The 121,896-nt window shown below is 39.8% G+C and overlaps 10 protein-coding genes and 2 long non-coding RNA genes across 21 annotated transcripts; 7 read left to right on the top strand and 5 right to left on the bottom strand.

The window, feature by feature from the left end:
• The first annotated feature begins 9,064 nt into the window (after nt 1-9,064).
• LOC116260563 (basic helix-loop-helix protein A-like) lies at nt 9,065-17,926 on the top strand. The gene is given in 10 exon segments (XM_031639010.2): nt 9,065-9,295; nt 10,836-11,074; nt 11,077-11,089; nt 13,250-13,346; nt 13,495-13,509; nt 13,596-13,652; nt 14,234-14,759; nt 14,855-15,261; nt 16,262-16,732; nt 17,609-17,926. Coding segments are annotated over 10 exon segments (2,136 nt in total). The 5' UTR covers nt 9,065; the 3' UTR covers nt 17,690-17,926.
• Nucleotides 17,927-20,308: 2,382 nt separating this feature from the next.
• On the bottom strand, nt 20,309-23,836 carry LOC126410373 (uncharacterized). The gene is made up of 3 exons (XR_007574250.1): nt 22,892-23,836; nt 20,558-20,664; nt 20,309-20,448 (listed from the first exon to the last, which is right to left on the bottom strand). It is a non-coding gene; the product is annotated as an uncharacterized LOC126410373 (long non-coding RNA).
• A 4,479-nt stretch (nt 23,837-28,315) lies between these two features.
• Nucleotides 28,316-30,596, top strand: LOC116261137 (aluminum-activated malate transporter 14-like). The gene is made up of 6 exons (XM_031639767.1): nt 28,316-28,628; nt 28,704-28,844; nt 28,924-29,196; nt 29,295-29,407; nt 29,488-29,631; nt 30,001-30,596. Exons 1-6 carry the CDS (start codon nt 28,352-28,354, stop codon nt 30,349-30,351), a joined length of 1,299 nt encoding a protein of 432 aa, XP_031495627.1. The 5' UTR covers nt 28,316-28,351; the 3' UTR covers nt 30,352-30,596.
• A 1,448-nt stretch (nt 30,597-32,044) lies between these two features.
• On the top strand, nt 32,045-38,104 carry LOC116261188 (ERAD-associated E3 ubiquitin-protein ligase HRD1B-like). Its single transcript, XM_031639824.2, has 9 exons — nt 32,045-32,297; nt 32,394-32,972; nt 33,439-33,615; nt 35,092-35,241; nt 35,353-35,570; nt 35,881-36,031; nt 36,468-36,598; nt 36,692-36,777; nt 37,726-38,104. Exons 2-9 carry the CDS (start codon nt 32,443-32,445, stop codon nt 37,906-37,908), a joined length of 1,626 nt encoding a protein of 541 aa, XP_031495684.1. The 5' UTR covers nt 32,045-32,297; nt 32,394-32,442; the 3' UTR covers nt 37,909-38,104.
• A 1,195-nt stretch (nt 38,105-39,299) lies between these two features.
• LOC116259991 (uncharacterized) lies at nt 39,300-42,034 on the top strand. The gene is made up of 3 exons (XM_031638040.2): nt 39,300-39,609; nt 39,741-39,885; nt 41,603-42,034. The coding sequence occupies exons 1-3, from the start codon at nt 39,528-39,530 to the stop codon at nt 41,634-41,636; spliced, it is 261 nt and encodes an 86-aa protein (XP_031493900.1). The 5' UTR covers nt 39,300-39,527; the 3' UTR covers nt 41,637-42,034.
• Nucleotides 42,035-43,182: 1,148 nt separating this feature from the next.
• LOC116261313 (increased DNA methylation 3-like) lies at nt 43,183-47,454 on the bottom strand. 8 transcript variants are annotated; one of them, XM_050079733.1, is made up of 5 exons: nt 46,970-47,452; nt 45,941-46,467; nt 45,739-45,853; nt 44,367-45,374; nt 43,183-43,577 (listed from the first exon to the last, which is right to left on the bottom strand). In XM_050079733.1, exons 3-5 carry the CDS (start codon nt 45,746-45,748, stop codon nt 43,336-43,338), a joined length of 1,260 nt encoding a protein of 419 aa, XP_049935690.1. In that variant the 5' UTR covers nt 45,749-45,853; nt 45,941-46,467; nt 46,970-47,452; the 3' UTR covers nt 43,183-43,335. The 8 variants fall into 8 exon arrangements, with proteins under 8 accessions (XP_049935690.1, XP_049935692.1, XP_049935691.1 ...); XM_050079735.1 differs by having other exon boundaries at nt 45,941-46,119; XM_050079734.1 differs by having other exon boundaries at nt 45,941-46,114.
• Nucleotides 47,455-53,728: 6,274 nt separating this feature from the next.
• On the top strand, nt 53,729-59,477 carry LOC116261169 (protein trichome birefringence-like 11). The gene is made up of 4 exons (XM_031639800.2): nt 53,729-54,495; nt 56,815-57,204; nt 57,545-57,703; nt 58,676-59,477. The coding sequence occupies exons 1-4, from the start codon at nt 54,080-54,082 to the stop codon at nt 59,040-59,042; spliced, it is 1,332 nt and encodes a 443-aa protein (XP_031495660.1). The 5' UTR covers nt 53,729-54,079; the 3' UTR covers nt 59,043-59,477.
• A 4,285-nt stretch (nt 59,478-63,762) lies between these two features.
• Nucleotides 63,763-68,197, bottom strand: LOC116260063 (uncharacterized). The gene is made up of 2 exons (XR_004174024.1): nt 67,984-68,197; nt 63,763-64,412 (listed from the first exon to the last, which is right to left on the bottom strand). It is a non-coding gene; the product is annotated as an uncharacterized LOC116260063 (long non-coding RNA).
• Nucleotides 68,198-70,190: 1,993 nt separating this feature from the next.
• On the top strand, nt 70,191-72,403 carry LOC116259880 (uncharacterized). Of its 2 annotated transcripts, none has more exons than XM_031637857.2 (3): nt 70,191-70,456; nt 70,576-70,771; nt 71,746-72,403. In XM_031637857.2, the coding sequence occupies exons 2-3, from the start codon at nt 70,631-70,633 to the stop codon at nt 71,992-71,994; spliced, it is 390 nt and encodes a 129-aa protein (XP_031493717.1). In that variant the 5' UTR covers nt 70,191-70,456; nt 70,576-70,630; the 3' UTR covers nt 71,995-72,403. The 2 variants fall into 2 exon arrangements, with proteins under 2 accessions (XP_031493717.1, XP_031493716.1); XM_031637856.2 differs by having other exon boundaries at nt 70,191-70,492.
• A 3,998-nt stretch (nt 72,404-76,401) lies between these two features.
• On the bottom strand, nt 76,402-78,938 carry LOC116261436 (stem-specific protein TSJT1-like). The gene is made up of 5 exons (XM_031640185.2): nt 78,600-78,938; nt 77,924-78,164; nt 77,682-77,802; nt 76,876-76,985; nt 76,402-76,753 (listed from the first exon to the last, which is right to left on the bottom strand). Exons 1-5 carry the CDS (start codon nt 78,800-78,802, stop codon nt 76,718-76,720), a joined length of 711 nt encoding a protein of 236 aa, XP_031496045.1. The 5' UTR covers nt 78,803-78,938; the 3' UTR covers nt 76,402-76,717.
• A 15,929-nt stretch (nt 78,939-94,867) lies between these two features.
• LOC116261529 (signal peptidase complex subunit 3B-like) lies at nt 94,868-101,458 on the bottom strand. Its single transcript, XM_031640332.2, has 6 exons — nt 101,168-101,458; nt 99,138-99,185; nt 98,339-98,401; nt 97,333-97,386; nt 95,850-95,936; nt 94,868-95,202 (listed from the first exon to the last, which is right to left on the bottom strand). Exons 1-6 carry the CDS (start codon nt 101,291-101,293, stop codon nt 95,077-95,079), a joined length of 504 nt encoding a protein of 167 aa, XP_031496192.1. The 5' UTR covers nt 101,294-101,458; the 3' UTR covers nt 94,868-95,076.
• A 2,624-nt stretch (nt 101,459-104,082) lies between these two features.
• LOC116261576 (ribosome biogenesis protein WDR12 homolog) lies at nt 104,083-111,450 on the top strand. 2 transcript variants are annotated; one of them, XM_031640404.2, is made up of 14 exons: nt 104,083-104,314; nt 105,128-105,216; nt 105,938-106,044; nt 106,180-106,215; nt 106,337-106,422; nt 107,134-107,201; nt 107,281-107,391; nt 107,481-107,615; nt 108,275-108,418; nt 109,393-109,501; nt 109,602-109,747; nt 109,836-109,871; nt 109,988-110,081; nt 111,185-111,450. In XM_031640404.2, exons 1-13 carry the CDS (start codon nt 104,149-104,151, stop codon nt 110,078-110,080), a joined length of 1,326 nt encoding a protein of 441 aa, XP_031496264.1. In that variant the 5' UTR covers nt 104,083-104,148; the 3' UTR covers nt 110,081; nt 111,185-111,450. The 2 variants fall into 2 exon arrangements, with proteins under 2 accessions (XP_031496264.1, XP_031496265.1); XM_031640405.2 differs by having other exon boundaries at nt 104,162-104,314; nt 105,166-105,216.
• The last annotated feature ends 10,446 nt before the right edge of the window (nt 111,451-121,896 follow it).

Here is a 121,896-nt window from a genome sequence, read left to right as displayed (position 1 = left end):
TGGTTGGAGAACAAGTCGCCGGGGCCTGGAATCTTGAGCTACCGGAGTTGATTTCCGTGACTTCGCTTTACGTTTCTCCACGCACTGAAAATTAAGTTTTCAAGTTGTTAAAAAGAGAGGAAGAGAGGGAGACTTGATGCCTGTCTCTTACTTTTTCAACTTTTTTTTGTTTACAATTTACGAGGTAGTTGGTTAGACTGGTGTTTGTAAAATTATTCAATTTTTTAAGTGCGATGTCTATGCCCCAATGAATTGTGATTGTCGTATGGGACCGAAATGCGATGTCTATGCCCCAATGAATTGTGATTGTTGTATGGGACCGAGTGGTAGAGCTAAAATTTTTCAGTTTATGGACACTAGTTCAAGTCATTTTAGACTTTTAAGAGGCACCGATATAATTAATGTGACATTTATTTGAAGACAACTAATATATGAATATTTATGTGGCTATATGAGCAACTTTCCACACAAGCTACAGGGGGCGCTTAGGATGTGGCCCTACCCCAATTAATTGAAAAAATATATATTAAAAAATTAAGAGTTTTTAGTCGCGTAATATATTTTTTGGAATCGAGTTTAGTTTGGTTCTATTCGGATAAGTTTGTTTTTGGATTTAGATTTAGTTTGGCCCTACCTAACCTAGATAAGTTCATTGAACAGTTTTGCCTACCCTTGAAAATATCTTCACTTCGCCCCTACAAGATGACATGGGACTTTACCACTCTTGGGTTCTAGTAGCTAAAAGCATTGACAATGGAATTTGAACTCCAACTCACCATCAAAGTATTCAAAGTTCCCCCACCTTCAATTGTGTTTTGCTCTATGCCAAAGTTCTACGAATCCAGCATTGTGGTATTTTGGTTGTGGTTTGTTGAGAGAGAGAGAGAGAGAGAGAGAGAATTTTATTTTGGATGTCAAGAAATCTTTCTCTGCTTTACATATCTTCTTGTTTATACGCTGTTGAAATGTAACGGAGAATGCTAAGTTCACTTCTGCATCAACGCAATGACATGTTTTATATGTTGGTTAGAGTATTGTCTTTGGATTCTCGATTTGATCTTTATCATTGTGGCACCAAAAACCATCTTTTCAGACCAAACCTCGGTTGAAATACGCGGTTTTAAGGGGAGTTTGGTATATGGATCATGCCAAGAAAACTCTATTCCAGTTCCTTAGCTAGAATACGTTGAAGGCCTGGTAAGCAAACAAGAGTTGCAGCCACCTGCTAGTCAGTCAGACTTGAGGCTTCGACCTTCAACTTGAAAGAGATTAAGGATTCAGTATCTAGGAAGTTGATCAGCATAAATAGAAAATGAATAAATTAATTACAAAGATTATGACGGAAAATCTTCGTTGGTTGGTTCTCCTAAGCTATCAAACTATCCTTCTGTATTTGGTTGCGCCATTCTTATGCTTCTGAAACTGTTCCCGATTGTCCCTTCTCATGGTATCATCTCTTCGGAATTTTTTTTACTCATGGGCATGCTGACTATATCATTCAGGAGACCACTACGGAATGTCCAGAAGTTCTTTGTTTTTTCACTATAAACATTACAATGTGAAACTATAAACCATCGTTTCGCCATAAACAGGAAAAACCAGACAGAACAGAAGCCCCACCCCTTTATCAGACCACAAAATGAGTAATGTTTTAAACTGCACTACTTACAGTAGAAAGATGTCTACCAACAGAGCCAAACAGAGATGGGCACGTATTCCAGAAGATGGTCCGCCGTGTTCAGCACATAAATGAGAAAAGCACAATGATCTGAAGAAATGAATAGCTGGGATTAAGACATTGGAAACTGAAATGATGCCAATAACAGTGGCAGAATCTAATGGCTGATGAGCACGAGCAAGAGTAAGTAAACATTGCAACTGCTATCCTTTGCTAGTAGCTACATTTCTAGAACTCTCTGTTGCAGGCGCTGTAGCAATGCCGGCATGGGGCAAGTGGTTGTACAATACTACCACTTTTCATGCAAAGTTGATGCAAGTCGGGAAAGAAGCCATTTCACAGAGAAAAATTAATTTGGTATCGAACGAATCAACCATAGTTAAAGATTACATGCCAGAACCAATGGCAGATGATAACACCCTTCAATCACACAAGAAAAATAGGGGGTTCGTGATCACAGAAGACTACCTCACTGAACCGTAAAATAAACACACTGGAATCTCTCTTTCTCTTTCTCTTTCTCTCTCTTCTGTGTGTGTGTGTGTGTGCTGCGCGCGCTGAGGATTCTTCTCCAGATGCGGACAAAGAAGGAAATGTGGTCCCTCTGCTTCTTTCTGTAGGCGCTTTCTCTGTGCTCTGCATCGTTTCGTGTCAAGAATCAAGAGAGATTAGGAGCTCGATTGCTGCAGTCTGTCGTTCCAGATTTAGGACTCCCTATCTCTCTCTCTCTCTCTCTCTCTCTTTCTGGATTATGTTTCTTCCCAATTTGGAACGACGAGTTGGGGAGTTCCTCTCGCTCTCTCTCTCTCTTTCTGGATTATGTTTCTTCCCAATTTGGAACGACGACATGGGGGAGCTCTCTCTCTCTCTCTCTCTCTCTCTCTCTCTCTGTGTGTAAGTGCGGGCGCGCGTTGAGGGTTCTTCTCCAGATGCGGACAAAGAAGGAACGTGGTCCCTCTGCTTCTTTCTGTAGGCGCTTTCCCTGTGCTCTGCTTCGTGTCAAGAATAAAGAGAGATTAGGAGCTCGATTGCTGCATTCTGTCGTTCCAGATTTAGGACTCTCCATCTCTCTCGCTTTCTAGATTATGTTTCTTCTCAATTTGGAACGATGAGTTGGGGAGTTCTCTCCTGGTGAAAGAAGATTCAGGAACCCAACAAAATATCTATGGCTTTCTCCGTATAAAATTAGAGCTGTGCATTCGATGCTTTTCATTATTTGATGACACCCGCGACAGGTACTCGATTTTATTGGTGCTTCTGCGCAGAGAAAACAAGAAAAAAAGCTAAACTTTGTAGAGAAAAAAGATGAACTTCTGTGTGGTCGCCAACGGCTTTTCAAGAGCCCAAAGAAAGTGGGTAGGAAGCACTCTTTTTCATATAAAAGCACTGTGCTACGCAGTCGGTGAACGTCATAATTATTGGTGAAACTTGCTACAAGTTACTCTCCACTGACTACGAAAGGACTGAATACTGTGCTCAATCGCAAGGTTCGTAAAACTCAGAAGTGATGTCAAACAAGTTCCCTTATTTTTTGCCAAGAGTAGAAGATTAGAAGCTTGTCATTAAAAAAGAAAAAGAAAAACTTCGTCCCTTTATTCATTTTTCGTCAACTAAAGTGTCACAATACAACGTAAAAAATAATGCTAACGAAAATCGAACCATCAAAGAGCCTTCTATCCACCAATTATGCTTGTAGCTCAATTGTATTCAAATGTAAGATTTTAATGGAAACTGAAACATGAATTAAGACTCCTTACTAAAAAATGGATCCCAATCTGAAACCGAAAGTAGAATTGATCTGATTCCATCAGGTCAGATCAGCACAGCCTGGATCATGGTCCAGTCTGAACTGTGTCCCATTTGCACCTGCCATGAAAATTTCTGTGAACAGAAGCAGCCTTTCTTTCTGTAGAGATGAGTACACAATACAAGCAATGGCGTAGACAACAGTATTGCATATCTATCGATCCGTATCACTACTTACCGGCCTATATCGCCTTATTTTTTTTCTTTTACATGTTTAAATAACAATCTAAATATCCTAAATTGATGTGAAAATAATAAATATGATCATGTGTCGGCGTTATATGATACCCAAAAAAACAAATCATGTATTGTATATAAAAATTTTGAAAAATTAATATTTTAACTTCTGTCAAAGTTTTGAAACTGAATTTCAAAAGATTCTGGGCTCCATTGATAGCAGAGCAGCTGAATTTAGTTGAAAGAATAACTAAGTACAAGTGAAGATGATGGTGATGATGGATTATGAAGAACGTGATAGTGATTAAACTCTACGGCCTTCAACCACCAGCAGCATTATTCAGGGAAGCAATTATTCATGGCCCTCCACGGGACGATCAATGGGACCCGATGGCCATTGCCTTTCGGCCTTTCTTCTCAACTACCAGGAGTTAGGGAGGCTCACCATCAAATGCATTAATGGTTTTCGAAAAACTTATTGTCAGGTTTTCATGATCAGCCTAAACAATCACAAATTTGTTTCTTTCTTTCCCTTGTCCTTTCCATTGGGCAGTTAGGTGGGATTGAGCAAACACGCACAGCATGCATGGAGTTCAAATATTTCGATCATTCACCAACAAATTTCAACAATTAAGAACCAAAGATGAGATTAGAGAAAGAGTAGTTCTTAAAAGAACGCTTCTTCGATGAAGAAGGGAAGGGGCCTAGCGCAACTGGGCGGTGGTGGGGAGGCGTATTCCATGCAAGTGGTCACTAGTTGCTATGGGTGGGGGTCGAGCATAGTACCAAGTTGAAGATATACTGTCTCCACTAGGGCTTGACACAGCTATGGATCTCTGGAGTACGGACTCATGCAGTGGGATTGAAAGAAACCACCAAATTCACATGGAAACAATGCATAAGGGCAAGAATCAGTGCACGTATTTTCAAATCTCTGATATTATAACGAAGGAAGGCAACCAACCACTTTATAAGTCTCTTTGTGATCATTTACAATTTTAGAAATGAGACTAAACTTTTAGGGTGCTATAATATGTCTCCCTTAAGACACACGCATCAACATCCGCATATGTGGGACCTTAGGTTTGAGTATTGAACCGTGCACTGGTACAGCCTTGAGCTGTTAGTTAGACGGATCCCAACTTTGCCCCTAACAATGAAGACAACCAACTACTTTAACAACTCACTCTATTAGTCCTTTAAAATCTCTTACAATCTTAGATAAGATACTAAACTTTTGAAATGTTACAAGTACTTCTTGCACCCCTATCTTCTTGGTTGATCGACTCAAATTCAATAGATATTGCTTAGTTAGATTGAAATTCAAGGATGCTACATGCAGACTTGGATATTGGAAAAAAAATTACATGTAAATTTAAAAAAAAAAAATTTTGTTTATCTTATATAACAATTTTAAAAAATTATATTTCGGTCCCTATCAAAATTTTGAAATTATAATTCAGCTCCCTTCATCAAAAAATTCTTAGCTCCGCCCTTGTCAGGAACCATATCCATTTACTTGGATCTGTAAGAAAAAATGGATCTGAATCCCAATCGTTTCAAAACCAGCGTAGGGTGCACTATCCAAGTTTAGGTACAAGTTCAAAATCAGCTAAAGATTCAACTTGATTGCATGTAAAGATCAGATCTTACCATTGTTTCGATCCTCACTCTTTTGCAGAAAATCGAGTCTGAGTCTGAATCCAGGTCCAAAACCAATCAAGCAAAAATGCAAATAAATCAAATGTGGCACAAAATACGAAATTGAAGTGGGGACCAAGGAAAAAAGCAAAGCTACAACTAAGTAGATAATAAAATTATTTGAATTTCCTCTTCCCAAGTTTCATCGGTTAAATAGACATTAAGGACAGATGCGCTACCAAAGCGTTTTAATGAAAGTTTATTTCAAATTCTCAATGCAATTAATACCGCTGCTTGTGATTTGGACATCCATAATTAAACTACCTCTAGATAGAACAAAGCATTATGACGTAGATTTGTTTCTCATTTCACCATATAAATTTGTTTATAGCGTATCTGACATCTCATATCTTTTTGGTGTGAGTGAAATTGGGAAGTCAGTCTTGTAATAGGGACATCTGAACTGATGGGCTTATCTTCTTTTTATTGCTCGTGTTTGTGACATGTTGAAACTAGAAGTGAGACAAAGTATCACGAAAATAATGTCCGACGTTCTATCCATATAAACAAACACCCTCGTCATTTTTTTTGTATGATTAGTACATGCTACCAATCACGACAAACTCATTTCTTCCCACAATTTAGGTACGTTATTTCAAATGCTCGTTATATATATATATATATATATATATATATATATATATATATATATATATATATATATATATATATATATATATATATAAAAGTTTCCAAGATTAGGCTTCACTTTTTCGGACAACTGCCATAGGAAAAAGATTCTTTACGGGATATATATATATATATATATATATATATATATATATATATATATATATATATATATATATATATATATATATATATATATATATATATATATATATAAAAGTTTCCAAGATTAGGCTTCACTTTTTCGGACAACTGCCATAGGAAAAAGATTCTTTACGGGTGTTTAGGTGACACCTCAAAATCAGGTTTTATATTACGTCCAAAACACCGTTTTTGAAGTATTTGGGTGCTGTTAAAATTGGGTTTAAAAAACAATTCAGATTTGACAAAACCTGATTTTTGCTAAAAGAAGTGAAAAAACCTGATTTCCTTTTTGATATTCAAAAACAGGTTTTGGATGTGTCGTCCAAACAACAAAACAAAGCTTCTAAAACTCATTAAAAAACTTATTTTCATAAAACCTAGTTTTTCAAAAATTGGGTTACAAGCTAGTGTTATCTAAGTTCCTAATTTTGAGGAGTGTTTGGGCGACACTTTAAAACCAGGTTTTGAAGTGTTGAGTACTATCAAAATCACACTAGTAAGTAAGAAAGAAAAATTAGGAAAAATCAAACACCCTCGTTCTTGAAAGACGCGATAATTTTTAATTTCAACTTTGTCTTTTAAGGTAGATACGTGTTCTTCACTCTTCATTAATCACCTCTTTGGTAATTGTAAAATAAATCTTATTTAGCAGCTGCCCCTTAAATAAAAAAAAAAATAGTTCTCTTATATTTAGCTATTACCGTCTCTTATGTACATGTACATGCTTCCGAACCTTTTAGGGGCGCCAGGGACGTCACTGCATTCATACGAGTATTAGTAATATCTCTCAATTGTGTGGCCAAGAATTCGACGCCGACATGTATAATAATGCCCGTGCAAGTCTTTATTTAAGTTTTTATATGCCCACAATTTTAAAATTAATAATAATGCTCCGACATATACCATAAATTTATAATAGATATGACTGCAAGATTCGCAAGTGCTTCTTCACTATCGCAAGTTCGTAACCAAAGTGAGGTTTGCTTTGGATCAATGGTCTTGAATCAAAAATGCATGAAATCAAGTGTCCGGCTGCACGTCGGTAAACATTCGGTCGTTAGTTCGATTCTCATAAGGATATTTGTTTTGGACTGCAAAAAGTAATGTGTTACATTCCACTTGACTGATGTTTCACTTCTCACCCCGGTCTCGAAGCAGCCCTAAACCCGAAACAAAGGATTTGACTCCTTATCAAAATGCCAAACAAATGTTGAATTGAATTTCAGCAATAATGAGCAATCAATATGAATGTCAGATTTTAGTTGCTTGCTGAAAACCATGGATTTGAGGTCTGACCTCAAATCAACAGGTGGAGCCAAGATTTCACCTCTATGGGGGCCACACAGTCACGCAAAATAAAAAAATTTTAAAAATTTTAACAGAGCCAACCCCAATTTCTCTAAAAAAAATTTATAAGGGCCAAACAATATAAAAAAAAAATACTAGCTAAATTTTAAATTTTCAAAACTTAAGGGGGCTATGGCCCCTGCTCGATCTCAGATCCACGACAAACAAACATAACCCAAGCATCTGAAATTTTACAAGACTTATTCAGGATTGAACAAACTGGGATCACTTGATATGTTCTTTGAATTTGGATCTCAACACACTTGCAGGGTCCGAATCTCGAGGAAAGAAAAAAAAAGAATAGAAACGTAAAAGGACGAGCTTAAAATCAAATGTGACTTTGCCTCGTGCTAATCTCTAAGTTGGCTGTCTTCAATCTTATCAAGAAAGGAAAACATGCCCTCGTTTCTATTTCGAAATTAGATTACAATAGCATATTTAAGAGGGCCAACGTGCAGAAGAAGGGCTGCCATCAACATAATAATAATAATAATATTGTTGCCGGGCCTCCCCAGCCCATCCCCTTTTCTTTCTTCTTCTAAAGTCTGCCGCTGACTAGTTGTTAGAGCAAAGCCACCCAACCGCTTCCTCTCACATGCTATATATATATATATCTTAAAGTTGGAAACTAGAAATAATCAATCACTTGTTAATTCTCTTAAATTTCAGTAAATCACACATAAAGTTGTAGGTCTAAATAGTCAGTTTCATCTTGCTTGCTCTCATACTGTGTATGTATATGTATAAAAAAAATTAGAAAGGTGTTTATTTTCAGTATATCGTTCCAATTTTATTGGATGCCTTTGAAGAAGGCTTTTCTTCCCGGTCTAACTGATGGAAAGCCGTTTTCGAATTACAGAAACTCGAGAAATTGATCAATCTATGAAACCGAACTTTTTTTTAGCATGTCATGAGTCGTGACAATATTGGCTTTATTGCACGATTTGTTCAAAATCATAGCGGGTAATTAGGAACAAGAATTCAACAAAAAAAAAAAAAAGATCAACGGCTTCCACTTCTTGTAGATCTTCATGCTTCTAAAAACGTACTGAAAAAATATGAAGTAATTAAATGGTGTAACATTATAATTAAGCGTGTGTATTAATCACCAAACTACTTACGTATTATGTCACACGGATTTATATTGTATTTTTCTAGTAAAAGTGTGAAGAAAACTATAATTGATTGAAAGGGACTTGCATAAGAATTTAAGCATGCAGTAAGTAAACCTGCCAGTAAGCGGGCAAGGAAAAGGCCGGTCGACTTTGAAAAGGGGCCACGTGAGCGTGGGCGAGCAGGTGAGAACCGGCAGGTAGACCGACCAGTCAGAGCTCGAGCCATGTCACCCTTGGTTCCTTCCCCACTGGGTCCACCCCCCTCTCCCACAAGTCAAACACGTGCACAATTTCGGCCCAAAAAATGTCGATTCTACCCTCATCGCCGACCCTCCCTTACTGTTGAGCTCCTGAGTTGCTTTCTCTGTGCAACTTGCGAGTGGTCCGGTTTGGTAGTTTAGAGGGAGAAGAGGTTTAGTTTCGTAAACCATTTACTACTCTTTTGCGTTGCACCGCGATACGGGACTATGCTTATATTAAGGAATCCTTCTCCTGGCGCTCGGCTTGGTTTGACCAGCCCCCCCGGCCGGACCCTCTTCCTTCCGACGGAGACCACGGAAAGCGGCAACATGGCCACCGCCGGCCAAGAGCCGGACCCGGACTCGCCCGGCGCCAGGTTGCAGCGGCAACTGCAAGCGGTGGTTCAGAGCGTCCAGTGGACTTACAGCGTCTTTTGGCACGTGTGCCCGCAGCAAGGGTGAGTTCGTGTTCAAACTGAACCGACTGAGAGGTGTGCAGGTACCTGAGAAGGATCTAGCAAGAGAGACGTTCGTTTTCTTCTTCGTTTGGGTGTTGGCCATGGTTTCCGTTGGCTTGCTCGAAATTTGTCCTGCCGTTGAAGAATTACAATCTGGGAATGGGGGTGATTTTCGCCGTGGGCTTAATTAAGGAGTTGCTAATTCGCTTTTAGCTCCCTCTGAAGTTTGATGTCTTGCTGGTGCAAAATTTCATCGGAAAGAAGGATTTGATGGCGAGAGGATCCTTTCCTCTCTCCAAGTTTTTCCTCTGTGTGAAGTTTTTCTCCACAAAAAAAGCACCACAAACCATTCTTTTATTATTTCCCCCCCCCCTTTGGGTGGATTCTTAATGCAATGACAGCTTCGCTTGCAAATCGAAATTGTCATAATTCATCATACTGCAGAAGATTCAGTTGGGTGTTTTTTTGCCGGCGCCCATGGCCAATATCTGAAAGTTTTAGAAGCTCAATTCGTCATCTCTCATTTGTTGGCGTTTAGTCCATGCCAGCCATGTTCTTGCATGCTAAATTCCTGGCTTCTTTTGACCATTTAAAATTTTTTGGTACTGTCATACGAATGATTTGCAGCCTTTATTTTCTAATCCAGATGCTTTCACTTTTTTCGCTTGCTGTTTGGGAGAGTGGTTAGTCATTAGTGTGCTTCTGATGACTAGTACAGGAGCTTTTACTGGTAGCTAGGCAGGACAGAAGGTTTGTGCCGGTAGTTCAGTAACTTCAGTTACTGGGGAGCTGAAAATACAGGTGCCGACTTCCAGCCTGCTCCTCAGTAAATCTCCTCCGTGTAGCCAGTTAGTATCGTGCAATGTGCTGGCAGTTAAAATGGAACTCCCTCTGCCCATTAGCACAGAAAAAAGATGCTTAGGCCTTCAATTTTTGTTGTTAAGTTTTTCTGATTGTCACCCATGTTTTTTTCTGGTTCAGAAGATCTTACTCTAGTTAATAGTTCACTGGTAGCAAGATCTCGACAGAAAAAGTTCAGCAAACTGTTTCATATAATCCAATCACATTTACGGCTCCAAATTTAGCCATTAATCCGTCTCTTCTTAAAGCGGCTTCTGTCTGCAGGCCGTTTAGTGTTGAGTAGATCTAGTCCTTAAGAGTAATCTTTAAAAGGTAGCCTAGCTAAAGAGCCAGTGGGTTTAGGGTAGGTAGTATTTCCACTTTTGACGTGCATCCTTCACCAATTTTCCCTGTGCAAGTTGATCAAGTATGAGGTGCCGTCAGGCTGTCCCAATGTTTCTCGACTGTATCTAGTTTTCCCTCGTTCGTATTGCCTTTTTAGCAGCGATCTTATCGAAAGAAGCAACCCATGACTTCTAAAAGTTAGCTGCGAAGTTACTTTGTTCGCGTCAGCATGCAAACTTGTAGTCGACTGTAGAATTCTTCTTCTTTTTTTCGAATATCTACTCCTGCAGAAACCTTTCCACCCGCAAGACTTTCCTTGAATGGTATTGTGACGGTGGTGATGGTGCGTGGACAGGGTGCTCCTGTGGTGCGACGGACACTACAATGGTGCAATCAAGACGAGGAAGACGGTTCAGCCCATGGAGGTGAGCACGGAGGAGGCGTGCTCGCAGCGGAGCCAGCAGCTGCGGGAGCTGTACGACTCGCTGTCCGGCGGCGAGACGAACCAGCCGGCGAGGCGGCCTTGCGCGGCGTTGTCGCCGGAGGATCTCACGGAGTCGGAGTGGTTCTACCTGATGTGCATCTCCTTCTCCTTCCCCCGGGCGTAGGGTAAGTAGCACGTCATCGTCACGAGCACCATCTTTTTTTTTTTTCCGCCTCTTTCCTTGTTTTTGCACCGTGACAATGCCGATAGCGGTGGCACTGCAGCCCCTCGATGCCTTTCCTGAAGAAAAGCCCTCCTTCTCTGCAAATCTTTTTGTATGTAAGTAGCAGAGAGCTCTAATTGTCGTTGGAGAATTGAGGCATGCCCCCACCAACCGCTCAGCCTTCCATGGCTTCCCGCTTTTGAAGAAGAAAGTGCGGCAGTTAATGCCCAGCTACCACCATGCACGATAAGGCCAACAGCGATTATTTAGAACCATCCTGTCGAGCTGGGTCCCACCTTCGGGACCCATATTTCCAAAGGACGATCGGGACCCACATTTGAAAAGCACCACCGAAATTGCATCCTTTCTCACTCACTCGCTAATGTTCACATATGTTCTACTCTTTGGAGCGGCTTTTGCTGCCTATATCCCTTCCCACCCAGCGCTCGTTTTCTCAATTTCTTCTTTTCGATATAAAGCTTGGCTTTGATTGTTGTTCTGTATATGTATGAAAAGATGGGGACATCTGGCCACCTAACGGGTTTGGTACATTAGTTTTAGTTAGTTTGGGTTGGTAGCTAATAGGCATGAGCTTCAATCTTTCTTATATCAACGACATGACAATAGTACTAAGCTAATGTCATCAGAGGTCCCACAGACACCCTACCTAGCTCACTATGAACATGGAAGATGGAGAGAAAGAGAGAGAGAGGGAGAGAAAAGAAAAAGGAAAGATAAAATAACATTGCGACACCATGAGGATGGAGATTGGAGAGAGAGAGAGAGAGAGAAGGAGAGAGAGAGGTAGGGAGAGTATGTCTTAGAACTTATTACTCATGCAGTTGAGGAGAAGGTTCCGGTGCTTGTGTCCGATGCCCACCTCGGTACTCCGCTAGACACCTCCCTGAAGATGGGCCAGCATCCCCGGGACCGAGGGTAGAACTCTATAATTTGAGCATTGGATATCGTCTCCGCTAAGTTATATACTTAATGCAGCACATATGCACACACATATATACAGTACAACTTACAAAAACAAAACCATATGATATCTTAAAATATACAGATTCATGTATTCTCTTGTCTAGTTCTGATATTTTGGAACATCTTTTCTAGTTTAGATGTGTTTGTGAGCCATAACATGCTTAACAACTTTGATCACAGGAAAACAACAATTTGAATAAAGAGCAACTTAAAACAAGGCATACTGGGTAACAATAGATAGTTATAAATACATTGTGTGTTTAGATTAAGTTGAAAACATGTCCAAGCGTGTTCACTTTAGTTATTTGAGATAATAAGTGTTTCTCGCTCTAAATATATAATGTTTTGTTGTGCTTACCCCTTTTGATAGACACACCATCTGCCGCTTTTTAAACAAGAGAGGCAGAAAGAATAGCACACGTGTCTCGAGTCTATTTGTTAAGACTCATAGTGGGCAGCTCCCATTAAAGTCAGACAAGCTATCGGCATTTGTAGATCACAATCACATGGAGGACAAAGCTGGTGGAAAATAAAAAAGCACCCACTGTTCTTTTTTTTAACTTCTGTCTCCAGCTATTAATCACTTTGTCTATGAACACGTAGAGTGACCGAAAAGTCAGATTCTATGTTTCCGAGAGCGAAAATGGCACTCGCTGTATAATTTGAAAGAGAGTTCGAAGTCAATTTATGAAGTGCATTTGCAGACAGTATATTAAAACTTAAAATATAGGTGAACGCAAACTGGAAAGTGGCTTAAGCAGTTGGCAAGATTGTAGAAAGTTTCCATGGCAGATTGAATTTCTGTGTACAACCAAGTTCTTTGGGTATTCCAGACTTACAATTCTCATGTTAACCTCACTAGCTTGATGTCCTTACAATGACAAACAGACACCCGCAGAGTGACAAAGCTGGTGCAAGCAGAAAGCTGCAAAAAGGATACTTAATGGGCACAGTTCTACATTTCGGGCGTGTTGGACATTGCCATTGATGAGAATTAACTCTAAAACACTTCATCTATGACATGAATTTGCACCTACTGTATATTTATGTTTATACTGTTTTGCCAAGAAAGACTGAGGAAATAAAAAATCATTCCAAGACATTACAATGAGATCCTGTTGATGTTTTTGATGAATAGGTTGCCGGGGAAGGCACTGGCAAGGAGGCAGCATGTGTGGCTCACAGGTGCGAACGAAGCTGATAGCAAGTCGTTCTCTCGAGCCATCCTAGCAAAGGTATCACCAATCTCTTGCCTCCCGTCGAAACGCATTGCTTCTACAGAATTACTTTAATTACCAGAACCTTCTCTGATAGTTTGACAATCTTTGGTCTCTTCTCAACCTGTCATTCTCTCTTCCCTGCATTGCCCTGCAATAACGCCAGAGTGCACGAGTTCAGGTAAGGTCCCTCGTACCATTCACCTACTTGTTTATGGAAGGGAGATCACAGATCATCACCATTTCTGATCATCCACTTTTCTGCAGACCGTTGTGTGCATCCCTCTTACGGATGGCGTTCTCGAACTAGGTACCACAGAAAAGGTACTCTCTCTGTTTCCCCCTCTCTCCCCCTCTCTGTCACCATCCAGCTTCCCATAATAACGTTCCTGATACAGTCCTTTATGTGAAGGGCAGAAACACCATGAATTCTGTTCAGCTACTAGAAACAGTTAAGGCCACTCAAAACCATCCTTGTCTCATAAACACCTTTGTGAAAGTAATCCAAGGTTGTCCTCCCTAACCCTGCAACTGCAAGAAGCAAAAAACATTCTATTCTCCGAAGATGTTTTCTGTCAGAACGAGAAAAAGGAGACCAGTTCCCAAGCTGATTTTGTCCATTCCCTTTGTCAGAGGAACACACTATTGGCCATACCACATTGTGTATGGGTAGCCGGTTAGACTGATGGTCCCTCACATGGCGGTAGCGCCACATTCATGAAATATGCTATCATGACTAATGGTCTCTACCAGATGAACTAGGACTAAGCTATACCCAGTGGTTACCTTAACCAATGGTAGACTTTTCTCAATCCTGACTGACAAGGTTCATAAAGATATCTAGGATATCATCTGAAATTGCTTCTCTCTTATGTACAAATGCAAAATAAAACTTTCTGTGACAGGTGGAAGAGGATGTAGGCCTCGTCAACCACGCTAAAAGCTTCTTCGTGGATGAAAGCCAGTCAAATCCCGTATGCTCCGAGCATTCGACTTCCAAACCTGCTGCGGCAACTGAAAGAAGTCAAATACCGCCACCTCGGGTCGAGTACATGCCCCCAGTGGCCACCGGTCCAACTTTTCCTGCTCATGATCTCCAGCTATCAGATGCAGAAGAGGACACTAATATCGATTCCGAGTCTGAAGCAGGGGATGGGAGCCCCGTTGACATGCAATTAGCAACAACGGCAGCTCCCACTGTGGAAATTGTAGAGCCACCTAGTGAGCTAATGCAACTGGAGATGTCAGAAGATATTCGAATTGGGTCACCGGAAGATTGCTCAAACCATTTAGATTCAGAATTGCAGCTTCTTGCAGTTAGTAATCCTGACACTGGCGACAACCAGCAAAAGGACAGCTGCTTCTTGCCACATGCAGGTCATATGTGGCCACTTCTACAGGAGGAAAACAGTAATGGCATGCCAAATTCAGGTAACGCCTACCAAATCTGCAATCATCAAGATCAGAATTATTTTCTCATTTTCTGACTTGAATCATGCTCTGAAAATTTTTTGTTCAAGCTGCAGGAGCACTAACACAACAAGATGCTCATTATTCTCGGACAGTGTCAACAGTATTGCAAAACAATCCTTGTCAGTGGACAGACCAACCTCCAACTGCTTATCTGCACTCATCACAGCAATCCGCATTCTCTGCGTGGACTAATAGTGTGGATGAAGACTTGCCAGTAATGACAGATGGAAGTGCCCAGTGGTTTTTGAAGTACATCCTGTTCAGTGTGCCTTTCCTTCATAACAAGTATAGAGATGAGAATTCGCCCAAAGCAAGGGAAGGAGATAGCACAAACAGATTTAGAAATGGCTCCCCTCAAGATGAACTTAGTGCAAGTCATGTGCTAGCAGAACGTAGGAGAAGGGAGAAACTGAATGAAAGGTTCATAATCCTGCGCTCCCTGGTTCCTTTTGTGACCAAGGTATGTCCAGTAAGACAATGATAAAAGTTTTTCTTTCCTGTCAAGAGTATGAATCCACCATCATGTCGCACTGCATCAGGCATAATAATTTGAAAAAGCTGGCATCATTATCCTTGACACCCATTAGAATTGTCATTACTTATGTAACATTTAACATACCAAGATGGACCCTACCATACACACTCTTGGAGGAAAATGTACGATTTTTAGCAATTCTTTGAACCTTCTGCATGAAAATGCTACTGACGTTAATTATGCAACTATTCTTCGAAAAGCAACAGAGAATGCAGCTGGTCCAACCAAAAGTGACCATCTCAAAATGGAATTAAAAGTTTCCATGCTTGCTAGCATACTATGGTGTATTAAGCAATAGTTTCAACCATATGAGAACGCCTAAGCTGGTGAAGCTCCTGATGTCCTCTCCTATCCATTAAGGAGTACCCCAAGATTTGACCTTGTGGCGATGGATGTATGCTAGTGGTTTTCAAGCTTACTAGTCGCTTCAGTTGCAACCTGCTCCTCTTGGATGAGCAGAGACACAAATAAGGTAAGTAACCAGAAAGAAATGCTTACCTGCAAGAACGACCTGAACAATGAATCACCTAACAAATTGCTTTTGCCATTCTCACATAATCAAGAAAAAACTACAGGAACAAAACCTGCACTGAATCTGCCAAAGTCAGCAATGAAAGAGTACTCGTAATGAACACCATCCTCTTCCTTTTAAGCTAGGAACGAAATGCCCATCAGAAATTACTTCAAGATTCGCCAACCCGCAGTAGCATGTTTAGATCAAAATTATTATTTGACTTTGTGTTCCAAATTTTGTTCAACCTCTGATGGATCTAATGAATGAAAAAGCTTCTGGCATAGTAGGCATTAATTAACAACGAGAGAAACATGAATTTTGCATTATTTCAAACCATAGGGATGCATATTCTTCATTTGCATCATGATGATTTTTTAGCATCGGAACTCATGTCACTTGTCCTTCTTGCAGATGGATAAGGCTTCAATCCTAGGTGACACAATAGAGTATGTAAAGCAACTTAGAAAGCGTGTACAGGACCTTGAATCGCGTAACAGGCAGATGGAAGCTGATCTAAGAGTAAAAGGTCTGGAGGCACATAAATCGTGCAACACCAAAGAGAGGTCGACTCATATTAACAGCAACAGTACAGCAAGCACTGCTCATGGTCAAACTGATAACAGTAAAGCTCCAATCTTAGATAAAAGAAAATTACGAGCATTGGAAGGAGCTGGTGCAGCAAAGACTAGGTCAGCAGGAGGACCAATAACAATCGTGCAGGTATCCATAATTGAAAGTGATGCATTGCTCGAGTTGCAGTGTCCATACAGAGAGGGTCTTTTGCTGGAGTCCATGCAAGCATTAACCGAACTCCGTTTGGAAGCCCAGTCCGTCCAGTATTCATCAGCAAATGGTATTTTTGTTGCAGAAATTCGTGCTAAGGTATGCAAAACTACTCTTGTTATGTTTAAAGTATATCAGACCTATGTCACATCAGTGATGGTGTGGCATTGTTCAGAAAAACTTTGACGTGGGTGCATAGCATGTAAAATAAGCCTATAAATATATACGTAAATATATACATAACTGAATTAGAGGATAACATCGAAAACTGACAGCCGGACTCACGCTGCACCCACGCTGCACTGGTGCACACACCTGAAATGACTCAGGTTGTGCAACCTATTAGGCGAGTCCCATGTGACATAGCATCAGACCTTCATCAAGCACAGTGTACTTGCACATTCAAACATGCAACAAAAGCATATGGAAAAAGGAAAAAGAAAAAGACAAAATCATTGACAACTGAGAGTGGGCCTAATCTAAATATTACCAACTAGAAGGTTTTTATGATAGGCTTCAGAGTGTGTAGGTTACTTGCACCTACGAGGATACTGCTAGGTGCTGTCAGGACTCAGGACAACAATAGGAATATCCAAAACATCCAATGCTCTTCGAATGAACTTTTTCCCATAATGGATGCATGCAAATTTTCAAGCAAGCCCAGGGACCAAGGATTAGAGCTGCTAATTTAACTTAGCAAAACTAAATGGAGGTCGCTCAATGAGCTCCTGTAATTTGATGAGCTTGAGCTAATGTTGAGCCCATGCTAGAAAGGCAGAGATCAAGTATGTTTGTATTAGAAAATAACCTCTTCTTTTGCTCATGCATGCCACAGTTTTTTCTCTTTTGAAATTTGTCAATGCAAGCAACAATGTGGTACCGTTACCTAATAAACAATGTGAATCAGTGAGCTGAAAAATGAAAAAATGCACCATCAAAGACTTTCTTACAGACTACCAATCCATGAATATGCAGGTTAAAGAAGGAGCTAGTGGGAGGAAGGTTAGCATCAATGATGTCAAGCAATCGATTCACCACATTTTCTCCCCTTGCTGAGAAGCCAGTTATGCTGGATGGAGAGCTTGGTGAACAAATTGATCTCAGGCAACCATGGTCGACAATATCTTTTTAACTATCATAAAAAGGCAACCTGTATTTGTTCGAGATCGGATGCTCAAATGTTTAGCTGCTAGTACTGTTTGTCAGGGGATTCTTGATTATTGACTTGTAATGCAGGTTCCAATCAAATCAATGTACAGTTCATAATAAAAATAAAAAGGTTTTTTCCCTTCATTTTCTTGGAAAAAAAGAAACACTATGGTCCAAATGACCCTTGCCATTCTCATATTCAATGAATGGAGAGAAGCAGATAACTTTTGGTCAAACCATATTTATAAACTCCAACAGGCAATTCTCTGATAGTTCTCAGAGGGCAATAAACAATAGAAATTAACATAACATAACTATGGCAGTTTTGAGCACAGAACATAAAACTCCATTGCTAAAATTTATATACTAGATAATTAACTATGATTACTTGGGATCAGAACGCACCGCCTACACTGCTTTGAAGAGGCTACAGTGTCTGACAAATAGAAAGCAAATCACAAAGAAAGTAGGCAAAGAAAATAAAAAATGAAGGAGATGACATGCAGCTTTGCAAAACACATGCCACCATAAAAGTGGCATGCAAGCATTTGACCATCTCTTGATTAGGCCCTTCAAATACAACCAAGGTGGTAATATCTGCCATCTGCTTTATGTCATTATTGCATATGATGTGCTTCTTTGTGGTTATCATGATTGCACTAGTTACACACCAGGCAGAAGAAACATGGCCACCAAACAATAGGTGTATTTGCCATAAGGCCAAGGACTTAAGGAGCTTCGTACTATAATCGTCATGGCACCTCCCTACTCCTATTACTCACCACAAAGTTCAGAAAGGCAGAAGTACCAAACATGGCTGCAAAACAATGGCTCTATTTGCCAGAAGGTCAAGGGCCTAAGGAGCTTCCAGCTATAATCATCATGCCACCTCCCTACTCATATCTGTGATGCCCAAAGTAATGGTGGTTTTCCTCTGGGAGGAGGTGCTATCAGAGAGATGGATAGTATAGGCGAATTGAAGGAAGAAACAGTTAGAAAAAGGACATTTTTAAATTAAAGTGTTCTCAACTTACTATTTAATGTTGAGAAATATAATATGAAACAAGAAAACATAACTGGAATTTTAATATAATGAAAAAATGTGGACTACATTTTTAAACTAGTAGTTCAAATTTAGAAATTTTTTGTGGGTACGAACAACTAAAAAGGACTTGCCACTGAAAACCTTATATGCCTGAGGGGTCTTCTCAGAACTGTACACCAAAATTTTCCACCAAGTAACCATCTAAAGAAACAAAGACAACTGTTGGCCAGACACAAAATGCAAATTAGATAGCAAATATGAGAAGAATGTAAATATGACAACAAACAAATTGTCTTCAATGTTAAGATGGAACTGCTGCAATTTATTCCACAGATAATGATACATAATTCAAGGTGTGGCATATTTGTTTTTGCCAAGTGAAACGTGAGTTTAGTTCTCATGAATATGAGAGAAATTTAGTGAGCAAAAATCTCAAGGTTGGCCATGAAAAGATACCAACTCTGGCAATTTAATTTCATGATCACTATCTTTAGCTCTTGGAATCTCAGGGGAAGAAGAAGGTAATGCAGCTTTGACAACAGTAATATCTCTGGGAAAAATTATAATGAAACAAAAATATAGATGACACTATAGGTGGGAAAATTCATCATTTTCATTCATAATAAGACATGCAGCTCCGAATCAAGTACTTTGTTTCCCCAAGAGGCAGCCCAATCGGGTCTCCGTTGTGTATGATGATAGGTAACAGATGCACAAAAGGAAAGGATGATGTATGCCAAACTTCTCTAGGTTGCTACAATCACCATTAGCTGCATTTTGTAAGAAAAATGCAACACGTGCTATACATCATGGTAATTCCTGCCAAATCTTATAGGGAAATTTCAATGGATATATATCATGGTAATTTCTGGCTATGGTACATATACAGTAGCCATGTTTGGGACAGTATAATAAAATGGTATGCACGGCCCAGTCAAGCACCAATAGAAAATTAAGCACTGTAATAGCCAGTAATAGACATATATCGGACTTATTGCTCACACAAAATGCAAATGAATATCCTGGTCATGAGAAGCATAATGAGCCAACTGTTTTAGAGGAAAAACTGCAGATGAAAAGACAGGCCCTCAAGACCAAGTTTATGGAAACCAGAAATAAGAATAAAGATGTCCTCGCATAAGATTTGACCAAGAGCACAATAAAGTGCTAGAACTTGATGCTTAGAAATGATGTATACTTTAAAGCAAGGGGTCGAGAATCAGTATCTGGTTGTATCTGGTTAAATGCAATTTGGAGGTTAGACTTCTTTATGATATTTATTGACAGCTCCATTTTTATAGCCTACAGTTGATTGATGAAATTATCCTTCAGTCAATCTAATGATTTAACATGGATGGAGACAATATGATCTGTTATGACTTATGATTCATTCAGACCTTTTGGATTTTTTTATTTAGATCAACTGGTTTGGCCACAAAAGCAATATAAATTGGGAACAAAGCAGTTTCCAGCTTATCCTTCCTTGCACTTCACCCCCAATTTGCTCACAAATGTGAGAAAGACCTTAACACCTTCAAGTCAAAAAAAGTCAGGAGGTCAACATCCGAATGCATCTCTTTTGGCAATAGTCTGGCAGGGCTTCCCTTACCCCTAGCTTGTCCTGTAGCAAGAATTGCCAAAGAAAATGTAAAATTTCTGATGGTTTAGCTTTCATAATATAAAGGAATTGAAACTGAGGTTGAAGGTCTGAACGTATAAAATAAATTTACATTATTGCATGTTTTTGTAATCTTGGTCAACAGGAATCAGCTTAGAAATGCATATCAAGCTTCAAGCACTTATCAAACTGCTATTAGACCTGCCAGAGGATGTCAATCTGAAAATAAGCATTTGCATTAGTTGCTTGCAGTTTAGCTTTGCATCGTGCAAACACTAACTTGTCGGAGTACTCATAGCTGTCGTCTGTATTTTCCAAATGAAAAGAACCAAAATTTTGCTTTAACTAATGAAGGATACATAACAGAACGAAAACACAGAATGAACTGCACAAGGTCCTCCACAAAATCTGGAAAGCAAATATATGAATATAAAGATTTTTTTACTAATGATCTAAAGGACACGAGCTTTCCAGAAGGAGGATACAAAAATCGCAGCAAGGGCATGATCAGCTGCAAATACTCATATTCACTAACATCAATATATTCAGCTTTGATCCTTTGATTGACACCTTAACCATCACAAAACCCACTTGTTCCCTGGTTCCCCTTTCACAGGATTCCAATGTTTACAACTCAAAAACTTAGGTGTCCTTAAGGCCAACCGCAATCGATCACGTCATTCACATCAAGGTCTTGCAATTTGCCACCCATCATCTACTTTCATTCATTTGTGGAACATTATAAAATCCTAATAAAGATGTAAATTATACAGCACACATTATTAATGGCTGCATTACACATTATTTGCGTACAAAATCCAGGAAACATGACAGAAACAATTATTTTAAGAACATAAGCTTATCAAAAATGTACACAAACAGGAACCTAATTTCATCAAGAAATTAAATTTTCATCCTTAGATTACATATTCAACAACTTGAAAACAGCCAGTGTCTTGGTCACTATTCAAAGGAACTTTCCAATGTGCACAAATTTAATGATCCTGAATTAGAATATTTTAGAGAAAATTTTGCAGTGACAGGCATCGAGGTCCAACTGTTGCAACCCCTCTTCTCATATACTTTTATTCACTGAAGTTCCAACACCCCAATAAAGATGTAAATCTCGATGATTCTCTCATTGAGTTGATGGCGCTGGAACATACCCTAGCAAATACTCCTTATTTTCCATCTTTCAAGAGGACCAATTAGTTGCAAATCAAGGTACAAATCCTAATCAAGCTTTCTGACACCATTTTATATATTGATGCCAATGTACAACCAAAGCATCTAAGTCCACAATCTTCACTGCTAGTCTTTCACAGGTCACAAAACACTTCCACTACTATAACTAAGAAAGCATAAAAAACACCAGAAGTGGAAGCCATTATAAACTGACTTATCAGGAGGACTACATCAGAGTTCAGTATATCATCAGCTGAACTACATAACTACATAGATATCACGAGCTACTCGTGAAGCAACAACCAGGAAATAATAACTCGGGAACTTCTTGCACAATCTTTGTTCTCCAGCTTCTTTGCTTATCTGCTGAGAATACGCGTAGGGACAATATAACAGCAATACAGGCACGGGGGCAATCAAAGATGTCTTTCTCACTTAACTTCTTACAGGTGGGAAACATCTTATTTGCCAAAAACCTTGGTAGATCCTCTCTTAGAGGACAACACAGAGAAGGATAACCGAGAAAAGTGTTATAAAACAAAAAGGACCAGGAACTGAGGGCAACGGAGAAAAGAGCAATTTCGTCCTAGATAGTTCTAGGAAATTCGTAGGATAGATGGTTAGGTCGTGATATTTGAAGGCTTCTCTTTTTCCATTCTTAAGCAGCTTGCTCAACCAAACAAAAACATGCTTGCTACTAAAACTGCAACTTGTTACCATATTTTACCTTCAGCAAATACGGATTAAATATTTCCCAATATATTTCAAGTCTTCGGGAAGTTCAGCAGTCAGAAAGGAAAAAAGAGAGAATTATCTAACCTAACCGACTAACTTGGATTTACATGGATTATGCAATAACTCGCCAAATGACTTTGTCGATTGTATTAGTAGTAGATCGAGAATAAAGTCATCTACTCTGGCAAGAGACTGTGATCAATAGGAGGGACTCTTTCTCTCTCAAAGTGCCAGTGGCTTTTCCTATTGATGCATCATTTTGCAACCAACAGGATAGGTTTCACTGTCTGTGGAAGCATCAGCCGAGCAACCAAAAAATTGTCGGTTTCACAGTCTGCCTAAGCACTATCTTCGACAACTACAAAAGGAAAATGTACGTAGGAAGACAAAGTGGGCTACACGACAAAAGCATGCCCAGTCGCCAATCGAATGCAGGAATGCTTGAATGCATAACCAATGGAGCTTTCCCTCCCAAGCTTCACATATCTCGAATTGTACATTAAGGAAGCGGAAAGAAAGGGGTTACCTCACAAGGTCATAGAGGCTATCAAGTACGCAGATGCAACCTTCGCGATTTCCATGTATGTTGTGCACAACAAGGAGACGCCCATAATGCTCAGTCATGCGACAAGAACAATAACACGTAAAGCTCTTAAGGAACAAACTTAAACAGTCTTTTTAGTTGTAACCATCGATACTGGACTATCCAGCCATATTACTGCGAAGGTGAGAAGAAGGGTGGTCGGCTGAGGAATGATTATCCAAACAATGCATAAAAACCTAGCTACAGGAAGCGCTGGTCCGACGACAGAATCAGAGGGATCTTCTACCTTGTTAACGATCCTTCCATCCATCCAGGAAGACGGGAGCATAATTAACGAGTCGCCATTTCTTTCTGAAAACGAGGCTTAAAAGGGTCGGTTTATACTGAGTGCCGTTACAGGAATCGGAGTCGAATCTTTTTGCAAAAAAGATCCAGACACCAAGGCTTTAGTTCTATGAAATCGTGCTTACTTTTTGGTTGCAACACCATCTTGAGCTAGAAGCAATCGAATAGAGGAAGTACATTGACCAAGTGATGAGCATCAAACAAGAGAACAGACTAAGCATTCTGATCAAGCAAAACTTTTAACAGGACGCTGATATGGGCACATCAAATTCGAAAGCACATAGCACAAGCAGTACCATCTTTTTCCTGCTCCTAATCATTCGTCTGAATATGGTATGTGCATCCGACGGTGGACCTTGTCGTACAGCTCAATGAGCTAGCTGCACCTCGGGGTATAGAAGGGACAGGGGGCCGACCCTTCCTCCTTTCCTACGGACACAGCAACAGCGACGATAACGACCACGAAAAGCCACTCGAAATAGTGGGAAGAAGGAAAGGTTGATGAGGAAGTGCCAACAAACCCACAGCCACAACAACAAAAACGTGACCGCTTCGGTTCAACGTACAGTATGCTGAGGATCATGATTCTTGAGGCTTACCATCACAAGCGCTTTGCAGATTGCAAATGATCACGGAAGAGGAAGTATGGTCCGGTAACGTGACCACCCCACCGCCCGCCTTCTCTTAGATCACACAACCTCGTAATATTCGATGTGCTGCCCACTTTCAATTTCCCTCGAACTCTATATGTTTTGAGTAACGTAGCACTCACTTTCACCAACCTAAGAAACTAGCAAGTGGTTCGGCACACGAATAAGAACCAAACTTGATGGGAAGTTCCGTTGCATTTAGGCAATCAGTTTAGTAGTCGGAAGGCTTCCACTTACGAGCAAAACAGTTAGCTCAATACGTGCCTACATGTTTTCCATATGAAAATTTTGAAAGTAAAATCCTAGATGCAACATGTTCAAATTGTACCCAGTTTGCAACGAACCGATCTACTGCAATTGCTCTTGATTCTTATCAGAATCTCTCTTCTTTTGTTCATTATGTTTTCATTCAAAACTAGTATATTGTTTAGCATCTTTCTGGAAAAACTGTTCACCTCCTGAGTTGAGACACTGCAATAAATATCCACATTCCGACAATGAATCTCTCTCTCTTTTTCGAGTATGGAATCCGACGAAGAAATTTGCAGCAGAGTGACTAGCTAGCGAGATAGTGGCCGGAACGGCACTTGAGCACCTGATGCTGTTGTTTAGTGCCGACAATTAGATGAGAGAAATCATTTGTCAGCTTTTGAATGGTGTGCCCAGGATCAAATAGTTTGGTAGTTCAAATTAGGTATATAGGTTTCGATCACTCAACGCACAGAAGAAACTATTGGATCAACCCACTTGCACGTGATGTCCCATCCATCGTTGACCTGAGAGCATCTTCCACAACTGAGAGTTCAGCACATCCTGGAAGAATTTTCTTCTCCCATCTTAGGGGGAAATGGATTGTCTTCAAGTCAAAAATAAAAAATTAAGTGATGGCAGTCTTCCAATAGTTTTATGAGAAACTTTTGGGTCTTAATTTTTTGGGCGTCATCTCCGCTATATGGCCATTGATCGTGAAGTAGTCTAACATTTTTGCACTTCTTTTGTAACGTTCCAAAAGTTTAGTCTGGTATTGAAGATTGTGAGAGATCTTCAAGAGTTTATAAAGGAGGTCATTAATGAAATGATTGTCTTGGTTCCTAACCTTTTCGAGGATTAGAGCCGAAACTACTAGGAGGCAGGTTGGGATCCGTCAAACTAGGAGTTCGAGCCCAGGAGTGAGTCGGATTGTTACAGTAGTATCAGAGCAGTTCAACACTCGTACCTAGGGTTCCACATGCGCGGACACATGTGCCTTAAGGAGGGTGGATTATAACGCCCCAAAAGTTTAGTCTCGTACTGAAGATTGTGAGAGATCTTAAAGGGCTTATAAAAGAGGTCATTAATGAGATGATTGTTCTGATTCCTAGCCTTTCTCGAACCGAAACTGCTAGGAGGCGGGTTGGAATCCGTCAAACAAGGGGCCCGAGCCCGAGAGTGGGTCGGGTATCGAAGATTGTGAGCGATCTTCGAGAGCTTATAAAGGGAGGCTATTAATGAGTTGTGATTGTCCTAATTCTTAGCATTTTTAGGGTTGAAACCGAAACTTTTAAGGAGCGAGTTGGGATCCGTCGAACCAAGAGTCCATACCCAAGAGTGTGTCGGGTTGTTACATCTGAGTAACACAATTAGTTTCTAAGTTACATAACCTCAAAAGAGACTGCAGTACTGGGACCATAAAGTTTAGTGCTAAGGTACTCATGAATATTGAAAACTCATTTCAGTGAGAAAGACCGTATATTGTGATGCTTCTAAGGTATTCATATGATAATCAGCTCTCTCTCTCCCTCTCTCTCGACATGGCTTGCTTCTTGCATTTGACAAGTGCAGTGTTTCAACTTTCAACCATACGCCATTATAAAATAGATTTTCTTTTTCTGTTCTGGGTATACCTTTTTAATTTGCCTATAATTTTGAAAGAAAATCACTGCACTTTTTTCTAATTTTCTTAGTAAAGATGATCATTTTGATGAAAATTAACAGAAAAGATCTTGAAGTGGATTTCTGTTAACTTAAGAACCAGAAAAAGTTAGCTGCATTTTCCTTTTTCCATATTGTGTTCTACTATCACGACATTACTTGTTTCTTGAGCTAACACAAATGTACTTCAAATGCTCGTCGGATAGTTTTATAAAAGTTGGAGTTCTGACTAAGAAATTGTAAAAAGAGATTTTTTCTAAGCTATATATAACTACAAGCAGAAGGTAGGCCCAAAATGGGAAATTTCCTTAGCTCTTTCTAGATGATGAACATACCCAAGTCCGTAAGAGGGGCTTGCACTGGTTGCAATCCACAGTTTATCAAGCACTATAGAGATGCCCACCAAGCGGAAGCACTAATAATGCACGATGGGTTCCCTTCAGCATGTGGTGGATCACCGCCGATAGTGCAAAGTAACCTTCATTAGTACTAAAAGTCGAACAACAGATCGCGATCCATTAGTGCCTTATTATACGAAGACCCCATTTTCTCCTAGTGGAAGCCAATCCTTTTCTTCTTCCCCTGAAAAAAGTAAAAACCTCAATGCCATTTCCCACATTAGGTAGATATTTCACCAACTGTTAAAAGGTAAATATCTCTCCGATTCCAGGATGAAGATCTTTCCTGCACGTTAGATAAATGACCCAGGCAGCCACTTGCCTGCGCGTGAATTGTGGAAGGTGGGTATCCAATGTCACCACCAGCATGAGACCACATATAGCATGCAATTGCATAGGGCATCAGGATCAAAGGAACCTAAAGAGAAAGTGGCTGAACAGAGGAAAGTTATGTTGGCAAATCCATGTCATGAACACAGTGAATCCCATCCAAGTAGGCGCACTACTGCCGCATCGTGACGGTGAGGAGTGGTCACAGGGAGATGGCCCAAGATTTTGAGAAAAACAGATATACTGCATCTCTCAAAAGAGAAATATGGAGGTTCGATCAGATCGATGTGCCTGCAGTCGATTCAGCAATCAGACATTTGAGTTTGTTGTCATCCCACTTGGGACTCTCAGCCTTCTTTCTCTCTCCCTTTTGGATGCATGCAGAGAAAAATCTAGAGCATATCTAGTTTGCAACTTGTATAGGATATCTCGGCTTGCAGCCTTGGTCTGTCGCGTGCTCAACTTGTCTCTCCTGGGATTTGGGTTTTGGTTGTCGGAAGAAATTAAAAGTGTTGAAGTCCTTGCTTTCCAGTTCACGGGCACCATCGTCCTCCTCCGATATTTTGAAGTAGTTGTACACTGTAAAAGTTGACATATGGACCCTCCCCCAAGGGGCATGAAAGTTGGTCAGTTCTCTGTTTCTGTGCATTCAAATGAGTATGTGAATTTTCCGGGAAAAATGTACCCTCTAAGAAAGAACGTGCAAGTAGATTTTTTGTCAAGGATACAAGAAAGACTGCGTAATTAGCACGAAAAATCCACTAAGAAGGAATGTCCAAGTAATATTCCTTTGAGGGTGCTCTGCGAGACTCTCCACTGACTACCAACATGGCTTGTGAATTTTGGGATCGGTGTCCCAGCTTATAAGAATGTGCATATGGACATGGAAGCCTACCGCAAAGAAAAATTACCAGGACCAACAAAATAAACGATAACAGCTTCCACATGTACATCTTACGAAAAAAGGTTACCACAGACAGAATGCTTTTGCAGGAATTGTTCATGTTAAGGCGAGAACATCATGCACGAGCATTTAAGGACATCATTATCAAGATCTTCTAGTATCTCATACCAACTGCCCACTGTTGCTCAGAGCGTTTAACCTTCTACTAGAAATATCGAAGGTACCTGAAATGCAGGCATGGGAGGTTTTCATACGCATTAGGACAGACAGAGCTTTCCTGTGCAACAAGCATCAACATCTCCAGCATTAGTTTAAAGCAGAAAAATAAGTAAAATCAATCGGCATGTGGGCAATGCTGCTCTTTTCTGCTCTAAGAATTAAAGCGCAGGGACACGCATGCTATCTTGAAAGTCAAGAGGCCACTAATATCCCTTTCATGCCGTTGACTTCAGTTTGTCTATCCGTAATGCCTATCCCTGCAATTTGTAGACTTCTAAAATTAGGCCTGATGGTACGGGGCAGGACACAGATGAGATATGATATCATGAACGCACTGATAATGCAACAAATAAGTGGTTCTTCATTTCACATAACTTTTAATATGGTAGGCCATTTGACACAAGAGGATGTAAAGTAAGGTAGCAATCATGCTTCAGTCACCAACTTCTTCCACCTAGAGTTTTCCGTGCATAGTACTTTCCTCTAATACAACTGTTCTCCTTGTTGCCAACCCTCCCCAAAAGTTTCCCATGGAGATGCTTCAGCATGATGTTTATGTAGAACACGCGTCTTCCACTGAAGCCTTTAGGATATTATATATGCATCTACATATAGACAGAAGCAGCCATGTTTGTGCCATCTCCGGAAAAGAAACTCACGTTGTCCTGCTGTCATATACTTTTCCATGGAGAAATCAGATTCTAGAGTTGTAGCTATTGAGATTACCGATGACATCGTGAAGAAGAAAGAGTCGCCTTGTTCTCAGTTTCATCATTACTTTCTTAAACAACTTGGCCAATTGGCCGGAGATGATCCGAGAAAGTTGCTCCACTGTGTGAAGGTTGGCTGTGCTCTGCTTCTGGTTTCCCTTCTGTATCTTATTGAACCCCTCTATGAGCAAGTGGGTGACAATGCAATGTGGGCTATCATGACTGTAGTTGTCATGTTCGAGTATACTGCAGGTAATAGAGATGAGTCATCCTCGGAGTTATGAAAATAAGACGACAGTACTTACAGAATCTTTGGTTTTTCATTAGGTGCAACACTGAGCAAAGGACTAAATCGGGCAAGTGGTACAATTTTGGGAGGCGTGCTTGGCCTTCTGGTTGGCATTCTAGCACAGAAATTTGATAGAAAAGCCAGCGCTGCTTGCATCAGCGTGTTTGTTTTTGTAATTGGTAAACACTATATCTGCATACTATTTGTTTATTCCGCCTTTCAATCTAAATAGTCTTGACAATGTTCCCTCGTATTCAGGGGCAACTGCTACACGTTTCCGATTCGTTCCAACTATTAAAAGAAAGTATGATTACGGAATTGTCGTATTCTTGCTCACCTACAATCTAGTTGCTGTCTCTGGTCATCGTGAAGAACAGATTGTGCGTCTAGCAAGCGATCGTCTTGCTATGATTGCATTTGGATTCACCGTAACTATCATGATCAGCTTGATCATATTTCCAGTGTCAGCTGGTGATGAGCTTCATAAGTCATTGGTGTCTAAGTTCAAAAATATAAAAGGCTCACTAGAAGGTATACATTATTCTTTTTTATCATTCTTTCTTCAATTCCGAAGCGCAGGCATATAGAAGTCGGTAAGGAATAAACAGCTGCCTCCGTTATTTTTGCAGAGTGCATTGACGAGATCTTCAAAGATTTTGATGGAAAAGAGAAACCTCTGACAAGGTCTACATCAAAGAGCTACATTTCTGTTATGCATTCCAAATCTGCAGATGAGTTGATGGTAAGCTGAATAAATCATTTAGAGCAGCTGCATGACAATGGTCTTCTGAGCTGACATTTCTATTTTAATCCATTTTCCAGGCTAACTTTGCAAAATGGGAACCATGGCATGGTCGGATTGGGAAATCATATCCGTGGAATAAGTATATGCAAATAGGTGATATTCTTCGGCAGCTGGCAGCATCCATCCACACCTTATATTCATGCTTAGAGTCTCAAAGACAGGCAAGCAAACATGCATCTCTCTCTCTCTCTCTCTGCATCGGCTATCTGTTATGAACACGGAATGCTCAACATTAGTTTTAGTTCTCGAAAGCTTCTCTCCCTCTTCTTCCAGCGGTTTGCCCAAAACTTTCAGATTTCCTGAATTGAGCTTGACATGGGAGTGGCAGTCATAGAAAAACATTGTTCTTTCCTTGTAAGCTTTCTGATATTAGTTCTCATATAGGTTCTCGTTTATGCACCTTACCATGAAAATTTAGCCCTGCGCTGGTTACTAATTCATGCATTGTTAACTTTAAAACTGCTCTAAACATGAAGCGTATTTGCCAAAAAAAAGGTAGAATTACTAACAGAAACTCTGAAATCTTGCAGCCTAGCGATATTATGAAGATCACGTTCAAGTATTCTTGCAAGGAATTGGCTTCAGAAATAAGTGGCACATTAGGGGAACTGGCAGAAAGTATTGAGAAAACGAAGAAATGTCGTTCACATGAATTGATCAATGGACAGCTAAGCGCAGCTGCAATGGCTATAAATGCAGGTATAGCGGAGTACAAGTGGACAATGCTGAAAAATGAAGGGGACAACAGAAGTATATTAGAAAATGATATGCTTCCAATTTCATGCCTTGCGTTCGTGCTGTTGGAGATTGGGGAAAAAGTACAAGAATTGGCTAAGAAAGTGGAGGAGCTAGGAGATCTAGCAAGCTTTTACGGTTCGTGAACACATGCGAGATAGGACCAGTTCTCTGGTCTCACATTAAACTTGATTAGCTTCCAAGTGCCATCAAGTTTGAAGTCTAAGCTACTGTCAAAATGAAGGATCAGCCTTTCTGTGATCCACTTTCAGCAACTGCATTTTGTACATTGGGATGCTATAACCATGGCTGTAGAGGGGTGAGAAGATTGATCCTTGTTTACTCTATTTATCATGTAACTCAGTGGCCCTAGATTTACCATGACAGCAATAGAGAGATTATCTGAAACGATAAGCTTTCATTACTTTATTGAAACATAGAAAGATGCCTTAGTGTAGCAATATAATTTTGCAGAAGGCATTAAACTGGATGAATTGGTCAAAAAGGAATAAGCTTTTATAGGCATAACATCAAAAGGAGCAATTGATTTTCCTTCCATAATTTGGGTTTGACTTCAGTACGGACCACATGTTCTTGTTGAACATATAACTAAAAAATCAAACCTACATTTCTCCAAAGGAACTGAATGCTATGTTGAACCAAAATCTTTGGTTTGAGAAAAATGATCAAACTTTTCCGTCAAAACAATTAAATTTCCAAAGCATGTTATCTGGCGAATAAACAATGATAAACTCATGCACAAGAATGGGATTAAGCAAATGAATGTTTCAGTTGCACTTGAATTCATGAGGATAGACCAATTACTGTTTTTCCCAATGTACCACACAAACCCCTATTCCCAGCTCATATTTTTCGGAGACGTGGTTGCACTTCCACAATCGAGTTGAGGCCAGGGTGCTGAGGCAAAGAACCTGTGGAAGAGTGCACCATGATCAACGGATTCTTTTTTCCTCTGATCAGAGGACAGTCTCAGACGCCTCCCTATCAGGAGGACTTTGGCTGGCTCTCTGTATCTGTTATCAGCTATTGCTTTTTTGAGGTACACCCGTCATAATTCATAAGTTCACATCCATAACTGCATCACTTGTTTGGTCGTCAAACTGAGGACCATCAGTCTGTTTTCATGATATCTGCCGATACCTTGCGGAGATATCCATGTCCCTTGAAGTTTGCTTGTTAGTCTTTCCAAAGTCGAAGAAAGAGATGCCTCGTTTGAATACTAGAGCTTGAGGGACTGGGCTACCTGCTGTCAGTGGCAGCAGAGAGAGATTCTAACTTTTTTCTTCTTTTTTTTCCCTCATCTACGTGGGAAACCAAAACCAAAACCTGCATCTTCCAGTAAATGAGCAGAGAAGCTAAGACTGGGTTGTCTGTGCTAGACAATCAGCTCATTGACCAGGTGGGGTTTACAAATAGTTGCCATGCTGAGCCATGAACAGTGTTTTGGTTTGTCATGCTGCAAGCATGCATTAGAATTTCATTAGTCATTCCTTATTTAGGCCTGTTGTCGGGCCCTCTAGAGGGTTTATTCTAGGAGTCCGGGTTCATATGTCAGCACCGATCGACCAAGCTTGACGGAGCTTCTGGCCGGTCGGTCTTGACCAGTGGCGGAGCCATTGTGGCTGCAAATTGCCCACACCAACACTCAAAATTTGCTTTATTTATATGTAGATACTTCATCAGTTTTCAATTTGCTCCACCACTGATCTTGACCGAGTTTCCAGCCTCAAGGACTCGTCTGTTTCACATAGTTTCCTATCAAAGTAGATTACTTTGTTAAGGTTCAGTGCTACTACTTCCTCTCGTGTCATTGCATTTTACCAACTAAATTATCCCACGAAGTTTTCTTAGATGGAAACAAACGGGGCCCAAGGGACATCTCATGTTTCCTCCTTTGGCAGAGCCTGTGAAATTACGGCGTAGAAAAAGAATTCCTCGAAAGGCGTCTTCTCGGGACATTTCCCCTGATCGAGCTTTATGAAGGAAGGCATTTTCCGTTTCCCATCAGACCAGGGCGAAAGGGCGTAGGACACCACACCCACCGCCCCTGATTTCCACGATCGAAAAGGAGGTAGATCTGTCTCTCTCCCCCTTATCTCGTGCGTCTGCAATCTGCGGACCTGCCAATGCAATCGGCTCACTCTTTTCTCCCAATCTTGACTTGTAGAATCGCAGAAATCTGACTCTGAGAAGCGGAGGGGCAAGAAAGAGGGGAGATGAGGCTCAAAACGTACGCGGGGGCGAGTTTCGCCGGCGCGGTGGCCATCATATACCATGCCTTCAACAGCAGGAGGCAGTTCTACCCGGCCATGCTCTACCTGTCGACGTCCAAGATCAGCCTCGTCCTCCTCCTCAACATGGGGTTCGTCCTCATGTGCATCCTCTGGAAACTTGTCAAGCGCCTCTTCCTGGGCTCCCTCCGGGAGGCGGAGGTCGAGCGCCTCAACGAGCAGTCGTGGCGGGAGGTCATGGAGATACTCTTTGCCATCACCATCTTCCGAGAGGAGTTCTCCGTTTCCTTCCTCGTTATGGTAACCGCCCTCCTCCTGATCAAAACACTCCACTGGCTGGCGCAGAAGAGGGTCGAGTACATCGAGACGACCCCCACCGTCCCCACGCTCTCCCACGTCCGCATCGTCTCATTCCTGGTCTTCCTTATCCTTGTTGATTGCTCATTTCTCTACAGTTCCGTTGCCCATTTGATGCGTAGTAGGGAGGCTTCTGTTTCCCTCTTCTTCTCCTTCGAGTACGTCTTCTTTTTCTTTTTAAAACGCGTGTGAATTTCAACTCTTCGTTGTTTAAAATTCATTCCTTAGTTCATGCGTCTCAAATAATTTCATTACGTGTAAATCGTTGTTCTCTCACTTGGGGAGATTTGTATTGGTAAAGGAGCACTATCATTAGACATGTTTCATAATCTCTCATATTGTTATATGAATTGGTTTATTTGGTGATCATAAATGAAAAACAACTGAGGAGAAGGATTATCACTGTTATTTTCTTTTAGTCCCATTACTTGATTGAGTTAAATTTTGATTGAAGCTATGAGGAATCATTTGACGAGGGAATGTTCTTGTACTGTCTGGTTCTCTTTGGTAAATTATGCTGTGCTTTTGAGCTGGGCATCTCTTTTTCCATTGAATTGCTTTACACGTGCCCGTTGCAAAGTTTGAACACCTGACCATCTGTTAACTCCTACTTTTTAATTTCAGATACATGATACTGGTAACGGCAACTGTTTCAACATTTCTCAAGTATGTATTCTATGTTAGCGACATGCTAATGGAAGGGCAATGGGAAAGGAAGGCCGTTTATACATTTTATTTGGAGCTTATCCGAGATCTACTCCATTTATCTTTGTACCTCCTCTTCTTCCTTGTGATTTTTGTGTAAGTTTTTCCCCCTTCACTGCTTTTCTGTTCATAGGTATAGAAACTTTATACTCGTTGCTGCACACGTCACAGTTCCTAGTCTACACAAAAATAGTAAATAAATGTATTCCCTAAACTTCTGCAAATACATTTGCTTTAGATTGTGTACATAATATATGGATGTTAAGAGAAATAAGAAACATAAATAATGCAGTCATACAGACACACAAATGAAGAAAGTAGTTTTCCCGGGCTGACCTCTATGTTGTCCATCAAGGACAAGGGATCTACTTTCTTTGCTTGTTTGATTTCAAGGAAGATTTATTTTCAAGTTGTCCTTTCCTTCTCTGGCTTGAAAGAGTAGCTTATTCTGGTCAACACTCTTATCGTTATCTCTTTTGCTGAAGGTTAGTGGCGATAAACGAGGTTCTTTTTTTGTTGTGGATTCACTTAAGGAGGCAATTTTGCTAATATGTAGACATTCAAGTATCCAACACTCTCACGAATCATGATAATGATGGACTTGGATCTTGAACTTAACATAGCATAAAATAAAGTATTTGCTCCAAATCTATGAGATGTAAGTGTTGGCGTGTGTTGCATATGTTTCAACTTCAACACGACAATCTCCACAGTAATTGGGTTTGATGCCAAGTAAGTTCCTTCTTCTTGGGAGACAAGGGACGTGGATTTGGATTGAAACAAGAACCTAACAGAAAACCGTTCTTCATCTAATTTTGGTTTCTTGTCGAAAGGAGAGGATGGGGTAGAATTATCAACCATTTCCTTCTTCCACGAGGGAAGGGATGTGGAACTTGAAGTAATACTCAAACATGAAACAACCACCTCTCTTCTGTGTTTGGTTTCCTGTAAGAGAAATAGAGAATATGGTGGATTTGTCATCCATTTCCTGATTACTTGGGTAAAGGGATGTGGAACTTGGATTATAGAAGATTCAATACACAGTTGTTATCCACTTATCCTTGATTTTCTCTGTGATTGATGTTGATTTTTGCTTGCTATAATCAATTTAAATTTCAAATCAAAAGTGGTTGCCTGAAAAGAGTAAAATTTTGATCTTCTTTATAAAATCTACAAAAATGAAACACAATTCTTTCTGGTTAGTTTGTTATTTTCTCCTGCATTTGCATCATGCATGCTTTCATTTTCCCTTTGTTGGCATAAACTATGTTACATTTTCATTCACTTGTGCATATAAGGGGTGGATTCAAACTATTCACAGCGAATGTTGTAGATTTGGGGTATTGAAGATGCAAATGTTTTCTTGCTTACTGAAGGCCATGAAGAAGGGTTTTGTTGGTTAGAGTCCTTTTTTTTAGTTTTTTATTTGATTCTCCAGACGTTTCTTATTTTCTCAACATGGCAAATTGATGTTCCTTTATACTATACATATTTTTACTGTAATCATATTTTCCTTGTTTTCAGATAGCCTTGAGGATATAGTTTGAAATTCAACATATATCTCTATTTCAGGAATTACGGTTTGCCATTGCACTTGATAAGGGAACTTTATGAGACATTCCGCAACTTCAAGATTCGGGTTGCGGATTATATTCGGTATCGTAGGATCACATCAAATATGAATGACCGTTTTCCTGATGCAACTCCTGAAGAACTTAATGTGTAAGTAGTTGACATGCTGTGTGTGTTTTTGTATGTATGTATTATTAAATATGCAAGCACATGTTTAGTTTTGTTATGTAAGGATCTGATTTCCTTTATTTGGGATCATAGGACTGATGCAACATGCATTATTTGCCGAGAAGAAATGGTAACAGCCAAAAAACTACGTTGTGGACACCTTTTTCATGTTCATTGCCTTCGGTCCTGGCTAGAACGACAACAAACATGCCCAATTTGTCGATCCTTGGTTGTTCCTCCTGACAATGGGGCTACACCTGTTGGAACACAAGGGATTCAGTCTAACCATCATCAACATGGTGGCTCAGAAGGTACAATCTTCAAGAAATTTGTATCTCAAGAAACAGTAGATAAACATGATTGTTGTTTTAGAAGGATAAGATCCACTTCCTCTGGATTTTGTTAAAGAGGTAACAGCTATGATCTTGGTAGACATTGAAAGGTTACTTGGAAAAACTTTCTGTTCCCCTTCACTTGAGCTTTCATCCTGCTCAACAGTGGAGGTAGCTTGTGGCTTGCGCCATAAATGCAGGTGTTGGCCACGAAGTACTAGATGTCTGGCTGTGAAAATTTGTCTAATGAGATTGGATTCATTTCCTGAAACCTGTTTTCCTTCCACAGGATCTGGTGCAGGAAGCAGTTCTGGTAACCATGGTGAAGCAGCTTCTGGTAATAACCTAAGTCAGCATCATGTAAGGATGCAAGCTGCCATTGCTGCTGCTTCTGTATATGGAAAGTCATTTGTTTATCCATCACCAAATGCAATTATTGGGTACTCTCTCTCTCTCTCTCTCTCTCTCTCTCTCTCTCTCTCTCTCTCTCTCTCTCTCACCATGCATATACATGGATCGTCTTGCCACATGCCTGTGCTTGCACATGGAGATGGAGGCTGATTACCTGTTTATTATTGAGTTTTGTCTTTTTTATCCTGATCCATACTGTTTAATCATTCACAATGGAGATAAACCTCTAGTGGTCTCCTAAAAATCTTGGTAATGCTCATTGCTTTCTGTGATCTGTCTATGAAGCCTCTCATTAATCTTTTTTAGCACTGGGATGCTTCTCTTTCCAGTTCTGTATATGATTTCATGGGCCATTTTTTATCCTGAAATCTTATTCGTATCTCTCTTGTAATACCAGTTAAAACTTACAAAAGTAATCTTTGATAATGGTCAGCAGCACTTACTGTTCTAATTTGCAATTCTTAGGTCTGAAGGTTGTGCACTCCCCCACTTTTACCTGCCAGTAGGGCCTGGTACAGAGGCTAGCAGTAGTGAGAGCATGAGCTTGGCTGGAGAAGTTTCTGGAAATTCAAACCTGCCAATAGACACGTCTCAAGGTCTGAATGGACATCTTTATTTGATGTTTGCCCAATTTCCACATTTTGCCCTGGTTATCCTGCAGCCCTGAGTTTTATTTGGATTTGCTGCAGGTGATGTAGGTGTACGAGATTTGGCATCTTCATTATACTTGTCTCAATCAAAGGCTAAAGAAGTATTTCTGGAACACCAGATTGAGGTACTGCTAATTATTTATTTAAATTTGTTTCTGGATTGTTTACAAATCTCCCTCTTTCTTATATATATATATATTAGGCACTGTGTTATTCAGTGAAAACCTTGCTAAGGAAAATATGGGGGGCATATGAGACTGGAAAGGAATGGTGCTAATTTTTTTGCCTGAGTGTGTAGCGCACTGGTGAGAGAAAGAGAGAGAGACAGTACATGTGGTATTGGCGAAAGATCATGACAAAAGGAAAAAAAAAGTGACATAGACAAATCTTGTTTGTCAATAACCTTTATATGTGATATTGACAAAAGGTCGTTAGGTTTGTTTAATAATTTAGATTAAAACAATACAATTCCGTGTGATTTTGGCCACCATTTGCTGCTGGATGGGTTGACTTGTGAGCAAAAAAGCGCAATTTGTTATTCTGTGAGAACTAGTCGATTCCCAATTGCATTATTCATCAACCTTGAGTTGAATTGAGTCAAGTACTATAGGGATGCCAAAGGGCTGTGTTAAGTCCCTCCTAGTGGTGCATCATTGTGTTAAATCCTCCTGGTGGTGCCTCATCAATCATTAGTGATTTTCTCGTGACTAATTGTTGGAAAGAGTAATTTGGATCTTGTCAGCCATCATGTAAGAACATGAGCATGAAAAAATGAAGCCTGTCTTTCAGGTGAGCAAGAGTTACTGTAATGCTTTCTTCTAGTTTTCTTTTGTGACAGTCTTGGCTACCCGAATCAGATGCTTATTTGACCAACCGGCTTGTAGCTCTATCATGTATCCATGGGAGCGCTCCTTGACTTTTTTGCAGTACATTTTTGCTTTTTGTTTTTTTGGAATCTGACGTACATTTAAGTTGATAGACGCTAGATGCATATGTGGTGGTGTTGTTTTGCATATTACTACAGTGGCTGTTGCACTGTTTAATTGCTGATCTAACCATTTTGCTTTCCTCAGGTTTTGCAGAAGCAGCAGGAACTGCTAACGCGTCAGCTGGATCTGTTAAGGGAGCAGCAGAAGCTTGCCTCTTCAAAGACAGAAAATACTGATGATGGTGTGTCTAAGCAATCGAACAAGGGTAAATCACCCCTTGCGTCTGAAGCTGACGATGTGGCACCCACTTCCAGTTTCCAACGGTAGCTGCCGTCAGTGTATGTTAAAGATGTAGACTTGAATCTCTGACACATTTGGATGGAGTGGGATCATTTTTTTGTTTTGTTGCTAAAGGGTTATCTGTTTTCCGTTTCGGAGGATGCATACACTTCATTTTGTGTATACTGAGATACTACATGAAAATGTTGTTGCTCTGTTATGTAATATTAGTTTCGATTAATCATGAAGTTTTGCCGTCTTACAGGCAAACTTTCTTGCAATGTTGTAACTACAGTTCCTGAACCGAATGGCCAGGGCTGCCAATTTGGTGACTCAGCGAACTTACTAATTCAACTGATTTGGCTGTGAGTAGGCCGAAAATGTTAAAGAATTATTGTTTAAAAAGTAAATGAATATATATATATATATATATATATATATATTAAAAATATAGAAATCTTAAAAAACATGATAAAAAATAATTAAAAGCTGATGACACCCTCGAATCCTATCAAATCTAATCAATTTCAGGACGATTCTGATAATACTGCTTTCATGACTTCTTCCTGGTGGACGGACAGGAGTGAAAGTGCATGTATGCATCTGGTGGTCTGGCACACGAAGAAGCAACTGTGGGGCTGTTTGACAGCAGAACAATTTGATCCTCTTTCATGAATGTTCGTGTGTTTCATAATCTATTCCAATTTTTGAGGTAGATTTATAAAACAGTAAAAAGACTATGTTCATTGTCAAATGGCTCATACGTAGGTGACCCACGGACAAACAGCTTTCTTGAACCCATTCATGGCTGATTTTTACCCAACAGTTGTTCATGGGATCCTTGTCTTCCTGCAGAGTGAAGCGGTTACGGGCCTAGGCTTTCACTGAATCAACTGAATGGGTGTATTCTGATAAGACTTTCTAATATGATTTAAAAGCAAATTTTGTATGATGATATAATAAAAACATTACTTGAGTTTAGATTTCTTTTATTTAACCACTTATTTCTTGTGTAATCTAAGCAGTTAAACAAAAAAAAAATCCAAGCTTAATCGTGTTTATATTGTCGCGTCAAAACTTGAGCTTGCATTTATAAAGTTTTCTTAAAAAGAGTGAAGGAGAGAAAAAAAATTGATGTGGAGATGCACGCGGTCGCTTTATGAGAAGTTATCCATAGTTCAAAGAGGTTAAGGTCCACACTTGGAACGGGTAACACAGAGAAATTGCACTGTGCATTGCGTTAGAATATGACGGGCAGATTCCTACCGAAGTAAAAGTTCGTGGGTAATATCTCGGTAAGAGAATTCAGATCCCATTGCTAATTTGGTCCAAACTCAATACTGAAGTTCCGAATTCAATAGCCAACTGTGTTCCAACAAAAATTTGGTCCTTCATACTAGTTGAGTCCGACCTTAATAGTTTAAATCTATATCTAATGTCGTACAACACAATCTCAGTCGGGGCTCAACCCTGCTCAAGTATCCCAACTATGGACTCCCGAGTATCGTTACCTCAAGGAGGTAGGGACAGTAACAAGCCCCGGACGGCGGACGGAGCCGATCGAAAAGGAATCCAGGCAATGGACCATTGACGACCGCCGCTAAATCCCACCAACAGGCTCCACAAAGACAGATCATTCCGGGGGGGAGAGAGGAAGGGAAGGAGAGATGTCTGCGTGGGAAAGCTTCTTCATATTTATTTGTCGTCCAGCGTTGGCCGTCTTCTTCGTCTTCTCGCTCATCGTTTTGGGTATTTTTACTTATCTGAATCACGATAGTTTATCGTTATCTTTATTTGGTTTTGCGCTCCGGTAGCCTCTTCAATTTTTCTTTTTCCTTTTAAGAGGAAATAAAATTTTGGGTGCCGTGGTGCGATCGCAGGGTGGGTGGGTGCCTGGAAATTGATTCTGGTTCATATTCCCCTTGTGCAAGAGATCTGCGGATTGAAGAAGAAGCCCTCTCAACCGAAGCCAGTCACCGGTCGTTTGTCCAGATACTATAGCGCCCTTCGTGAACGAAGAACTGGGTAATTATAAATTCGACCTAATTCTTTTTCTCCACTCTATCGTCTCTTTTCATCCTTTCCCCCAAGTTTTGATTAACGTTTTTCTTTGTTTCGAGTTAATCAGTTCATTATAACTAAAACTTTTTTTATTTACTTGATGGTTTGGGGGTTGGGGTTGTTTCTTAGAAATGGCAAATAGTCACAACCGTGGGATGCACCAGTTTGGTAATCTTCGTTTAAAAGTTCAATATGCTGCCCCGGTTGTTTCTTTAGAAATGGCAAATGGTCACAACCGTGAGATGCACCAGTTTGGTAATCTTCATTTAAAAGTTCAATATGCTGCCGGGGTTGTTTCTTTATAAATGGCAAATGGTCACAACCGTGGGATGCACCAGTTTGGTAATCTTCATTTAAAGGTTCAATATGCTGCCGGGGTTGTTTCTTAAGAAATGGCAAATGGTCACAACCGTGGGATGCACCAGTCTGGTAATCTTCAATTAAAAGTTCAATTGCTGCCGCAGTTCTTTGTTTCCTATATTCCGTTCTCTATTTAGTGCGAATTATCATCATTCCCTTTTTATTTCCTTCTTCTGTTTAAGCATCTGGTAAGGCCATCGGCTGTTGCTTCTCGAACCAATAGTTCAGAGCATATTCCTTACTATGTATCTGACTAAGCAAAGTTCATCATTCTAAGCTTATCAATGCCTGCTATTGCGTGCTCCTTATAGTGGTATTAGCATATTGACGGATAACTAGGAGGCTAAGACTTCTTATTTTCGTGCATAATAATCTTCCAGACTCAAGCATTGTTGTTGGGAGACATTTGTTGAGGCGTTTCTTCCTTAACCGTTAAAAATCTATTAAATAACTGGCAGATGAAACCCATGTTCTTACCTCGTTTCTTCCAAAATGCTCTTTGACACCTCATGATTTTATGGTAAGGTTTTATGGTAAGGTCTGTTTGACTAATTCGGGCAGCAAAACTGCAGCAGCACGTTAAGAAGAAAAAATTTAAATTATTTTTGGTTAATGAGATTTTCTATTGAAGCTTGGCAAGCTTGACTAGTTTTACTATTGCTTCAAAAGAATCCTACTTGTCCTATAGACCCTTCTTCTGAAAAATGCATGTGATCCCTTGGTAAAGCAATTCTTGGAAGTTGCATAGGCTAATACCCACCATAGGCATGACAAAATTTCGTCGGTTTGTCATATGTAGTCAGTCGATCATTCTGCAAATTTCCGTTTGCACGTGTTTTCTCGTTGCAGACATCGACTAGCTGCTTGCTAACCAGAATCACTGTATGTGGAGATGCATTTGGTTAATACTATTAATGGCATAGGTGATATCTGAGAGGTGAGTGTATGGTTCTGCTCATCGATGCAAAGAATAAGTAGATGATGGTGCACCAGAAAATTCAGACAAAAGATATGGAGAATAAGGAAAGAAAAAGCTGGTTCTTTGTCAAGGAGTTTAAATTTACTTTGTCGAGCTTTCTCTAGTTCATACGCCTTAATACGCTTTAAAAATGATTAAACAACGATGTAAATTGAATTGTTGGCTTTTGTATATCCAGCATCCTTTTTGTAGTTTCTCTCTCTGGCACAGTCACACACACACAGAGGCCAACTCTGACACTTCTGCCTGTATTGCTTCAGGGTGTTGTAATCTCTAATGCGACCAATATCTGCAGAAGTGAGTTTTTCTTCCATGAAGTCTTGATGCTGCTGATATTTGCAGATTTCCGAAAACAAAGAAGAACTATGCCAGTTAAGACCTTGTCCAAATGATTGTTGTTCTCCAGAGAGATCTGGAGAGCAACCATGGAATGCAACGTCTGCATAAAATTTTTTCATATTCAAGATGAAGAAATAGATTCAACCATCATCTAAGGTAGTCTAACTTATGCGCTCTTGAAGGTGTGAGTGCAAGGTCTTGAAAGCTCCTCTTTGTATATATAATATGCAATAATGCAACTTCAGCAGATCTATTGTTTCATCTGCCAATAGAACTTTTTACTATTGACAAGTGAAGGAATGGTATCAATTTGTGGACTTGTAATTGTGCAGAATTGTCTTTGTGTTATAAGCTTCTTTTTGGGGAGGTAAATTGTATTTCCATTTATTGCATTGTAATAAAAAAAATCCCGTCTTGATTAAGATAAGAAACCGATCTGTTCAGTATTCTGTTAATGGAATTCATAGGTCTGTCTTATTTTATGTCTTTTTGGTCGGTCTCGAATGCTTGTGCATGTCCTTTTCCGGTCGCCTGACTCCTGTTGCTTTCAATGGTGCGTAAACTTATGGTCGTCCAAGTTAAGCCTTTCCGATACTGACTCACTGTCCACAGAGCTTCGCATCAGGAGTTTGATGTGAAGTTTAAATCAGTGATAAAATAATTTCCTTCGTCTTCTCCTGCCGCACCTCGAGATAGCTTGCTATATTAGAGTTGATAGCAAGAAGGGTGCAAGAGAACATTATTTTTGTCCATTCTCTGCGTTGTTGAGGGGTAACATACATGAGAGTCTGGACGCGCCGTATTGCGAAAGCCTGGGGGCTAAATTGCAGTAAGTTTGGCTCTCTTGTTTTTGCTTTTTCAAATGATCAGAGGCAATATCGCCCTATCGATTTAAGTGTTTGAAAGACAGGAAAAGGGTCATGATGATTTCCTCTCATTATTCTTTTTATTTTTCTCCTTGTGAAGTAACTGCGAGAGTATATCATGTAGCAAAGCCAGCAAGCCGTACGATCTTATTCAATATAGAATTCGAGATGAGTGCTTTTAAATCCCTTAACCACATCGTTCCTATATGTACCGTTTACGATTACTTTTCTCTGTCAGCAGTCTCTTCCAATTCATCTTCGTTACATATTTTGTCTTTTAGCCGTTAAAGCTGATCCAAGGTCTTAGTTGCCTTGCTGCGCATAGAAAATTTCACTTGTTATTCCAAGTCTTAGCTAAAGTCTCGGGACAAGCTTTTGAGCGTCTTGTCTCTTCTCAATTTTGTTCTAGTTGATGGAAATCACAAGGGAAATCAGTCAATGTCGTTGCTGTGGCTTGGAATGAAAAATACCAAGAGTTATGAGCATGGCAACAGCATAATGTAAAATATGCTGCTTTAGGAATTGATAGGGAAGAGATCTCTCGGGGAACAAAAGTCTGGTGCTGTATTTTAGACGCAAGTGGAAGCATTAAGAAGAAGAAATTTCTGGCTTCTGTTTTTCTGAAGATTGTGTTTGGTATATGCTTCGTCCTTGAAGTGAATGCCCCATCCACCACCAACCTGATGCTGAAAGTTATCAAAGAAACGAGCCAGAAAATGGAGAAATGTCACGTTGAATTGGAGTGAAACCAGAGACAGAGGCTTACATATATGACCAATTTGAAGAGAAAAATTACAACATGATTGAGGCAAAGTCTCAACAGATTAACACAGAAAGCTAGGAATCTGAAACGTGCATGCGTCTGAACTTTCATCTTCTGTCTTTCATTACAATCCCCTCAAGGATTCCATCGGCCCCGAAGTTACCTGAAAATTGTCGAGGTTCAACAGGACCAGGCAATTGAAATGAGACTGTGAATGGTCCTGACGCACAGAGGCGTTGTGTTCTCATCTCAAAGACATGGGAGTGTCTAAGCACTCGCTTTTCACCTGTTGTTGTTACGCCTCTTATTAGCACCCTGCCATCGGACTCCACTTCACAGCTGAATTCCCCTGTGACAGAAGTTAACAGTTTCATAAATAGGAGAGAGAGAAAGAGGGGGAGAGCAGCGACTAATAAGCCAAAATTCTTTACCAAAATTTTGTAAAAAAGTAGCTGTACAAAGCTCAACGGATAACCTTCTGTAGCACAGACATGATTTCACATAAAATTTGTAGCTCTAGGTTATGCCTGAGCAAAGAAGAATTTATCCAAATCACAGAGACCAGGACATATACATAACAATGCCTAAAGAAGTGGTCCTTCATGCTAAGACAACAGAATATTGTTATCACAGGCAATCATGAAAAATACATAAAGAGACACTAAAGCTTTGATGATACAGAACTACAAAATGAAAGAACTTGGTGATTTAAGATTCTTTCTTGGAGTGGAGATCGATAGGCACAATGATCGCTTGCTTCACATTGACATGACAAAGATACACGTTGGATCTACTGAAAAAGACAAGGTATGTCTAATTGTAAGCCTGTTGGGACTCCTAGTGTTCTAAATCAAAAACTAAGTGCTTAGGACAAGGAGTTATATGAAGATCCTACACAATATCAAAGAAGACTAGAACCAAACTCTACAACAATCATTTAGGCAGCTTCTTCTAAAGTTTGAACTACCAAAAAATTCAAAATATAGTGGTCTATTCTGAAAAGATATGAACCGAGACAATGCAGGTTCAAATCAACCTAACTCTAGGTGAACTTTGCATGTCAATTGAAAACATCATGCAACATAAGCATCATTAATTAGCTTTTGCAATCAGAAAGAGGAGCTATTAGGTCACTTACGCTCATCTTTTTTGACACCGGGCAGTGATATCCGGAACAGATAAGCATCTTCAGATGCACCTATATCAACAAGCCCTATAAGTGGTCCAGCTCGAACTGATGCTACACTTCCAGTCAATGCAATGCCACCCTTGGAAGCAGATACAATCTTGTCCCACTCCTCAATGGTAGGGTGTGAAGGAAGAAATAGCATTGCTGGTCCAACTTTCTCCACTGAATCTCGCTTCTCTCGCACAGGCAAAGGTACCATGTGACTCTCTCTAGATAAATTTTGTGACTGAGGAATTCCATTCTTAACATGATCACCTGCACGCCTTCTTTTACGAGAATTACGCAAGGATCTTCTTAAAGGAAGTCTTCCATTGGACTCGGGATGTTCCTGTGTCTCCTCAAGTCCATCCATACGCAGCATAGTACTATAAGCCCTGGCAGCATCTCTGTCCAGCATCAAATCTTCTATCCCAGTTAGTCTTCTGAATCTGTTCATTTCCTCTGGTCTCACGTAAGAAATGTCTGGATTGTTGATAAATACAATATTTTCAATAACTTTATATCCTCCAGGACGGGTCTGCCTGTGTAAATGGAGTGGGAAAATGGCAGGAAATTGATGGTGAACTCCTGCAGGATCATCTTCTGGAGGAGGGAGATGTCCACGAAAAAATTTGTAAACCAACTGGACCTTCACTCTGGCAGATGGATCTGCATTTCTCAGGACATAATAGTACACACTGACCAATTCAGTTGCTTTAAGAGATGAGCCCTCCAATTGACTGGATGTGTAAGAAGGAAGACCTTCAGCTATCCTCTGTAGAGCTGATTTTCTAGGTCTCTCAGATTTTAGGTCTGGCCCAAAGTAGGTTCCCATAATGAAAAACAGGAGAAAGTGCTGATCACTAGTCGTGCCATTGTTTAAGCCAGTTAGACTTGTAAATTCAGGAGGAGCATTGAAAGTGCTTGCAGTTTCAGATGAGCTATCCATACTAGTTTTGCTAGAATACCAGTTCATAGCTGCATGTGGTGAAGCATGCAAGTTATGCTGTGGAGTTTAGAGCACAATCCCAAAACATAAGAGAAAAGGTTTCTTGAGGAAGAGCACGGGCATGCATTAAAGGCAGAGAAAGGAATGCAAGTAGGGTGAAGTAATAAGCTGCAGATGGTAAATCGGTCCAACACTCGTCATGTGCAGCTTGCTCTCTCCAATGAAAAGGTAAAAGAGAAGCCACATCACGATTTTTCAAGAGATATCATCAAGCCAACCCTCATTTCCTCTCTCTTTTATCGCTCATTGGAGGGATGAAACCGCAATCAATTGTCAAAAGATTGTCTTAGGAAAATGCCAAAGAAAGATACAGTTTGAGAAGATGTACGTTACCTTTTTGCATATACCAACCCAACAAACCACGAGCGGGGGTGAATCAACAGATTCTGTAAATAAATTCAGCAGGCCTCCAAGATTCAGCAAAATTCCGGTCATCAAACGGATGACACTGAAAGAATAAGCATTCAATATTAAGATATAAGTAAGCACGATAGACGAGAACTAGAAAACAAAGGCTACGGCGTTAGCGTTATACCCCGGTTATGTATTTGGCAACCTAGCACTTGCAAGAAAGGACATTTGAGCATAACTATAGTTCACATGAGTCGAGATTCTTGTCCATCTTTCGATTAGAAAAACACAACGCACAACTGCAAATGCTGAATGAAATGGTAACCAAGCAATAAATGACTGGAGTTACCTGAAATTCCTGTCCTAAGCAGAAAGAACGAGTGGAAAATCAGTTCAAGAATGCTGTAGCAAAAAAGGGGGGTGCTCAAAATGTGAGTTTGAACCAGCAGAAAGTTGGATCAACTGAAACAAGCCCAGATGTCTGAGCTGAGCTCCATTCAGGAAAAATGCTTATTCAACTCGGATTTTCACTTCTTTATTTTTCCGTTCGTGCTCTTTGCAACAGAACCCGCGAATGTACAAAAGAAGCATTCGTGATTCGCAATGAAATGCAAGAGTTCAACACATCCGCGTGTCACAGTCATACATGATGTGCCGAACATGATAACTGATCAGGAAGCACGTACATTGCAGATGTTGGTCGAGGAAGACCTGGATTATTTTCAAGCAGTATGCAGAGAAAAGCTGATTAAACTTAGAGATCATGTCCCCAAGAAGCAGGGAATGAAAGTGCAACCAAATTTCGGCAGGGAGCACGGCAATACAACGTGATTATGAAGAGTAGGAGTATAATCCAAGCCAGAAGAAAGAAATTAACCTTAATTAGTGAACTCGGAAACTACCCAAAAGAAATGCACAAACCAACACCCAGAAAGGAAATCCTCGATTGCTCCAACATGGGCATAGTTAAAAACCTATTATAGAACCTCCGAATACGAAAATGCATTCGAATCGTGAGAAGAATCAGACTTGTTCCTCGCACATGCACATGAGCAAGGCCAGTTACACCAAAACCCGAAACCCTATTGATCCTAATGAGGGGAAAAAAAGGAAAGAAAACAGAAGCAAGTACGAACACCACGAAGCCCCAAGCAGACCGACTTCGATGGTGGCTCGAGTATCGCATCACCACGGCCAAGAGAGAGAGAGGGACCTGACTTCAGGCTGCCGATGTTGAAAATCTGCCCATCTGTGTCATTGCTGGAGAGACGGAGAGAGAGGGGCAAACGGAATAATGCCAAAAAGTATGGTCAGATGGAGAGCTCGAGCTTTTCCCCCCTTCATCAAACTTCATCAGACTGTTGATCCATAAGGAAAAACCTTTGCCTTCCTTTGGCTGACTCAAATCGACCAAGTTAACATCAGGCAAGCCACAGTTTGGTAGTCAGCGTTCTCAGAGAACTGCAGTTTGACCATGGTTTTGAGCACGCTGTAGTGCTCCTTGAATCCCATGATCGATTACTTCTCATTTTCCACAGTGGCATTGTTCTCAGCAAGAAATCGGCCCTCAAGTTCCTCGATTCTGTTGGTCCGGTTTCTTTCTAGTTGATTGCCAGTCAGGTTCGTGTTCCACAAGATCAACAGACTGAACTTCTTGACGGGCCAATGTCACTATTAACAGATAACGCCTCGCATTCTTGCAAATGACAATAATCTGTATCCATGAAAATGGTCTAACTGGAGAGCTACATCAACATCAAAACCAGATTTTTAGTCGGCGGAAAATGAAGAAAATTGCTGGCAAAGTACACGAAATGTCAATTTTCTAGCAGAAGGCTCCAGCTTAATGCAGTCAATCGTGTCTTGCACCTACTTGACTCAGCAGATATCGGTTCGAGTCATGACCAAGTTAAGAGTGATGGGTTACTTCGGTTTGCCAATTTTCATTTCTATTCAGTTGGATTCAGACCGAACTCTGCTCTAGAAGGCTGATCTTGAATGTTTGTAGCTGGAGATCCTCAACATTGCCTCGCCCAACTTGTCTCTGCCTTCTACAACTTTGGTCTCTCACTGGCCTTATCTGCTCAATGATTCGATGATGTTCTGTCTGTATCGTGTGCGCCTGCTAATTAATGCACCTTCACCTGTTTTGCTAATGGCGGTCATGCCTCACAGTGAAGGTTAAGATGAAGCTTCAATAATCTTCTCCCAAAAACTAGGACAATTAGAAATATATCGCTCCAAATATGATGATGCCCCAAAGCATTCAGTAACCCAACAGCAAGTTTATGATCTAATATATTATCCTGTTATTGTTCAATTTTTTGAAATCTTGGATCTTTAATCTTTCCCCCTTCATGTTTGAGATGGACCGCAAAAGGTGGATGTGCAATACTTTAATTGACAGGTATATCACTTTCTACTCAGGTCCTCTTGAAGTAGCCATGAACGCCAAAAGTAGGGGAAAAGAGAAGGAACTTCGGTCTCCTCGAGGTATCTCCCCCCTCCCTCGTCTCATATTTGAGATTTGTGGTGTCTCATGTCAGATGAATTAGAGGTCTATGAACAAAAATTGTCCCGATCGACCCTTTGATGGTATAATAGAAACATGTTTATGTTGGAATTTCTTTCACTTAGCAATTGTTTTCATTGGATTTCAAGCAGTCAAATGCAAGAAACTCAAACTTAAAGTGCATTTAAAAGGTTACCGATACTTTCATGAAATTTTAGAAAATTTTCAAATGTTGAAGTAGGCAGTTCTTTTTTTTTTATGATTTGCGAGCCGCTTGAGCTAGAACAGAGAACAAGAAAAAAGCAAGAGGCCAATTGGTTGAATACAATTGAAATCCAAATCTAAAGTAGTTGGGTTTGATAAGATATTTCCATGCCACCCACTAGCAATCAAATTTGGATTTGGGTATAAGATTTTCCCAACCAAATCTGGTCATCTGAATTCAATTTCAAGTAAAAACACAGAATTTCTAAGACTTCTTTTGAGTTTTCCGTATTCTAATGTGCATGAGACTCCAAGTGCCAGCGACCACTTGGAAGGAAATCATTCTGAAGAGACAGAAAGTAGTTGAAAAGTAAATGAGCTGTTGCTAATGGGCCATCATGAATCTCCATCGATACAAATTGGCAGATACTTTCCCCTGGCACTTTTAATCCCTTTTAGTACCAAAAGTAAAGGCCTTGGGGAACTTCCTGCGGGCATTCATTTACATTTATTACTGTCAACGGGGGAGCATGTGCATGCCCTTCATTGCATCTGCTGTTGCTTCCCTTCTCCAATTCATTCAAATAATTACTACCTTGACGCGCATTGTGGCCGGAAATGCTTTTCCAAAAGAATAATCTTGTTTGAACACGCTATCTAAATATTAAATTGCAGCTTTTACGATCCTGTCAACTCTGCTTGCTCTTTCTATTTCCCACTTCATTCAATGTTTGCTCAAAAATGTAAAAAGTCAGAGTTGTGCTCTTCTCCACCTATTTAAGTGTTTGATTTCAGATGTATAATATACCCAAAGTAAGAAACTAAATGAATCCTTTTGAAACTTGAATATGATGTTTATGTATATAGTACAACCAATTAAGAAAAATGTGTCGGTGGAATACGTGAGTTTCAAACTCTGAATCATTCTCATGGTAAGTATTAGCAGAAAATTTTGCCAGGATGATGGCTTTAGATTGCCTGGAGAGGCTTTGCTGGGCAGGCTGCTGGGAAAGTATACCTCATGTCTCCAATTCGAACTGTGCTCTTTTGGAAGCAAACAGTAGCGTGGAATTTTTAGTCACTGGGCGAAGCTAGGACTCACCTGAGCCATTCATGAGTTCATTAAGTGGTCTGGTTCTTAGAAGGTTCCCCGTCATTTAAAAATGAAAAAAAATTAAGCTTAAAAAATAATTTATTTTCCTATACTGATGTTTATGAAATCCCGAAAAACCAGGGCCTAGGTCCCACTCGTTTGAAAATTTCAAATTTGAATTTATCTTCGGCAGATTCGATATCAGAGATAGCAAAAGAACAAAAAATCATTTGAGCTAAAAGCCAAATAACCCAATTAGGGATTGTGGATCTGCGGAAACTCTGTCCCCCGATTGGATCCAGACAAGTTGTCGTGGAAAATTCTCGCCCTGGTGATACCTACTATGTCACCAGAGTGCGGGTGCCGGTACGGTACATCCCAAAAAAATTAGGTGTGTTGGTGTGGCGATGATATTTATTATTATTATTATTATTTTTAATTTATTATATATATAACAGAATAAACATGTATATATTATTGTTACAATTTAGTTATTAATGTATATAACATACTTGAATAATCCTATTGCATAGAAAAATATCTGCACAACATATAATATATAAGTAATTTAGTAATATGACATTTTAATTGGGCTCTGGTGTGAGTCGAAGCCACGCCCATGTCCGGTGCGCACCCGAACTCAATGCAAACTCTGAGTGCAACAGTAAAATAAAAGGGCCTGATGACTTAGGGTGATACACACCGTCACACCATATATGTGTGTGAAAGGAACTAATTTTTCAAGTTGAAAGCAATGTTAAAAGACCAAAATCTTAATAAAACTCTGACTATTGACAATAACATGGTTTACCATCTTTTAGAAAATAAATTTACAAATTTAGATTATTTTTAATTACTGTTTCATTAATTTGTGGCCGTGTAATATCAATCAAATTTTTAAACGGGTCACATCAGTGCCCAAGCAGCGTGGGCAAAGTCCGAATACAAAATAATCATCATCATCTTTTTCTTGCATTATTTAAACTCGAATCACTGTTTAACGGTAATAGTTGAGAAATCGATGCATATATATTTGAAGTTGAGGCCATAATGTGGTCCCTCTCATAAAAAGAATTCCAAGTCCGGAGATAGGCTTTGAGACGAAGCATTATTGCTTCTTCCCTGATAGAATCTCAGAATTTACATTCTCCACAGTACAGGATGATGAACTGCACAGCCATTTAAACGCAGTTAACAATGCTTCTAAAGATGCCAACAATCCGTAAAGCTAAGATTGCAAGAGAGATTGCTTTCATCACCAACACATTGAATTGGAGGAAGTTCTCAGTTAACTGTCCTTTTGATTCATTCAACCAGTTCTTGTGAGGAGAAGCCGAAGCTGAACAGAGAAAGATAGAAGAATGAGAGACAAATTATGCACCGTTTTATGTAATTGCTTTTGATCTTCGACCCAAAACCCACCTTTTTATCCAACCCAATTTTGAGAGAAAACCGAGTCAGCAGTTCCGTACCGGTTTTCCGCCATTTCAAACTGATCCGGACTCGTTTTGATATTTATGCCAGTTGAATATGTTCAGGGTTTGTTCTAACATTATTATATAAATAGATGCATTATAATATTAACTGCCCTGTGCTAAATTCTTAGATGCTAGAAAGAACAAGTGTTTTTTTCTCAACCACTGATTTGGAAAAAAAAAGAGAAGTCTCTCTCTCTCTCTATATATATATATGTGGAGCCAAAAGGCATTCTAAGGTTTCGGTACGATTCTTTTCCATAAAGTCTCATCTGACTGCACATGAAAAGCTGGTGGGAATCAGAGAGCAAGTTCCCAGCCTAAGTTATACTTTCCAGCTTAGCTTTCCCAAGCAAAGCATTGGAAAATTTTTTGCTTTCTGGATTTGATAAGGCTGTGGAAGAATTCTGAAATTCTTTAAGCAAGAACTTGCCTCGTGCCAACACCTTCCATTCTTAACTCCCACGCTTTGCACCGCTTCTTTATCCCCTTGGTTTTATATTGAGAGTGAGCACCAGGCTGAGGGCCCTCGGCCCCGGCCGGTTGGGTCAGGCCCAAGCTCAAGTTCAAACCGAACCAGGTTCGAGCTCAGTCCGAGTCGGTCCTACCTGGACCCGTACTTTAAATAGGGCTGTTCCGGCCTTGCCCAATAAGCACCACTATTTTTATATGCCTTTTTTTTATCATTTAATAATGAATATTTATGATTGTAACCACTTCAAAGGCCAATCTACATAATGGGCATGACACATACAAGTTACAAGAAAACACATAAAATGGTATTTTAAGCAGCAAGTGAAAATGGTCAGGGCTTGATTTATAGCTATTCCCTTAACCATGTACTTTCAAATTAGTGGTATATATATATATATATATAATTTGAATGTATATGGAAATTGGTATATCCCAAACGGCTTACATCGGGCACCAAGAAAGACCTCTTATTAAGTTATTCATTTTTTATACTGGCAAAAAATTGATGTCATAAGGGCCTTTCCTTTTTTTTTTTTTTTTAATTACCATAGAAACATGTTGAACTAAAAAAAATGACTAATTTAGTGAATGTTTCACATCAAAACATTCTCAAGTTCTTATGTATATAGTTACATTATATACAAAAGTATTTTAACAATCAAATTCGAGTGTGTCTGGTTTTTGTCTCTAATTAAGTGGTTGGGATCTATCGATCGCTTGCATGTGCAACAGCATCGTAACGTAAGAATGTAAAAGGTGGGTCAGTAAAGCACAATGGTAGAGCAAAAAGTTTTTGTCTACGGGCAGAATACATAGTAACCCAATTTAAGATCGTAGAAAAAATTATACCCTTTTCAAATATATAGTAAAACGATTGAGAGGCAGCAACCCACAGGCAAGGAACAGGAGTTGCCGGACCTCAGGCTCAAGTCAATTACCTTAATCTTGGTTAAACTTGAATGAACGTCGCCGGCATCCTTGCCGCCAAGCATCCTTTCCGGCCAGAATTTGGCGGCAAGGAATCATGCGTTCATGCTAATTTTCAAGGAAAGATCAACAACAGCTCTTGGTCTTGCAGTTTGATCTGAGTTTGACGAATCTCTAAGTTTTCGTATACACAATGTCCAAGAACAAGAGGAAGAAAGAGAGAAGAAACAAACAGCCGTGGTTACTTACCATTTGTCATCATGAAGGCCGAGGCGCTTTATTAAAGAACAAAAACAAAAGAACAAGAAGAAAAGAAATGAAGGAAATTGTAATGTTGCCTACTCTGGTCTCTATCCTTCCTAATCACATAAATCATTAAATCATTTGATTACAGTGAATATTTGGTGTAATTTCGGGTGAGCAAGGAGTATTAATCCCACCGTCCGAAAAAGGCCCGAAGACCCCCCCATTCCTCTTGCTTCCGGAGTCTTGAGCTGCGTCGGTGTCAGCGATAGCAACGGTGCACCCTTAGTATCAAATTTATTACCGTGTTTTCTTTTCACTTTAGTATCGGGTGTTAGTTATCAAAATAAATGAAAATATGAACAATATTTCTCCCATTCTAAAGCAAAACCATCGCCTTTTTGCTTTTAAATTAAAGGGAAGAAGATTTCCACAAAAAAAGAAAAGAAGAAAAAAGAAAAGCATTCACATTGTCTTTATTCATTCCCAAAGATCCCTAGAAAAGAAGAAGAGAAATGAAAAAAAAAAGGCAAAAAGTTGCTGTCCATGGCTTCGCCAACGACCAGCCAAACACAGTTCTCCTGGAACTACAGCACTCTCGTTCCACTTTCCCCGCTTCAAAATCAGGAATTAGGAAGTTCTCGATCTTTTCTTTCAGAAAAATAACGGCACGAACAAAAAAGGGAACCCGAGTTTCCCTGCGCCACGGGGGACCGAAAGGACCCACTTCCCCACGAACTCGATCGGGATTTCACGGTTGGACAAAGTTGTCTTTTCACCCATCGTTTTTAAAAAATTTTGGTCGCCAAAATACAAAAATTGTATATGCGAGAAAAACGTTTTATTTACTCATTTATTTATCAGATTTTCTTTCCTTCTATATCAGCATACTAAACAACGGGAAATAAAGATTCGGACCGGACCGAGTCGAGCAACAAGAACGGACCAGTTCCAAAAAAGCCCATCCCGAGCCAGGTTACGCCGGGTGGGCTCGAACCCTCAAGTTCTTGAATTTGAAAGTTCTTGAATCATGTGAACAAGAGGCGAATAAATTCTTCCGTCTCTCTCGCGGCACGCCGTCATTCAGTTCCACGCTTCGCTTCTGCTCGCAGAAACTAGAAAAGGAAAGATATCGCCGTATCCTGAATGCCAACACGAAGCCGCCTGGCTCTCTCTCTCTCTCTCTCATCAGTTACTTCGTGTGCTGTTCTTTTTGCCATCTAAGGCCGCGACTATCGCTGGCCTTCGTTGGCGTTGGTAATGTTGATCTCGCCCTCTCTCTTTTTCCCTCTGTCTCTTTCGGTTGTTTCCTCCCGGTCTCTCCTTTGAGGAGGAGTGAAAAGCAAGAATCCGGCCGGCGTTTGTCTCGCTTTTTCTTGTTCTTCTTCCTGTTCGATGGTGTTCGGGATGGAGTTGATGGTGAAGAAGCTGCGGCGCCTTCCGAAGCTCGAGCCCCCCAGCGTCTCCTCCCCAGGCGTGCTCTTCTTCGTTGCGATGGCCCTCGCCTTCTTCCTCTGCTTCGTTTACATGGACGTCGGGTTTTTCGCTGTCGGCAAGCGGGTCTTGCTGTCCCAGCAGCGGTTCGTCGACCTCCGGTACTCCTCCACACCCAAGGCGTCCCTGCCGGACTTCCTGGCGGCGCCCGCCTGCGATGTGTTCACGGGGAGTTGGGTCTGGGACGAGAGCTACCCTCTCTACAGATCGGTGGACTGCGGGTTCCTGGACGAGGGCTTCCGCTGCTCCGAGAACGGCCGCCCTGACGACTTCTACACAAAATGGCGGTGGCAACCCAACTCCTGCAATCTCCCGAGGTTTCCCCTTTGCCCTCCAGAATGGAAAAGAAACTGCTTCTTTTGCTTTCCTTTTCTGTCTTTGTCTCGCTTTTTACTGGTTTCTCCATTGTTTCGCTCCATTGGCTTCCCTCTCTTTTCTTGTACTTCTTTTCTTTTTTCGCAAAAAACGTTACCAGGTTCCTCACTACTCAATGGAATAGAAGTAAAAAAACCCGTCCCTTTCAAAACAACCACTGAGAAAATGGGTAATGGAGGAAACGTCTTCCTTCCCCATTTCACTGCGTGTGGATTCAGGAGAGTGTCCATGGATGAACGAGAAAGCCAGGATGATTTCCTGGCTTCTTTCTTGTTCAAGGGTGTTTTGGTCATCTCATTAACTGGGACACGAGGGGCCGACTCTTTCTTCTTCCCCGGTGGTGCAAATTTACTAAAATGTGTGCGAGAAGTCGTTTTCAGTACATATTCAGGATTTCTCTTGGGTTACTGTGTCCGACTTGATTCGCCGACACTGTGCCGTCCATATTGTGCACCGCATTCAAGAGTCCCCGTTAATTACGCTTGTTTCTGCGTACAGTTTGGCGAGTCATTAACTCCCTCTAACATTCTCTGAATTATTTCTGTCAACGCTTCAATTTCATTTCGCACTAGAGACCCATCAAAATCGTCAAAGGTTTTCGCCGAAATCACGCCCTGATTGTCTTCTTCTCGACCTTGTGTCCATGGCCGACGCCATTTGGGGACTAACACTGTAGAGCGACCGTAGACTTGAATTGGGTTATAGTGGGTTGGACGATTATGTTGGAAACTTGGAACCTCCTGACCTTCCTTGCTTTTCGAAGGGTGGGAATGGAAATTTACGCTTCTCTGCTAAAAATTCAGGTTCCATTATTTCTTGGTCGGTGTGCCACATTTGTTTCTTTAATGTCGCTCTGTTGGCATGTGATCTTCTCGGCCATGCCCTCCTCACATTCTCTTCTTTTGTTTATGTGGGTTATCTTCCGTTTCCAGATAGATTGTATCGTTGTATCCTCCTTTGTTTTGAGCTCTATTTTGCGAAGGTTTAGGATCCGTAGCTGTTCACGGTCTTCGTTTCTTGCTTTGCTTGCTGATGGAGATTGAAGTTTTTCCCTGATAATTTCATTTTTGAACCCGGACTCTCCCGTGACAGAAGAAATGACGCGACTTTTGGAATTGCTAGTTTACAGTGAAATAAAAGGACCCTAATTTTATTATTGCAAATCTGCAGCATATAAAATCTTCATTTGTTATCCAGGTTGTAGGATGCCAACAAGGTTTTTTTAAATGCTACACATTTCAGTTTCTTTAATGCCACACGAGTACCTTTCTTTGACCACCGCTTTCCTATTTCTTCTATAAAAATTGTATTGGAAACTTTAAAAAAAAAGTTGTTCTCTCTCCTTGTTTTCAATTTTCAGTCCAATCCGCGTGACGTTTTTCTTAAATACCATGTGAAAATAGTTGGAAGCATGTTATGGCGACTCTAAATATGCCGTGTGGATAGTTTATATAGTAGTCGAGTATTATGCGCTTGACTCTTTAACTCTTACTTTCAGAATTTAAAAGTCGCAATTGTTAATTGATCTAGAAATTGAAATTGAAAATTACAAATCTGAGTTCAGTTTCTCTAAAAGAAGAAATTGTTACTCTCCTCGGGCTTCTATCTCGGGTAGGCTTAGGCGGTTTACCAAACGAATTTTGCGAATTGACCTTCAATTTACAGGGGCGTTGACCTTATGCTATTTTCGATCTTCCAATGGTCTCATTTTTTTTCTGATTCTATTTTTGAAGAAAATTAAAGCTACACACTAACGGCGTGGTCTAATTACCTGGTTTGTGTTTTTCTTTTCCCCTCTTGAGAAGAGAGAGAGGGGGGAGATGGACAAGTGAGAGGGATATCTGAGCCATCTTGGATGCTTGATTATATGTGTTGTAGAGTCGTCACAGATCTTTTTTGTTTATTATTTTCTAATCAAATGGTGCTTAAGTTAGTTGTTCTTTCCCCAATTCAATTGTTCTCAATTTCATGAAACAATGTGTTCCGTTAGTATTTGGTAATCACAGTTTCATCGTCATGAACATGTTAGTTGGTGGCGTTTTACATGTGCTGATTTGACATACCATGACTCTCCATTAAAAAGGATCTGGGCCTTTGTTTCCAAAAATTCATTTTTGACTGTGCATGTACTTTTTTTTTCATATATGTACTATTTCTTTGTTTGAATAAGCTGAACTTTGTTATGTGATGGATATGCTCCTGTTGAAATTTGAAATTGGACTTCTCGTCTTTTTTACTGAAACTTGATCGTCGCAATGCAGGTTTGATGCAGGAATGATGCTAGAAATGCTGAGAAACAGAAGGCTTGTTTTTGTGGGTGATTCTATTGGGAGAAATCAATGGGAATCTCTCCTTTGCATGCTATCATCTGCAATTGCCAACAAAAGTTCAATATATGAAGTCAATGGGAGGCCAATCACTAAACATAACGGCTATTTCATATTCAAATTTCATGACTATAACTGTACTGTGGAATACTATCGATCACCATTTCTGGTGTTCCAAGGCCGACCACCTAAAGGTGCTCCAGTGGAGGCCAAGATGACCCTGAAATTGGATGTCATGGACTGGACTTCATCAAAATGGAAGGGTGCAGATATTCTGATATTTAACACAGGACACTGGTGGAATTATGAGAAGACACTGAGAGGGTAAGAGATTTCACATACCTGAAACGCTAATCTTGTGTATTGGATGAATGAAGGGAGCTGGAACAGTCTTGATTGCAGACTACGACTGCTTTTGTGGAGGCACTATGTTTCTTTCCTGAAAACAACAAAACAGCTGAACGAGTTGTTTGCTCATTCAGGATGATTATTAGTTACTAAAGATATTACTTCAATAAAGAAGAATATTTGGCAACTCATTGTGTTAATCAGCAAATTGCTTGTGCACTGAAGTTGTGTTCTCCATCCTAACTTTTTTCTGTAAGTTATACAGGTCCATGTTCAGTTCTTCTGCATTAACTTTTCACTTGTTACTGCTGTGTAGGGGATGTTATTTTGAAGAAGGAGAGGAAGTGAAGCCGGAGATGAGTGTTGAGAGTGCATACAACAGATCGATGGAGACTGTGATAAGCTGGATAGAGAAAGAAATTGACCAGACCAAGACTTATGTTATATTTCGAACATTTGCTCCTGTTCATTTCAGGTAGATTCGATTATTTCATTTCTTAAAGATAATTATTGCATACACACTCGTGTGATGCGTGTGAAATGCTTTTAATGCAGTTAACTAAAGATAGGGGGTAAAAGTTTCTACTATTATGTTTTGTGTTTCAAATTTACATAAGGTGTCAGCTCTTGCTCTTCAAGGGTACGGAAAGCTTAATGAAATGGCACCGAATAGCACCTAGTCCAGGGGGCTCTATGGCCTCTAGGTAGCGAAAGTAGCTTGTGGTTGTATAACTTGGAAAATTAAAGTTGGCTGGCTTAAAGGTCACTATGTGGCGCCAGCAGTATCTTAGCTGGTATCTCCCAATATTCTCCAAAGAGGTATGTGTCGTGTTTGAAATATAGTTCTTAGAAGCTCAACATTAATATCTTATAAATGTCTAACTTCGAATATCTTACAGCGTTTTCCGAAGAAATGTTCTGTCATGTTTGAAACAGTTCTTAAGAACTCAATTTTGAATATCTACGCAAGTATCTTCCAATAGCCTCCAAAGGGGTCTGCACCATATGTGAAATACAGTTCGTGGAAAAACATTAAACATTTTCAAACACATTTTAAGTGATTGCACAAACAAATACCAAGTTTTGGATTTAATTTTGCTTTCTAAGCTCATCTTATATACTTATCATGCGATTAGTTCTGTCTATGGATGTATGGAACTCACATAAGTTACTTTTGTTTAAGAAATCGACAGCCTGCTGCTATATCACAACTTTCCTATTCTGTATGAATTTTGTCAGTATATGTACAAGTATTTGCTTTTGGTGCAGAATCTGGTGTCTATATTGGTGTATGATACTCCTGGAAAGGGCATTGCAAAAGACAAAATCGTAGGAACTTTTGTTTGATTATGGCTATGAATACACTGCAAACTGCATCCAGCAACTGTGAAAATTGAAAACATGTGCTTCTTTACCTTTGAAAATAAGCTAATCCTATTGTCAACAGGGGAGGCGACTGGAAAACTGGGGGAAGTTGCCACCTGGAGAAGTTTCCAGAGCTAGATCCTGTTCCTCTTCATTCTCAACCATGGATCAAGTTTTTAACTGTGGTGGCTGAGGTTCTATCTGAACACCAGCAGAAAGCAAGCAACCTGGATGTGGAGGTGATGAACGTGACTTCCATGACTACCTCACGCAAAGACGGGCACTCATCCATTTATTATATGGGGCCTGAAGCGGGCCCGAGCTCTCTGCACCGACAGGACTGCAGCCATTGGTGCTTGCCAGGAGTTCCGGATGCATGGAATGAACTCCTCTATGCTCTCCTCCTCAGACGGCAGAAAGGTGCCCAGCCACCTGGCCCGCTTTTGTAGCGATGAATATGAAGCAATGCACAAACTTAGTGCATCAGCTGCCATTTTTTTGTACAGCGGTTTCTGTCTTCGTGTGTCGATTCAAATTGAGCAATTTGGTTCCTCAAGAAGGAATGGGGGAAATTGGGCTGGTATATTGATTGTATAAAGGTTTCATTACAGGAGGCTGTAAATAATAATATATCATGCGAGTTAAATCAGAAGTGTATTGGATTGGCCTCCAGTTGATATAGCCCTCAAGGCGTGAGGGTATGTCTACACTGTAAAAAAACTAAACATTATCGATGGCTAGAAAATGTTAGTGAAACAAAGACATGCATCGTTATAGAATATCACTGGCAAGAGTCTACATGTAGGTAAATGTTGACTATTATTTGACCACATTGGTAAATAATAAATTATGTTTGGCATCGTTATAGCGATCGGTAAAAACTATACCATGAACGTTCCCCTAGCATCGATATTATTATTTATCGTTGTAAATTTATTATTTATCGTTGTAAATTTACGCGTCATCAAAAGTCTTTTAAGTTTCTTTTTCATTAAGTATGACATTTTTTTTGAAAACTGAAAATACATATTGCTTATATTTTTCATCTATTAAACAAAATAAGCTAAACAATTAGATGTTCATTAACCAAACATATAAGTATAGCAAATGTTCACACTTATATTACAATGCAATTGATTCGCTTTAGTTCAAACCAAATATATAGGAATAGCAAATGTTCACACTTATATTACAATGCAATTGATTAGCTTTAGTTCAAACCAAATATATAGGAATAGCAAATGTTCACACTTATATTACAATGCAATTGATTCACTTTAGTTCAAAGTTATGAAACCATTTTTAAAAAATTTTAAGATGAAGAGAAAATGCTCCCACAATAATTTCATGACTGAGGTGGAAATCGTACAAAGTTTGTGTATCTACAATGAATATTAAGAAAATATGTTAATTCTATCATAAATAAAGTTTAATAAAAATAACTCATTGCAACAAGTGAAATGTTACGTTAGGTCTGTATTACCTTGCTATTGTGTCATAAGCTAAGTAACTTGCGCATGAAATTTGAAGAAGCTGATATTCAAGCCAAGAAACTTTATCTTTTATAATGTGTTTTATGTATTTCACTCGATGATCCAAACTGAGAATTACTAATATGATGTCTCAACATCTATGCTCTACCATCCCTTGGAGTTGCTCATTTAATTGATCCTACAACATATATCATAAAGAATATAATTGTTCTGTCAAACATCTAAGGTCGACCGTCGACTTGATGATCCTAATAAGTTGCCCCTACCAGGTGAACCGAAACCCTGCGAGCAAAATGGTGGTGAGTCTCGTTTTGGAAATCATGGTCATCCAACTTCGAACTAGTGGAGTACGTATAAAAGACTTACTGTATCGACAACAATGGCTGCGGATGCTAGCGTCCGATCGTAATGGGCTACGAAAGCCATGTTGGTTCTCGTTCACTTTAGGGTTCCACCTACTTGTAAATGAATGTGAACTTTGGAGGAGCTCAGAAACTGTTTGTGATCCAGGTTTAAATGTCTCTCCCATCTTTTAGCTCAAATCTGCTGCAGATTGCTTACAACTTCAGATGCATGCATAAGAGCCAACGGCATGAATAACAATATGACAATGACATGCAGATGACTCACCTTTTCCTCTCCGTTCAAAGACCATCCACGGACCAAGCATCTTCACATATCATAGCACACCCATTAAGTTATTTCTCCAAAGTGACCGCCTCTCCTCTTTACCAGTGGGAATGAACAAACTGTTCTGTTTGCACCCCAAGCAACTGTAGATGGACTCTTGCCCTAGTGTCAAAACCCAAATCGTGGGTATGAAATTGTATGCATTAAGCAAGAAGAAACCTACGCACCGGTGGCGGAGCCACATATAGGCTGGTGTGGGCAGTTGCCCACACCAACTTCTCAATTTTATTTTTTTTTCTTTTTTTTACATTAAAATATTTTAATATTTATTTTGTTATATACGTAAGTATCCCTTCAGGTACCAAAACCTGTGAATCAGTGTCCCTCTAGAAAATTGCTACCCACAAAAGAGACTGGTTCAACATGAACATGGGTGGGAGAAAGAGAGAGAGAGAGCGCGAGGGAGGGGGGTGTGGGGGAATCGGCCATTGGCTGAAAACTGCTGCCCACTGTCATACTGCCAAACCCGAAAATTTGGTTGGTTGTTTCAAGTGAAAAGGACGACGGATGTGAGATTGAAAATCTTCATATATGTGGCTCAAAATTCCTTGGAAAGTTTATGTGAAACCCAATTGTTTTTTAGGTTTATTTTGGTACTCCAATTGAAGAAAACTTCTGAGACATGCTCGAGTTCTTATGAATAAAGAAAAGTATGCTTTCATTTAAATTACTTGAAAACGAAACTGTTGGACATTTAAGAGCTATCCGTTCCATTGATGATGTGTCCAATGGTTCGACAATTCTCAAAGATCATGAGCTCCCTTGTGCAAATGAAAGCGATAAAAGGAATCTATCAAGTGTTTATCAGTGCAAAGTAACTAAATCATGTGCAACCTGTCATCAATATGGACATGATTCTTGTGCTAGTTCTCTCTGCTTGAAATCAGAGTATTCTACATACTTATGCATTTAAATGGACTTTACATTTATTTAAATGTCACCATTTTATAAGAATGGATTGGATGTTTTTGTTTCTGAAGCACTAAAAGTATGTCATGTTTGCAGGGAGACTGACCGTGACAAATAAAATTTCTCAAAGCTAAGAGATGTAAGTATGCTACCCATTAATAATTGATCAAATACTAATATTAGTTGGTTTTAACTTTTGGTTTTGCACCACTAAAAGTATGCCGTGTTTGCAGGGAGAGTGACCGTGATAAAGAAAGTTTCTCAGAGCTAAGAGATATCAGTATGTTGTTTTATTTGCTTATGCAGAGATGGAGATGGATGGGGATGAGTAGAGTATAGAATTATAATGGTTTCCTCTTTACTTATTATTATGATGCTCTTCCGTTGTATAATGTCTTTCGGGATAGATAATAGTTGACATTAATTTTCTGTTTCATTTATGGAAATTTCCTCTTTTTCTGTTCAAACTCTGCAGATGAGATTGTCGAAGGCTTGGTCTGGTACAGAACAATATGCGATGCAGGTTAACGGCACAACCGTCCTCCAGGTGTTTAATTTTGCAATTTTGGATTGGAAAGTGATCGTGGGTACTTTTTATTTTTTATGCTTGTCTTGATTATCTAGTTAATGCTTGCAACTGGATTTGCTGGTTGTTATGGTTTTGTTCCGTGAAAGATTTACTGGGAGCTATTTATAGGGAGAGAGAAGGAGAGAGAGAGAGCTTTTTGAGTTAGGAGTTTATTCAAGTTGGAGATTAGTGGGTTGTAACATGGATCTGGAGTTGAATCAACGCGTTTATTATCTCGAGTCTATTAATGCAAACTCTTTGGTGTTGAGGCATTGCTCAAGTTGCAGGTTTTATTTGGATAATTTCCATCTGAACAGTCATGGAGTTCAGTTAGTCTGACGCATGTCACTGGTTCCTGCAAAAATATTGCTCAATCACTAGCAGCTGCAATGTAGAGACACAAACTACAACTCGATAAAGGATGGTATATGATGTACATTCTGGTCTTTGTAATACAAATCCATTACTAGGTTTAGGATGTTCTCTTATGAAATCTATCGTCCTGGAATTTTCTTTGATAATTTCAATTCTCGTATCACATAGATTATTGTGCTCGTTTTGACACTAGACCTTCTGATGGCAAAATCCGTTGGTCGTTTGTTTGATCTAACATGAAAAATGCTCATTGTCAAGGTATCTGCTGAACCGAGATCTTGTGGATGCTGTAAAGGCAGCAGAGTTGGTATCACCAGCACTGATCATATTGGAAAGTGGTGGCACTTTTACCATGTTGGCCATTCTGCTCCATTGAGCAGCTTGTTCTTGCAGAACCCTTCCCTGAGATCATGTGAGGGTGCAAAACAGATTTGGTTATTTCATTTTTTTGGCAACCTTTGAGGAGTAGAAGATTGTGGGTGTTGGATCATGAGTCAGGCTAACAGAGCACTTTCAGAGGATGCCTTAAGAAGATAAAAGGCTATTGTATGTGATTCCAGTGGATTGTGGTTTGCAATTTTCAAATGTCCTTATGAAAGACTTTGTCTGGGTTGTAGTTGGTAGCAGCTACTTTCTAATGGTTTGGGGATTTTCTTATACAGTGAATGGTCGCCTGATTATTTCATTTACCTTGAGATTGAATTCTTGAACCTGACCTTTTGGGTAATGATAAAGTTAATTTGTTTACTTGCTTTGTGTACAATTAAAATGAAGTTATATTGTGGCAGCTATTTTCTGTTGGTTCCAAGCATTCTCTTGCTATGCGCATGGTGAAAGCTACTGTGTGAACATATGGAGCACTTTGATAAGTTCAATTTTTCCACTTTGAGGTCGATCTCTTGAATGTGGCCTTTGGAGCGTGATTTGTTTTATGATTACAATGATGAGTTCATTGTTGCTTGAACGTTTTTTCTGCAATAAGACTCAGTAATGATAACGTTGATTGAGTAGCTCCAATTTTCGCCATGTAGTGTGAAAATTGCAGTTTATATCTCACAATGTGACCGCTTTTTGTTTGTCTGTAACATGGCTGTGACACACATAGGCAAATTTTTAACGTTTTTGAAAAGAAACTTAAAATAAATAAACCATACCACAGGCCTTCTGAAGTTCAAGGGGAACAAGCATACAAGAAGTAAGTGGCAAGATAAACACCTGTATATTGGTATCCAGGAAGAAAATTGACATGCATATCTTTACATACCTAATCGATGTTCAGCATCCAAGAAAGAACGCTGCTGCCACAATGGGGAAAGAGCAAAAAGGAATGCATTCAATCCTTCCTTCACATGAAATCTGCGTAGCCGCAAAGAAGAAGATGAATTGGAGAAGTTTCAGGAGAAAGGTGAACCTACGTGATCTTGTTGCGGCTTTACAGTGTGTTCATGTGGCTTTGACATGCTTATGACTTTACAGTGCAATCAATAGATTTGAGCGAATCTGTTTGGCTTGCTTCGATGTGCAGTTGGAGTTTCTACAGCAGAGGGCAGTGGACGGACGACAGTACGCTGCCAACGTTGATGAAGGGCTCTTGTGGCCAGAAAACACAAGGAGGTGAAATGGGTGGCGATCTCATCTGTATTCTTCCAAGATACGCAGCCTACACATGTCATGTCTGTTCTCCACTATGCAGTCCATGTTCATAATTTCATGAAATTCCTGCTTTTACATGTTCATCCTTTTATGCTGTCACTCAATCATCCTTCCTAGCTTTTTCAAGTAATCTGTTTAACAAGGTTAACAATACAACAAGAAATAAATAATAGTCATTCCTCAAGTGGATTGCTGGTCCCGGGATGATGATCTGATTACGTTGCCTTTAATGGTGTCGATGGATCCTTCCGCTTCTCTTTTCCCTCAAGGATGCTGTAAAATTTTTCCAGTTTCTGGGAAAGCCTAAGCAACCTATAGACAGTAGGAATTGACCATCTTTTCTCTACATCTGATGGCGAAAACAATCTCATCTTTGGCAAAAAAGAAAAGGGCATCAGGGAATTCCCTTTTCATTTATTGATGTAGATAGAGGAAGATGGAAGTCCAGAGGCAAGTATTCTGGCCCATGTGGGATGTAAAATCCACCCTTTGATAAGTAAGCCAGCTGGTTTTCAAGTGATCCACAGTTGTCTTTGGGTCCCCAAAGTTGATCGTGCAGTCAAATGTGTCTGGCCGCACGTATGATGAAAGATCCAACTGAGAAAGTGATCAGGTCGGATGATCATCATATGGGATCTTAGGACGCTTCATGACAATTTTTATTTTTTATTTTTTCCCATGTTTTTGTTGATAAACTATCAGTCATGGAAGCAATCAAGAAAACCAGAAACTTGAAAATAAGAAAAACCTCAATCTGTGATGATATTAAGTTCTGAAAACAAGAAAAACTCAATATGTGATGGTATCTAAGTTTTAAACCATATATGTGATATTTCGCTCTCTTTTTCTTAGTATTGATATGTTTATACCAAATTAGTCGCCTAATATTTAGAAAGGTTGATTCTCGCTGCAAACAGCTTGATCCCCAACAAATAATTGATAAACTGCCAGTTAATGAAGAAGGACGGTACTAAAAAGGTGAGGTGTAAAGGTGAAACGGAAGTGGGTGGCATTTGGCTACACCTGGAGTTGGCCATGGGCATAAAGCGGCTGGACATGAATTCGCCGACTGTTTTTCAATTATACGACTGCAATTATATGATGTATGAGTCCCCTATCTCCCTCAATGATGAGATGTACGTTTCTAATATATTCTTTTGGGGGCATGTCCTTCTCATGCACTCGGTGTCCATCAGGATTCCTTTTGGATTGATCTGGTAAAAGTTTCGGGCCCGATTACTAGCCGAATTCATATTCAACGAATATTTTCATAACTAAAAATCAAACCTGAGTTTGATATTTGTTTGAAATCTGGTAAAGATCTAAATAGGTTGCATATAAATGTCCAATCTTATGTTAGATCTAAATTCAGATTTAAAAAACGACCAAGTTGGAATTCAGCGACTAAGAACAACATTGTGTGAGTATTTCATGAATCTTCTCTAAATATTGAAACATATTCATTCTATTTACACAATTATTCCATGAATTTGTCCCATTATTTGTGGCGGATTAACAGTCTACTCACAAAATGTTCCTTATGCCAAACGGCCCCTTCAAGTATGTTGTGGGATTCCAAGTTACTAGAAAAAAATCGTCAGAATCACCGGAACATGTTCCCCAGTTTTGATTAACCAAAGTATTAACGTATATTAAACACCGGAACATAAACCAGTGGCTTTCTAAACATACTAGAACCCTCATGTTTTGTTTAAAATATCTCTTAACAAGAATTAGGAGCTATGGTTTTTGTCCCTGACTCAAGTGGTCTCAGCTCAGTGGTGGTGCCATGAAATTTAGGTTGAAGGGCACTAATTATTCAAGAACATTCATATCTTTGGGGGGTCCACCACTTTATACATGAACAAAAAAAAATGAATGCAACAATATAAAAATAAAAAACTTAAAACACCATAATATGTTTGTAAAAACTAATTTGATACAAAAACATGTTTGAGTTTAAGTTGTTTTTATGAAAGATGGGGATTTGCCCATCATCAAAATTTCGATGTTATAGAGCCGTTTAATTTTGCCTATTATAAAAATACAATTACATTTTAAAAAAATGATTAATTTAATATATGTTTCTCATCAATTTATTCTTAAGATCATATCTATAAGGTTAATTCACAAGAAAATACATCATAACCATTGCATTTAAGCAGTTTGACTTTTTGTCCCTTACCTAGTGCTTTGGGACTTATCAATTACTCTATAATATATATATATATATATATATATATATATATATATATATATATATATATATATATATATATATATATATATATATATATATATATATATATATACATAGCATATGGGCCCATGTAATTTGAGAATGTTGTCGTATTCCATCCCATCAAATATGTAGTAAGCCAATGTCACTAATGTTGGTACTGTTTCCACATCGGTTTGGACAGAAATGAGCTGTTCTTTGGAAGATTTTATCTCGTATTTGGTACTGCACCATTTCACTCTGCAATAACTCCAAGTCATTCTCTTGAAGCTTATCTAGTGGTGGTGCAGGGACACAAATTTATAAGAAATTTTGGTTGGGCATGTGCACCCATGCTCATCCTCTTTATGATGAGTGATCCACTTGTTCAAAAACTACTATGTTGTAGCCCTATAATTTATTTACTTATCGTTTAGTGAACTAAACCCTTGTTCACAAGTTATTCAAATAGTCTTTTATAAGACAAAAAATAAAATAAAAAGCAAATAATAAATAATAATAATACTCTCTAAATCAACAACATACGGTGACTGGATAGGTTATTAACTTTGTAAATCCTGTTTTCCTCCTTTCTTCTTTGATTTTAGGAAAATAGTTTAGATATTTTAAATTTTTTGTGGGGGCGTTAGTAAAAAGGTTCTTGCTGGTGGAACATAACAAAACATTGTAGATCTACAACCTGCAGTTAAACTAGTATACAGTCAAATGGCTATTCACAACAAAACTTTAGAAAACGTACCTCCTTCGTATAAATGGCAATATTCCGCGTACCTAGGGGGATGGGCAGAAGGTCCCACAGTACCTGATGGAACCCAAACAGATTCCAATGTTTTGAATTGTATAGGGGGAAGGACAGTGCTCCAAAATGCTCAATTCAAGTACTATAATTGGCCTCACAACATTGAAATTATGTAATATGTATAAAAATATACACCCTCAACCACTTTCATAGTTTTAGAATTTGTTTTCTTGAACAAAAATAACCATGTGCGCTTGATCTTCAAGCTTGGAAACTCAAGAAAGCAATACAAATTTTCATGTGCAAATGAAACCTTTAATTTGAGTTTTACTTTTTGGCATATGAAAATTATTGGAAATATATCTTTTATTGGGTTGCTACAACAGATAGGGTGAGGCTGATAGGTAGTCAACCATTGCTTAGAATTCTTGAAATGAATTCTCGAAATATTAACTTCATATATTACAAAAAAAAACTGATATGCAAGTTGACCTATAACATGGGTACATTTTATAAAGTATGAAAAGCAAGGGGTTGTTACATGGGGCTGGTAGGCAGCCAACCTTTGTTTGGATTTTTTAGAATATTAACTTCATGTATTACAAAAAGAAACCGATATATAAGTTGAAGCATAATATAGGTACATGTAAAAAGAGATCTAGAATAAGGGGTAGAGAATTGGATGAAGGTTTTGGTTGGTAAGAGAAATAAAAGAAAAGCTGACCTTCATCGAAGGTAAGTCCGACCACTTAATTTCAGGCTGCAACTGGGGTAGTTCCATTCTCTTCTCTTAGACAAACCCCACTGGAATAAAAGCAGCTGCCAACTATTGTCCACAACGCCAGCTCTTCCTACATTCAACTGAAAAGCTGCCGCCCACCGCCGACCGCCCCCTTAGGCACTAGTGCGCCTCCACCTTCCTCTCCTCCTCTTGCCTCTTCTCGACCACGCATCTCTTTTCTCCTTTCACCGTCGCCTGATAAGGACGATGACCCTCTTGCACTGTACCACTACCGGCTCACCATAACTCTCTGTGGTCCTAACTTCATCCTCTTCTTCCTTTGTAATCGCACTCCTGTTTAGGAGCTTGCCCTTCGTCATTTGGGCTTAATCGCCTGAGTTGAAATTAAGAATCAGACTTAGAGCAGGAAGATTCGGCGGAGAAACTTTATGTGCACCAGACGCACCTTGTGCAGTAAAAGGGAGAAGAATATTTTGGTAATTTATTAAAAAAAATAAATGTTCTCCATAGTTTTCTTACTGTTTTTTATTTTCAATTTTGTCTTCACAAAAAAATTTATTTTTCAAGGTATTTCAATCGATGGTTGTAATGGTGCGTATAACCAGTTGGCACTACAGCGCTATCTCGAATCTCACAGTTGCGTTGATCGAATCTAATGCACAGATTTAGGGGCAAGATTCAATTTGATGCCTATCAGCAGGCACGCATATAAGATTATATAACATCCAATAATTGAGTCTATCGTTTTGTCCTTGTGGTTCACGACTCCAAAGCCAACATAACTAGATATCTAATATAGTTTGATAGAGAGATGTAGGTCGTGAGTTACATCATTAGAATGTCTAAAGAGGAAGACGAAGGGCATGAAAAATCAACGGCTCATATAGCGCATCAAAACTTGATGATGGATTAGAATCGTGATTTTGTTTTCAGAAAACCAAACCAGAAGTTCGGCTTTTATTCTTTTTTTGTTTCAATTTGAATCTATTCATCCCATCAGATTCAGTGCCATTACTATTCTTCAGCTTAAAGCATACGAGGGCATACTAGAACTGTGCTACCCAGCACCTGCTATAACACTTTAAAGACTCGTAAACGGTGAAACGCCAAAATTTCATTACTAACTAAAGAAAATCTTTTTTATGTTGGAAAATCATGGCGGATCTTATCAAACCAAGTGGTAGTGGAACTGATCAAAAACAATCTAAAACACTGAGAAATCACTTGGTACATGGGATCATAATCTTAATGGATCCTGTCTCACGTCCATGTCCTTTCCATAAACGGGCTGCCTGACGGTTGCATCCTGAATAGCTAATGCATAGCTGCCGGTTGTGGTGAGTATTAGATTATCTGAAGACTTCTGTTCATGGTGAGTCGCTTTCATGATAGCTGGCCATTCTGCCTTCTAGGCTCATTCAATTTCCAGGCATCACATGACGCGAGAGAGAGAGAGAGAGAGAGAGAGATTGTGTGGATAACAGGATCAGCATCACAGCCAATGCATGGATCGCTATAGCTCTTCTACATGGATCGGTGCATCTGAAAGGCTTCGTCCCCTTCGGCAAATGGATAGCAACCTAGTTGCAGAAATCTTGGTGGGGGACGGCGAAATAATTGCAGCGTTCTCCCTCCACATGTCAGAGTCCTCTCCGTCATCATCCCACTGCCTTCCCACCAATCTGAAAGAATCACCATCCGCTCGACAAAAAGAACAGCAGAATATTGACTGTTGTCGTTCAAAAGTTAAATCTTGGTAGCCTGTATTACTCTAAGATTCTCTGTATTCGCAATATCTGCTTGAATAATCGTGACGTCTAGCTTAGTTTACGAAAGTGAATTCGCATAATTCACATGTATCTGGCTAGTTGGGAGTGAACTGGCCCGAACTTTAACATCTCAATGAAGCAATAATGGCGGTTCACAGTAGCCACATGCTCATGTTCCATGAAGGCGCCCACTGTCATGTGGACCAGCATGCTCGAAAGGCGGTGTCCAGATCTATAATGGGGCCGACATCTCATTTGGAAGTATTGTCCTGAAAAACCCAGGCCAGCGATAAATCTGGTCCGTGGAGCTCTCGTGATTGGTGGTGGTACAGATAATGGGGCCTCTTCTCCAGCACTTGCATCAGAACTTAGTAACCATGCCTCCTGATAGAGATCTCCATTCCTCATCTTAGGTACATGAAAAGACAGGGAAAAATACAATGAAAAGAACCCAAATTTGATGCTCATTATCCAAGGGGTATACCAATATGAATGAGATCCCTCAAATGCTTATTAGGAAAGTGATCATAATCTGATAGATGATGTGTTATCCTGCTAAGCCTCACGTGATAGCCTTTTGAGTTTTGGCTTGTGGGGAGGTTGCTTTTCCAGGGGTAACGGCGGAGGAGTCGCCTTCTTGTGGGGGGCGCTTTCGTAATTGGCGGAAACCAGTGGGTGTCGCGCAAGTTGGTTTCTGATTCTCTGAATATTTGACGGAAGAAGTACTTAATATTCGAAGGACTCTCTGCTCCTATTTGGTTCAGCAGCGGAGTATAAATCTTACCGTTTTTGCCTTCCCTTTCAGTTCAAACTTCAAACTGCTAGTGGTCTCCCTCAGAGGTCTCTCCGTTGAAATCAAAATGGATTTGAAGCTGCAAGAAGAAGACGACGGCCTCTACTTTGCTGATCTCAATAAGCAGATCTCGTTGCTCATCATGGATGATGAAGACCAGAGCCTGCAGCCGCTTTCCTTTAGCAGCAACCCCCCTACCTCTCTCCAGGTATGCCTTCTGCAGCAGAATTATGTCATATGCAATCCATTTTCCACTTCCACTGGTCTCAGCGGGTTGAGTTTAGAAGTGGGTGGAACAGGGAAAGCTCCCTTTAGCTGGCTCTTCGATACTGAGATGTGAAACTGAACTAATGAAGAGTTTACATCTGCGGTCTGTCAATCCAGTTCCTGGATTATAGAGTCGAGCACCTACGTTTCGGCTGTTTGGAAAAACTTATACAGCCACAACAGGGAAGTTAATTATGGTCAGGGTTTTACTCAAAACTACTGCTGTTGGTGGCTATCTGGAAGAGATGATGGTGAGAGAGCAGTAGTTAGTGGAATTAAGGCAAGAGTTGAGACGCTTTCTCTTTTTGTGACTGCCACCTTTCCCAAATACATCAATCTGCATCCAATTCCCATCCCCAAAACGGAGGCTTCGTTCTTACAGAGTATAGTGGAACATGGCTTCTAAATAGCTATCAGTACTGGTAGTTAAGGGCATCCTGGCTGCTGCCTATCATATATATATATATATATATATATGAACACCACTCAATCACCATAGGTTAATCGAATTTAATCTTGAACAAGCGCCACAAGAACTTTGCAGTATAACTAGTTCTGTACAGATGAACATCTAAAATGGGTGGTGGAAGGCAAGTCTCCAGCTCTGTGGATCAGGGGCCCTTTCAAAGTTTCCTTTATTTGGTGAACGGATGTCCCAATAGGAACCTCAAAACCGTCGGGATTGATCCTGCCCTGAGACATATTCTTCTGTGTGGCTGTTACTTCATTGTAAATAATTTAGGAGGAACAGCCTGAGAAATAGACTCAATAAATTCGGAACATGTCAGGCGGATAATAATACAATATTTACTCAGTTATGGTACATGTAGACCAATTTATTAGTTACCTTGTTTTTTTGGTCCTGGAACATTCTTTTACTTAATTAACATAATCGAGTTGTGGGTCTGTAAACAGGCTGCTTCTCATGCATCACAGCCAGCAGGCATGCCATTTCCTGCTGTATATGAACTATATATGAGAACAGAGAGCAAGGGTACTGGAGTTTTCATCCCTCGTGCTACACTGCCAAGGAAGAAATGTCGATCTGGTAGAGCTAATGCACCACACAGACAAATGGCGAAGTCAGAGCAGAATCCTAACTTATCCAGCTTCTTTGATAACCGTGCTTGCATCTGCTGCAGTCAAAGGCCCTCAAGAGGATGACTGCATCATGCCCTGCATCTGTAGTTTTTAACTGTCATTTCTATTCTTTTCCCATGTCAAAGGATGCAATAAAGATCTTAGGGGGTTATTTCAGAAGGCTGAATGGTTCATTCAACTCTCGAAGTGCTTATCATTCATAGATTGAAGGACTCAATCTGGATCAGAGCAAGTGTAAGTAAGCTACTAGTTTTGGGATTGTAAGCTTCTAGATATTGAAAAAAGTGAATAATTAGTGTCTGACGTCACTTATTCGTGGTCTCTAAGAATTCCTTGATATAGGAGTTCCCTTATAGCTTTAGCTTGTGTATAAACAATAAAATTCCTTGAGATTAGCGTGCACTTTCCTTCTCATTTAAGCCAATTAGGCAAATGGAAACATTGATTTGTGAATAAGAATTTGATTCATCCATTGACGAACTTGCAGAGGCTGAAAGCATCGTGATGCACATGTCCAATCTTATCTGCTAATGAAAATTATGAAATACTTAAAGCCTCAAAAACTATTCTTCTCCAATTTATAGAGATGGCAAGACCACGAATTCTCACAGGCTGCATCTCCTAACATTTACTGGTGGAGGTTCAAAGCTTTTGCCTGTGGAAAAGTAAAAGAACATAAAATGAAGTGTTTTTGGCTCCCTAGAACAGTTTATCTGCTTAACTAGGCAGTCAACTGCATGTGCTACGGTTTAGTGATTTATGCCCATTGGCAGCGTTAGCGTTGAAACCACACTGATCTAGAATCCATATGCTGAATGTTGTCTTCCAAAATCAAGTTCTAGGCAAACACTGCTAAATTTAGATCATCCACCGAGGGGAACTCTGAGATTCATACTCCAATTTCAATAGAGATTCAATTACTCATGAAAAAACCCGTCCAAAGCAACAAATCATTTAGCGGGAAACTGAATTTTGTGTCGCTCAAACTCCTCATAATTCGAATAATTTTAAATTTGAAAAAGCAGTAGAAAGTTGAGACAGAAGGGAAAGGGAGCAGTAAACAGACGATGGATCTAAGTTGGAGGTGGTAGAGATCGGAGCTAAAGAGAGATGGATCACCAGAAATTCGTTAAAGAGATGGAACTTTATTCTCCTTCAGGTCTAAAAGCAGAAGCTTTTGCTATCTAAAAGCGGCGAGCCGGCCCAAGAGAATTGTACACACAGAGCGAGATTTCTTCAATAAGTTGCACCAAGATGCAAGAATATTGTTCAATATAGCAAGTGGACCTCCTCATCTACATTCACGAAGGTGGCCTTTGATTACAACCCAAGATATTTTCCTCTATAAGCCAATCTGATTCATGAACCAGGTCTCCTTTTTTATACATTCCCTCTTAAGAGAGAACAATATTCTATGAAGCTGCAAGTTTTTTTTCACCCTTTAAGAAGGCACTCCAACAACTTGGGTTCATATAATACTAATTTATGCACCAATCGGTACATTCAGAAGACCACAACATATTGCATGGCAATTTCCCCCTAAAGAAGAACCTCCCATAATATTTGGGAAGAACGTATTGCTTAACTTTTCCGTATTGGAGAAGTTTCCTCGAGAGAATCTGAATCTGATGTTGCTTCCTCAAGCCGTCGCTTGCTGCCCCTTTCGCCTCGACTTTCTGGCTGCGCTACTGCCTCAAGGCTTATGTCTTGCTTATCCTTTTAGAAAGGTAGTACTCAAGCAAATTCAAACTTCTACTACTTGCTAACCATCAAAGTCCAACCCACCGCATCCATGTCCTCTTCCGATAGTGGAGACCGAGAAAGTGCTGATTTATCAAGATAAGCATGTCTGTGACGTGATTTTGTCTATTATCAACCAGCTGTAACCGGCAGGGATGTCAATTGCTTGGGATCTTATCCTCCAACCAATTTAAATCAAAACCAATTAGTCAGATCCAACAAGAAATTAAATCTGAGTCCCACGAAGTTCAGTTACCATTTTCTTATTTAATCTGACAGATACCCAATTTCGACGGTCGTCTGAATTCTGTTACATACTAATATTCAAATTTGATTTTTGTACTTCACTAGTCTGAAACTGAATCAGAGTCTGATCAGTCAATAACGTCAAATCCAGTGATAGCTACATCAATTCTGAATCAGATCTCTTTACATTCTAGCTATTGGGCACCATGTAATTTACATGTTAAACCCACAGAGACGCACACACATATAGAAGAAGGTCAAGTTTACCTTCAGATGTCAACTTTAGCTTTCATCCAAAGAAGAACCTGGCAGTATGTTCAATTAAGCAGGGCTCTATCTCAAGTAGGAACAGATGAATTTTTTTTACTGTTCCATAAAAATCATAATATGACAACTATATGTAACTCATCTGGTATCAGGGCTGCAGCCAATATGATGTCTTTACTGGTGACTGGTACGATCCAGTGGGAAGATCGACTGCTTTTTTCTCCTGCAAAATTAACTGAAAATTGAGAATTTTTAGTTCTTTATGGCTAATGTTTTTTTTTTTGTCTTTTGCCTCTCCGCAAAGAAACTGCATATGAACCCCTGAATGTGGAGCAAAGAAACACTTGAATTTCCTTCCATTTCAGCCACTGCCTATGAGAATTCTGTATCACTGATGTGAACTTCGGTTCTTGAAGCACTCATTACAGCAAGGGAACCAGATCCATCTGTAAGGATGTTCCATTGATTTTATTTGTCAGGTTATAGAACATTGCCCGAATACATTTAGTTGAGTCTTGTAAGAAAATGGAATCAGATTAGCAATTGAATGTGGGTTTCAATATCAGTTTCACGTCTGGAACCATAATGGGTATATTGGATTTTAAGCTAGTTGGGTATGCTTTCACCTTCGGAAAATCACCTCCTAGTCCAGGTGCAAACATGGATCAGATTAGGGTTCGTCCAGTTAGGCGAAACTTGGCAAATCTAGATCAAATCGGAGTCCATTGATCCATGTGATCTTGCCATTGGCTTGTGCAAATCGCATCCCATTCAATTGGTATCCCATCACTTTCTGTTGATCCACTAGTACCATCTGTGAATATATTAAGTGTAGCAGGTCCATCTGTTGTTGACAGTGGATTCGGTTGATGGTTTCAGTGGACCAGGTCATTTCTTGTTAAGTTGGACAAGCAAAGTTAGGTTGAGCCTGTTTGGTTCGAGTCTTAAATGATCCTTAGTGGATTCTGTTCCGTTCAATGTGGGTCGTATCAGTGATACCAGTAGATGAAGAAGCAGAAAACCTGTCAAGGACTGGCGTTCATGGCCGGCAGTTAAAAGTCAGCCAGTGAAAAAACATCAACAATGAAACAAACAACAAGACGATAAGTCCTTGTTCAGTCCTCTGTCCACCGGTCCTTTAGCCAATGCATCCCCTGGGAATCATATCGGCACAATTCTTGTTTATATTTCCTCCCTCGTCTGAATTATCATGAAAGGATTCATCTCCCAAGAGGCCGTTTGCCGGCCGTGAGATGCTTAATTAGGAACGAAGTGAATGAAAATGAGCCCACGCTAAGATCTTGTTTATGCTTCTTTTCTTATAAACCAGTTCATTCTTGCAGGGTAAGATCACCTTCTTTTTTTGGAGGAGTTGGTGGTTGCCATTTCATGAAGGGCCACTGCAGGGCATCTTAGCTCCAACTATGGCAGCAAGAAGAGCTTCAAATTGGATTTCCCTTTGGCCATTGTCTGGAAGATGCGCATTCAGATGGATATATGATTTTCATGCACTGCAAACATGATTCTAAGATTTATGGGGTTGCACACATCACAAGATGTTCGGAAGTTTGTGCTGATTCTCAGGCAGTTTTGGCCGGAAAAGGCAAAGTTTTGATTCCCCTTGTTGCTCGCTTTTTTGGGAGGATTGAGGCCGTACCAGAACAATATTTACTTTCTCAGGATGGTCTTGAAGTGTGGCGTTGGTCGATCTGGTTGCATTGCGGATAGCATCCCTCATCAAATGCTCCCTCAACACTCTGGTGCTCCCCAAAACTGGAAGACATTGTGGAAAACCATACGACACTTCCAAGTTCCAAAAGAATGCCCTTAGGCATTTCAATGTTGAATGAACTTCAGCATCATTGGCCTCTTGAAATGTTTACAGAACCAGTTAGGCCATTATTGACATTATAATGGAATTCTCGACTTTTTAACACGCGATGTTGATTAGTGCAGGTAGATGGAAACATGAGCGAAGAACTAGCTTTCTGTTTTTTTTTTTTTTGACAGATTATTCAGAGTAATGTAACTCAGGTACTTAGTGTCTCAATTTTTCAGTATTAATTGCAGTGGAATAGATAGGCACGTACACCAGCAATCTTGGCATTTTTCTGGAAGCATATAAAATTTGGTATGCGAATCGCGATTGATTGAACCATGACCAGAAAGGCCAATTTGTTGTTCTGCTTTGTCTCTCAAGATACAACTGAAGAAATGTTCTGATAAGCTGGGGCTATTTCTTTTCTTATTTTCAGAAACATCCAAGAACCCATCGGGTGTTCTAGGCACATCTACAGGCTACAGCTGCAGCCGCGAAAAAGAAACAGAAGGACAAGAATAATTGACAAGATCACTAACGATGGAGAGGAAGACACAGAGAGCTGGGGAGAGGAGTTTTATGCTAGAGATATATACAAAGGTGGGACCATAACATGACACAGCACAACCGCTTCGTGACGACCACAGCTAATAAAGACTTTTGACAGATTCCGGAAATGAACAAGAACCAGATGACCTAAACTCCATAATCTTTTCATTTCATGGCTGCAAATACTGGCGCTCTCTCGACCTAAGAAAGAAAAAAGAGATTAAGAAGGTAAATATCTCAATATCATGATCTTTTGGGGAGAATAAAAATTAAAATAAGACCGGTAAAAATGCATTAATTATGTCAATAATTGAGTGATATACCGTGAAAGTTGCGCCCCAGATCTCCTCCTCTGTTGCCGGAATGCATGTGACCTTGTTCTTAGGGTGCTCGTAGCTCTTCAAGTCTCCCCATCGTGTTGAGAAGAAGCAACCTGAGAAATCAGGATCCCACCATGAGAACCACCAAGATGAACAACTGAACAGTTACCCGTGGATGGTATCGATTCATTCAGTCAGGTGGATGATCGATCCGTCACCATCAAAGTCATGTCAATGATGGTGATGGATTCCCTGCCTCTATTATCATAAGCAAGCATTGATTCCGCAAACACTACGGTTGCCACAATTATTTAATGAAGACGAGGAGAGAGACTTTTTGTCTCGTCGCCCGTCGGGCATTCCTAAGCCCTTGACACCGGCCATATGTGGCCACAAAAGCGGTAGGTAAAAATAATCTTGCACCACAAGATTCTTGGTAAATTTCGGGGAAAAATCTTAGTACCCAAGACGGAAAATCGTATACAAATTAGTAAAACTAAGAAGAGGAATATGTAATGGAAAGTAAACGAATTGGGAAACTGTCGGACGGAATAAGAACAAGCATGTCCTGTAAGTAGGCCAAGATATTTTCCACTTAATATTATTTTGACAAGAGCTTGCTTCAGTCATCACAATCTTTCCGAAATATTTTATCCGGATTAAATTAAAGCTTCCTTTAAATTATTTAAATGATCTTGCATTCGAGAAAAAATCTTGCCGTAAAGAAGAGAAGGGGAAGTAATTAATAACCACCAGACAACATTTGATCAGTTTATGATGATGGTGGCGGTGAAGAAGATGGCGGTTACCTTCAGGGAAGGTTGCGATGGATTTGCCACAAGAACCCCTGAGGAGGTCGGAGTCGTCGGCGAAGGCCAAGAATCCGTCGGCCGTGATCCCCCAATACAAGGGAATCTTCCCTTTCTGGTCCTGTTTCACGATGCGCAGACGAGACCAGTCAGTCAGCCACGTGAGGGCAGTAAAAAGGAAAAAAGACACTGAAGGAAAGGAAGCTTCAAGGTTAGCCCTCTGAGCGCGGGCCGGACCCTACCGTGGCGACGAAGACGGTGGAGGTGGCGTGGTCGTAGACGATGAAGGCGAAGTCGCCGGAGAGGTGGCCGACGACGTGGCTGGCCGGGTACGGCGCCCGGTCGCGCAGCGCCTTGTAGGCCTCGATCAGGAGCAGCGCCTCGTTCACGTTCTTTGCCAGCCCGTACTGCTGGCGCAGGCTCGGCAGGTTGTCCAGCGCCCCCTCGAACAGGCAGAAGATCTCGTCCTTGGACGCGAACACCCTGTTCCGGTCACACCCCAGTGTCAATTTCGTCACATCACACAACCAATAAAATATTTTAAAAGAAAAAACAGTCTCTCCTGCGCCCTCCAACGTATTACAACAAGCGAAAGAAGGTATAAGTTTTACTTTTTATTTGTTTTTTTGTTTAAAAGTTTTTTATTATGTTAAGGATTGACTAAACTGCCCTTGCAGGCCGACACCAGATCTGTTCCAACTTCCAGGCATTTCCCATCTTTCAGTTTACACTTTTTCTCTTTTTTCAGAGAGAGAGAGAGAGAGAGAGAGGCATTTAGAGAAGTGTGATTTTTCTAGATTGTGCCTAGGGAACGTCAAGAAAGATCTCTGATCTCGTTGAACAAGTAGAGAAATTAAGATCGGTAGGATCACTAGAGAGAGAGAGAGAGAGAGGGAGGGAGGTGGAAAAGGCGAGTGCCTGGGGCGGAGGGGATCCTGATTGTGGTGGGAGTAGGCGAGGATGGTCTCGGTGCCAAGCCGGAGGGAGACGGCGTCGACAGAGTTCTTGAGGAACCGGTCCACGAGGAGCGAGGCCGTCGTCTTGGGGGAAGGGGTCCGGCTGCCGGCTGCCGCCAGTTCATCCGGCGCCGTGACGATCGAGCTGCTGAACACTCCCAACATCCTCACTGATCTCTCTTCCCTACTCTCTCTGCGCACTGCCCTACTACAGAGACACGCAAATCGAAGAAACGAAATGAAGAAACCAGAAGGAAGGAGAAGACGCAAGATACAGGAGATGAAGAAGGAATGGAAGAGAGCCGTGGAGCTGCCCTACTTATAGGGGCGTGGCCATGGCTTTTGCTTCGCCAAAGCAGAAAACTCGACCGGACGATTACCGGAAAGGGCAGCCAGATTTTTATCATATGACGCAGAGGCCCCCACGGCGGAAACGACAAGCTACCGTGCAGGGAACCCAGGCTCTGCGCTTTTCATCAGCGAAGGGCATTTAGGTCATTCGGATAAAAAAGATTAATTCGCAATTTCGTGTGCCGTCTAAGACATTTTTTTCTCCTTTTTTCTTGAGAGAGAGAGAGAGAGTGAAAAAGTCGTCAGTGAATCTTAATTTTCAAAGGGATAAGGACACCATGATTCTCGAGGCACGGTGGGTCCCGCTTCTTGTCACCGTTTGGTGGTGGTGGGCCCCGCTCCGATCCCTCCAGGCCTTCTCGGAACACACATCGGTGACGAAAATGCCCCTCCGACCATGGATGGTGAAACTCGTGTCCGATCAACCGGGTCGAACTCCTCCCCCCGAACCCGTCATGACCCGGGGTTGAAAGAACCGAGCACCAGATCCAAATCCAACTCCCTAGGTCTGCGACTGCTTCCCCCCCACATCCAATTCGAGACTCCAAAAGCTTAGTTAGGGATGACAGCTTGGTTTTCAGAAAACTTGTTTTTGTTAAAACATGGTTTTTTAAAAACCTGGTTTGGCTGCATGGATGGCAAGGCAAAAATCATATTTTCACTTTTGTTTTCTGGTTGGAAACCCAATTTTTCATGTCATCCAAACACCAACAAAATCAAAACCCGGTTTTAAGGGTGTTCATCCAAACAGACCCTTTGCCATCGGTCCGAAGACTTTTGCCTTGGATTCGGATCCATTTGCAATCGCAGAATCTGGAATGGACCCAACCCCACATCCCAATAAGCTCGGAGGAGGACAAGATTCCTTTCCCCGGAATTAATTGATCAATCTGTGTTGGCACCCACTCGCATGTGTCCGATAAAAATAACGTTAAATTGACCCCTTCTAAAACACTCGGCCCCGTTAAAAAGAGATTCTCATTTACCCAGATTAAGGGATGTAATTAGAGGAGGGCATTTTGGGCATTTAAGAGAGGTGGGGCCCCCAATGAGAGGAGTTTGGTCGGGCTTATCCTTTTATCCTACTCACCTCACCTCACCTCACCTCACCTCTTGGAGAGCAGCCCCTTGTTTTCCTTCCCCCCGCCTTCTCTCTTTCTCTTTCTGTGGGCGACCCCTCACCGAGGACCCTCCTGTATCGGTCTCCGATCCGCATCGCTTTTCATGCCGTCTCGGCTGCTTCGTTTCCTCCTGAATCGGCTATTTTATTCTTAAAAATCTTTTTAAAAATGAGAAATTAATTAACACCCCTTTCACTTTCGGCCTCTTCTTCCCTTTTCTAAGATCCATCAAACAATAATCCTTGTGAAGCAAACGGAAAGGGAAAAAAGAAAGCTTGAATGAACTGGTTTGGCCGATTCGGCCTTCCCGAATCACAGATGGCTCTCTTAATGAACCGGCTCGAACGAACCCGTTTTCCAGGGGAAAAGAAAATTATAAAACGATAAAATTTGAGCCACTTGATCATGTGGGCACACCCATGCTTGACCGTCGGACTTTCATATTAGTTTTTTCAACAAGTAAAAATAATGCCCAATTTGTTGCTTTTCGAGCTAATGAGCTTCTCTCGCCCATCTGTATTTCACGACGCGAGTCTTAATTTCTCAGTTAATGACAGCAGCAGACCCAAATTTTCCCAATTTTGCTGCCCGCTTTTGGTAGTTGTGTGTCTTAATGGGGGCAGTTCGCTTTTGTTTGGTCGTGGGATGTATCTACTCCTTAGGCTGCAGAATTCAGTAAAAAAAATGGAAGTGACCAAAACTTCTCAACAGCTTTTCTGTAAATAATTCATTCTATAGGTAAATGTCTGCAAAAAACTTCTCATGCCTTCAAACACTGTAGCTTTGGAGTAACTTAATCTTATATGCCAGCAATTGAAGAGTAGGGGCGGAGCCGGACCGACAGTTCAACCTATGAATTTGGGTAGGGCCAAATTAAATTTTAATTCAAAAAATACATTACGTAATTAAAAAATTATATTTTTTTAATGTATTTATTTTTTTCATTGGCCAGGGTGGAGCCATGGCCTAAGCTGGCCCCCCTCCCTCGGCCCCAGAGTAAGAGGTCAACAATCTACCACCCGTAGAACACTCACCTTTTTCAAAACATGAGAATTGAATAGGAGTTGCGCGCCTTTTATGCATATGCCTACTCGACCAGCTATATTATGCCCATGAAGCATTGTCATGGTAAAATATGGATTGCCACAAATGTGTACAGGGGGATCTATATTAGTTCATCATGGCCAGAAATCTCATGAGATTTAGATCCAAATTCTTATTGTTGGTGGACCGGGGCAGAATGAGACAAGCTCTCAACTGTCCTGATTACGGATCGGGACCTGTTGCATTATGGAGCCATACAGACCCGGAACCATGACAGCCGACACATACAGGATCTCTCTGTCCCCCATTACGTGGATCCCCCTCACTCCCCATGTGCAACATTTTTATTTCGCCTCAACTAGATATTAGAAAAATGTGATTTTCCACGTAGATCTTAGGTCATCAAGAAAGAAAAATAATGACTAAAATTTATTATTTTAATATTATAAATATTTTTTAAAATGAGATATGGTGCTTCGAGACTCGGGATCTTTGGTACCGAAAACCGGATCCATAGATTCCCCTTGTTTGTTTTGGTAGAAAATGGTGAGAAAGAACAAATTAAGAAACGTATTGGGACCCGCCGGGGCAAGGTTTGGAGATCCGTGGTTGACGCTTCGGTGAAATGGCTTTGGGTCGGGGAGATTCCCACGAACACCCTGGCCCTCTCCGTGTTTGCATCATTCAATGCGTATGACAGTGATGATTCGTTTGCTTTCTCGGTGGAGATAATGATAATCTTTATTAATGACAGTGACCCGAAAGCTTGGAATTTAAGGGTGTTTGGTGATTGTCTCGAAAAATCTCGCTCCACAAACTTTTTGTCCTGTTTCTTGGTGAAAATTTTTACATTTATAACGATTTATCTTCGTTTTTTGCGCCTTTTGGATGTTAGATTTACCAACAAAATTCAAGCTCCGTACAACTTTTCATAAACATTGGGGTAGTAAAATTTTCACCGCAAAAATATCAGACAAGATGTCATTTGGAAAAGGTTGTCGCACTTTCACTGTTTATTTCTTTATTGAGAGTTAATATAAGAAAAGTGTTTGGTCTTGTTGGGAAAAAAAGGCCGAAGACCTCTTGTCTTGAGAGGAAAGTGAGTAGAATATTTTAACCATGTGATGGCAGCCTTGAATAATAAAGATTGACCAGCACCACGCCTCCAATCATCCTCCCCACTTTATATATCTATATATATATATATGTATATATATAAAAGAACAATTAACAAAAAAATTGTCACAACTTTGTTTCTAGATTCAAAAATCTTACCGCCGTTGATCATTGATCATTAAGAAATCTTGTATTTACGTTAGATTTCCGGCAATTTTTGTGCGCAAATAAACTGTGTAGATAATCTATTCAGAGAGTTTAGATTTTGTTGAAAGCGACTCACAACTTGCAACAGTGACATCTTAAAGTTGATTCTAGAAACGAGTAGATCAGGTCTTGTGTTTGTCCGTTGCCAATTGCATTCCGGTGGGGAAAATTTTTTGGCAGATTTTGCCGCCACCGATATGCTTCCGGCCACCTTCGCCGGTTCGATTGCTCGCCAGCCTACCAAAAAAGCTTAACGCACATAGGCCCATGGATGCACATATATGTCGCTTTTGTGGTCGTATCTATGCTCATTTGAGGGCATCCTCGGTTAATTTTTCAGTCGGCATCAGTGGCAGAGCTAGAAAAATTGATTGAAGGAACACTTGTTTTAAAATGCTCATATCAGGTGAGGCATTTATATAAATATAAGGATAAATGTTTAAAGATAGTCATTTGAAAATAAAAAAATTTTAGGAAACTGGTGTGGGCAACTGCCCACACCAGTCACCATGTGGCTCCACCACTGGTCGGCACGTAAGCTCTCAAGATTTGTTTCCAGTGTAGATGTTGATGTATTATCAGCCCGGCAACTTCTTCCTCTACAGGATTAGATAGATCTAATTACTGACTTGAATTGGGGAACATTTTGGTCCGATCTGGTTAAAAACAATCCAGTCTTGCCATTGGTTGGTTTCGAATTATGTGAGCGAGCTCAGATCTGGGTCTAAGATTTGACTGAACAACATGTCATATTTGGATTCAGTTTCAAAAATCCTAAAAAGTCTGTGGGTTGGTCTGGTTAGGTGAAATTTGATCTCATTATATCCAACAAGGCATCAGCCCCCTGCTTTGATAGCAGAAATATTTTGTCAATGTTTTGTGAATCTATCCAAAAATTCAAGTAATTCATCATCACAAAGTGTCTCTGCTCCCAAACAACTCATAGTATTCGTTTGACATTAGAAATAACATGTGTGTGTTCCATGAATCAGGGGCAGATTTATGGAACACTCATAAAGTGTTTTCGTTTGTAATCTCAAACGGCCAATAAGGGTGTTTGATGAGAAGAACACTCGGCATCTCCCAAATTTTGGTCTACCAGATCCTATCTCAATTGAACATCTAATGTACTTTTGTGAATATTTTTGGGTGTAACCCATTTGCAGCCATAATCTTCACTCTCAGGTTGTGTTTGTTTACCTTGGATTTGAAATCCAATTGGACTTCAAATCAAGGTTTTTTGCCAAGTAATGTGGATTTGAAATCCGCAGCGTTGAAGTCCGTGTTTGCAAGTCCCAATACGTGTACACTTTACATGAATCTGGAACCTAAAACATGAGGCTATCGAACATAATTTAAAGATGATCACTCCAAAACAAATCTGTCCAAAAATATTTTAAGACACGGAAGAACAAGTCCCGATTTGCTACCGCGGCCACCACTGGAGAAAGAAAGCGAGAGGAAGAAAAGTGAAGGAGCTGCCCAAGGTATTTGTGATCTTGGCTACCATAAAAAAACCATGGTTTTGTCACCCACAGAATGCAAACATGGAGACAACCACCACCCAATCTTTTTGAGCTTCTCTTATTATTTTAAAATTTATTTTGGCATATAGTGGCTTCTAGTGTGGAAAGGAAGTCCATCGGCCGCTTTTTCATAATAATATATATATATATATATATATATATATATATATATATATATATATATATATATATACATTCATTTATTTAATAATTGGGGCTTCTGAAGTTGATGCGACAGCCATGCCTAGTGATTAAACAAAGTTGGGAAATTCTTTGATGCAGACATATATTTGCTGTAAGTGGGGACGACCTCACAGTCTGGAGATAGGAAAGAGTGAGTGTTCTTCAAATATGTTTTTTGCATCTTTGTAAGCAATTGAATATAATTTTTTAAGTTTGGGGCTGCCGGCTTACTTAAAGTCAATCTTCCTTGTTTCTAACGTTTAAGATTGATCATGTTGTTTCTAACGTTTAAGATTGATCATGTCATGTTTATTAGAAGAGAAAGAGAAGTTATTAATAAATTTAATTTAAAAGACTGATTTGGTCAAATGCTTTAGCCGTGTTTGGAGACACAGGATGACTATTTTTTCATGGACAAACAAATGCTAAAACAACATCATCTTCCGCATCTTTTGTCCAGCAATACAGCCTTTTATGTTTAAATTGAAAGGAAAAAGTTGCAAAAAATGTATTTCCACTTAGTTGGTGAATATATAAATAAGACTTCCTTTTTTTGTTGTGGGACAAAGAAGGAGCAATATTTACATGGCGTTTGTTAATATTTACCTTTATTTAAAACCCTCAATATTTCATTTATTAATATACGAGAAACTCTTATACGGCGTTTGATAGCTCCAAATCCGGGACTGATTTAAGATGCGAGGACGTCACGTCCTCGAATCTTAAAAACGGAGGAGGTTCTTAAAAGCCTAGTTTGATATCATCGAGCTCCCTCCCCTCTCTCACTACTCTCAGACTTCAGCGAGCTCGAATGAAGGAGAGCTCGAAGCCATGGCGCGCGGTTCGTGATGGTGACTCTCTCTCTCTCTCTCTCTCTGTGCGTTTCTCTGAAACCCTCAACGATTGGGGGTTTCAAATTGAGATGAGGGTTTCACTTGAAGCCCTCAATCGTTGAGGGTTTCATCTATTGAGGGTTTCAGATGAAACCTTCATCAACGAGGGTTTCTGTTTAACCCTCGTTGGGGGTTTCGGATGAACTTTCATCCCAACGAGCATTGAAGAGAAAGCCTCACCCCTCGCCGAGGGATTCAGATAGACCCTCAGTTCATTCCCTCAATGAGGATCTATCTGAATCCCTCAACGTGTTCAGAGAAACCCTCATCAACGAGGGTCTCGCGTTTCTTTCTCTGGAGCCCTCAACAGAGAGACCTCGTTGATGAGGGGTTTCTCTGGCACCCTCGAGGGTTTCCCTGAAACCCAGAGAAGATGAGTTTCTCTCTCGATTTCTTTCCTTTCTTTGAGCTTCGTGCAAGTTTGGAGGAAGATTTTTTTATGGAGACAGATGATCGGGTGTCAAATAACCCTACCTGGCTCGATGCCCGCCCTTAACTCCACCTACTTTGAATTCCCTTTCTGTGATATGTTTTCAGCCGACATCCACTTGCATGGAGGTGACGTTTTTTCAGGATATTTTCTCAGAAAATTCTTTCCCCGAAAATCAGACATATGCTTTAGCGATCTTAATGAACAACTGCAAAAGGAAAATGCTAGTAAAAATTGTACTATTAATAAAAACAACCATATGAGGACATTTTTCCAATCTAAGATTCTGCTTACAGTAATTTATGTGTCTTGGACATTTTCTTCGGAGAACCAATTTTCCTTAGTCAGGTACAATTATTCGCTTATTCTAGGGAGGAAAAGTGAATCGAGAACAAGTCGGGGTCCCGTTCTTTACTACAACTTGCATTGAGGACCACGCCGGTTGATGCTTTTATACTTTAAATTAAATGAACAGTAGCGCTTCCACATTGTTGTACTAATTTCACATTTATTTGTATTTTTTTTGGTATGTACTTTTACCTAATCTACACCTAATTTTTATTTTTTGGTATGTACTTTTACCTACACCCAATAGTAAGAGTAAGCCTAGCACCGGGCCGGGCCATCGCCGGGTACCCGGTACCCAGCCCGCTACGGTCTCGGGCTCGGGCCTTGACAAAAAAGTTTTCGGGCTCGATCGGGCCTGGGCCTGCCACTGTGATCGGTGGCGGCCCGATAAGCCCGACATGAGTTTTTTTTTTTTTTCTTTCTTTCTTTAAAAAAAAATGAACTTAGAGAATTAGGAACTTAGGGTTATAGGTTAGGTTTTCTTTTCATCTTTTCGTTTCATTAAAAAATTTCATCGCCCGAGCTCGAGACTGCCTCCTCTAGTCTTCCTCATTGGCCGTCGCCCCTTGGCTGCCTCCTCCGGTCCTCCCGTCGGTCGCCGCCATCGCACAGCTGCTCTACTTGCTTCATCGTCGGTTGCATCGAGTACTCCTCCAGAGGACTACTTTCTACTAGTTGGTGTTGTTCTTGTTTTTGTTATTCTATTAAGTGCACATGGTTTACGTTCGTGCTCATTTTTTAAGTGAGCTAGAGGCTAGCAAGTAGCAACCCGCCTCAAAGCCCGGCCCGTTAATAATCGGGCCGGGCCTCGGGCATAAACCGAAGCCCGAGGCCCGATATTACATGGGCCCGGCCCGGCCCGTTTAAAAACAGGCCGGGCCTCGGGCCAACCCGTTTTGAATGTCGGGCTTTGATTTTTTCATTTTTAACGGGCCAGGCCGGCCCGGCCCGACCCGATGCCCAGCCTTAAGTAAGAGTGGGCATTGGGCCAAGCAAGTCAGATTCGAGATCGAGATCAGGCTTGGGTCGGTCTGGGACCCATTTTGGCGGCTTGGGCCGGTCTGGGACCCATTTTGGTGGCCTGGGCCTGCCCACGGCCAATTTCATGGCTAAGCCTGATGATCCTCTGGCCCGACTTCCACCCTTTCTCAGCAAGCCCAACCTATTTCCAGCAAAGCAAACACAAGCCTTGGACCAGGCAATTAAGTATGTCAATAAATTGAATTTGGATATGATATCTGCCTAACCATTCTCAAAAATTGGATAAAAAAAAAATATTACATTTATTTTTTGGCATGTACTTCTACCTAATCTATACCCAGTAGTAAGGGTGGGCACGGGCTGGGCTTGTCCACAGCCAATTCCATGGCCCGAGCTGCGACCCGAAAGCCAATGACCCCTCGGCTCGACATCCACCGTTACCCGTCTGGCTGGTTCTAGCAAAGTCCCCATTCTCTCCGAGCACAAGCTTAAGACCCAACTTGTTGAAAAAGATGTGCAAACAATTCAGGCTTAGCAGCAAGTAGAGATGTATGTCAATATACCCAATTTCGATATGATATCTGACCTAACTATTCTCAAAAGTTAGATATGAAAAAGAAAATAATATCTGATTAAGAAAGCATATCAGATTTGGATTTAATAAATGATCATTGATCGCAGGGGCGGAGGGAGACCCGGGCCCGCCTGGGCCATGGCCCGGGTGAGCTTCTGAGAAAAAAAAAATCATATTAAAAAAATTAGTTTTTTTTACTCTGGCCCAACCCGCAGATGGACTTGGCCCGACCCGAGATGGTCTTGGCCCGACCCATCTTTCATCCCTTTCTCTCTCGCAGTCTCGCTCACTCCGTCTGTGCCCTACCCTGTCCTTTCGCCCCTCTCTCTCCCGTTCGGATGGTCCCCTCCTCTCTGGCCCCTCTTTCTCCCCCTTGCTCGGACCATGGTCCCCTCTGGGCCTCTGGCCCACAACTGTAGAAGATAGCAGGGCCCTTTCTCTCACAGTCTCACGCCCTCTCTCTCGCTGGCTCCTCTTTCCCTGCCCTGGCCCACAATCACACACGCTCGCTCCTCTTTCTCTGCCCTGGCCCACAATCACACATCTCGCTAGATGCTAGCTCCTCCTTCCTGGCTCACTGGCTGCCCTGGCCCACAGCACAAATCCACAATCACAGCTCTTGCTAGTCGTTGCCCGCTGGCTCCCTCTCTCCTTGCCTTGGCCTGGCCGGCTGGCCCACAATCTGTTGCTTGATTTTGGAAACTGATGAAGCAGGGTTTGGGAATTTCTTCTTGGTTGTTTTGATCCAAATAGCACATTTGAGGAGAGAAATCATATAAGGCAGCGCAGGAGGTACTCTAGTTTTCTGTAGCTAATTAGTATTTTCTCTATGTTTCTTATCTACACTACAGTAATTTCTTGAAGAAGTTTAGAGGATATTTCTTCAAGTGAAGCGTTGCAAACATTAGACAAGTAGAATTCTTCGTGTGGAATGTCATTTTGGCATTCTGACTCTATGAGGTTACAAACATTTGCAATCTTCCTTCTTGGGGCTTTGCTAATTGTTCCCATCATGTTTCTGCCATTCCAGGAACAGAAAATCAAATGTTCTTCACAGTTCAATTCTTTTGTCCTGAAGGTTTGACTACCTAGAGATTAGTAAGAGATTCAAAACTGCCTCTGCATTACTTTAATCCTTCCCTATTTATGGTGGTGGGGAAGTCAGTGGGTGGGAAGCTTGATATATAAAAAACCATAGATTGCCAAATAGCATTTTTACGAGACTGCTACGGAATTCTGAAGACCATCCCATGTGTGTTGTTCGGACGGTTCATACCATGAGCACTTCTTGTGTATTTTTTGGGTTCCCATTTTGAACCTTTTCAACGAAAGGGGGAGGAAGGGTCGACGAAGAGATCACCCCTTTTGCATTCGTCTCCATCATTTCTTCCCTCTCCATCTCTCTCTGTCTCTCTAAGTTGGACGGAGAAGGTCGGATGGTGTTGGAATCCAGCAGAATAGAAAATGCCATTTCATAGCAAGGTCAAGTTCAAGAGCGATTTTTAAGTATTGTGCATGTAAGGGATACTACAACAATTACTTTGAAGAATGCAATTTGTACTTTGTTGTCTCAACATAATATTAGCATTCAAGATATACGGGGTAAGGATATGATGGTGCTAGTAATATGCGAGGTGAATTAAATGGATTGCAAGCATTAATTTTGAATGAATGTCCTTATGCATATTATGTTCATTGTTTTGCTCATAGATTACAACTTGCACTTGTTGCAGCATCAAAAGAAGTTGGTCATGTTCATAAATTTTTTGAACAGTTAACATATGTAATTAATGCTGTTAGTGCAAGCAGTAAACATAATGATGAATTGCATGAAGCTCAAGCAAATGAATTTGCATTCAGAATTGCTATAGATGAACTTGAAACTGGAAGATGACTTAATCAAATTGGATCACTACAGCGGCCTGGTGATACTAGATGGGGATCTCATTTTGTGTCTGTGTGCAGTTTATTAAAAATGTTCAATGCAACATGTGTAGTATTGAAAAATTTAAGAGACAATGGATCAACATCTCAAATACGGGGTGAAGGTCTTTCAGCTTATGACATGATCACATCCTTTGACTTTGTATTTATTTTACACTTGGTACAACAAATTTTGGGACAGAGTGATACTCTTTGTCAGTCATTGCAAAGGCAAAGACAAGACATTTTAAATGCAATGACTATGGTTGATAATTCAAAAAAGTTCCTACAAGAACTCAGGGAGAATGGTTGGGATTCATTTATAGAAACTGTGGGAGCATTTTGTGTGACACATGATATCCCTATTCCAGATATGGATGCTCAATATTTTGTCAGAGGATCACGTTCTCGTCGTGAATGCAATTTTATTACAGTGAGACATCATTATCATGTCGATATTTTTATTGCTGCTATTGATTCTCAACTGGTAGAGTTGAATAGTAGATTTAATGAAAATTCTATGGAAATACTACGTTTGATGTCGACATTCGACCCTAGAGATCAATATAAGTCATTTAATGCACAAGATGCATACACTCTTGCAGAGAAGTTTTATCCTGAAGATTTTCTAGACTCAGATCTTATGAGTTTAAATTATCAGTTGATGCATTATAAGAATGATATTTGTCATCATCCAAGTTTTCAAAATTTGGGTACACTATCAGATGTATGTCAAGCAATGATACATAGTAGAAAAAGTGAAGGATATCCTTATGTATACAGGTTGCTTAGTCTCATTCTAACGCTTCCCGTCTCCACAGCAACCACAGAAAGGGCATTCTCTGCTATGAAGCTTATTAAAACAAGGTTGCGTAACAAAATGGATGATGAATTCTTTGCTGATTGTTTGCTTTTGTATATTGAGAAAGAAATTGCCCAAATGTTTGATTCCAATGATATTATTTATGCCTTTTACAAGATGAAAAGCCGTAGAGCACAATTGCAATAGGTAAAGTATTTTGTTGCATCATTTTTATGTTAATGTTTATTTGAGTCATTATTTAGTTTCAATAATAAATGATGTAGTTTTTGTTTATATTTTATTGTGCATGTAACTATTTTCAATAAAAACAGAAGAAAAAACTGATTGTGTTACATAGAAAGAATACAAAACGGCTTGTATTAGGTAAATAACATGTTTTGATTTTGGGGTTTATAGATGTATTTGTTTGCTATATTTTGAGTTGTGATATTTGTATGTCTATGCTCACTGTTTACACTTACGCCACTGTAATAGAAATAGAGTACCTTATCTGCTTAGGACAGATCGCGCTTTGTGTTAATGACACAAGCAATTATTAAATGTGCCGTAGGACAGGTCGCGCTTCACGTTCATGACGTGGGCAATTATATACGATATATGTTCAGTTTTACTATCCTGTCGTTTGTAAATATTATCTAAAGTGTATAAGTATATATAATAATAATAATAATAATAATAATAATAATAATAATATAATATAATATATTATATTATATTATAGTTCATTAGACTGTTTGGCCCGCCCCTGAGAAAAATCCTGCCTCCGCCCCTGATTGATCGGCTTCGAATTTGGATGTACATAAACATCTGTTGGGATTTAGATTCGGGATTTGTATTGGATTTAGTTTAAATAAATATACCCCAATGCCCTTACATTTTCAAAGTCATGCGGATTCGGTTTAAAATTCAGATTCAAATTTGGATGTGAATTCAAATATTGGATTCAAATCAGATTGGGATTAGTAAATCAGGTTTCGAATTTGGATTTAGACATAACTTTTTCTTATTCACATCTGAATCCAAAGTCAAATCCAAATATTCAAACATTCAAAAAATATAGTTAAGAGTACATCCGATTCGAATGTGATCCATTGTCATTCCTACCAGCAAAGCCACCGATGATGAGACTGTCACCACCCTCTGCCGCCCTCCCTGCTCATATTGATATTGATTTGCGACCACACAGGCCAAGTTGGCCAATCATTCAGAAGAGAGAGAGAGAGAGAGAGAAGAAGACCAAAGAACAAGTGATCCAGCTCCGTTACCAGCAATACAATTGGCTGGAGACTGGCGGTGCATTTCCAGCCGGCCATTGCTGTTCTCCCCCACCTTCCGTTCCTTTTAAGCGACTGACTTTTTTTTCTCATATCCCAGAGTTTGTGGACGAGCAGGTAGCTGAAGCAGAGAGCCAGAGAGATCGACAGATAGAGACGTCAAATTATGCGGTGCAGTTTGGTGGGTGAAGTGCTTTCGGGTCAAGAAAGGATTGCATAGACTGCGGATTTCAGCCCCTTGCTCGTGACTTGAAAACTCAAAAGCACGAGAACGACGAACACCAGTCAAACATCCCATTCAATAGCAAACCATTGTTATTGGGAAACTGGTTTCTCCTCCTCCAAAATTTGTTTCTCTTTGAAAGTTTTTTTATTTCGTTAAGGTTTTCAACTTTAATGATAATATGTTTACTTTTTTTTTTTGTTATGTATAAATAGTGAAACATGTAGAATAAATAAATATGAGAACCGTGTGCATTGATTACGAATCTTGATCGGTACTTTACCAACATTATTTGTGAAATTGTTTCTCAAAGTCAATATGCTAGTTGTCATTTACCAAATAATTTTAAACATAGCACTTCGTGAACGATAATTTGAGTTGATTGATTAACTCATAAATAGCCTACATGATTTTTTTCTAAGTACTTAATTTAAATTTTATTTTAAAAAAACTGAATAATATATATAGTATATATGAGAGAGAGAGAGAATAAAGAAGAGAGAAAAAAGATAGCATTACCTTCATGTGGCCTGGCCCACCCTACATAAGGTTGTTAGATCCGAGGTTGTCTTAAAAGGTGTGTTTTGGGAGATCCTCAATTTAAACAAACTTGGATTTAAGGTTACATGGAAGGTGGTCCAACCTCAAATCTATGGATAGATATGAGATCCACGGTAAAACAAACATAACCTTAAAAAAATCAAAATTGGCAGTCTGGATGGTAAGTACCAATTTGTATGTATCGTTCAGTTTATATGACTGTTATTGAAAAAGAGCTGAATCAAATTGAATCGGTGCATGTCACAAGTTGTTGAACTCCAATGTTTTGATATTTTCAATTTTTTCCCTTATAACCTTTTTCACCTTTTAATTTGTTAGTTATGAAAATTGTTAGATAACTCTTTATTGATTCGAAAAACTTCTCAATTGGATTTGATTAGGCCGATAACCTAAATCATTTTGTAATATATATCCCTTCATTCTAAAGTGTCCTTTTGAAAAATTAATTATGTAGATGTGCTCTGCAGTTTTTAGAAATATTATAAACTGCAATAGGAATCAAGTGTCTGTTTGCCTCAGATCTGAGATCCCAACTGACCTATGATCACTGTGGACCCAAAGTAGGACCTCTATGAGGTTTTGGCCACACACGAAGAATCTCAAACCCTCTCAGGTTCCCGCAGTCGTGAAATCTGGTGTTTGTTTACTATGTGGGTTTCACATAAAAGGATATCAAGATCCCGATGCTACAAGTCAAAAACTTTTAGGATGTTGTTTTTGAAATCTTATCTACATAGTTAAAAAATATATTCTGATCTAAAGACCACCTTCACAAAGAATCTTAATAGAAAACAAGTGGAAAAAGTTGAAAATATGAAGTATGATAACGAGACTCGTTGAATGCGTTCCGCATACATGTGGATCTGATTATGCAAGTCCTTTTCATCGGCTTCAATTGCGCCCCACCAAATGGTACGCTAAGATCTGTGGCCATTACGCCTCCATTGACAGGACTGCTCCTCTCTGTGAACTCTCTCTGCAGGTTGGCAGGAGCAATCTTCAGTCTGAGAACAAAGCTTCAAACAGTCAACTGTTTCAAGAGAAAGAACTCTTTCATCTGAAGAAATTCTGGTTCGCGTTCTCCATAAATGTTGGAGTTGGACGATGGATGAAGGGAATGGGAATGGTAGGTGGTCGACCGAAGATAAGTAACGGAATGGCCGTTGGTAGGAATTTCTGGCCCCTATTGCACTTTCATAAATGGAATCACCTCGCAGAGGCATGTCATAAGCATCAACATTGAAGCCTGAATACGGAATGACTCCACACCATGCTTCTTGGCGAATTGCTCAACCTGAATCTAATCAAATCAAGATGACGACTTGTGAAAGGCACCTCCACTAGTGAAGACGGGCGTCTTTCCTCTGTCTGTGGCTTAAAATTTTAAAGGGACCAGTTGGGTAGATTCTCATATAGACATGAAAGATCAAGCCTCCATGTTCAAGCATCTAAATACTGCAACTTACGTTTCTGTCACGTTTCATTACCTTGAACATGTGGAGTATACGAAACCCCTTTAAAGCATGGTTTAATACCACTTATTTTCTTGGTGGGTCCTGCTCTAACAATTGTAATGGAAGCAAGGTTGTTGTGGAATCGGCTTAAGCGACAGAATCTAACTTGAAAAATGAAGCAGAAGGAGCCATGGTCAAAGTCCTAGATCTAAGGAAGCCAATCCAAGGCCTCCCTTTACTTTTATCTCGCCAACGTCATGGTTGTGTGTGCAAGTGCGTGCATGCAATCACATGCGTGAGTGTGTGTGTCTGCTGACAGCCTGACAAACTTATCGAATCTCCTGCAAGTTTGGGAAGCATATATACGAGAATTTTGGGAAATAAGATGCCTCGCAGACGAATGGTGGACGCTTTCTGCAACTGTAATGGCATAAGAAGGAGAACACGTGTAACTATGTCAGATAATTCTTCAAGGCAAGACAAAGGTTTTTGATGACTTTAGATGCAGTATCAGTAGCTTATGGTTGGCTTTCCTTCCTCCAACACTTGCTTCAAGGGGCTGGAAAAGGAGGATTTACTGGACTGAGCTTATTCGCCAGATGATTCTCTCAGGCTTGAATTTTTAAAGGGTGGAGGAGTCTCTCTCTCTCTCTCTCTCTCTCTCTCTCTCTCCTAGCCAAAGGAGCCAGCGTTCCGCTGACAGAAGTTAGCAAACAAGTTGTATAAGTTTTCCTCTTAGGATTAGAAGACTGGTATGGGGAGTAGATTGTGAAAAAGATAGGAGCGGCTCGTTCTAATCTGGTACAAGGGAATCAGTCCGCAACCCACCATTTTGCTTCCTGTCAAACAAGAATGGCAATTAATAATTGACATTCCTTCCTCACCAAAAAACTGTCATTCTCATAAATTGAAATTAATAATCGACATTCCTTCTCCACCGAAAGCTGTCATTCTCCTAAAAACTTCCAGCCTATTATGCTTACTCCAACAAATCACTTTTCATAGAGAATCCATTAAAAATAACACCATTCATGTCTGCAGCAACTACCAGGTGATTTTTCCCATTCAAAAAGAAAAACGCCTCTGAACCATGCTGTCAATTTCATATCAAGTCATTTCCATCAGATTCCCTCGCAACGCTCTTTCAGCATATAGAATCATATCAGCTCATGGAGAACATGAAGCAAGGCAAAGAGTATTATGTGAAGTTCTTAAAACCTTCATATTTCCATCTTCCACTAGTTTGACAAGATTGCTGAATGAAAAGAAGCAGGAGATTATAATTAGTTTCAAATTCAAAATTTTGTCCTACAGATTACATGTCTCATCCATTCCATTAGAAAAAAAACCTTTTGAACATGGAGACTCTGGAAAAGACAAAAATATCTAAGAACTAGTGACATGAGGTCATCTGTAGCTTTCTGGCAAACGGTATCCGGTCATGACAATCTTATCAGCAAACATTCTTCCTGTCTTGGGCATGATATGCCAATGAAGTGTCAAGTTGAATTCTTTGCCTCTGAGATTGCTCCCCTGCATACACAAAGGCAAGATACAAACACTTTAAAGGCACTTAATAAGGGGAAAGAGTTTGCATCGAAGAATTTATTGTACAAGGTCAAGTTCAATTTTGATGTTTCAGCTCCCAGGCACAATGGCTTGAGAGCAAGATGGGAAAAAATATCTGACTTGATCAATAAATGACTTGATGAGAACATATATATATATATATATATATATATATATATATCAAAGAGTATGGTACAATAACCATCTTGTGGGAAATAGTATCAGATTGGAGTGAAACAGCCCATACCTAGAATGACATCACCTGTCAAAAGAACTTAAACCATTATGCATCAGCCATACTTGCCATAGGAACAAGCTGACTCCAGCCAACTACCGTGCATGATAGAATGACACATTTAGAGCCATGCAGGATGAGAACCTCTACACCCAGTGACAAGGTGAGAGTCGAGAGAAACCTCTTTCCACAGAGGAAGGTTCATACTTCATAACCGCAATTGCCAATGGAAGAAACTAAAAGAACTACTAACAAACTGAAAAAGATCGATCAGACTAAAGAGAGTAACAGAACCAGCTAAATGACAAGAGTCACTCTAAAGCCCAGCTATTTGAAGATGATATCACAACATTCCTGCAAATAGAAATCAAGTTACCTGATCAACAAAGCGATACTTGTTTGGGACTTGAACTGAAAAAGTTGCGTGCTCTTTTGACAGAATTATTCCATCCCACAGAGACACCTAGTAATTAAGTTAATGTCAGAACAATAATAAATTGCAAAACATCTATTTTATTCCATCGTTTCTTAAAAAGGAACCAAAATGTCAGCTGAACTTGAGGCTCAGTCATCATTGTTCGGCAAAGCTCAAACAGAAGCCAAGACAGTCAATTCACCGAAAACATGAATATCCACATCCAAACTAAATCACAAATAGCAACGTGCTTGCATGTTCCATGGTGTGTATAGGCCTTTTTTCTCTTCCTACTTGCAAAGAAGGGTTAGACAGGCAAGTACCAGATTACGCTGACAGAAAGATTGCTTCTTGAACTTTTAACAATTTTATTCAACTTGATGGTCTTTAAGTCTGAACCCCCAGCCAGATGATAAAGCCCTTACAGGCAAAGTTACAAGCATAAAGTTATCTGGTTATAGACTGATTGAAGTATTCTAAGCAAAGATAATCGGCCAACCTTCCTGAAACATATGCACTGCAAAAGCATATGCTCACATATCAGTTAAAATTTGCATTGATACGAGCATGTCCTTTAATGGTCTCTGCCTATCAATCGCATCCTGACCTAATGGTAGCCTCCTATAAAAGGAAAGTGCACATTGGTTGCACCTATCACCAGAATGATCAAATGCAACCCGCTAATGCCTAATCACCAACCTAATGGGTAGAATATCAACCTGTGAAATTCAGGATAAGGTAAGGTAGACTCAAGGGACAATGTAAATGAGCCAAACAAGACTCAGCTTCAACTCACACATAATAAGTGACTGTAAATACTAGGAATGATGAACAGGTAACAGTTATAATGACCACATATTCTGTTATGGAGAATGATATGTGGAAACATTGGAGGACAATTATCTTCACTTGAAAGGTGAAACTAAAACAAATAATTGTAGAGCGTATTTCCAGAGTATCACACGAAGCACAGAAAAAGAATGGATGCTATTACGAGACTCAATAATCAACCTAGAACAAATTCCGGTTGATGTAGCATTAAATCATAATCCTTTATCAAAGAATGCAATTCATTCGTAAAATTTCCCCTGTGAAAGGATGTAATACTTGATTAACCTTGTATGAGCAACACCTACACAAAGCTTGTGTGATAGAAAGATGGTGTAAGTGTCGTCAGTAATCTTACAAGGTTATAGTATTACATATATTTATCATCATCTTTGCAGTGACCCAAATAAACCCACGGCTACCAAGTCAGGCCAAGCATGTGGTAGTGCAGATATAAATTTTGAAGTTGAGAGTAAGCATAAGAACTTGGACAAAAACTGAAAAGACAACAAAGTACTATAGAAAGAATAAGCTAGTAATCTTGCAGTATTAACAAAAGGATGCAAATATGGCAAAATTGTGCAGATGACAGGCTAAATTATCACAACAAGGATACCTGATTTAACGAGTTCTGTGGTGTTTCATACTCAGCAGCCACAAACACAAAAACCTACAATTACACAATATGACATGACAAGCAGTCATTAATATTTAAAACCCCATGAAATATCTGCAAGATCAATTACATCTGGGAGTAGAAAGAAATTAACTGCAAAAAATTTATAAATCGACATGTGTACAAGCTTAATCAGGAAGCCTGTACATAAATAGAAAGGCCAAATCAGATTTTGCGTGCAAGCCAACTACCAATAAAAAGAAATTCAAACTTATTTCAAGCTTCTCTAAGCAACATTATAACCAAAAAGCAAGTTATGTGCCTTGTGGGAAAACTTGATAAACAGAGTGGAGAAACAAACCAAACATATCAATGTTTTAGATATCGGTTTTCATCTTGTATCTGGAACCAAGAAAACCAATGTGTACCACAGATAAACCTCAGTCCTTATCAGCCTTAGGAAGGGTAAATTTAAATTTTAAATTATTTAATTTTTTAATTAATATATCAGCCTGCATCAGCAGATATGGGCCAATTTGTCCTCATATAAGCCGATTTTTGGAGGCCATCATGGGGCAAATAATATGTATGCATAAATATTCACAATGCTGACCAAGATTAGCGTTCATATACAATGGAGTGCTTGCAACTTTTGTACAAGAAGAAAGTGCGTGGACATTTCAATAGCACAGCATATGAAAGGATCAATGGAAAATCTACACTAAATAAATGATTAATTTTGATCACTATCTTTTCTGTGCTATGTTACTCCTAATGATTTCCTGGGACATCCCCACATCCAACTCCCTGTATTGTCAAGCCTTGCTCTTCCTTACATAAATAAAACATAAATCTATTGTAAAGCTAACATAAAGCTAACACTGGCTTCATAAATGTATAAACAAAAATCAGAGACATTGGTAAAAAATAATGTCAGGAAGCATTGGAAGCAGCAGTATCGTACTATTAAACTAAACATTCCCACAAATTCTCAATATGGACGGACCTGCTTTGTGTTCCATGTGAACAGAGATTGTAGGTCTGCTGATATGCTCAAAGTTAGACTGACCTGCACATGAGGTAAATTATATTACACTTAAAACCTCAATCTAGACATACCAATCGTCAAACATACACCATTCTAATTGTTAACTTGCAGAATGTACTAGCTATTCCGCCATACGATATTGGACAATTTACTGGTGAGTATTCTTATCTGCTTAACTACATCCTCTCTTTGCAGTGAATCTAATTCCTTTTTGTTTGCTTTCTCATTAAGCTCAACAAGAAAAACAAAACCAACAAGAAAGGGAAAACATCATACACCAATACTCTCAATCAAGAAACGAGAGTTAAAGCTTTAACTATGCGACAAAGTTTCTCAGATTCAAAATGCATTCAGGCTTCATGCCGGCCCTTGGTTTTCATCTCTCAACCTTTTATAGTGACTCAATTTTGCCATGCAGTGCAAGAAACAGGCTTCATGAAATAAACCAGTGCATTTTAGAGTTGTCACCTGAATAAACCTTGGAAAAAAATACTACGGAGAGTTTCAAGAATAAAGCGTAAAACTTCCCAACACAAAGCTGAGACATAATTGTATAAATCCAAAGATAAGTTTTTTTATAAGTCAAAATTGGGTAGAACACTAAATACAAAATGGAAGAGAACCAATAATGAGAATAACCAGCTAAAGAATTATTGAAATGTGAATAAGATGACATATGGGTCTATCGAATACTATGCACCGGTAGCATTTGACAAGATTGAAGTAAAAACGGAGCTTGTAGATCACTGGACATAACCTCATCATTTCCATTTGGCTGCCTCTGGAACCGATTGAAGTTCAACACCTGCATTAACGTATCTCAATTTAGAGGTGGCTTCCAAGGCACATGAAGAAGAAGAAACTCGTGTAAACTATAAAGACAAATAGAAAATTTGAAAGAAAATGAGCAGCTACCAGATCTCGATAAGCAAATGGAAATTGTTCAGCATGAAAATAGATGCACAAAGACCTCAGCAGTATTAAGCACAACAAATTGTTAATGGAAAGCTATAGCTATGTTGCAGTCGCCGATCATTCTAACTAATGAATGTATTCACTTACAGAAAAAAAAAAAAAAATGGGGGCACAAACTATGACCATATGCCCATTGTACTGCATGATAGCTCCTAATCTCTGCCGCATTGATACAATATTTGGATAGTAACTGATGGATGGTTGGAAGTTGGAATACTGACAACTAACAAGTAAGGCCGATCTTTAGTATTTTAATATCAATAAAATATTATTGCTCTTAGAATATGAAGATACTTGGTTAAAGACTTAAATTTTAAGTTTATCACAAAAGAAAACCACGAGCTTCTGATAGCTGAAACTGTGATTCACGTTCTCTCCAAGTATAATTTCAACAGACATTATACTTAGGCTTCTGATGTAGACACCCAGAAAGGAACATAGGTGTACAAAAAAATGCAAAACAGAAAGTGCAAAAACAAACTAAGAGGAGTTGCATAAAATGACGAAACAACAATGAGCTTAAGAAACAAAAAGTTGAAAGCCTCATATATTTCAGCATACTACCAACCTGTGCACATAATAACAAATAATTTTTCTCGTGCCATTCTGTTCCACCAATTACATGTGCAGTCAACAGCTTCTAGGATGAATCCGCAGCTAATTCTAAAGGGATGACTGGATGAGATAAACTTAGTCACATTATTCATGACAGAAGGATCCACTCAAAAGACATGTTTCCCATTGATCCGCAAAACATGCAATTTCTTAGCAAGAGAGAAACCCCAAGCCTCCAACCTTTTGCATCCTCACTGTTTCATCAATCCAATCAACTTCAGCAAATCAAATTGAACGCTCATGCACATGAGTAAGAGTTCTAACCACTCTATAATTACGTAACAGAGAAGAATTATAGTTCTAACGTCTGTGTAGAAGGAAAAACCGGGTGGTCCAAATTTGTGTATCCTTACTCCTTCATCGATTTGATCATGTTCAAAATACCAACCTAAACACAGGCCCACATGAGCGAAAGCACTGACCACTCCAATAATTATGTGAAATAGAGGAAATTGCAGTTTTAATTTCCTAAGATACCGATTTGAACCATGAGAAAGAGTACTAACCACTCCATTACATAAGAGATAACAACTGTCGTTCTAATTTATTTTTCAAATAAAAAAGTGCTCCAACTAAGTGTATCACCATTGCTTTACCAATCCAATGAATTGAAGTACTAAACGAATGATTCATCAACAACCACGCATACAATCCAGATCTTCTCTGTGGCATCTTTGCAAACAACCTCATTGTCCAGCACGAAGAACGCCACGTACCAAAGATCAATATATGATCCATGAACCTTTTCATTTTCATAAGCTTCGTGAAATCGAATTCACATCCCTCTCAATCCCCAAAAGGTTAATTTTTCAGCTCTTACGCCGAACGGACAGAGAACTGCGATTAGCACTAGCGAAGTTACACAAAGGCCAACAAAACCGCAACGAAGGCATAAAAAAAAATCAGAAAAAAAGCACGGAAGAACGCGGCCTTGTGCGTCCACCGGTCCCTTCAACACGAAGAAGGCGTCTTGTTTCATTCAAAACCCTCAAACAAAGGCTCTAAATCGTTCTTCTGACCGCTTATTCCCATCATAACTACCAATTACTCAAGAGATCCGACCAAGCGACCCAAATCAACAAAGGAAAATAAATTCAACGAATGCAGAAAAATGGCAGAAAACCAAGTTCTCTAATATCGAACAAAACCAAATGAATAATGCAGGGATTAAGCCAGGGAGTGAGAGATTAAAGGAACCTGAATCTCAGCGGTGGGAGACGGGACGTTGAAATTGTCAGTAAGGGAAGCCAGCCCGCAGATCACGGCCAAAATCGTTACCGAGAACGTCAGGAGAGCGTTCGCTCTGTATGTGAACGAATGCATCTTCTCTTCTCTCTCCCGTAAAGGGTCCTGCTTCTCCCCCCACCTCCCCTTCTCTTGCTCGTCCACACACCGGAGTTAGAATTCCGGCGGTCGTCAGAAGGGGAGGAGAAATGGACCTGCTTGTCACGGCGTTTCAGCGCCGGAACAATCATTCAAACGACTTTAGGATCAATCGATTTCCATGGAACCATCCCATCGTAGGGCTCATGATTCGTGCGTGACGTGCCACGGGTGCATCCCAGCCGTCCGCATGTTTCTTGCCATGCGACGGGTCGTAGTAGCCCGTAGGCTCGTAGCGTGTGGACTCGAAGGAGTCAACCTCGTTCCTCGAGTCTTGGTGGGTTCGCATCGCTCGGTCATGGAGCAGGACAACTCCTTTGACCTCATTGGTTGGTTGGGACCTACCGCGCATTCCGGGTGAAGTAAAGCTCGATGCAACTCTTCTTGGTATTCGCTGGATTCAAACGTGATCCGTGTAGCTAAAAATTTGTTGGACAGAACACCTGGTTCCAGAACAAAGCGTCGTGTTCTTAATGTTCTATTGTGAGAGAAATTTAGAGAGCTTTGTGTTGTTGGTGTATGTTGTTCCATAACATGGACAACTTGTACAAGTGAACCCACCACCACAGTTGCAAATGCTTCTTTCGTAAAAAGAACCAAACTAAACTCCAATTGGACTTGTATGTGTTATTTATGCACCTGTACCAACCAAGCTTAAACCCTTTGGTTAATTTCAGTTGTTTTTTGTTGAGTAAGAAGTTGTGTTGGGATGCCGGGCACTAGATTGCAGTTTTTGGTGGAAAACAAGAAGCCAAGGCTTTCTTTTCATTCTATCCGTCAACTCGAGTGTCTGCTTACAGTTCAAAAAACTAACACCCACGAGAAGTGAATCAACGATGCACCTTCTATGCAATTGCTTGTCCAACCAGCTATGTTATACAGCTGCATTATTATTAGAATACATGTTATATAAAACATGATCCAAAAACATTATGTTTGTTCGAAAAAAACATATTGCTTATAAACCCAACAATCAAATAATTAATATATTGACACTCAAATACGATCGTGGTGGTTTTTGAATGTTTGTTCAAATAACGTTTTATTTCTCTTATCAAAAGTCATTCTCGTAGTTTTTCGAGCATTTAAGGCAGGCGTAAGAATGAGAGACATACATATTTAGATTTGAGTTATTTTAATCCAAATAAATAAAGTCCAAGTCATATCTAAATCCGATTATTCACAATCCGTATCCGATCCAAATCTGACTTTTATTTTCATATTCAAATCGCTCTTAAATGCATAGCTGAATCCCAAACGTATTATGTGTTAACAACCGATTTTGAAACTGCATATACATAGACTATAAAATATTTATTTGAAATTGAAACCAAAACAGAAACCGATTGGATATCTACTTAAAACTGAATTTGAATTTGAACACGGCTGGATGTCATTTCTTAAATCTAAATCCATTCCAACTTCTAAATCGTTAAGCATTTCGATCATATATTCAATATGAATTTGATCGATTGACATCCATCAAATAAATGGTGTAAATGGCTTGACCAGGCCCATCCAACAATCATGTGGAGCAGCCTTACCCTAACACGCATCTACTTCACATGTAAACTTATGATTTCCTCAAGGCTCGACTTCTAAATGCTTATACTAAGAAAAGTAGTAAACTCCATACTAAAAGTCAGTAGATTGGCCTGCCCTCTCTGTTGGCACAAAGCCGCTTGAAGAAAGGTTGAAGCCATTATTTTTTTTCATATTCATGAGGTTCAGGGTTGCTTCGAAACCTAAGTAGACCTACAAAACATCCATTAACTAGAGTATCACACTGCCACTATTTGCAGTACATACGAATAGTGCCTACAGAAATGAAACTGACAACTAGACTCCTTATCCCACCAACTACACTATACTCCTTATAACTAATAGCCTACATAATTTGAAATGACTTCAAACAATATTAATGTCCATTATATTAGGATATGATCTATAGTTTATTCGATTTGAAATTTATAGATGAAACTGAGTTAGTAATAAAACTGCACTTGAAATCACAATACTGGTTTGTATTTGTCAATATGTGAATCCGAACCCAACTCTAAAAAGGGCAATCTGATCAATAAGAAAAACATTTCAGTATGTTAATGCATCAAGAAAATAAAAAAAACTTAAAATATTTCAAATTTATATCTTCATAAAAAACATCCGTTTTTTTCTTTCCCACGAGAAACTTTCAACCATCCTAAACATTCAGTGTAGTGTGTACTTATTATTCTTTTAAGGAAAAATCTTTCAATCTTTCAACAATCGCAAAGAAATAGGGAGTCAGGAAATGTTCTAAAGCGAGATAACTATTCAGCACTCCACTACTTTAATAACTAAATAAAATATTAATTTTTTAATGTATGAATATTTATGATGAAAAAATACTTATTGTTACAAGTGTTCATGAACTTTTCATACTTTCAATCTGGGCACAGTTCCGACTTTTTTTTTTTTTCTGAAAATATCATAGATGCCATACAATCCAAAATGTTTTAAGAACTATTTAATTGATTAAATTTCTTTTGGGAAATTATTTCGTCTAAGCAAAAATGCTGACACGCGTAATTGAGAGAGAAAAAGCAGTTAAAACTATATTTTTCTTTTTATTGTGTTAGGAAATAAAAAAAGGTAATACGCACCAAAGTGGAAAACAGTAAAAATGATAGGGCGGACTGTGTAAGTACTATGCTTTATAAACGGTCGTTCAATTTTTAGGGCGCGGCCGTCGTCCCGGGCTTTTTGCTGAAGGGCGGGGAACGAGCTTCTGGCTGTTGTCGTCGGCGAAAGGAACCATGGAGGGAAGCACGAGCCGCGAGGCCAAAGTCTCTCGGCAGATCAGGGTGAGGTTCATCACCAGTCTGCCCAAGCATCTGAGGGTGCCGTCCTCCTCCATGGCCGTCCCTTCCGACGTCAATAGGTTCGTTCTTTCCGACATCATCAATGCCCTCCTCCCCCAAGGTACTCCTCACGGGCGACTCCCTGAGTGTGTGTTTTATCTTTCTCTTTGTTTATTTCTCTATGGCGTGGACAATTCATCGTTATGATCGTTCGTCCGCTCCTTTAAGCTGCTTACGTTCATGGGTTTCCAACGAAATGCCTGTTAGGTTTCCCGTACATATCTCAGTAGCGAGAATCGTTAAGGAGCTGCTGTTCGTGCTGCACATGTTTCGCTGGCTAAGAGTAACGTGGCATAGTCATTACTAACGGGAGCCCTACGGTTTCTCCGCTAGTTTTTTGCAGAACTGAGGGGAAATGTTTTCGTATCTCCTCACGGTTTCGCGATGTGGTTAGTTCGGTTTTACTATGCCAACTGTGACGCAATCCCTCGGGTTGCTTGATTTTACTCGTTGCTCTCTGTTTTTCAGTAATTCCCTGCAGTTATTATACGCGTTATCCGATGTCTATCTGTTGCTAGCTGAATTTGACATTCGACCTGTTTTGGTACCTAAGTAAATATAGAGGTTTGTTAGGTGCGGAACTAATCACATTATAATCTGGTGATTATGCTAACCTGACAACGTATTGATTTCTCATCTCAATCGTGCAATTTATCGTATACTTGCTTCAAGTCTCATGCTCTTCTTGCTGTTACCTTGAGTTGTTAGAGTAGTGTTTTTTGTTTTTGATGTTTTTTTGTTGCTGGCGGTTCCACACATGTCTTGCAAATGAAGAAGTATGTAATGTGAATTGAGCTTGTTTTTCATTCTTAGTTTTGGCAAAATAAAGCAGTTATATTCTAACTATGTGTGTATTTTTCTCCTTTAATATCAGATACTCCTATAGCATTTGACTTTCTTATTGGTGGACAGTTGGTTCGCACGCCACTTGACAAATTTCTTCTTGAAAATGGCATTTCTGCGGTATGCAGCTGTACTCTTTAACATTTTTCATTGATGATACATGTTTCTTATGCATACCTTTTTTGACGCAGGGAAATGCAAAAAAAATTCCACTACCACTTGGATGTGGGCTTCTGACTTAAATGAATCATGTTGAATTCAGTTTTAACCGATTGTGCCCATACTGTAGTATTTAGAACTGCTCCAGGACTATATTATTTGTCTTTGAGAATAGTTTTTCATAGACAGGGCATAGTTCGACACATTGAATGGAAGGTGCCTTGTAGACACCTCCAGTTTATTCGAAGTTTCTTCAAAGTGCTTTGTTTGCCTGTAGATGTTAATAACTTCCAGTTATTCAAGAATCACTAAGTTAGCTATAGCCACATCTTCAGCAAATTGTGAGATAATCTGTTAGACAACTATGCAGTTCTGCTTAGTAGTGCAGGTTGATGGACCATAGCTTGTTAATCAATCTCATAAAATAACATCTGCAATATCATTTCTGAAACAAAATAGTTGACAAGGATGAATAAGTCGAATTGCTTAGATGCTCTTAAATCATTTTCCTAGCCATGACCACATAGAACACAGGGAACCTTAAGGACCTTTGGCTACCTTTGTGGGGTACCTGTTGTTTGCTGTTATTTTAATTATATATGCTCTTGTATTTCTCATCATTATGTAGGTTGGAGATTTTCTTAGTTCTTTGATGCCATTTTCTTTCCTTTCCATCTCTCAGGAGAAAGTTCTTGACATAGAGTACACATATGCTGCGGCACCTCAAAAGCAAGAGGATCCATGTGTACATGATGATTGGGTCAGTGCCCTTGATGGTTCACATCCTAGGTAAACAACTGGTTGGTCTCAGGTTCCTATATATATATATATATATATATATAATTACTGTGTTTTATACTTATATTTATTTATATTTGTACTTTGGCTTTTTAATTAATGGTTGCAATTTATATGGTTTTGCAGCTTAATATTGTCAGGTTGCTATGATGGCAATGGCAGGTGAGTAGCTACTCTTGATTTTTTCAAGTAACTGCTTGCTTTCCAGATCTTATCTACTGAAACTACTTTGCCTTTGATTTATCATGATACTACTGTACCTGAATTCAAAATTTCCCCCCAGGGTTTGGAGGCATGGTGCGACGTGTACTCACATTTTGGAGGGGCATACAGGAGCCATTGCTTCTGTCTCCATTGTTGATGCAAAAGGTTTTTGTTAATTTAATGTCACAATTCCCTTGCCCTGGGTACCATTGTTATTGTTTGGTTTGTCACTTTTCTTCAATGAAATCATTCAATGGTTCTGTATTTCTAATGTCTGCAGACTGTCAGGTTTGCATATGCAGCTTTTGGCTGTCTCCTTCACAAATATTCAATATGCTATATTTCTTGAAAACCAAGTGCCTTATCTACTATATGCAGTTTAAGTTCCTGTATTATATATATTATTTTATTCTAATAAATCAGTTCTTTTACATGTCCTGCATATCACAGTTATGATTTAAGGGGCAATAAAAAATATGTGCTTTTAGTCTGTTTCTGACTTTGAGTAAATCTATTTTTTTTCGCTCAAAATGTTTTTCTGTTTCTGCTATAAAATTTTATTAATGCTAGGAACTAAGGGATCATTAGTTCATATGCAGAATTCCTATAACCCATATATGGTTGTGGACTTTGACCTTGGATCAACTGATCTCATTGTTGCCATATAAAAACAGGTCCACACTTGGTACTTTTTAGGAGCTTCATAAATGGTGCACTTGCATGTGTGCATGAATGTGTGTGTTCTCTCACGCCATGGCTTTCCACCTTGGTGAAGAAAGTCATTTTTCCATTGAGCATTTGTATGATCTTATTAATATGATTAGTGCATGAGCAATTTGTTTGACATTCTTAGTAACTGAGGCCCTTCCTTTTCAGCCAATGACCATAATGGCAAATTCTGTGTTGCGACTGCTTCTAAAGATCGAACACTGAGGTTGTGGAAGGTGACTGCTAAAATACTTCAATGCTGACATTCTTCACTTTATAAAATCTTCACTTTATACTTATGTCTTTCATAAACAGTTCAATGCAGGTGATTTAGTTGAATGTCCTAAGAAGGTTAGTGCATTTAAAATCTTAAGGGGCCATACATCTTCTGTACAAAGCGTCTCATCAGATCCATCAGGGCAGATGGTAATTCATTTCAATTTTCTTATAATATATGAGTAACATTTTTTGTGCCTTTAGGAATTTTATTTCATTTCATGCAGTTTGTTTCTTAGGTATGTTCAGGTTCTTGGGACTGTTCAGTAAAGTTATGGCATGCAAATGAGTCTGATGCTGAAGGTGGATTAGTATCAATAAAGAAGAGGAAGGTGAATTCTGTAGCAGATTTGAATGAAACATCACAGATGGAGGTAGTTATACTTGAATGTTCTCTGTAAACAGTAATTTAAGAAATTGTAACCCCTTAAACCATTTGTGTCCATCTGGATGTGTTCCATTCTGGATGTGTTCCATTCTGGATGTGTGTTACCGTAACTTTTAACTTTTAGTGAGGCAGGAAAAATAGTAAATGCAGGGGAGGAGTTGATTACCAATTCTCTTTCTCAAAGCTGGACCACCTCTTGTGCTTTGTTTTTCAAAGTTATTGTAGCACCACAGTGGCTGAAAAAATGGCAGTATGTTGAACTGCTTCACGCGTTTAGGTGCACAACGAATATGAAAACTGAAAATGCATCCTATTGGTGGCACAAATGAGAGGTTGTCTGTTATGAACTAATGCATCTCAATTGTACTATTTTAGAGCAAAAGTATGTCCACTCGCAAAATGGTCCATGTTAAAGTAATGGCAGTCTTGGATCCCAAGTTTCACCATGTTAATGAAGTGGGATATGCCTTCAATGATAGATGATAACTGTATCCAAGATTCACATAATTACCAGCTCATGAATTGATCCATTTGACTGGATTTTTAAGCTTATTATTCTTCTGAAATGTTAGCTAACAAGATCTGGCTACTTTGAATTTTCTGTGTCTACAGTTTATTTATAGCTAACATTTCATTGATTGTCAGGCGGATGCTGTGTCGACATTCACAGGCCATACACAATGTGTTTCTTCAGTTGTCTGGCCAGAGCAGGAGACAATCTATTCAGCTTCATGGGATTATTCTGTTCGAATATGGGACGTTGAGACTGGAAACAATTCCATGACCTTGGTAGGCTTCCACCAGTGTTTTCATGCAACTGCTATAATTTATTTATGGTTTGATATAAGGAAAAAGGTGGAAAACTATTGAAAGCAACATCGGGAATTGTACAAAATAGTCAATAGCTGGGAATTGAAGCATAGCCTGGCTCTTTGACCTCAAGTGGCTGCTGAATCAATTTGTAAATGTATTCTAAATCGTGTTTTTACCTGTTTAAGTCATAGCCTTGTACAATTCCCTGATGTGTCTTTTTTGCCCTTAGCATCTATCACCATGTCTGTAGCCTAGGGATGGTATACCTTTGTAACTTTTTACAGAGCCTAGAACTTATCCTCTTTCTTGATACTGCTGGTCAGTTATTTATGGTTTCTTGGCAGGCATGCATGTTTTATCCAATACCCATTCACTCTTTCCTTTTTCTGTGTTGTCACTTGTCAAGCATCATGTTTTCTTTGGTACCTATTCACTGTTTCCATTTTTGTGCTGATGTGAGTTTGAGATGGTTTCATCTTTTGTCATCTTCCACGGGGCATCTTCTCCATCTTTGCCATGCTCTGAGATCTGTCCCGTTCTTACCTTTCCTTTTTATGTTCCAGGATTGTTTTGGCCTTGTTTTATATGTAAGCAGCAATCTTCTCCAGTATGACTTTCATTGTCCAAAGCCCAAACCTAATGATACTATAAGAGACACATTTTGCTGTTTACATTTTTATCATGGACACCTTAGTAATGGAGGACAAAAGTGTCAAAAATAAGGAAATCACAATGTGAGTTTGAAACTTTTCACTGTATATCCATAATTCGTTATAGTCTGTATTGGTCTTTAGAATCTTATTCAGAGGCTCTCTGGGAAGCACTCTTTTGCAGGATATAGCGGTCTGAAAAGCTTTTCGTTTAAGAAGCATCAAATCTTTTTTCAGGAATATTGATAGTTTTATATGTCTCGGTAATGAATTATTTTGCTTCGTCAACTCTTTGAGCAGGTTTGCAAGAAGGTTCTGCATTGCCTTGATGTTGGTGGAGAGAGTTCTGCACTTATTGCTGCTGGTGGTTCAGACCCTGTTCTTCGTATATGGGATCCTCGACGACCAGGTGCGATAGACCAAGTGCCCAGCTAAATAAATCATATTCCTCTATATGGTTTAGTTAGTGCTAGAGTTTTACAATTGCTGCTGACCGCTTGTCTCTGTAGGTAGTCTTGCTCCAGTGTTTGAATTCTCTTCAAAATATTCACATAAATCGTGGATAACATCATGTAAATGGCATGCAAAATCATGGTTTCATTTACTTTCTTCTTCTTATGACGGAAAAGTGATTCTATGGGATGTAAGGACTCAGGTACATACCTTTTTACAAAACTTACAAGCTAAAATTTTCCTTTTAAGGAACCAAACTTTTGTTAACAGAATGAAGTGCTTTGATGCAGCTGCCTATAACAATATTGGAGGCTCATGAAGACAAGGTAGATAGCTTTTGATGCATGTATCTATTCCACGCAGAGCATTCAAACATGCATACATTTACAAATGTTAATGAGGAAAGTGGCTAAGCTATTTAATTATGTATATGAAAATGTAGGTTCTTTGCACAGACTGGTGGGGAGGTGATAGTGTGATAAGTGGGGGAGCTGATTCGAAACTTTGTATCTTCTCTGGATGTCATATTTCATAAGGTACTTCTTGCTCACATGACTTTCAAGTGTTTAATCCGAAGGTTACTCCTTGAAGTTTGGTACTATTTGCTTTCTATCTCTGCCTTTTTCAGGTAGTTTTCTTTCCTTCCTGTAATTTGAACTAAGTTCCTGCTTATACATAATATAAAATATGTATTTGACAAGCAAGCTGCTAAATGTTTGTCTGGGTTCATGGTTTACCAATTACCATCCTTCAAGCTTCACACATATATTTTTATTACTGTAATTTGTCTTCTAAGTCATTAGCATTAATCCTGTAATGAGCTGTTTCTTACCATTCAAAGTTCCATGATCTCATTCCCTCCTGGTGTGGTCTACGGCTCATGTTCTACCTTCATAAACTAGCATCTTGTCTGCCATTTTGTTTTGCCTTTGGCAACCAGGGGTCCAGAAACCAGACAGTAAGTTGGAAATGAAAAATAATAGATGAGTGAAGTTGAACAATGGCATTAGAAAAAGGAAATTACAAGCCATTATTTACCATTGAAGCCTGAAAGAAATTGAAAAAAAAAAATGGAAACCTACTAAAATGCAGCCAACTCTTGCATGGACTCATTGGCTAGAAAAGAATATGAAGGCTGCATTGATCTATGATTGTGCTATGACCTGTCACATGGGTGCGGGTACGGTACAAGTTTGGGTACGGTGGTATGGGTTCAGACACCGCAATTTTGAAAAGTGTGGGTATGCAGGTATGACAAACTATATACTAAAAAATGATAAAAATGAAAAAAAGCATTAATAGTCTTATAATCCACAAAAATTCTCAAAATTAGAGAAAAATGAGGGAAATATAGAATCTTAGTGGAAGGGAAATATAAAAGAAGGGAAAAATCAAAATTAGAGAAAAAATCAAGTTTGAAAATATAATTTTAAATGTTTTAAAATGCAACCATACCCACTTACCCGTGTTGCTGTACCCACGTACCGACACGGGTACTTGGGCCAAATGACGGACCCGTGTCATATGACAAATAGGCTCCGATGTCTGGTCTTCTAAAGGCATTTCCTTGCTCCTTCTTTTGTTAACATGAATCTTATTGTCTGACTTCTTTTATTTTGTATGATATGTTCATATGCAGATCTGTTGCAGCTTTTTTGGAATACTGCTCACGACATCCAAAGGCCAGTTTGATGGAGGTGTTTTTCAGGTGAATGCATGCTGACAATCTCTTTGCAGGCTTCTGCGGCGATAGATTATATTTGAGAACTTGTAGCACGAGTTAGCAGTTGCACATCTATGAGAAATTTGTTAACTTGTGCTCGGCGATTTTGGTTCTTTGGTATTGATAATGAGTTATGTTTGACACAGTTATTGCATATGATATCACCCCAAAATTTAATCGTATCCTGTAGGATGTGGTTAATGGCTTCTTGTTATTTTAGTGTAAGGCCTGTCCGTGTACTTCTAGCATGGCCCTGAAGAAACTTTGCCGAAATGATTTCCTGCGATTTTACGTAGGATTGAGGACGAATTAGTAAGCATGATAAAGTCGAGATCGATGGGAGCTGCTTTCACTTGCGGACGTATCTGATCTTGGTCATAATTAGTAAGAATCATTGAAGCAACTATTGACCTTATTATTCCCACAATTGAATTAAAAAAAAAAAGGCAAGATTGAACTAGCTAGCTATACATCTAGACAGCAAACGTGTCTTTTAAAGGGACGTGAAGTTCAAATAGGCGCATGTCATCTGCCTGAATTGAGGTAGACTGAATTCAGTTACTCCTCTAACCGTTCCCCTTCGAAATAAGCAGCCGCCGCGTTAACCCGGTTGATCAAGGGAGGAGTGAACTGAGAAACTCTGATTCCTCCGCCCCCGGAAGAAACATGTAAGGAGTATCGCCGAAAGAACAGGGCGGGAAAACAAGAAGATGTAATCAGGAATGGTTACAGCAGGACAGACGGTCTTTCCACCGGTGGTGCTAAGGACCAGTACTCCTGCAGGCTGCAGGAGGTTGACGACGCCATTGCTGGTTCTCTGCCACGGCTCCGCCGGTGTTGTTACTGCAACTGGCGCTGAAAGGCCCGGCGCATAATCCTTGGAGAATATCCCTGCTAAGCACCTCGCCGTGTGGCAAGGGACGTGGGGATAAGTGGTACAGCTGTAGTCGGACTCAAAGAAACCGGCCGGCCAGATGAATCAGTTCCTTCCTAGGCTGCACCGGGGTTTGCCGCTGGACTGTTGTGCCCTAGGATCTGTCTGCTTCTTTGGCAACAGAAGGAGAGCACTTGTCCTAAAAGAAGTAGCAATATAGGAGAGAATGCATCCATTGACGAGGAGAAAGAGGAAAACAGGAAGGATAGGAGGAGGAACCATTACTCTCAAGATCATTCGTCTCTTCAGGAACGTAAGGTGATAGGGAACTGTTCGATCATGGACGCAGTGATTACAGAATGCATGCCCAACTAGATGTCAGCCACAGGTTGTCGATTTGGACTTCGCTGGGCTCCATAACTTGGAGATGAAATTCAGGGACTTTGTTCGTGCTTCCGGGCATGAACTACGATCTTGGACGAGTTCATAAACTAGAAATCTTTTCAGGACACAAACAGTGCCTCTTTTCTCTACCAAAGACAGAGTCCATGGTGAACTTTCTTTTACAAATAGAACAGACTTATGTCTTATGATGACAAAACAGCTATTAGAACACGGTTAGACAGAGGTGAAGTTGAAATTAGCCCGTGTTGAAATTGGGCAAATTTCATGGCGCCCAAAGCAATCTATAGAGTTTCCTTGAATTTCAAACATGCCAACCCAGCCTTGACAAACTTTTGAAGTTCTGAAAATTTTAGCTCTGCAAAAGAATTTTCTTACTGTTCTTAGAACAAGTGGAGGAAATGCAGGATACCCAATTTCTAGGAAGTGCTGCATCTGAATTATCTGTTCTAAGGCTTTGATGAGATGAATTGTATAAGAAGGCAAAATGTCCTGAAAAAAGTTTAGGAAAACAGGGAACATATTGCCAACCGCATGTTCATGGAGCAAAATTTAGTGGTGGTGGTTTTGATAAATTGCTCCCATAATTCAGTTTCTTAAGCTTTCATGTAGAAAGTTGGTGGATTAAACCATAATAAAATTTGGTAGAGCATCACTCCATTATATATAAAAAAAAAGAAAAATAGAAGAAAGGAAGAAGGATTAAACGAAATTTTACAAAGTATCGCAAGGTTTGGCAGTACAATAGGAACATGCTTAAGTTAGAATTTCTTTCGTAGAGCCTCCTAAATTAGACATACAATACGCGTCTAAATCAAGGAATCTAAATCTAAGTATGTTCATTTTTATACCCACCAAAAAGCTAACATATTTCCACATAAAAGTCATCCTGGTGCCCTTCTCAAAATCTTTACTTCTTTTTTTCTTCATCTTGATCCTTTTGATGCGCCTATCCTGAACATATCGACATTGTTTTGACCCTTGAGTCCCACAGTTGGTTACTTCAAAACCCTGTACATGTTACATGTTTGGTAACCTAGAGAAACGAAAACAAAAATGAAGCAAACTTGGAGAAGTGAACCAATTTCAACCCCCTATGGTTCACATTTCACCAACTCAAAATTTTCAATATTTGAAAGAAATGGAGATTATCATAAGACAGCAACCATAGTGAGAAGCTCCTTCCCTGCCCAGAATGTCTGTCAAAATTCTTATTTTTTTCTTCGTACATGCTTGCTGCAACAACTTCAAACCCCATTTTTGTGTTAACGTGGACGTCCTCTATCCCTCTCAGAGCATCCTTGGGCGTATGAGGTTCCTTTAGATAGATTAAAGACTTACACTTCAAAGCAAACACATTGAATACTCTTCAGATCCTATTGATAAGGATCAAGCCCAGGACTTCCTGATTTGAATTTTGCTCTCGCTGCGTGGAAATTTCTTGTGTTTTGCTCGAGTATTAAATACGATCGGGTTATGCGGTTGCTGATATTTTGTTCTTGGTTGCAGAGGGGGAGTTAGAAAATTTTGGTTAAGGGGCACTAGTGCCCAGAAAATTCAGGCTAAGGGGCACTAGTGCCCGCACCTGCCTCTGCCCCTGCTTGGTTGTGGCCACCAATCCTGTTTTGCCATAGAAAAATTGCATGGCTATCTCCAGTGCCAGCGCTGCCTCTTGACAAACTACGCCCAACTTAACATCGAAGAGGCGCATTTGGCTTACTGGCATAGATATGTGAACAAGATGGGTCTGACAACTACGGTCTTGAGCCGACGGACACCATAACATCTATGAGGCACATCGCATAGATTCAGGTTGAGATGGGAAATTTTAGAACTGAACCTTGTGAGGACTAGTTGGCATAGTGAATTTGAATCCTTGATAGATTTGAATGGCGTGCCCTGAGCAGAATTCAGATTCGATTAGTTGGTCCTTGTTGCTGCTGAACTTTTGTGTGATACCCATCAAACAGGTCATCAAGCCAAGCAAATTACTCTATTTATCAACCAGTTTACTGAAGTTGGTCTAAGTCCCTGCTGAATCAACTTGAATTTTATGCAAAGTGTTTCTAAAAGAGAGGAAAGTACTCGCTACTCGGTTCAATTACTGAATTCTCTTTCCATTCATGGCTCAATGAGCAATGCAAAAGTATCTTTACTTGGACTGAATGAGTGCTTTGATAATTACTATTGCTCTTATAAGGCATGCAGCCGATGACGCTAATCTGTTTTGGGTTCACACAAGCAGCCAGTAGTAAGTACATGGCTAAATGACGGTGAAACATGTCATCGATGCTGACATTTCAAGTTTTGGCTTATAGAATGTTTTTCTTGACAGGGTGGCTGTAATGCGTATATAAGTTGAAAGTAGTTCCATGTCACATGGGTGTCACATGGGTGGGGGTACGATACGGATTTGGGTTTGGATATGACATTTTTCAAAATTGTGGGTATGGGTACAACAAACTTTTCATTTTTCAAAAAATGACAAAATCCAAACAAAATCACAATAATGCAAACTTCTCAACGAAAAGAAAATAGTCTTCGAGTTCATTGGTCCATACATGTAATCCCATAAGAGAGTCTAAAAACGAAACATGTCCATTACATTCCCTTCCTCTTTTTCTTCCTCTGCCTCAGCACATTAGAGGATGATGGAATAGAAGGTTCATGGAACCTTGAATTAACAAATTCAAGCTCACTGTCTTCTTCTAAGTTAAAGTCCTTATCACTTACATCCCAATTTTTAGTTTAGACAAATAACAAACTATAATTATTGCTAAATACACAAAAAGTATAATTAAGATAAGAATTTGAATCAATAAATCATATATTTCTTTTACATATATTTTTCTTTGTTCCACGAAAGAAGCCGGAGGTTAAAATGCACACAAATCAGATCTTATATGCGCTTGCTTTAAGATTATTTGTTTTTTATATCGTGGATATATAAATATGTATTTCAATTTCTCTCACGACATGAAGATGTAGTAGGTTGAACTAGCAGCCTCAAGGTAATGAAAAACATGATAAGCATGTCCATGTGTTGTCCACCAATAAATAAATCAATAATCATCGTTATCAACAAGTACTTCTTCTCCAATTCTTGTAAAAGCCCTTGCAAACTCATCGTGAACTTGATAATTTTGATCTGGATCTTTAAAAATCCTATCAAGATGTAGCAATTTTTTCTTCTGACAATTCTGGATCCTTATGTGGTAGGGTTTTTCCAACACCTTTTGTGAGCCATTTTATTCCATGGCCTATTTCTCCTTTTAAGTTCATCTAAATCCCAAAGCAGCTCTGGACCTCTGGGATGAAGGGGATGGAGGGGTTTTGGCCTCTCACACATATTTCTCCTTTGTTCAACCTCCCTTGCTCAAATTTCTAACATCACTTCCAAAAGCAAAGAAGGCAGCTAGTTGTCAAAGAAAGATCTTTGGGGAACCAAGATGAAGATGCTTACAGTCACAGTCCCAACTCATCCAACATGTCCACACATGAAACAATTCATGATCTCAGAATCTCAGATTCCATCTTTCGCCCCGTTTCTTGAGTAGATAAACGTAAAAGCTTATATCCAACCTATGCTGGAGTCAGAATAATATATATTTGCGAAAGAAACCAATGTGCCTAAACTTAAACCATTCAGACACGTTTTACTGTAACTGGCATCTAAAATTCACAGACCATGTGAATCCTCATCCATATATGCACTTTCATATTTTGGAAAATTTTCAAATATATAAAGGTTCATGTTGCTGCATTTTCCACTGCTGAAGCACTATTAAGGTTCAAATTTGTGATCCTGCATACAATTGCTTTATACAAAAGTAGAACCGAATCATGTGATTTTTTACCTTATTTTTCTCACAAAGGGCAGCTTGGTTAAGTTATGGTCCTTGAATAGCTCGTCGTCATTGAAAAACACAAAGAAAGAAATTTTGTATTTCAGCAGTTCCAAATATAATACCCTAGGGCTTTCTTCTACCAAAATTAGTCCTGCTTCTCTGCAACTAAACAGATATATGCAGGACGGAATAAAATTTAAACATGCCAAAAACCTTTATTTTTTTTCTCGGGGAACAAATAACGAATCCCAACTTTTTTTTATTCTTCTAGTTAGCAGGAAAGATCGCCATAGCTGCGGCAATGTTGATCGCAGGAATCCCCTATTTTGGTCGTGGCCAGGAATAAATATTCTCTTGTATATATTGGCATTAAATTAAAGAAACACATAACTTTGCTATCAAAGGTCTTAGTCGATTCACACATGTAGCAGCTATTCTCTTAGCCAACAAGTGTAACATTTGCACAGCTGAGACATGAAAATTTTACTTATCTGGGGGAGCGAACCTGGAAGCACAAAAATTTTCCGCCAATATTCTCAAACAAAATGAATAATTGTGGGCCTTGACTTGAGCCTTGAGGCCTCCAAGTTAAAGAAAATTCAGAAACATATATATGAATCACAGAGAATAAGCTGTAATCTGGTTCAGAGGTTAGCCTCCTACATCCTCGATCCTCAAAACATGAAAATCGATGTAGATGGTGTCTCAGTCGATGCAGTTTTGATTTCTTGTAACGGAGGATTTCAGTTTTTGAACGACAATCCTGTTTTCATTTTATAATATTGCCTACAGTATCTTGGTTGGAATTCCTTTGCATCTTATGCATATTTCTCTTCATTTGGTAACTGCATATCCTTCATTCTTGGTGAACCAAGCTGGTATCCTTATCTAGTTAACTGGCAGAGGTGAGTTCTGGGCTAACAGTACCTGGTGGATCTGTCGCCCTAACGATGAAGAGTACAGAAGGGTGTTGGCATGATGCAGCACGCTTCCGACTGTCTGATGAACAGTCAGGGTTCGAACTTCAATGGCGGCCTAGAAATGACACTTTTTTTTTTCTTGACATGCATGAGAAAAAAAGATGGGTTATGTAGCAAAATAACAACTAGAATAAGACATGGTACTAAATTAAGTTGTATGAAAAAAAATTGCGAATCCCACATTTCTTTCGCATTCTTTTCCTTGGTTTCCTCTCTCTTGTTGTTCTTGTTTGAGCAAGGTCGGATGCAAACATGGTCCTGTTTCGAGCTTCATGAAATTGGAACTAATTAATGGACCACTAAAGCACTTTCTATTGGTGGTTTATCTATACAATGCCAACATGGTCCTGTGCTGGCCAAGGTTTTTCTTTTTCTTCCTCTTTATGTTTGTGCCAAATGAAATTCTTAATTGTCAACCGACATGGAATTCTTTGAGAAACTAGATTCTTAACCAGTTTGGTTTCACCAGAAATCATGGGCAAAAAGGCTTCCTTTCGATGTCTCAAGAAGCCAAGCCTTGGAGTGGGGGAAAAGAAGCTTCCAAGATGGAACACAGAAAACTCCGCAATCATAAACAGAAAAAGAACCTGAAACAATATTTTCATAAGAAATGTTCAGGCAAGCTGTAACTCGTTTTCAATAACGAGTCGTGGAGCACAAGTATGGAGGCAAAAGGAAAGGAAAGAATAAAAGAAAAGTAAAAGAAAAGGAGACCCATCTGCCAAGCAACTAAGCGGGTGAAATCAGTAGTCGTGGTGGAGACCAGCACCAGATATGAACAAGCCACTCTGTCAAAAGTTCCATATTAAAAAAATTCAAACAACAAGAAAAAGGAAAAAAGGAAAGCCTCTTGATCATATAACTGATTCTATTCATTGGGCTCGTCTGGCTGAAGGATGATTTATATATTGTTTGGTTTAGTCTGAAACGGGGACGAATGCCTCTAATCCTTCTTGCTTCGAGATCTTGAAACATCAACAATGAAAGTGCTCCACCTAGATGCGGCGTTCCATCTCATTAAAATTAATAAAGATATTTTTTATTATGAAAAAAAATTAGAGGGAGGAGATGCGTTGAATCGAGTAAATCGTGATAAAAAAAAAAAGGCAGACCTGTTTTTAAAAGTGAAACCGGATGTCATGGGTCTCCGCGAATTTCGAGTCGTAGTCAGGGCCTGATGTGAAAATGGTGGCCAAGGAAATGGTTTGTGGGGCCCGCAGTCAAAGAGGGATTTTGACCACCGCTCTTTAAGCAACTGACACGTAGACGTCATCCGTCCGTCATCCTCCTCCTACTCTACACCTCAACGTGGCACACGCGCTCGACGTGTGGGTCCCACTTTCTCCTTATAGATCGGGGCAAACAAAATTTGTAGATCGGGTCCAAACCACTTGCATTTTCCCGATAAATTACCGACAGTAAAATCCATGTCTTTATCGTTGTAGTTCCCATGCGTTAACCGCGTGTGGCTACTCCCGTCTTTAAGGGAAAGATGGTGGGTAAATTCGGAAGTTGAGGAGGAAAGAAGCAATTAATGCTAGAGGTAAGGAGCGGAGAGTGAAATTACGATCGTGCAGAAAGATTCCGTCAGACTTTCGCCGTTACTCTCTTCTCTTGTCATCATTGCTCCGACCCCTCTCCTCTTCAACCCATCGACCACTACGCCCTCTCTTTTTCGCTTTTTTGCTCCTCTGCCCTCGGCTCCATCGGCTCGGCTTCCCATCCGCTCGGCTTCACCACCGACCCAATTTTCCGGACATTATCGAAATTAAGGTGGAAAAGAAACAATAAAAGTACAATAATACCCTCCAATACTGGTCGCTGTTCCAACGGTGGAACCATCATCGTCATCTCTCCCATCCGTGGGAGACGAAAAGGACCGACGTACCCTTAGGTTGGAACGGGCAAGGAGAAGCACATGGAACGGCAGAAGCAGGGGCGTTAAGGTCATTGGGGGCACAAAATGCGAGGAGTTGTTGACGTGAAGGTCTGGTTGCTGTAAATGCCCTCGGGATTCTTCCCCTCCTCCTCCTCCTTCCCCTTGACTCGCGATTTTCCTCCTCGGGGAGGAAGTGGGGAGGGGACAAATTTTGTCTCTCCCACTTCGGAGCGAATATTTTGGACAGAAAAAGTTTTTACAGTCACCGGACGAGAGATTAAAAAAGAAAAGAAATAAACAAAGAAAGCAAGAAGACAAAACTGTTCTTGTTTGGTAACAGGTGGAGGATGGGAGGGCTCTGAAACCAATAGTTTTGATCGGAAAATTCCAACCAGTCTTTTCTTTCTTTTGGAAAACTTTGCCCAAGCAGCGACAAGCCAAGGACCCCCGTTTGATTGCATGAACTAGATTTTGTCGCTAATTTTGATGACGAAGGTGGTCTCACAAACAATATTTCAAAGATGCATAGATCTCGGCAATCCCATGTTTTAACAGTTTTCAGAGATTTCAATGATTTAGATAGAACATAGAGGCAAAAGTAGACGGAAACATGGAAAGAACGTGAAAGTAGAACCATATGTTTTCCGGTGTCGTATGCATGTGGTTAGCGCCACCTTGTGGAAAAAGCTTAAGGTCAGGAGGAAGTCGTAGCTGAAATCTCGTGACCAATGTTTTGTTCAACTCCGTCATTCAAAATATCAAAAATTTTGTATAAGAACCAGAAAAGGTGTCATCTTATTGATATCAAAATCAGTTTTGTATGGATACATATAAAATCTAAAAGTAACTTAAGGCCGCCGTATGAAGGTAATGATTGAAATCATGACTAATATGAACATTAGATATTGTCACATCATTATATTGACAAGGCTTGCTGGCCATCGAAACTGAGAATGCACGACCGGATTCATTAAAGATTTGATCCTCCATGATCCCAATTCCGCTCTTTCTTTTCAATCGTACACTCTAAGAAAATGCCAGAAAAAAAATTAATCGATAGGAAGACAGAGGTAACGTGAACCATAATCCAATTGAGAGATCCTCTGTTTGGAACGGAGAAGTCTCTCTGTACATGTATCGTTTAATTGAGTGAATTTAGCAGTATGTGTGCTTGGCTCTTCTATGAGGTACATTGGGATGTCACATCGACTCTAGGGCAGCAGTTTAGGCCATTATGTTAATCACCTTTACATTCTTTGGAAAAAGAAAAACAGTTTGCAGACATAAAATATTACATACAGGAATATGCTTGATGGGATGTGTGAACTTCTCAAAGACACAACCCTTTTGGCAAACGGAAACTTCTGTTCAGCCGATCGATCATGGTGAAAACTCATAACAAGTAGGATGGATGAGATGGCTCGTTTATATTTTCCTCATTACTAAAATGGGTCTCAACAGTGCTAAGGTGCCAACCAAGTCGCTGGTACATCAAAAAATTGCATGCAGATAATATCTATAGGGTTTGGTGAATAAAGAAACACCTATGGCTAATGAAAAAGAAAGTTTAGAGCACCTCCTCTATCATTATTGTTATACAAAAAGTCTATTGTACCAAACTTGCAATCGATGTAATTTCAGCTGAGAAACTTATTAACTTCAAACCAAATGCTTCAACATTTTAAGCACGCAATAAAAAAATATTGGAACACGATCTTTACTCAAAAAGTATTAGTTGGTAAGTGAATATTATTGGGATCCTATAAGGAGATTGAACAGATTTTCAGCAGCAAAATTTTGGTGTGAGGACGATGGTCGAAGTGAAATTCAAGGAATTTGATCTCTGTACTGAAAGGAACGAGTCACTGTCTCATCTGTACTGCGGGAGGCCATGGACAGTAATGTGCAGTATGGGTTGGGGGGGAGAAGAGAAGCCATTAAAGCTTTGGGCTAGGCTTCAGAGTAAGCCTTCTAGATGCACTTTGGTTTCGTTGGATTGACCAATTATTGTACTCACCCTTATCTCCACAGTCTCCAATTATGGTCTTCCTGTTCAAAACAACTGCTTAAACTTCAATATCCTACAGCCCCACTTGGGCAATGGCCTCAACCACCAGCACGTGAAAGAGAAACCAAGTTGGCACAGCAAATTAAGCAAACGGAGGACTGCAATCCAGGTTACCTTGTCTCCCCGTGCTTTAATGGTGCACGTTTTGAGAGACTGAACCAGGTGGGGGAAGGACCTGAGTTCCAGATCTGCCTCACTTTTAAGAAGAGCTCAACAATTAATTATCTTGAGTTTAGTTAATGAGATCAGCTAGATACCAAAGTCAGTCATTTTTATGGCGATTAAAACCATCTTTGCAGTCAATGACTAGTCAAAAGAGATGCTGCTGATGATCCTCTTCATATAAACGACTTCCTCTTCATCAATAGTGCTGAAAGACAATAGTTAAGGTCTTTAACATATTCATTTAGAATGTAATTGAAGCAACAGCGGAGTGTCTTGGCAGTGTATTATCAGAAAGATACGAAAGTTTGAAAGATGTCCGCGCAGGCTCCTGACAGATTAATAATTGGATATTGGCGTTAGGCCTCAATTATGTACAGACATGGTCCATGTGCCACAAGAAACACAGTGTCCG

Source organism: Nymphaea colorata, chromosome 9, assembly GCF_008831285.2.
Source record: "Nymphaea colorata isolate Beijing-Zhang1983 chromosome 9, ASM883128v2, whole genome shotgun sequence".
NCBI lineage: Eukaryota > Viridiplantae > Streptophyta > Magnoliopsida > Nymphaeales > Nymphaeaceae > Nymphaea > Nymphaea colorata.
The sequence above is the reverse complement of the archived record's forward strand: the minus strand, read 5'-3'. Positions and strand labels throughout refer to the sequence as shown.

Excerpts from the sequence above, each read along its gene's own strand:
- LOC116259880 (XM_031637857.2), top strand. The coding sequence starts at position 70,631 with ATGGATTTGAAGCTGCAAGAAGAAGACGACGGCCTCTACTTTGCTGAT. Across the intron at positions 70,772-71,745 it reads ACCCCCCTACCTCTCTCCAG|GCTGCTTCTCATGCATCACA; the intron begins GTATGCCTTCTG and ends GTCTGTAAACAG.
- LOC116259991 (XM_031638040.2), top strand. The coding sequence starts at position 39,528 with ATGTCTGCGTGGGAAAGCTTCTTCATATTTATTTGTCGTCCAGCGTTG. Across the intron at positions 39,610-39,740 it reads CTTCTCGCTCATCGTTTTGG|GGTGGGTGGGTGCCTGGAAA; the intron begins GTATTTTTACTT and ends GTGCGATCGCAG. Across the intron at positions 39,886-41,602 it reads CTTCGTGAACGAAGAACTGG|ATTTCCGAAAACAAAGAAGA; the intron begins GTAATTATAAAT and ends TGATATTTGCAG.
- LOC116261576 (XM_031640404.2), top strand. The coding sequence starts at position 104,149 with ATGGAGGGAAGCACGAGCCGCGAGGCCAAAGTCTCTCGGCAGATCAGG. Across the intron at positions 106,045-106,179 it reads CTTGATGGTTCACATCCTAG|CTTAATATTGTCAGGTTGCT; the intron begins GTAAACAACTGG and ends ATGGTTTTGCAG. Across the intron at positions 106,216-106,336 it reads TGCTATGATGGCAATGGCAG|GGTTTGGAGGCATGGTGCGA; the intron begins GTGAGTAGCTAC and ends ATTTCCCCCCAG.
- LOC116261169 (XM_031639800.2), top strand. The coding sequence starts at position 54,080 with ATGGTGTTCGGGATGGAGTTGATGGTGAAGAAGCTGCGGCGCCTTCCG. Across the intron at positions 57,205-57,544 it reads TATGAGAAGACACTGAGAGG|GGGATGTTATTTTGAAGAAG; the intron begins GTAAGAGATTTC and ends ACTGCTGTGTAG. Across the intron at positions 57,704-58,675 it reads TTTGCTCCTGTTCATTTCAG|GGGAGGCGACTGGAAAACTG; the intron begins GTAGATTCGATT and ends TATTGTCAACAG.
- LOC116261188 (XM_031639824.2), top strand. The coding sequence starts at position 32,443 with ATGAGGCTCAAAACGTACGCGGGGGCGAGTTTCGCCGGCGCGGTGGCC. Across the intron at positions 33,616-35,091 it reads TTCTTCCTTGTGATTTTTGT|GAATTACGGTTTGCCATTGC; the intron begins GTAAGTTTTTCC and ends TCTCTATTTCAG. Across the intron at positions 36,778-37,725 it reads TTCTGGAACACCAGATTGAG|GTTTTGCAGAAGCAGCAGGA; the intron begins GTACTGCTAATT and ends TGCTTTCCTCAG.
- LOC116261137 (XM_031639767.1), top strand. The coding sequence starts at position 28,352 with ATGGAGAAATCAGATTCTAGAGTTGTAGCTATTGAGATTACCGATGAC. Across the intron at positions 28,629-28,703 it reads CATGTTCGAGTATACTGCAG|GTGCAACACTGAGCAAAGGA; the intron begins GTAATAGAGATG and ends GTTTTTCATTAG. Across the intron at positions 29,197-29,294 it reads TATAAAAGGCTCACTAGAAG|AGTGCATTGACGAGATCTTC; the intron begins GTATACATTATT and ends TTATTTTTGCAG.
- LOC116261529 (XM_031640332.2), bottom strand. The coding sequence starts at position 101,293 with ATGCATTCGTTCACATACAGAGCGAACGCTCTCCTGACGTTCTCGGTA. Across the intron at positions 99,186-101,167 it reads CTCCCACCGCTGAGATTCAG|GTGTTGAACTTCAATCGGTT; the intron begins GTTCCTTTAATC and ends ACGTTAATGCAG. Across the intron at positions 97,387-98,338 it reads TCACATGGAACACAAAGCAG|GTTTTTGTGTTTGTGGCTGC; the intron begins GTCCGTCCATAT and ends GTGTAATTGTAG.
- LOC116261313 (XM_050079733.1), bottom strand. Across the intron at positions 43,578-44,366 it reads CGGTGTCAAAAAAGATGAGC|GGGAATTCAGCTGTGAAGTG; the intron begins GTAAGTGACCTA and ends CTTCTGTCACAG.
- LOC116261436 (XM_031640185.2), bottom strand. The coding sequence starts at position 78,802 with ATGTTGGGAGTGTTCAGCAGCTCGATCGTCACGGCGCCGGATGAACTG. Across the intron at positions 77,803-77,923 it reads CCACCGTCTTCGTCGCCACG|GACCAGAAAGGGAAGATTCC; the intron begins GTAGGGTCCGGC and ends ATCGTGAAACAG. Across the intron at positions 76,986-77,681 it reads CATCGCAACCTTCCCTGAAG|GTTGCTTCTTCTCAACACGA; the intron begins GTAACCGCCATC and ends CTGATTTCTCAG.